The following is a 144179-nucleotide window of genomic DNA, read 5'->3' as shown; positions in this document are numbered from 1 at the left end:
AGTGATTTGCCTTGGCCCAATCAGGGGCATGTTTCTATAAGCATGGTGTTTTTTCATCCGTTTTTTATCAGTAGAGCTTCATGAAGTTAAGTAGAGATATGCACAATCAGCATAGCTGGAGAACTGGTGTATTATGTGTAGTATTTCTACGAGGCTGTATTATGCTCCAGAGTCTTCTTGGCTGAGTAAACAGTGAGAAGCTGTCTCTTTGCGTGTAAATATGAACACCTATTTTCATCTAAACAATCTCCAACGCACAGCCCAAGAAGCTAAAAGAACAAAATCTCTGACCTTTTCTGGTGGGGGAAAGCTGTGGGGCAGGCAGGTAATGCTGTGGAAAGCGCTTGATGTCTCCTAGACTTGACTGTCCTCACAATGATCAAGAGATGGAGCTAGACCAGAGCTCAGCACTCCTGGAAATCCCTTTCCTATACCCCACAAATCAAAAAATAGATTACACTTCCTATGGAGATAATCCACTAGAGTGCAGGCTTCGTCCGCATCCAAAAGAAAAGAATTAATCAGGATTAACTTCTACTACTCTGCCCTAGGCAGAGCAGTCAGCGATTACCTCGACCATTCTACCTGCACTAAGAGTGGAGAGGATAGAGGTGCAGCATGCTAGGCACTTCAGGGCAATGCAGCACAGTGGGTTGTGTGGCTATGCCCAAGAAATCAGCCCAATACTCAACACAGAGAAGAGCATCTCCTCCATGGAGACTTCCCTGTCCCAAACACAGCAACAGACAAATTATTATTCTACGTGTTGCCTGTTGTGCAAAGGGAAGTAGGTTTTGCAAGAGACCCATATTTGGCTCCAGCTCAATAACAGCTCCCCTGACTTTCCCACTTTCTGGGGATTGTGGCAAAAGCTGTTGGCTATAGCTGTTGAAAGTTTGGATTAATATTAAAGATGATGATACTTTTTGCCCAGTTTTGTTTGAAAAAATGCAGCTTTTCCAAAAATCATTACTGTATGAAAACACCTGTAGTTCAATAAAATGCTCAATTTTCCCATTTTAAAAATCTTTCCACTTTATCTTTCATTTCTTTCCACTTTAGAAAAAATGAGACACAGCCCAGTATGTGTTTTTAATTTGAGTCGGTTCAAAGGAGCTAATTGAGGGTCCTCTGGGCTTCCCCACCCAGCCAAGCAGGGTGGGAACACAGCTGTGCAGCAGGTCCCACCCCTGGCTCCTCTGCCAGGGCAGAGGAAAACCAGGGACAAGGAGTGCGAGTACCTCTGGCACTCAGCTCCTGGTGTCCAGACGATGAGCATCTGATGCTGCTCTCCCAAATGAATGCAGAGCCACAACTCCGTCACAATGAGATGTTTGTAGTGTTTTTAATAAGAGCAGAGGAAAATGCCTGAACTAAGTCCATTAGGTTTTGAATAATCCCATCAGTCTGTCTCTGTATTGGAGAGCCTACTTTTCCTCCTGCAGCCATTTAAAAAATAGTAAGTCTCTCCCTCCTCACATAGGTGCTCTTAGATTATGTCCCCCCCAAAATGGGTCTGTCACCTCAGGGAGTGTGATTCTCCTGCCTGGCAATTAGTACCTCCAAGAGGAATACTGTACTCTGAGGAGCAAAATATGGTATTACACCCATGGTGATTTCATTGCTTGGTAAAGCACAGGGAGGCCAGGGATCCAATTTAACAGAATTCCCCAAACAAATAGCACTGAAATCTAATTATAACTGCAGCAAAATGAACTCAACACAAACAGCCCTGATTGAAGTATTTAAATGGGCCACGGTGTCCTGGCCAAACTTTGAAAAATACTATGCCTAGTAAAGCAATGGGCAACAAAATATCATTTTGATCATTTTATGAGACTATGAAATTACTTGTCATTTAATTTGTTAAACATGAAGGAAATAGAAACAAAAGAGTATAAAGGAGTATTATTATCAGATCTAACAGGTAAAGAAACTGGGTTCTAGCTTCTAGTTGAGATTCTAGCCTATAAAAAGAGGGGGTGAGAAGAATATCTCCAGCTAGCATTTTTCTTCATTTATTTCACAGTGAGTAAGAGCTACAGATATATTAGCCAATGATCAATTTGTTTAATTTTAGGCATTCTCATCAGTTCCCTTGTTTCTTGACCTCTTACAAACGTTTTATTTTCTATAAAACCTCAGAGCTGTGAACTCAGGCAGCCAAACTGTGAGAAGGTTTCTCAGAGGGAGACATACTGCTGCAGCTATAGGATTAAAAAGTCACTTGCGTCTAGCTTAATTATGTCATTAATTTCTCATCTGTTTTGCTCCTGAGACACTTTAGTACATGCAGATGGTCCCTCTTACCCATCCCGCCTGCTGGCCCATGTGAGTTTGTAGCTCACTGAATGGCAGCACTCAGACATGTAACTGCCTGATTTGTGGCTGAGGAGATGGCATCTATATGTAAAGTGCTACCATTTGGCAGCCACCTCATGGAAACCTCGTTACTAACAAGCATGAGTGCGCATCTGTCACATTAGGAACCCTGCTTAAATCTCTTTGTTAATTTAACACCTTGCTTGTCTGAAAAGATTGAGGCTGTAGCTACATTTCTGGGAAAATCAACATTAATTTCAGTTTCAGAAAAAATCCTTTCCCCCACCAACATTCTTTAACCCACCTGTTCATTTTATTTGTCAAATTCCTCCTCCTTTTCTCTCATCTGGTTTTCAGGACTATAGCTTTATGTTTGACTCTTAATGATTCTTTTATTATGGACCTTGTAGTTGCTTGTCTTTCACAGCTTTTCTTTGCAGTAGAGATCTAAAATAAAAACAGAAGCATTTCCTTTAGAACTGAGGGCAGTGCATGGCTACATGTTTTTTCTAAGGTCCAGTTTGTGCTTTACTTCTCTGCTTAGATGTTCTTTCTTTGAAACTCTTCAATACAAGACAAGAAAGGATTATGGTGGTAGAAAAGTATGCCATAGGAGAAGACTTCAATTATTTTCTGGCAGTGTCAGGAATTTAAACTTCTAGGCACAAACAAATGTAACCAAGCTGTTCTATAAAAAACTGCATCTGATTCAGCTTCATCTAAGGTACCTACAGCACAGGGAAGATGGTATGTTGGAAACTGGACCACCACTAGCTGGTTCTCACTGGTGTGCTGACGGAGCAGTGGGAGCACCTCTGCTTGCATGTGCAAGTCTCGCCGGCACCTCCGTGCCCTGGAGGTGTTGCTGATTTCTCCAAAAAGTGCAAGTTCAAGCGCTGGGGCCCATGCAAGGGAAACGCACATGAACTCACTGCCAGAATCTCAGGTGCCAGCGCTGTTTGCATCTGTGGAAACAGCGCTTCAAAGAACACCCATCCCACGAGGGAGAAGCTTGTGAGCAAAAGGACAGATTTGCAGGGGGAGGCTGGGCAATGCAAGGGGCAAGAGAGCAGATCAAGAGTGCCCACGAGAAAAGCAACCGAGTTCCTTCTTTTATTTTCTTTTTTTCTTTTTTTTTTTTTTTTTTTTGTATGTGTGTGTGAATTGAGGACGTTTTTTCTGGGCTCGCTCCTGCAGTGTAAGAGAGGCAGCTGAAGTGCCGAAAAGGAAGAGGGAAGTATAAATAGAAAGGAGAAAGGGATGTTTGAAAAAGAAAAAGCAGACCAGGAAGGGAAAACTTGAAACTGTTTCAAAGCAAACCAGCCTCTAACTATGAGGAGCAAGGCTGTGTGTCCCAGCATGCTCTGTAATTTGCTGCAGCTCCCATCATCTAATTTAGCCACTAGATGTGTTTGTACGAAATACAGAACTAAAAGCAATTCAGAGCATGTCAGGAAATAAAATTGAATTTGCTTTTCTAGGAGCTCTTTGTCCAGCTGAAGTATACTTAAGTACCTGATTGGGAATACAGATTTGGCAAAAAGCGTAGCCAGGAAAAAGAAAGAATTATGTTTCCTTCAGAGTTCCTCCGTCGTTAGTGAACCATACTGGAAGTGCTAATGTATTGCTATGTTAGAAGTTCGTTCAGGAGCTGCCCCCATCATACAGTGATGGGTCTGCTTCATATGTCAGAAAACTACTTTCCAATTGAGGAATGCTCTAAAGAGTACTGAAATATACTTGTAGGTGCAAAAGTTTTATTTGTTGTAGGATTTGTGTTCATTTGCCCGGCTTATTAATCTTAGCAGTCAGGAGATAAGCCATTGCAGGAGGTGCTGGGGTGAGGGCTGGGTGGTGATGGAGCATCCCTTGTACTTCAGCTTCCAGTAACTAGACATTGATTTTCAGGACTTGGTACTGACTGCAGTCTGGAGAGCTGTCAGTGTTCTACTGCTGTGCCTTTTTGTACCATCTCAGTGCCCTCATTCATGGGCTAGATCTACACAGAATAAAGCACAAAGCAATAGATAGATAGATATAAACAGAGGTAAGAGATAGGAAATGGACACAAACATGGATAAACTAGGAAAGAGTGAGACTGAATCAGTCAGATTAATAAGAATCTGGTTTGGACACCAACAGCCTAATACCTTCACACTCCCTAAGATTTTTCCCTTTCGGTGTCGTCTCCTCATGGGGGTCACCCTTTTTCTCATAAGAGACCTCCCTATCCCACTATTTCTCTGGCAGTCTTTACTGATACCTTTCAAACGGAAACGAACAAGTTGGGGCTTTAAAGTAATGCCACCCACACTAGGCCAGCAGAAACCTGAATTATCAGGCACAATCAGTGTGGTTAATGCTCTCCATTACAGCTTATACCCACTTCAAAGTATTTATATCTCCATCAGATACAAGCTTTGAGCTGGCTTATTATCTGGAGGCACAATTTGCTTTGGAGCACTGTAGAAACTTTTTATGTAGGAATGTATGCACACAGGCTTGGGAAATTTTAATTGACATGTGGCATTTTGTTGAGTTGTCTTTGGAGGAATGGTTTCATTTAACTTGTAATTTTTCTAATATTTGCAATGAAATAATATTAAAGGCTGGAACTTGTGAGAGGTTTTAAAGAATTTAAGTCTGAAGTTTGTCCAGAGATTATCTGTTCACAACACCAGCAAGGACAGAAATTAATATATAAAATAAATACATATTTATTACATAAATATTTATGTAATCTGCCATGGCTAAAGCATCTGTCAGTGCCACAAGAGCATCTGCAATAGTAAAACAATTTATAAAACACTTGTGAAAGCTTGCATTTCCATAATGGCTGGACTCATCAGTTGCCTCTTGATCTGGAATCTGTACACCCAAGTGCACAAGCTTGTGAAACATATCAGGAAGAACAGGTGAGTTGAAAGCTCACTGCTCCTTGGGGAATCCATTTCTGAATGTTGTTCCTAACTGTCAAAGCCTCTTAACATGCTGAAAGGCAATTAGTTGCCCGTGGGTATGTCCTGGAAACCTGTGGTGACCTCCTGGTCATCAAAACTAAGACTTCATACTTAGGAGCAGAGGTCACTGCTGTGGTCACCTCACTGAGCTTTTGATCAGGCCGGCAGGTGGAAAGGCAATCACTGGAATACAACTGATGAGCTGATATCACCGCAGAAGAGCCCAGACATAGAAAACATGATAGCCCATGATCCGCACCGGGTCATTAAAATGCAAGAATATAAGAATTTCAATGCTAGATACCAAAAACTAATAACAAAAATATGCAATGGTTAGTCTTGTTTCTGGCTCTGTTGAGATGACGACATGAAGGGGAGATAATAGCTCTATGTCCTGCCTCTTTTCAGTGCACACTCAGTAATATGATACAATCTGGCCCAGTAAAATATTATCTTAAAGGCTGGCTGTAAGAGCAATAAACAGGGGCAGCTTTCTCTGTGTTAACTTTCCCAATTTCACTGAATAAACGTGTGTTTCTCTTTGCAGAAGGCATAATCAGCACTAGTGCATCAAAACAAATAGAAGTAACATAATTACTGCTGTGTTTATGATCTCCACATTTGTAAACAAGCCATCAGAGAGTCCATTTGCTGAAGATCTCCAAGTGAAAAGCTGATGTTGTCTTAATAATAAGCACATATGCCAGCCTGAACCTACACGCCTGATGGGAAGCAGAGGCCTGTATGCTCTTCCATGCAATACATGTAATACAGTCAAAACTGCAAAGATATAACTTGAAAGATCTCTCCAGTGTATTCAGATTGAATTGAATTATCTATGAGATTTCCACGCATCTTTAGATTTGTGGCAAAAGTCTTTTTTCTTCCAGGCTGAGAGAGAACTGCATTGGTGAACACCTATATTGTTTAGCTATTTTATTTTATTGATTTCCAGAAAGTTGATTAAGATTACATGGAGACAGGACAAAGTTATACAGGTGGTCTGAAATAAGATTTTCTAGCATACTCCAGATCCTATGCTGTATTTTGTTTCTCTGAAATTAGTTTTCATGTCTGGGCACGAAACAAAGCTCCCGAAAGGATTGTGAGTTTTCTGAACTTGGGTCTCATTCTAATTAGTGGGAGTGTTCTGAATTCACTCCCTCCTGGCTGAATTTCCTGTCTAACTTGTTAGCTTACAGAAAACAGGATGGCACAATACATTCATGAAGAAATTACTGCTGGTCAACACTGAACTAAAGTGTGTAGCTGATGTTTGACATGCTTGGTGTCCACCTCTACCTCCCTCTGTCTTTGGAGCTATCTGTTTATACCCTTACTTCCCTTGCTGACTGTATAGTTAGCATTCATTTCAGCTCTTTTCAGCTGTCACCATTTTCTGGCTGCTACTGGTCATTTGGTAAAAGCTATAATTGTGCAAAAGTGAGTTTGGGATCTTTCAAAACCTGGGAAGAAGCTGTCAACCTAAGCGCCACTGTAGTCCCAAGGAAAACCATCTCACTAGGTGTAGGTGAGGGGATAGCTTCTGGTGTGTGCGAACACAGACTGGATACACTCATGAGCAGAGTGCATAAGAGCTACCAAGATGGGGCTCGAATTTACAAATTTATTGAGAATATCAAGATCCAATTCCCAAGCCACATCAGTTTTCTCAAAGCTGAGTTTTGATACCTCAGTATTCCTCCAGAAGAATATGATCAAATACTGAAAGCTAAATTTCACTAAGACACTTTTACCCGTGTAACTTTCATATTCACCCATCCAAAGTGGCAGTGACCAGTTCTCTACTCATCAGCATCAGCAGCACTTCTTCCTAAACAAGCCTCTAAGGAACTTCACTCTGTTGGCATCTTCCCCATGTTTCCTGGGGTTGAAAGGGGACTTGACTTGATTTACATTAGGCTTAAAACTAAGCATATTGACATCAAAGCAACGGAAATCAGACCCCAGTAAGTGGTTTATAAATGCAGCCAAAGTGTTTTGAATCAAAATAGTTCATTCAGTAAACTTGGTGGGGTACCTCTGTCATCTTATCATTGTTAGTTTCTGCCTTGAAAACACTGAGAAGTCACTGATATTGAATCCACTCTAGGGATCTTTAGAGAAAAGCTTCCATTCCTGAATGAAATCCTTTTCTGTAGGTTTTTCTCACCTTTTTTTTTTTTTTAATTACATAACTTGGAGAAGATAATAATCTAAACTGGGAAGGTGTGTATGGATAATCTCAAACGAAATGTCCCCCGTATGTTGCATTATGTGATATCAGCAAAAGGAACTTCACCACCTAATTTTCTCCTCTCAGATGGAGAAAAGTTTTGCTCTGAACGGTCTTTACAAACAGCCTTGAGAATGTTTCGGCCCACCAAACAAAGAGACCTTATGTAGAGGCATCCAGTTAGGACCAGATGTCTGACGCATAAAGTACTTAACTGAAATCACAAAGATTTATTGGTCTGGTGTATATTTTTCTCAGAAAATGTGCTCATATATTTAAGCTAGTAATGGCCAAATTTCCTTTCAAATCTGGAAGAACAGTGCCTTTCTATAATACTGGGCATCTTTTGGCTGCATCAAATAGCACAAAACAAACAATGTTACATGGAAGGAAGGAGAAAAAATCTAACTTTTTTTTAGTAAGCCCTCTGGGTTATGCAACACTTGAAATTTCGTGGAGTTCATGTGTATAAACACAGACTAAAAAGTGGGAAATAAATTTGAACCAAAATTGGGATTTCACTTCACCCAAACAACAGCATTACTTTATATCCTTTCTTTATCCAGGTTTGAATTTTACAAATAGATCTTTGGATATCTGGTCAGCTGAACTAAAACCCCAGATGCCAGACTTAGAAACTGATGCATTAAGAGCTACGAAATGAAGTGCTTTGCTTCAGAGCAGTCTTATCCTCTGTCTTAATCTATCGATGCTCTTGTAGTGAGGTCATCCTGGTGATCTGATCAGGCATGGAAGCAAAAAGTTTTGCAAAGGAAGAGTTTAGAGTTTGCAGACTAGGATAAAGAATAAAGTCCAAAAACATCAAGTTACATCTGTTGCTGTCTCCAATTGAAATCCCCAGGATCCCAGGAGTAGGCCATTGATGTTGACTTGATGGATACGAGTCTGCACATGGATAGTCGTGCATGCTGAGCTCACCTGGAATATGCATGGAGGATATGTGCTGAAGAGTACTTAACTGGGCACTGCCTCTAGGGCAGCACAGAAACTTGTCTCTCTATATCATAGAAAGACATATGAAACCAAAAGTCTTTATTTTTCAGTCTTATCCCATCTGGAGAAAGATTTTTCCATGTGGTATGTGAATAACACAAGGCTTTTCAACTGAGGGATGCTATTTGCATTCCAAATGGAAAATCAGTATCTACTCATCTCATCATTAATAAATGATCCAATGAATATTTTGTTCCACCATACCAAAGAAGTCTTTGTAGAGACTTGTAATAGAAACATTTCAGTGCAGATGCAGAATGAAATTTCTTGTGGAACACTTCTCAAAACTTTGTACACTTAGTACATACTCCCTTTCAGTTTCATTTTACCATTTCAAAATGTAAAATTCAAAAATTAAAATCATTATTTCTTGTACTTAGTTTGCGAGAGAAGAGAATAAAAAATATCTGAATCATTCTCTCACAAGATTCTTAGCTTGAAATTCTTCCATCAATCCATTTTGCTACAAGAAAATATATATATTTTTAAACAGATATATGCAATGTCACAACCTTTTACCAAATATGGTGGGTAAGCTGTACTTAAGTGACGAAGTGAAACTGTATAAATTTCCTGCAAAACACTCTTCACAATGAGAAGTCTGTCTAAACAAAAGTTTATGTTAGCGTCCAGACAATATAGGGAACTTTCTAACATTGATATTAAAGACTTACTATATGGCCCAAATCCAAACATAAGCATGCTAAGTGTGGTAAATGCAAATAAACCATGGGTGCTTTCCTTTCATTAGACTTTCTCCCTGACCTCTGGTTGACAAGGGCCAGGAAAAGGAAGCAATTTTTCTTCTGTCCTAGGGGAAGGAACATTTGAAAGATATTTCCTGTGACTGGACTACATCATCTCTCTGGTGCCTGTTCTGAAAATCTGGAAGACCACCTTTTCTTAGCATCCAGCATGATCACATGTTTATTTTAACCTCATGAAGCAGCTAGTGTCAGATCCACAAAAGGTTTAGGTGAGTAGCACATGGAGCCAGAGAATCAGCTGAAATATTTTAGTGTTTCAGTGAAATTTAATGGCTCACCAGGATGACTGCTATAAAAGCAATCCTTCTTATCTCCTAAAGTTTTAAACTATTTACGTTCTTTTACCAGGGGCTTTAACAGTCACTTAATACAGTCCAACATCACGTTCTCGTTCACTGTACATGCTCTTGAAAATGGAAGGACAGTGTGCCTTTTCTATCTTAATGTAACTTAAAATACACTTAACACCTCAGTTTGTGTCACAGAAATAGTATTTCCTGTGAACTTGCAATACTTTTGAGTTGTGTGGCCTGTTTCATTTTTTCAATGTCATACTTCAAGCACGTTGTTCTCAGAGTCACCAATTCTAGTTGTGTCCAGCAAGCGAAAAATCAGTACTAGACTTCTATGAACCCCTCACTCGCAAAGGTTGGGAAGAAGTTATCAACCATGCACCACTGTCATTCTAGGGGAGATCACCTCACCCAGGGTAGGTGAAAGGATGCTTTTTGGCAAGTGCTAACAAACTTAGAGCCAGCAACCTAAAAATCAGAGCTGGACCTCTATGGATCTCTCACTGTGGTATAGTGGTGTTCGCCGTCGGGCACTCGTGTTTCTGCCTTTCTTACCAGAAGGGTTTTCTGACATGTGGCAGAGTTATCCTTGTGGGAAAACATTCTAGTGGGATGAATAAGATGGGTCAGCCTTCTGTCTTTGTCTTTTAGCTTTGTGAATACTCAAGTCTTGTGAGGGAATATCCATAAAGAATATTTAATCTGGGACTAGTGTTAAGAATCTGGTTAATCTTCTTATCCATAGAAACAGGTAATTGGGTTAATGAAATGAAAAAAAAAAATCAATATCCCCATCCGCATGTTCCAGAAGCTAATGATAGAAACTGAAACACAGGAAGCTCCATCTCCATGTGAGGAAGAACTTCTTTCCTGTGAGGGTGACAGAGCCCTGGAACAGGCTGCCCAGAGAGGCTGTGGAGTCTCCTTCTCTGGAGATCTTCCAAACCCACCCAGATGCCACCCTGTGCCACGTGCTCTGGGTGTCCCTGCTTGAGCAGGGGGGGTGGACTAGATGGTCTCTAGAGGTCCCTTCCAACCTCAACCATTCTGTGATTCTGTGAATATAGCTAGGTTGTATTAAAAGCAAAAGCTGCAACAGTTTTTGTCTTTGCTCTATGTGTAGCTTATATTTATAGGTGATACAGTGCTACAATCACTATCTCCAGAGAATTTGGGATCATTGCTAAGGCTTCAGAGCAGATAAATCAATGATGAAATAAAAGGTCATTTGTTCATAGGGGTGCTTAGGCCTTTACTTGGACTAGTCAAGAGAGAAAAGATGAAAGTTTCACAGGGTGAAGAGGTTAAACATTCAGACTACACTTACAACAGGGATTCTGGTTCTACTTTGCAATCAGTCTGGGAAATATGGTTGGGAAAAGAGAGTGAAAGAGTCAAGAACAGGCTGTCGCAATACACTTCAGGCTACTGCTGGATTGTGTCCTGAGAGTGTATTAACATTTTGGTTTCCATTTTGTTGTAGCTCTTTGTGGCTACTTTGTGGCCCAGATACGTATGTATGTATGTATGTATGTATGTATGTATGTATGTATTTATTTATTTATTTATTTATTTATTTTCTGAATCTCTTTAACTCCAACCCTGAACATATCTGGGGGAACAAAGGATTTCAGAATGGATCAGCTGCCTGTGCTGAGAGCTGGCATCAGTGTGGATGAGCATTTTCTTTGATTGAGAAAATCACTTGTGGTATAGGACTATGGCCAAACCACAGGGAGGGATTTAAGGAGCTAGAAATAAATGATCACCACTGATGATAACATTCAGAACTCGTTTCCAAATGGAGCTGAAGGGGAATAGCCATCAGTTGCATGGCTACTTTTAAATCTTCCATTTTTAGCACTCTTTAAGCTAAATCTGAGGGTTATAATTAGGATTCAGGCTTGGAGAAGCTGAAGTTAGATGACAAGAGTGTTTAGGCTATCGAGAAAGGAAAAATCTCCAGGCAAGTTTTTTTTTCCTCTTTTCATTTATATACTAGATATACTGGGGACTGGTAACAGCAAATGTCACAGAGTAACTGTTCTGGGTTTCACACATGTTTGAATTGAGAGCAGAGATAGGTGTTGGCTCAAATAACTAAGTAAAGGAAAGTATTCAAAGTCACCAGATATGTTGAAAAGCTATTTTCAGCTTTTTTAGATGGGATGCTCGTAGGTTGCAATAGACTAGGGTTCAGTTTTAGCGTATCAGTTATGTTGAAGATAACATGACAGAACATGATGGAAGAAACCATTGAGGAAGTGTTATGTGCTTCTTTGATGTCACAAAACTAGATTTTCCATTTCTAAAAATCATGTGCTGGATGGTGTCAAGGTTTGTGTTCCACAGAGGTCGCCAGACCAGATGTAAGACTGTCGCTAAAACAGGAGCTGTTATTATTGTCAAAGTTTAGCCCATGAGGGAAAAAAAAAAGAAAAAAAAAAAAAAAGAGAGAGAGAGAGAGAAAAGTCTGGAAGCCCAAGTTAGCTTGTGTGGGTTGCTGGCAATTTTTAGACTTTAGGTTCATGCAGTGGGTGAGGCTTGACCTAAAGCTAAATACAACATTAATGGTGGTACTCTATTAGAAAAGAGAAGGTAAAAGAGAAGGGAGACAATTTCCAAACAATTTTCCACAAGCAGAAAACACTAAGAGAAAAATTAGAGCAGCCTGTGAACAGTATTTGCACCAGGCTTGATCACTTCTTCAGTTTCTCTTACTCTGAACCATAATCCTTACTACAACTCTAGCCTAGCACAAGCTCTGTGATTCTTCTGAGCTTCATCCCAGTGTTTATAGACTATGGAGTGCTTTGACTGTGCTGAGGAGCAGGGTTAGGTGGAGAGGGGGTGGTAAATGCTGAGGTAGGTAAATGTGAGGAGAGAGTGGTTGAGCTTTTACCTGCTCAGCCTCAAAGGCTAGAGTCAAATCTTGTTGCAGCACAAATACCCTGGCTACCCTAAATTCAAGCTGGTGGCAGGTTTTCCTTTCTATGGCTTTTCTCGCCTTTTTTTTTTTTTTTTTTTTTTTTTCCCTTTCCACATCCTGCCTGTTTTACAGGCAGTTTTGCTATCTGCTACCAACTCTGAAAGTAACCTGGGGATGAATGGTGCGACCAGCATTCCAAGTCTGACAGTCTGTCCTCAATGTACTTATTACTAGAACAGATCTGGCCCATTCCTCACAGTCTGGTCTCTCATGCTATCCCTGGAGCTTAGTTAAAACCAAGTTACCCTTAAGACCATCTGACATGAAAGTGAAGAAACATGACAAAAAGCTCAACACTTTGTCCTCACGTAATTTCTCATCCTAACTGTAATTAGCTAGCTCTGTCTTAATTTAAAGATTTTTAAAGAAACCATCTTGCCACCCAAATACATGTTGAAACAATCTTTATTTTAATGATGTTTAGCTTTGTTACTAATTGCATTTGGGATTTTTCATTTTCACAGTCTTACACCAAACTGTAAACCTTGTACTGATAGCTCTATCTATCTACTAAATAGAGCTTTAGTCTAAAAACAGCTGGAAACCTCAAGCCTAAAAATATGACACAGTGCAATTTGGACATTATCTCTCAAATTCCCCTTGTAGGCTACTAACTGTCTGTTCATTGCAGAGCTTTTAATAAGGAGGACAACACTCTGAGTTTCAGACAATTTAATGGCAATGAATAATTCAGAATCTAAATTTGGACTAAAACAAACACTGGCAGAAGCACCAACTGTGCCTGGTGGCCCATTTCTCCTAGCCAGATTGCTGTCTTGAAATTGAATTCTAATTATAGATCTAGGCTTTGCAAGACGAATGCCAAATCTAAAACTAATACAAAGACCCATGTTCAGTTCAGTCACAAATTACTCTCTTTAACTTTTTCCAAGCCTTGAGGAAGCATTAACCTCTTGGTCTCATAATATTAAAGCTCCTGAAACAATCTTTAATTTATTTTAATGGTGTTGCAGGCACTATTGTAAGGAATGCCCCCCTCTCTCCTGGAAAGTATTAGTATTTCTTTGCAGTTCAATGATTTCTAATAAACCTAACCCTAATCTAATCCTCTTACTATTCCTTCCACAATTTAATGATATCTAGAAGCTTTAAAGCTTGGAAGCTTTGAAATTAATTAATCCATTTCTTTGTATGCAGGGTGTAGTGCTGTACTTGTTATATGATTTGGCCATTTCTAATAAGGAACATTTGCTCATCACAGTTTTGTGGCATTAAATCTACAGGAAGAACCTAAAAATAGTGCCAAAGCCCATGCATGTGCAGGGTATTGGCCCAATTACCCTTTCTTTGTCCAAGCCTTTTCAGAGATTCAATAATTTATAGAGCAAATTCTCTAATTATAACAAGATTCTAACACCTAGATTCTAAAATCAAAAAAAAAAAAAAAAAAAAAAAAAGTGGGCCCCTTACTGACATGACTCTTAAACAGCCTCACTCCACTACATTCTAGGAACACCATCTTGTACAGGAGACAACATGCCTTTACTGTAGTCAAATAGCCATCACTCCTACCAGCAGAAGCAGATGGTAAATGTTGCTGCTACTCTCATCCCAGCTGGTTGAGATGTTTAGCAATCACAAAGGCTGAAAGAAGAGGAAAATGGAAGTAGGACTCCTCTGATCATGCCTGACTATGGACTATTTCTGTGACAATAAAGACAACTCAAAAGATTCCAGGAAGACTGTACTAATGGACAATATCTGTCAAGATACTGCAGAGTAGTTTTGAAGTATCCTTTGGTTATTTTCCTCCTGCAACACTGTGTCCACTCTTCCTCAGTTTGAGCTTCTTTGCTCCATAAAATAATACTCTCCAAATAAGCTATATGCTCTTTAAAATGACAGGCTAGGCCTTAGGACCAAGCCTGACTGGGTGTGATGTGTTTGTATGGTCTCAGAAAGCAAGAAAGGCAGGGCTGGGATGTGGAGCAGGAGTCCTGTATAGGAAAAAAAGAGAGCTCATAAAGCCAGGCTCATGTTTTGCATCCCACACAGGAGGTGAGGAGAAGAGGCAGGGGTCATTCCGTGGCTGCGCTCCTTGCTCCCTTCCCACAGCTGCCCAACAAAATCAGGGCCAGGGCTGTGACCAGCACGTGGCCTTTGGCTGTGGGGTCCCATTCTGCAGGCTGTCCTTGCTGCTGATGCATACTATGACCAGTCACTCTTGGCATCCCCTTAACAAACCTCATTCTTTACTGGATTACCCCTACTCCACTGATTGCTGTTTTTCTTCATGTGCATTCATTTGCAAGGCCTTAAACAAGAGACACAAAGGAGTCTGTAAAATCAGGTCATGTGTGCTGCCTTGTTAAATCATTGGCCAGCCAAAACCAGGATTTTCTTGCCACCACAATGGAGTTTTTAAAGCTCCATCCTTGGCAAAAAGGAAAAAAAAAAAAAGATGGACCCTTCCCCCGACACCAAACATAGCAGTACCAAGTAATTAGGATGAAATTAGTCCATATAAACCTATCCTGTGGCAGTTCTTTTGTGAAGTATTAGTTATCCTCCTTCAACACAATCTTTTCTTCTAGTGTTTAATTTTCAGCACAAGCAGATGTTTCTTGCCACGTTACTCCCTTCTCTTCCATTTGAGCAGCATGTAAAAAGGCAGCTCCATCTTAAACAGAATATTAGTTCTGTCCAGAGGCGTCTCTGCCTTTCATCTTCTGGACTGAACATGTGCTTTACCCTAGGATCAGAGAGCAGATAGGCATTGACTCAAAACAGATGCCACGCTGGCCTGCTGTTAAAGTATATCCCAGGGCTTCAGAGGCACCTCTGCCTCGGCGCAGACTGCATGTTCTTCTAGATGGGCTCAGGAATATTTTTGGGGAAAAATATTTGAGGCTCGACAGGGTGAAAAGGGATCTTGGGTGAGTTACCCTGTGAGGGGCTTAATTTTAACGTGAAATCAGGGAAATGTGATCTGACACAGAGGACTTTTTGGTAGTATTTCTGTCGCAAACCAGAAGTCTATTTAAACTAAGACTGTCCCCTGATAACAGGGTCTGATGCAACAGTATGGGTCTGGGCAATGGGACTGGTACAGTTTCTCCCACCTAAGCAAGGGTGGAGGCAGGCAGCAAACTCTCCTTCACTTTGAGCTGCTATGTACTGCTTTGAGCTGCTATCTGCTGTGCTGGTTGTGAATAACTTCACAAAACCACTTTGAAGAAAGGCAGTGCAGTACCCTCATGAGGGAAGATGTATTTCCGTGCACTGAAACCTCTCTCTGTTTGCTCCTTGACAGTTGTTTATTCTGCAACACAATCTGAAAAGAAATACTATCTTGAGAGCCTGCAAGGTCACTGGTGATTTATTCTCCCTTTTAGTGGCACAGTTTCCTAGCTGAATGAGTGTGCTGAGAAGATCTTAACTGTGAACATATTCTGAAGAGTCACAGCTGACTTTTTCATATGAGCTTGGGTCAGATCACAATCATGAGCAGCATTAATTCAAAATTTGAGAGGAGATTTGCATACTTTTGATCAGATATTCATCTGCAGCAAGACTGAAGTTCCAGGTCTATCCATAGTTTCTGTGTGGAAACCCTCATTAACTTTAACCAATAGGCAGGCAAATCTCAGCATGGTCAGTTTTGTTTCACTCCTGTTGGAGGAGCGTGGGAAGCTACTCTTTCCAATGAAGTGAAGCTGTCATTAAGCAGCCATTTCATCCTAAGTGAGTAGGGTAGTGGTCTGGTTTGAATACAACTTTAATTAATGTTTTTGGCCTTCATTCTATCAGGAAGATTTAGTTATTCTTATATATGGCAAAGACGTTAGCTGTAACTGTGAAACTCCTGTCTTCTAACAATCTATGTCCATGTTATTAGCTATGTCAGCTGGACGTAATAAGCTAGTTTCAGCTACCACAGCTCTGTCTCCGTTGGCTGTGGTAAAGTTGCACCAGGAAGGAACTTAAGACTGCACTTTTAATAACATCGCCAGCGTTCTTGAACAATTTAGGCAGCTGGGCTATAAGGATATTGCTAGGTGCTTCAGTTTCTCATTGATCACTTATTAGCCTTAATTTGCTAGGAAGAAACCTGGAGGGGGGGAAAAGCCTTCAGTCAGGGTGATTTAACACTCTTCCTACTTCCTTAAGTGATTTTCGACAGAGCAGCAAGCAGCTCCAGATTAATATTCCTGCATGTCTGGAATATCACTGTTATCAGTCTGTTTTCTCAGGCAAGCTGTTCCTCTTGTAGATTTATGTGACCTTGGAAGAATCACACACTCATTGCCTTTGTTATTTAATTCTTATTTTGTAAAACTGGGCCTAGGAGAGACTTGTGGATATTATCAGTGTTCATTTCTAAAAGTGTTTGGCAATTCCTGTTGTTGGACAGGAAGGAATAGCTGTTGCACAGCTATTCTTTTTCTCCCAGAAAAAAGCTGCTGCTTCTCTCCAGTATCTATGGCAGGGGTTATCTCCCCCTGCCTCCAAATGTAGACAACAATATATATATATATATATTTTAAGAACAGAGCCCAGAGGAATTGCTAGTGTATTTCTAAGGCATCTGATAATGGGATTAGCTTCTAAATAAAAAAAATGCATTTGACCTCAAATGACTTTGTGGCATAACTCACAGAAGTTAATCACAACTACAAGCTCCACTAAGTGTAGTCAGAGGGTTATATATGGTACATAATCTTTCTTGAGATCAGTTGTGAAAGTTTCCCTGTAGTTCGTATGTTGTTCATTGAAAGTCTGGATATGCAACTAAATTATATCCACATATTCTTGAAGGAAAAAAAAAAACAGCATTATCTTATATGAAACAAAGCAGTCCTGTGAAAATGGATAAAATACCTTGGCAAGATGAGGCTAAACATCTTACCAGCTTACACATCTTTCTTTTGTTTAGGGCAAAAGCTTGGGTACACGCATACAAAAACAAGCATTCACAGATAAGTTTGTTATTATTTCAGCCTGAAATAATGGCAAATATGTCATTGATGTCAGTGGGAACATGATCAAACTTGTTGCTAGGAAGAAGAAACAACTTCAAGTCAAAAATATTTCTCATAAATAATGCAGTTCTGAAAATAGTGAGATTGGCCCTTGAAATCTTACTGGTTTTGAGAAAAGAAGTATAAAATATAATTGAATACACCTGTTTGTTTCTCTTCTCTTTTTGGCTATGCATGAATGTAAAGTCTGATGTAATGAGCTCTTTGCCCTTGTAACTGTCTCTCTTCAACTTACAGAAAAATCCTGTATACCCAGGTACCTATAGATGCATTTTAAGTATGCACATTTTGAGGTCAAATTTTGCTGCCACAGAAAACTGTAGTGATTTATTTATTTATTTATTTTAAGAACAAGAGCGAGATCAGACAGTGATATCTTAGCATTAATTATTTACACTGTCCAGTGCTTGAAAGAAAATGAGTCTTCCTTAGTGGTGTGAATCTGGACAACACACAGGGAAGGAACACAAAGATGTTTTCTGAGTATTCAAACACCGACAAGGTGCAGCCACACCAGAAACAATGCAACCTTTTCAAGAGAAGTTTTGAGAAAAGTGATTAGGTCTGAAGTTTTTCCTTTGCTTCCCATGGAATGATTCTGGGAATGAGTATGAGCTCAGGGTCTTTTTCCAAAGCTGGTCTGGAAAAAGATTGGTCATGTGTTGTTTGGATATGATAGCATTTGCATAAATTCTTTAGCAACTGACAAACTGCTAAGACTCAAAATAGAAATAAAATGGTCTGACAAGATAGTTTGTTCCCCACTGCTTGTTTCACATGGGAGTCAGTGGTAACCATTGAGAAATCTGTTCCTTGGACTGCACGCGTCTTATGAAGTCTGTTTGTATCTATGGTTCTGGCCCACGTCAAGATCACAGTTCTACCAGGAGGATAGTTTATCTCCAAAACAAGAAAAGAACTATCCTTGGGGAGATTCATCATGACATTTCAAGTCAGGTTTCCTAAACTGGAGAGTAGTAATGATTCATAAAATATGCCTACCTTCTATTAAGCTCACATGTGAGCTCTGATCTCCCGCTCAAATCTTTGTAAAGTAGACCTGGATGTAGATGTACTTGTAGAGTTCGGACACTCAGAGCTGACCACCCTTCATCCTGAGGAGGCTTTTGGGAGGTTCCCAAGTGTCTCAGAGATTCCATGACTGAAAAGAATAGGCTTCTTAAAACCAAGAGAAGGGATCTTTATTTCTCAGTTATTCTTCAGCTTCCCGTCTCCCACCTTCTGATTCAGCAGGTAGAAAACTGCCTTTTCTCTTATTTTTCTTGTCTCCCAAGTTCTCCTTACTACTCTTTCACTCTTAGATTTGTTACATTTTTTCATCTGATGGCAATTTAAAATAGTATGTATAGTTTTGTTTTGAACATTTCCAGTTTCAAACATCAGAAACAATATATGAAATATTAGTGTACAGACATAAAATAGACATTATTATTTTTGCATTTTGAAAACAACATTTCCTTTTTAAGCGAATGTTTTTAATAATATATTTAGTCTCAAAAAAGAATTCTCCCATTGTCTATTGACTTCTGTTTTTCAAAGACAAATTAAAAATAGCCATTCATAAAGTTTATAGTTTATTTCTGAAAAATCTTTGTTGTCATATATGAGAAAAAGCAAATTTGCATGACTTGCTCCTGTTTGGTTAACACATTCCCGTATATATTAAGATATATGTGGCGTGTCTCTGCAACTGACTCACTCTCTCAAAATTATGTGTCTTCAGATCTAATGATGTTAAGTATATATAATCTCGGCATGATTTTGCTGATGATTAGCAGTGCAAGGTTTGTAGGAAGAAGTAATATCTTTCATTAGAAAAACCGACATAGTATTGGCCACAACCAGGATCACACTACAGGTATACAAGCTCTTCTGCAAAGCTGAAACAGGAACAGCACAATGGTAGCTAAGTGAATGTTGCAATGTATTGAATATTCTGATTTACACAATTAAAGGCATTGTGTGTCTGACACAGAAAAACATCAATAAGGTTATCAAGATTCTTAATCCCTCTGAGGGGACACAGAAAGAGAAAAAAGTAACTTTGACTCTAGACAGCAATTACTGAGGTGGTGAAAACTGCCATTTGTCAATAATTTAATACTATTTTAGGAAAAAAAAGAAACAAAAAAACAAAAAACAAAACATAACACCTCTTTGGTTCAGTCCAGTGCCTTTTGTGTTCTATAAAACATTCATTTCAAAGCGAAGCTGAAAGACATAAGTCAATCAGATACTGACTTGTGATAGATCATGCAGATAGGAAATGCATTACTCATCATCATTATTCAATGATCTTTGCAGAATACTTCATTCCCTTCTTCATGCAGACTTCAGTTTTCATATGGCCCATTCACATCTGCATAAGGCAGAGAGACAGCGTTCTTCTGGGCTAATCAATACCAGCTGCGTGCCTTACAAAAAGAGATAGAAAGAAGAGGTCATGAAAGCAATTTTTTTGTATTTTTTCAGCTGGAGAGGATATTTCTTCAGAGGTTTGAACGGTTTTGTCCACAATATTTGCCTTACATTATCAATAAAACTACTGTATCAATTTATTTTCTGAGCAGCTATAAATTCTAGTTGTTCTCTTGCTATGAATGGGTTAACAAATATTTGAAAATGAATCATTTCTGGCAAGCTGCAATGGCTTTTTCCTATCTCGAAACAACCCAGTTGAACTGTGCTGTCAGAAGCCTGATTTTTTGACAGCATTTTTGGGAGACTTTGAAAGAAGTGTTAGTAGCGAGAGAGATGATAATTAAAATTAAATAGATTCAGCTTGTGGAAAATTCCCTCAAAATACCTAGCTGCAACTGGTAAAGCCTTGGCAGGAATGTGCCTCTTCACTTTATGAAAGATGAAGCTGAATTCGACGATGTGCAGAGGGCAATAAAAAGACTGATAAGAAAATGTTATCTAGACTACACCTTAAAGTAACTAGGGGTGCTTAGTTAGAGAAAAACAGACATAAGGGTACATAAACCTTTAAATATTTTGAAAGCAATCCAATGATCAATTGTTTTTTTTTTCACATTTTATAGGTGAAGAGACATAATCCCAAACTTTTTATTCATGAGAAAATAAGATAGATGCCATGAGGACACGATATCTAATTGTTAAGAGAAAAGGTACTTTTTACAGGGGATAAGAAGGGGTATGATGAGGCATGTAGTGGAATCAGCTAGCTGAACCCTGGGTCAGTGGAGGAAATTTCACAAGACAAGAGATAGGTTAAAAAAAAATTGGACATCAGGTAAACAAAGTGAAGCTGGCAGAAAAACTCCTAGAGGCTGCAGAAAAGAAACAATGGTTTCTCTGCACCTCAAGAAAGGAAGTTTTCTGAAGTGTTGCTGTGGTATTTTACCGCAGTGACTTCCTGGGGCTGGCAGAAAGTGATGCAGAAGTTTTCAACCACCCTGTTCAGAGCAAATGAATGAGCGGTTGGTATTAAAGAAGGAATAGCGGTTCACAGGGAGACCTTCAAAACTAGACTGCTTTCCTATCTGTGAACAGGGATCTGCAGACTGCTTCAGGCAAGGAGAACAAATGCTCATCTGTATAAAATAAACTCCATAAATTTACAGTTAGGATTATTTTATCACGACTATAACTACATTATAAGCCATGAGGTTTTCCAGAGCTGGGCTCTAACTGAGCTGCATCTTATCAGACACCTTGTGAAGATGTTTGGTAACCTCTATCAGGCTTTGATGGATTCTTTTTTTAACCTCTTACCTTGTGTTCTTGCAAGCAATCAAGGTCTTATGAAGCAACATCATGTGTGTGAATATTCCTCAATAACTACGGTGATTATTGAAGTCTTTACAACACCTATTCCGAAATTGCAGGAAACTCCCAGTCAAAATTTTGTGAGATGAAATTGTAACTGGATTGAAGTCTGCTGGTAGCTTCAAAAAACACTGTCCTTGAAATTTTCAGCATTTTGTAATCAGCTGTTACTTCAGCTGTATGACTCCTATGTGGTTAGAGCTCCCATGAGCTTTGGCCATAATTCAGCTTTACACCAGCTCAAAATCCCCCCAAAAAGCTTGGTAAACAACTACATGTGAACAGTAGCTTGTGCTTTGAAGAGATGAGCTATGTCTCAAACAACTCAAGTTGAGGTCTGTTTCTAAACTTCAGCAAAAGCGCTCATCAGTTTCCATTTGCAAGGCAGCTCAAAATCGGGATTTTTTTTTTAATGGTTCTTATTTGCCTTAAACAGTTCTTATTTATTTAATTACACAGCTTTATATCTATCACTCTGTCAGGGAATTATGTAACATTTTGGAACTTCCCTATTGTGTTTGTCTATTTCACCCATCCAGTAGATTTGGTAAGTACAGCTGTGCATATATTTGGTATAATTATTTCATACTTCTTTCAAACTTCTTAAGAAAACAAAAGAGGATTTAGGTATTGAAAGGCAGAGGCGTGCTAACATCATCTGGAATCTATGCAAGGAGTGAATAATAGTGATTATTATTGCTGCTAGATGATCCACAAATCTTCTTCAACTCATTAGGGTGTGTTTGCATAGTTTTGTCTGCAGCAGACCATGACAGCATACTCGATACCAAACTAGAGTATAGACATTTGTCATTTCCCTACAAGCAGCAGTGGATTCTCAGGAACAGTGACCATGACCAAAAAGCAGCTCACATTGAGCTTGCATATTACTACCAATTTAATGATTTTGGCAAAAACTCATTGACTAGACAATGGAAGGCTGGACATGACTAATGCTTGTAATTATTGAAAGTATCTGCTAAGCTCAATGCAGCAATTTATAATAGTGTATTGTCTGGGGTGCCTAGCAGCACACCTCTTCTTTTGAAAGAAACATGGAGGCCATTTATTTACTCAAACTTTTCCTGCTAGAGGCATATTGGTAGTGAATGTAAACATTAATAAGAGGACTTCAGCCTGCTCTCATCAATATGACACAGTCTGCCATAGAATATTTCCTATGTGATGTAGATGTCACCAGTGTTTGAATACTGCGAAAGTCCTTTCCAGAGGCCTGTCAAGAACTCTCATCCATCCTAACTTCATACTTAAAAAGTCTGCGTGATAACTCTTGAGGAAGCTATCCTTGAGGAAAGAAACACTGAAGGAAAAGAAGCAAAACACGGAAGTGGAATGCACTAAGAATCACAGAATCACAGAATCATAGAATGGTTGAGGTTGGAAGGGACCTCTAGAGAACATCTACACCAACCCCCCTGCACAAGCATGGACACCTAGAGAATGTGGCACAAGGTGGCATCCAGGCAGATTTTGAAGATCTCCAGAGAAGGAGACTCTACAACCTCTCTGGGCAGCCTGTTCCAGGACTCTGCCAACCGAACAGTAAAGAAGTTCTTCCTCATATGGAGATGGAACTTCCTGTGTTTTGATTTATATCCATTACCCCTTGTCCTGTCACTGGTCACCTCTAAAACAGTTTGGCCCCATTCCCCTACCTTCTCCCATAACGTACTTACAGATTCTCCAGGCTTACTAGGCGTAGCTCGCTTAGTCTTTCCTCATACAATAGATGCTCCAGTCCCTTAATCATTTTTGTTGCTCTACAGTGGACCCTCTCTGGAAGCTGTTTGTCTCTTGTACAGGGGAGCCCAGACTGCACCCAATACTCTGGGTGTGGCCTCACCGGAGCTGAGTAGAGGGGCAGGATCCCCTCCCTCGACCTGCTGGCAATGCTCCTTCTCATGCAGGCCAGGATCCCATTGGCCTTCTTGGACATGAGGGCACATTGCTGCTTCCTGGTTAACTTGTTGTCAACCAGGACTCCCAAATCCCTCTCTGTGGAGCTGCTTTCCAGCAGATCTGGGCTGTACTGGTTCCTGGGGTTACTTCTTCCCAGGTGCAGGGCCCTGCGCTTCCCCTTGTTGAACCTCATGAGGTTCCTCTCTGCCCAACTCTCCAACCTGCCTAGGTCTCTCTGAACAACCGTACAGCCCTCTGGAGTGTTGGCCACTTCACCCAGTTTGGTATCATCAGCAAACTTGCTGAGGCTGCACTCTGTGCTCTCGTGCAAGTCATTAATGAAGAAGTTGAACAGCACTGGACCCACTATTGATCCGTGGGGGGACACCACTGGCCACAGGCTTTCAACGAGACTCGGCCCTATTTATCATGACCTTCTGATCTCTGCCCTGCCGCTAGTTCTCAGTCCACCTCACTGTCCACTCATTTAACCCACACTTCCTGAACTTTTCCATGGGGATGCTATGGGAGATGCTGTCAAAAGCCTTGCTGAAGTCAAGGTAGACAACATCCACAGCTCTCCCTTCATCCATCCAGCCAGTCAGCCCATCATAGAAGGCTATCAGGTTTGTCAAACACAACTTTCCCTTGGTGAATCCATGCTGACTACTCCTGATCACCTTCTTTTCCTTCACATGCCTTCACACGAGCTGCTCCATTACCTCTCCAGGGATGGAGGTAAAGCTGACCAGCCTATAGTTTCCTGGGTCCTTCCTCTTGCTCTTTCGGAAGACTGGAGTGACGCTGTTTCTTCCAGGCCTCTGGCACCTCCCCTGCCCTCCATGACCTCTCAAAGATGATGGAGAGCGGCTGAGCAAGAACCCCTGCCAGTTCCCTCAGCACTCTTGTATGCATCCCATCTGGGCCCATAGATTTATGGATGCCAGTTTGCCTAAATAATCCCTAATCCAATCCTCCTCGACCAGCAGAAAGTCTTCCTCTCTCCCAGTTATCTCTTTTGTATTTGGGCTCTGTAGTTTATGGAGACCAGCCTTAGCAGTAAAGACAGAAGCAAAGAAGGCATTTAGTAACTCTGACTTCTCTGCATCCTCCATCACAAAGGCACCCACCCTGTTCAGCAGCTGGCCCACGTTTTCCCTAGTCTTCCTCTTGCTGCTGATATATTTGTAGAAGCCCCTCCTGTTGTCCCCAACATCTCTTGCTAACTCTAATTCCAAACAGGCCTTGGCCTTCCTCATTGCATCCATGCATTCTTGGGTAGTGTTCCTATATTGTTCCCATGTGGTATGACCCTTCTTCCACATGGTATGCTCAGTTAACTTTTCCCAAGAGCTCCTTGCCCATCTACACAGGTCTCCTGCCCGCCTTCCTTGACTTCTTTATTGTAGGATTGCACCAGTCCTGAGTTTGGAAAAAGTGGTGTTTGAATATTAGCCAACTCTCCTGGATCCCCTTTCCTTCTAGGTCCCTGGCCCAGGGGATTCCTCCAAGGAGCTCCCTGAAGAGGTCAGAGTTGGCTCTCTTAAAGTCCAGGGTTGCAATCCTACTTCTTGACCAGCTTCCTCCACGCAGTATCGTGAATTTCAAAATCTCATGGTCACTGCAGCCAAGATTGCCCCCAACCCCCATATTTCCCACTAGACCATCTCTGTTTGTTAGTATTAAGTCAGCAGTGCCCCTCTTCTGTTGGTTCAACTACCACCTGCATCAAGAAGTTGTCAAAGAATTCTCCATCTATAATAGGGATAAAGGAGTGAATTAAAATAGCTGTTCTAACATTCTGTAGATAGTCTGCATTACTTGAGAAAGGATACATTGAAACTATTCATATTAATCAAAAACAAGAGTATTCCAGAAAAAAATATATATACAATATAAACAAAAATGGAAAAATACATGGAGAAGGGAGTAAGACCAAAAATATTTTAACATACTGCATAGTCTAGGGCTTGATTATATTCACAGAACACTGAATGTAAGGCAGTGTAAGTGTGTACTAACTTTCATACTAGGTTTCATACAATAGCAGTTTTCGAATTAAAAAAAAATGTAAATTCAAAAATGCAATAAAGCCTTAGAGATCACATATGTGCTCCCTAAAAATGCTGAATGCACTGAATTCTTCAGCTTTGGGCCCCACAGTCCTCCAAGTTCACAGAAGTATTTCCTGTGTTTGTCTCAGTTACTATCACTTTCATTTCTGCCTTTGCCATGTGTTTTTGGCTCTCTCAAATGTTTAGACCATTTCCTTGTAAGAAACCTGTAAGTCACACTTCTAAAACAATAAGTGGCAATTTCTTTTTAATTTTTTCTGCAAATGATCCCTTTAAGTGGGGTTGGTTCATGCTGTTTATGAAGCCAGTAGCTGTTGCTACTACCTAACTGGTACCTCACTGAAGAATGTGGTTTTAGCCCTTGTCTTTGTAGTTACAGAAATTATGGATATATTTTACAAGGTTATTAATAAATGCAGTAGAATATAGAAAGGAAGTTTCTTTCAGACTTCCTCCTTCACTTCACACAGAATCCTGCAACACTCCTAGTATTACTATTTATGTTTTCATTAAGGTAAAGTCCGAGCCAGGAGATCAGACCTTGCTGTGGTCATACTCCTAACTGAATGGAGGGAACTCTTGCACTACAATGTAAGAAAATCCTAGCCAAGGAACCTGCAATTTGAGATGGCCAAGGAGCAATGATTGGCAAATTATATAATCAGCTGTGAAGAAAAAGACTAACCAACACTAGGAACAGGTTTGAAAATCGCAATTAAGAGTTGTAATTTTTTAGGTGTTGCTGACTCATTACTGAAGTTCACAGCTGATTGATTGATACATTTAGCATTCACATGCTTTGTCCTGCAAAAGCTCCTGAGAGCAAAATATGCTATCTTTTCTGGCAATGGTATAATATCAGCATCAAACTTCATGCTTTTCTTTCATTAGTGTTCGAATGGCATAGAGTTTGTTGTGCAGCAGACTATCCTCTTGGCCTAGAGTCTTCAGTAACTTTGCCTCATGAGGGCGGGAACCTCTAAGGCCATATCTGTTCCAGAAAAAAGCCAACTCTTACCTCACAGCAGAACTCTGGAAAACATCTCTTCCCTTCTTTCCATTAATTATTTGGAAGAAAACATGCTTCAACTAATAGCTTGAGGTAATTCACTGATTTTGCAGCTAGTTTGAAGCACAACAGTAGTGGGGGAGAGAAGATCAGTGTTTGAACTGAAAATTTAAAAGTAATCTTAAGAGTCATGATTTGTATAGAAGGATGCATCAGTGCTATGAGGTGGAGAATGTTCCAAGACTCTGATATAAGGAATACCTAAAAAAATGCAGGAAAACTCCAGGCTCCATTCTTAGTCATCTATATTAAAATTTCTTTGCAGACTCACCTCCCACCCCACCAAAAATACCCAAACTAACCAAAAAACCAAATACCTCTCCTGCACATTGATTAAACCTTTGGTTTTATGGGGCAGCAGCCTCCTTTTTGTAATAGATCCTATTAACTGTAAATAGCTACAGGTAATGGTTTTAGAAGACAAGTTAAGCAACATACAGCATAATAATCTGCAGCAGCTGATGTGTTACTTTGATCTTCCCAAGTTTTCTACTGTTGAAGTCACCCTCACCTGATGTACTGCAGTAGTTTTGTTCCATAATATGCTCCTGAACTAGAGCATAATATGCTCAGTTCCTGAATTAGAGGATTCAAAATGTCTTGAATCAGCTTAAAAGAAGATAGACCAAACAAAAAAGTTTTGATACTATGTTGTGGGTCTTCTCTGTCTATTACACTTTTATAACCCTGTACTAAACACTTCATTCACATTTCTTAAGCTGTATTCCACCAGTTTTAACAATAGAAAAATTGAAAGAGAGAGTATTCATGTTAATTCAGCATTTCTCTTCTCATTTGTGAAAGATTGATGTCTCCTGATTTTTATTTCACCATTATTTTGGATGCAAACTATATGCAGAGTCAGGCTATGAAATTTCAAAAATGCTATACTTACTTACATATATAAGATTAAAGGACCTTTTTTTTGTGTTGAATTTGGTGGTAGATTCGTCTAAAAGCTTTGGCTTACACAAGGGCTATCAAGGCATAATATGTTAATTTTATTACTCAGTGCCAGTTTTGCTGTTGCCACAACCCCTTTGACCTTAATGAAATCCACACTATGAATGTCCCATGCAGTGAGCAAGGAATATATACAACCTTGCATGTTTATGTAATGTTGCTTAATTCAAGACCACTTAGGATGAGGTGAAAGAAGAAGGCTGGTTCCTGAGTGTGCACAAGTAAAGTCAAATGCAAGCTGTGTCAGGAAATGAGGAGCACACGTGGAATTAATTAGTTTCTGTATTGCTCTGAGAATATTATATGTTGGGCTTGAGGAGTGCTGCTGATGTCATTTACCATGAAAGCACAGCTGGAGCGCAGCATGAAGGCAGCAAATCTCTGAGACAGAATCACACTCTTGGTATTTCAGCCACAGCCATGTGCAGTTTTCTGGGAAGTGGTGCTGTTTTAAAGACAAGCAAGCCATTTTGGAAGCAGAGCAGTACATCAGGGACACCTTAGAGTTAGTGTGACTCAGCCTTGCAGTGAGCAACTTTGTACTTGGCTGAGCCACCTTCATGTGGACCTGCCTGCCCTTGTGAATAGAAAATCCCACTTGAATAAAAAAATGGTGGTTTGTTTTTGCGTCGGGGTCATAGCAAATGTCTCACACTAACTTCCTGTAAAGCTCCTGGAACTATACGGTGACACTGACAAAAGGGGAGAGACTGTCCCCATTTTAGGGAGGACAGGCTCTGACTGAAGTGATATCAGCCCATATCCTGCTGGACACCTTGAAGCACAAACTGTGAACTGACCTTAGATAGGCAGCCAAATCCCAGGCCAGTGCTTAAACCCTGCGCCAAACGCCCTCTCTGTTGAGGTAAATCTTACCCACAGGGCAGGGAGAAAGAACTGATTGAAATGAAACTGGCTGTACTCTGATTTCCTTGAAGTTATCCTAGTGGAAAACTTGGAACAAGCGAAAAATGGACAAGTTTCAGGTCAAGCAGAGTTCAGTATACATCAGAATTAAACAGGCCCTGCATTTGTTCAGGACAAAACTGCAGCTGTAAGTGCAGATCAGTTTTCCCCGATTCTGTCTGTTTGCTGCTTCACATACTGGTAAACAGCACAAACTACCTTTCTAGCTCCCTTCTACTGTGACCCTGCTGATTTTTGGGTGAATCAAGACTGAATTCTTCTAACGCCAGTGCAAACAAGGAGCTCTTGTTCAAGAGTCTGTGCAGGATGAAGAGATCTTTCCAGAAGTGAGAGCAAATTCCTCAGGTTTCAGCGCCTTCAGTCTTTGGGATTTTAAGCAAAATATGCTCCACAGTGTAACCCAAAATGCTGTGAAATTTGTGATGTGGCCATTGACAATACAGGTATAGAAGGAGCAAGCTTTCTTTTCTCCCATCCCATAATAACAGCAGCATTTCATCTACATTTACCATTCAGTAAATGCAATGTCATCTTTCAGCTGAAATTTGGCTACACTGTGAATTGTTTTGCTGTCTTCCCTTTCCTGCACAGCTGGGAAATGAATCCCTCTTCAATCCTTTTTGGAATGGGGTGAAGAGTGGAGAAAAAAAAAGAAAAGAAAAAAAAAGCTGACAGGGAAAATGCTTATTCTAGATAAATTCTAATTCTAGATAAAGTGAAATAAGTTGAAGTTAAACAAGGCAGTTGTTTAGAGATAGCTAACAATTGCGTCAACACTGGGCTGATAGAGTAATATTTAAAGAAGAGTGAGCGTAGTCAGATTTTTTTTTTCCCAATAGTTTGGGGGAAGGGTAGTGCTGCTGTGGGATGAATTGGACACAGATCTGTGAAATGCACATGTGCTGCTGGCTCTGGAGTTGAGGGACAGAGGAAAAGTGCACCACTGCCTCGTACAAACTATGTCTGACCTCTGGTTTGCATTCGTTAGAGATACAACGCTGTGACTGTGTGCAGCAGCCTCTCTCCCCCCTTCCCAGGAAAGTGCGGGAAAACTACAGCCCTTACAAACAACTTGGCACGACTGAAGAAGGGAAGAGGACACTGCCTGGAGTGAAACTGTGATGTACCATGGTCCCACTGAACCACAGCTTGATGCTGCAGGCAACTCGATCGGATCACCAGATCTGTGAGGTTTAGCTGGGATTTTGCTTTTGAAAAGTACACTGTGCATTTTTATCTGGCTTGAAGTTTTTCCACAAGTCATCTCCGCAGCCTCCCTGCTGCCAGTAGGCTACTCATTGCAGATATCAGCTTGAACATGTGTTGTGCTACCAGCTCCAGGAAAGTTCCTGCAAAGATTAAACCTCGAAACATCTATGAGAACCCAAAAGCATGCCTGGGACCAGAACACAGAGCCAGAGACAATAGCCTAATTAGGCCGAAGTTGTTTAGAGTGATTATAAGTAACACAACTCGCAATTTGTGCAACCTTGTGAAGATTAACCATCCAGCACCTAACAGCTTTGATTGTCTTCACTGTCCCCACACGGGAAAACGTCTTTGGACGGGTGGATAGGAAACAACCTGCTGCAAAGAAGGAGGGTCAGGCTTGGTGGAGTTTCTTGTTACACATCAAGATGGAGAGAAACTGCAGTTTCTGCAGGGAAGGATGCAGTAATTAATAGAAAATTCCTAAGACTACAGAGAGCTCAGATAACACCAACTCAGACTTTAAGACACAAAGCTATATTACTGTGAATTACTGGAATTACTGTCCAGGTGTGCTCTTTCATAATCCCCAATGAGCTATTTACCACTGTCGTAGTATTTTAGTAGCTTGCCTTATTTGCCTCAAAATTCCTATGTTTAATTCTGCATGTGCATCTTGGTGCAAGCCCTGAAGTGATTTGCTAAAAAGCCTCTCCTTTTTATGACAGCTGGGTTCATTTGTGTAGACTGACTTTACAGAATCATTTATAACTTCATCCACAGCCCCACAAAGTCTTTTATTTTCTTTCTTTTTCTTTTTTTCTTTTTCCCTAATGGATTTGCTTCCCTCTTTCAGGAGCTCTCAGAAATTCGGTCTCCTGGCATACCCACAAGCCAGTATAGTAATGTAATGATAATCACAACTGAGAGGAAATCTGGCAGTCACTGGCAAAACCAGTCATAATAGGCTCTTGAAAGTCACTCCAGTGGAAAAACCTAAATACTCCTTTCAGTGATCAGCTTTATATTCTAACATGTGCAGCCTGACCTCTTATTTAGGGCCAGAATAAGCAAATATGCATTGCACCTCAGAATGCAAAAATGACAATAAATGACAATATATCATTTTTATTATCATTGTTAACCCACAAATCATTTTCTAAACATCCTCACTTTTTCACAACAATAGTGCAGACACTTAAGTTCACATATAGCCACTATTTCAGTTCTAGCATTGTAACCCTAGATACTGGTTTTATAGCCAAAATTGTTTAGCAGTCACAAACAGAAGTGAGCATCATCTTGTTTACCAAAGTGAGATATTTTTCTGGCGAAAAGGAGGCATTTTTTTCTGGTAGTAGTTGTGTTCCCTGTTTCCTGTAGCTCTATGAGTTGAGGTGGCTTTGTTTCCAGTAGAGGGCAGAGATAGATCTGAGGTTCAGAGAGCACAAATTTCATTGATTTGATTTGATTTGATATGTTTTGCCAGAAGTCCTCAACAGAGATGAACCCAAACCAAGACTATACATCTAATGAGATTTGAGCAACTTCAGTGCTAAATGTGAAATGAAATTCAGAATTCAGTGTGGTTGTAATTCTCCGTTGGAAAAATCTGCATTCAAACACCACTAGCCTTTGGGAATACTGATATCTGAATTTGACCTTGACCTCTACCATTCAAGGTTCTCTCCGATCTAATTGCTAATAGTTCTCTCTAGCTAATTGCTTCCAGAGATGTGAAAAGCATGCTTCTTATTGTGCTCCACATACTTTTAATTTCTTACACTTAATGTCTGCACAGCATACTGCAAGGCAACCTGTGAGGACAATGGTTGTGATAGCATTTTCACCATGGCAACACTTAGGAAATGATGGAACATGTTTGGTTAAGCCATGTCTGCACAACGCAGGTCATTCAAGGGAAGAGCATTTTCATACAGACAATGACTTCTAGAAAGGGCAATTAAAATAAATACAAGAACCTCTAGTTTGGAAATGAGCTCTATTTTGATATTTCTCTCTGCTTGCTTCTTTCCTTATGGGACCCTTATGGGTTCTCATATATTTTTTCAGTTATCTCCTACCACCCAATGGTGACCTTGCCAACCTTGCAGCAGAAGGACAGAAACCCCCCCACAGAAAATACTCTTCTCACTTCTCTAAGAGTAGCTTATTGCTTTAGAGAAGCCTAAGATTCTCATGAAGTAGATAATATTTCACATTATTCCCTTGAAAACATTTCTTCTGTATTCTGGTTGAAATAAACATGCAAAGGAGAACAGGTAATGGAAGAAATTTCGCTAGAGGCAATTTGTATTCCTAAAAATTAAAGTCATTTTGTAAAAGTTAGGTAGTTGTTCTCAGTCTTGTGGTTAGTGTAGTGTCTCTGCTGCTTGATGTTTTATCTTCCTTGTAACCTCAGACTCACCGACTTCCTTTCACCAGAGCACTTTTTTTGGGGAGATTTGCAAAACACACAATGAAAGCCTAACCAATGCATTTGCTTTACTACTTTAATTTGGAGAAAGTCTTATTGGATCCATTTAGTTGTGATAATGGTGGCTAATCAGAAAATCATTAGCTGAATACTTTTAGCAGATGAGGCAAGAAAATCCTTTCAGTAGGAAAAAACAAGCCCTAAAAGGTAGCTGAGTGACTATAAAAAAAAAATGAAGAAAAGACCCACTTTTCTGTTCCAAACAGTACACTGGATTGCTTCAGGAAAATAAAGAGAAGCATTACATCACATAAAAAAATGAAAAGAAGAGAAAAGAAGAGAAAAGAAGAGAAAAGAAGAGAAAAGAAAAGAAAAGAAAAGAAAAGAAAAGAGAAAAGAAAAGAAAAGAAAAGAAAAGAAAAGAAAAGAAAAGAAAAGAAAAGAAAAGAAAAGAAAAGAAAAGAAAAGAAAGGAAAAGAAAAGAAAAGAAAAGAAAAAAGAGAAAAGAAAAAAGAAAAGAAGAAATCTTTGTATTTATGGATTTACAGTAGCTTCTGTTTCCTTACATGCACACAACTGCTCACTGAATATCAATAACTGGCATTATCCTCATGCACAGAGAAGAGAATTCTAGTTCAATACAGACATCTCCAAAGGAAGTCTGAATTAGAGACTGTTATAGACTCTATATTGTTTTTTAGTGCTAATAGCATACTTTTGACATACCTCACTGGCAAAGGAGTGCAAACTGGGTACTGCCACATCTGAAAATCTTGCAGACCCACAGCACTGGAGACAGAAAGGGAAGGCACTGCTTCCTTAAGCACACAACCTCAATCTGTAGCTACGCATTATAGTGCTCAGTGAATACAGTGTCTTCTTGACCAGGAAAACTTCTCCTCCAACCAGGTCAAGCAGCGACAACTGAGTGAGAGACAACAAGACACCTTTTATATTCTACTGGTTTGCAATTGCCACTGTGTCTGTCTTACAGAGGATGGCCCACAGAGGCAACATTGAAAGAGGAACCAATAACTAATGTGACCCAAGCCCCCGAGGGCTTGATGAAGACACAAAGCTGCCTTCTGTGTGGTTTCAAGCCTTACGGCATGCTGCATGTAGGAAGTCTGTAGTGGCCTTGGAATAACCAATTGCTTGGTCATACTCGTTTTGCAAATTAAAGCAAGTTTTGTTCCCTGGTGTTAGTGAACAAATAATATGGCAGGCAATTTATCAGATGAGATTAGCACACTTAGAAACAGAAAACAACTTTGACATTCTGAGACAACATGCGTAATTCATGAGCTCTGCTTAAAAAAGACAGAGCTGCATGACATGCCATGTCCCTGTACCTATTGGACACAAACCCTTGCTCCTTCTGGAGGTAAATTTTAAAACTTTAGACTGTAATAGCTTAGTACCCTATGGGTTATTAACTACCAGTATAATGTCTGCCTCTGCCTCTGTAGATTTTTCACCCATCCTCTTGGTTTTCTCTTAGCCCACAGGCCTAAGACAACAGAGGCCTCCACCTGGATGGAGAATCCACCTAGGTCAACTACTACACCAATAGGCTGTGTATATGTCCGTAGAATCTGGCAGAATTTACTGCATATCCACTTCCAGAGTGGGAAGAGCAAGAGAGTGTACTCACAGTTAATTAGTACTCTAATAAAGATGATAGTAAGGATGAGCTTGTTACAATGGGGGTGACCTCTAGTAAGAATGGACTTGACGACAGCAACCTCCAAGATGACTACAATACCACAGGAATCCTCTAATGGGGTTCAGGAATGCCTTTATTCTCATTTACTGTCTACAAGTAGAAAGACATATGATTTTAATTTTAGCTAGCTCTCTGCCATTTGAGAAAGAGATTTACAAGAGTATAAATTGACAAGAAAACGACTCTGCAGAACAGCAGTTCTTGGAAGTACCCCACAGCATATTAAAAAAAAAGCCACAAAATGGCATTTACCAAAGAACACCTGATTTAGTAGATGAAAGTCACAAGAGAGTACATTTGTGATTACGAAGATCTGTTTTCTTCTGGCTATGTGACTGGATTTATGTCTCTCAGACAAACAGTGGAAGGTATCCCCTGGAGTAGACATCTTTAAGTCTTCATCATTTAAAAAGCCACAAAAGCTATATTTTCTCTGATTTTTTCTTTAATCCTGTAGCAGATATTCCTATTATTTATTTATTTCTTATCTCTTTCGTTCTGTTTTTGTGTTTAACAGGTGTTCTTGTAGGATTGCCATATGGCTTGAGCATCATTTGTCCATAGGAGAGAGAAGGAATAATGTTCACATTTACTGCACCAGGATTTGTTGGAGAAAACGGTCCTAATGTGGCAAACCTGACATTTCTGGACATATTATTGATAAAAAAGGGAGGAATAATATAAATCTAGTGGGAAGAAGAGGAGGAACTCACTTCAGAACAAATTAGGCCTTTTGTATTAGCAGAACAGGTATGATGATGTGTCACACAAATCTTGAGAAACCCTTCGGGAAAGGTTTTGTATCTGAATAATTCTATACCTTCAGAACACAAAGGATAGGACAAGTCTTCTGTGTCATTTGTGCTAGCCAGCTCTAAGAATAGAAGGAAAAGAGATTAAACAATGTCAGACATTTTTCAGATCATATTTCATTTTATTTTTTTAACAAGCTGTGTTTTGTCTATAGCCAAAAGCTACAAAAACAGAAAGAGTGTTTTTAAATAATGTGCTGAGAGCACCGGTAAGGTCCATCTCTGTAAGGATTTCCAGTCTTTCAGGAATGGCTGTTGCATCAGACTGTAGATACAGCATGACTTGTTTGTTAGGAGCCAAACTATCTTGTTCTCTAAATAAACTCTAGATGATTCGGACCTTACACTGGAAGAAACAGAGCTCTGAGGCAGAAGAGGAGCCTCAGAGTGAAAGCCCAGAAGGGACAGGCAGGTTATAGGGGATTTGCCTCAGGTTGCAGAAGATAGCAATCTTCTTGTTTGGAAAGTCTTTTTTGTTTACTTAGTTTTAGCAATTTTATTGTGCAGAATATCTTGAATTTTGTGATTAGAAGAAAGAATATGGCAGGAATCTTTCTTCAAGCATCCTTTCAGTAGCACAGAGAGAAAGAGAGAAAAAAGAAAGAGAGAGAGAAAGAGAGAGAGAGAAGAGAGAGAGAAAGCAAGCAAGCAGGGAAAGGAGGGAAGGAGGGAAGGAGGGAAGGGAGGGAGGGAGGAGGGAAGGAGGGAAGGGAGGGAGGGAGGAGGGAAGGAGGGAAGGGAAGGAGGGAGGGAGGGAGAGAGGAAGGAAGGAAGGAAGGAAGGAAGGAAGGAAGGAAGGAAGGAAGGAAGGAAGGAAGGAAGGAAGGAAGGAAGGAGGGAGGGAGGGAGGGAGGGAAGGAAAGGAAGGAAGGAAGGAAGGAGGGAGGGAGGGAGGGAGGGAAGGAAAGGAAGGAAAGGAAGGAAAGGAAGGAAGGAAGGAAGGAAGGAAGGAAGGAAGGAAGGAAGGAAGGAAGGAAGGAAGGAAGGAAGGAAGGAAGGAAGGAAGGAAGGAAGGAAGGAAGGAAGGAAGGAAGGAAGGAAGGAAGGAAGGAAGGAAGGGGGGAAGGGGGGAAGGAGGGAAGGGAAGGGAAGGGAAGGGAAGGGAAGGGAAGGGAAGGGAAGGGAAGGGAAGGGAAGGGAAGGGAATGGAAGGGAAGGGAAGGGAAGGGAAGGGAAGGGAAGGAAGGAAGGAAGGAAGGGGGGAAGGGGGGAAGGAGGGAAGGGAAGGGAAGGGAAGGGAAGGGAAGGGAAGGGAAGGGAAGGGAAGGGAAGGGAAGGGAAGGGAAGGGAAGGGAAGGGAAGGAAGGAAGGAAGGAAGGAAGGAAGGAAGGAAGGAAGGAAGGAAGGAAGGAAGGAAGGAAGGAAGGAAGGAAGTGTTAGGTCCGGTATCCGAATTGACAGGGAGAGAGAGACAACCACCATAGATATATTGTCTTTTATTAATAGAAGAAAGATAATAAGTATTACCAGCTAGCTGGGGTCCGGGCTTTCCCACGCAGGGGTCACACCACGGACCCCAGCTAGCTGGTAATACTTATTATCTTTCTTCTATTAATAAAAGACAATATATCTATGGTGGTTGTCTCTCTCTCCCTGTCAATTCGGATACCGGACAGGAAGGAAGGAAGGAAGGAAGGAAGGAAGGAAGGAAGGAAGGAAGGAAGGAAGGAGGGAAGGAGGGAAGGAGGGAAGGAGGGAAGGAGGGAAGGAGGGAAGGAAGGAAGGAAGGAAGGAAGGAAGGAAGGAAGGAAGGAAGGAAGGAAGGAAGGAAGGAAGGAAGGAAGGAAGGAAGGAAGGAAGGAAGGAAGGAAGGAAGGAAGAAGAAGTTAGGTAGAGTGGACTTTCGGTCACTTTTTTCAGTCCTAAATTGGAAGGAGCTCCGTATTCTGTCATCGAAGCTGGCCTTGTCAGCACATAGAGCCTTCTCACCTCATGCTTAGACTTGGAAAAGTGAAGAGAAGTATCTGTCAACCCCTTGAAGCAGGATACCATTCTCGTGATGTTTTGAAGCAAAGCCCTCTCCAAGTCTGGTTAATGCAGCAAAACATGACCTTGCTCTTGTAGCAATTCTGGGTCTCCACTTGGCACCTAAGCAAAGTAACACTTGTTCTATATGTGTTTAAGGCACTTTTCTGGGTTATGAACTTCTATGCCAGAGGATATTGATTGACAAAGGTTGTGCATGACATCAGGGAAGTCCTGTATCCCTTTGTATTTCATCTCCTACCTGTGCAATGGGGCAGCGGTACTGCATTTGTGCATAAGGGATTGTGAAGTTCTATATCTATAATGTAAATATAGAACTTGAGATACAGAACCACTCAGCCCTGTAGTGAGCAAGACCACAGAGTTTCAGACAGGTCAACAGAGCTTCAGCTGAATCTGAAATACTCTCTCTTTTGCAGCCTCATTTAGCTCACAGAGACTATTAAATTTAGATACGGTAGCAGCTGCAAGATTCTTAGATATGTGCAATACCTGAAGTTGTATCACTACCTAAAGAGCAGCGAACAAAATATTCTTTGAAGTCTGACAAAGCTTCTTAGTTCAGAGTTGTAACTCCTCAGGAGGCTTGTTTTGGGGATGTTTGTTATGTGTTTTGTTTTGTTTTAGTTCAAGCTGGTGCTTGCTCTGGCTTGTACATACAAGTAGATATACTTGTTTGCACCCAGTAATATATTAATGTTCCCAGGAACAGCCAGGCTTGTTCAGCAGAGCTGAGGCATCCCAGCCTACTCCAGCTAACCCACTTTAGTAGGTTGCACGTCAGCACGTCAGTGATGATGTAGGTGGTGCTTCCTGGCAGGTCTGAGTTACTTTCACTTCACATTTAAGCAAATTTACCTTGCCAAAGTGCCACTGGTAAAGTCAACAGAGATGTCAGGGTTGTGTTAGCTTATGCTCTTCCAATGCACTATTTGGAACTAACACTGCATAGACCAGAGGGCTTGCCTTCACAAGTCACAGAGTACTGAATGTGGAACAGGAAAAAATAACAAGATTGCCTATATACAAACTTCTGCTAGACATTTGGTAATGTTTCAGTTAAGATAATTCTCTACCTCAGCAGTTAAATTGCTATGTTATCAGAATGACCAACCACAGTACAAAAAAAAAAAAAAAAAAAGACATAGACAAATTCACTTTAACCTTTCATTGCTTGAGAATGTAGATTTTAGGCATAACCATCTGGTACCAGGTGAGATAATCGATAATCAGAGGGCAGTAAAATCAGCAGGAGCTCCAGGAATATCTTTGCTTGGCTTGTGATATTACTTCACAGGGGGGCAGGGCATGGACAGCAAATTCTCTCCGCAGGAGGGGTTGCTGCAGCAATTAATAGATGGTTTGCCAAGGAAGAGCACTGAGTAAAAAACAACAAAATTATATAGAGAGTTTGCTCCTATAGACCCTTCCTTAGAGCCTGGTAACAAAGCTGAGAGGGGCTGTAGTGCCGCGATGCTCTCCACTAGCTAGACCTGAAAGTCACTCAAAAGGAGTTTATTGGTCCAGAGGCTGGGAGCACCTAGACTTACGAGACAGGAAATAGTTATTTGCACTGTTACAAACCCCCTTTACTGCTATAGGAAAGTAACTCATTTCTCAAAGCAGCACTGCAGGGTCCCAGTGTGGTCAAATAAATCCATTGTAGCCTTGGTTGCAGAGGCTGTAGGAATGTGGGCAGGCGGTCATCACCCATGCAAGCACTGTCATGAAAATACAACCCAGCCATTTCCCAGGTCTCACTAATCCAGGACAAAGAGCTGTGCTGTCTTGCAGAATTGTGGAGGAACAGAGGACAAGTTTGGTTGAGGCAACTCACATCAATCCTAGGAGTGGACGGAACTGCAGATAGGAGTCATACAAACACAGGTCATCACCAGCATTTGTTTATATTCCTTTACAGTCAGTTGTCCTTATACCTTTTATGTCTTGGGCACATGTAAAATACTTTCAGTGACAGCAAGAGTTCAAAGGACTGAGTGGAGCCAAATTAGTTCAGCTGTACTTGCTGTCGCAGGCTCGTGTGCAAGTATGCAGGTATGAGTAAGAAAAATTACTCCTTAGATTAGGCTAAATTTAGATCTATGCTTGCCAGAAAGAAAAAAAAAAAGTGGCAAATTAGGTATAATGAGTTGTGATAAAACAGATTAATAGCAGTGATTAGCCAATGAAAGAACACCTCACATCAGGAAAAATATTCCTCTTTCCTCAAACTCATACTAGTGAGACTTTTTCAGACTGCCATTTCCTTTCATCAAATGGGAAAGAGAAAACTGTAAAAATACTAATGATCTTTCTTAATATATAAAAACTTCTATGGATTTTAAAACTAGGATTCTTTTCCTTCTGCATATAAAATTATTTATCCTACCTATTTCTTTCAATAAACATTTAGTATTAAGGAACTATGTTCGTTTTGCTTTACAGTAAAGGTTTCTCAAAATTAGAAAGATCAAAAGTATTTTGGGGACAGTAGCCTCAGAGAAATAACTTCTCAGTTAAATAATGAATGTATCTTTATTTAGGGTAGCACTCAATGCAGTCTATACCTATATTTGAAGTTGATTTGGAGGTTAAGATTTGGGAAGGTAGAGACTATAGAGCAACAATAAGTTTGCCAATGCAAAGAAATCCAAACTAGGTTTATGATAGCAGCCAATAGATTCTGCAACAAAAAAACTACAAATGACATTAGAGACTGTAATGCCATCTAACTTATTAGTATAAGCATAATTTTAGAACTAGGAACAGATCTCAGGAAATTAGAAGCTATGGAATAATCATGCCATTCAGAAGACATCATAGCATGAATTTTAAGATGGTAACCCTTAGGTGTCTGAATGACAAAATTAGGAACTATGATTGGAATTCCATTTGAAAGTTTAAGTTTAATGTTATAGCAAGATCAAATGTGCCAAAGGAATGTACCATGCAGCTGTTCAGTCAAGAAGGAAGGACATAAGATGAAGCAAACAGCGTGTGACTGTTGGCATGTGATTGTTATGGGTGACTCCCTGCTGCAGGGCATGGAGGGACCAATCTGCAGACCTGACCCCTTGTCCAGAGAGGTCTGTTGCCTGCCAGGGGCTCAAATAAGGGATGTCATGGAGAGACTGCCAAGACTTGCTCAGGTGTCTAACTATTATCCCTTGCTACTCTTTCATGTTGGCACTAATGACATGTCTGGGGAAACTGAGCAATATCAAAAGACATTTCAGAGCCCTAGGGACAGTAGTCAAAGGTCTGGGGGCCCAGGTTGTGTTCTCCTCTATCCTGCCAATGAGAGGAATGGATACGAAAAAAAAGATATTGCAGGTTAACAACTGGCTGTGCCTGGTCTTAGCAACAACTGGCTGGTTGCTGGTCTTAGCAATAGGATTTTGGTTTCTGTGACTATGGGCCACTGTTTGAAGACCAGCATCTAGTGGGCAAAGATGGCAGTCACCTCAGCAAGACAGGCATGCGTGTCTTTGCCAACAGGTTGGCCAGCCTGGTTAGGAGGGCTTTAAATTAAGCAAGAAGGGGGAAAGGGAGTGTTACATGGATAGGGCAATCAGTGTGATGCAGCCAAAGTCAGAATGCGTCCAGCGGGAGCATGGAAGTGAAAAATGAATACAAGATATGATTATAGAGGATGCTCTTTCACCCCTCCCTGGAAACCTGCAGGCTTGATTACTTCCCTGAAATGCCTGTACACTAATGCACACGGCATGGGGAAAAAAACAGGAGGAACTGGAGGTCTGTGTACGGTCCCAGAGTAATGCTCTCAGCGCAATTACAGAGACATGGTGGGGTAACTCACATGACTGGAGTGCTGTCATGGAAGGCTATGTGCTTTTTAGGAAGGACAGGCTGGGAAGGTGAGGTGGTGGAGTTGCTCTTTAAGTGAGAGAGCAACTGGAATGTATGGAGCTCAGCCTGGAGGTGGATGATGAGCATGTTCAGAGCTTGCGAGTAAGGATTAGAGGTCAGGGTAACATAGGAGATAGTGTGGTACATGATTGCTGCAGGCCACCTGACCAGGATGAAGAAGTTGATGAGGCCCTTCTACAGACAGCTGCAAGTAGCCTCATGGACACAGACCCTGGTTTTCATGGGGGACTTCAACCACCATCAGCTGGAAAAACAACCCAGCCTGGCACAAACAGTATTGGAGATTCCTGCAGAGAATTGATGATAAATTTTTGACACAGGTTGTGGAGGAGTCAGCGAGGACTGGTGGGCTACTGGACCTGGTATTAGCAAATAGAGAGGGACTTGTTGGAGATGTGAAGGTGGGGGGTAGCCTTGGCTGCAGTGATCATGAGTTGGTGAAGTTAAGGATCCAACCGGGAAGAAGCGGGACTGTAAGTAGCCTTGCAACCACGGATTTCAGGAAACCAACTTTGACCTCTTCAGACACCTGCTTGGAAGAATCACATGGGCTAGGGCTCTAGAAGGAAGGAGGGCCCAAGAGAGCTGTTTAGTATTCAAGCAGCACTTCCTCCAAGCTCAAGATCAGTGCATCCCTGCGAGTAAGAAGTCAGGCAGGAGAGGCAGGAGGCCTGCATGGATGAGCAAGGAGATCCTGGCAAAACTCAAACAGAAGAAGGCAGTACACAGAATGTGGAAAAAAAAAGACATGTCCTTTGGAAGGGATATAGGAATGTCATCAGGGAATGCAGAGATGCAACAAGGAAGGCTAAGGTGCATTTGGAATTAAATCTGGCAAGGAATATTAAAGATAACAAGAAAAGCTCTTCAGATTTATCAGCAGCAAAAGGAAGATTAGGGAAAACATGAGTCTGCTGTTGAATGGGGTGAGTGTCCTGGTTATGAAAGACCCAGGAAAAGCAGAGTTACTGAATGCCTTCTTTGCTTCAGTGGTTACCAAGGGCAGCCCTCTGGAGTCGCAGGCCCTAGAGACAAGAGAAGTCTGGAAAGAGGAAGACTTACTCTGGGTAGAGGAAGATTGGGTTAGAGAACACTTAGGTAAATTTGATACCCACAAATCCGTGGGCCCTGACAGGATGCACCCAAGAGTGCTACATGAGCCGGCGGATGTTATTGCTAAGCCACTCTCCATTGTCTTTCTCTATCATTCTGGAGAACGAGGGAGGTGCTGGAGGACTGGAAGAAAGCCAATGTCATGTCGGTCTTCAAAAATGGCAAGAAGGAGGACTCAGGCAACTACAGGCCAGTGAGCCTAACCTCCATCCCTGGAAAAATCATGGAGCAGCTCATCCTGGCTGTTGTCTCCAAACATGTGAAGGATATGAATACAATCAGGAGTAGTCAACAAGGGGAATTCATGCTTGACTAACTTGATGGCCTTCTATGATGGAATGACTGTCTGGGTAGATGAGGGGAGAGCGGTAGATGTCATCTATCTTGACTTCTCCAAGGCTGAAGTCCCTCACAGCATCCTCTTGGGAAAGCTCCAGAAGTGTTTGTTAGATGAGTGGACAGTTAGGTGGATTAGGAATTGGCTGGATGGCAGAGCTCAGAGGGTTGTGATCAGCGGTGCAGAGTCTAGTTGGAGGCCTGTGGTTAGTGGTGTCCCCCGGGCATCAGTCCTCGGTTCAGTCCTGTTCAATTTATTCATCAATGACCTGGATGAAGGGATGGAGTGCTCTGTTAGCAAATTTGCTGATGACACCAAACTGGGCAGAGTAGCTGATACCCCAGGGAGCTGCGCTACCACCCAGAAAGACATGGATAGAATGGACAACTGAGGGGAGAGAAACCTCATAAAGTTCAACAAGGGCAAGTGCAAGGTCCTGTACTTGGGGAGGAATAACCCCAGACACCAGTACAGGCTGGGGACCAACCTTCTGGAGAGCAGCTCTGCAGGGAGGGACTTGGGTGTCATGCTGGACAACAAGTTGATCAGGGATAGCAGTGTGCGCTTGTGGCCAAGGAGGCCAATGGGCTCCTGGAGTGCATTAAGACAGTGTCTCCAGCAAGTCGAGGGAGGTGATCCTGCCCCTCTACTCAGCCCTGATGAGGCCGCATCTGGAGTACTGTGTCCAGTTCAGGGATCCCCAGCACAAGAGGGATGTGGAACTACTGTAGAAAATCCAGTGCAGGGCTACAAGGATGATCAGAACATCTGCCCTATGAGGAAAGGCTGAGAGAGCTGGGCCTGTTCAGTCTGAGGAAGAGAAGGTTGAGAGGGGATCTGATCAGTGTATATAAATACCTCAAGGGAGGGAGTGAGGAGCATGAGGCCAGTCTCTTTTCAGTGGTGGCCAGCAATAGGACGAGAGGAAATGCCCACAAACTGAAGCACCAAAAGTTCCACAGGAACTTAAGGAAAAGTTTCTTGACAGTGAGGGTGACAGAGCACTGGAACAGGTTGCCAAGAGAGGTTGTGGAGCTCTGCAGCTCTTCAAAACCCGCTTGGATGCAGTCCTTTGTCATGTGCTCTAGGTGACCCTGCGTGTACAGCAAGGTTGAACTAGGTGATCTCTAAAAGTCCCTTCCAACCTTAATGATCCTATGATTCCATGAAACTCTTACACATACACACACACACAAAAGAGCATCTAAAAGGAGAAAATATGCAAAGCTTGCAAGCAGTCTGTGTGCTTTCAAAAAAAACTATGTTAGAAGTCCAAGTAAATTGTGTGGCAAAATTCAGAAAGAAACAATTCAGAAAGAAGTTGAAACATTCTCTGAACAAGTCTTCATAGCTCAATGAGACATTAAGGAGTTAATCAAAAGGAAGAAGATTGTCCTCTAAAATATGAAAGGTTACCCATTAGATGAATGGGCAAAGTTATTTAATGTGTCAGGTCAAATATAAATTGGAAATGCAAAGTTGAAAGAGTTTTTGGAGACCCCCTTACAAAAAAAAAGCTGAAGATGATATTATAAAGTAAAAACAGGAAGTTAGCTAAAGAATTAGTATTATCTCTTGACAAGCGAAGTTTAAAAGGGGTACCCGGGGATAAAAGAGTCAGAGTAGATTATAAGCAAAGCATTCTTTGCTTTGATCTTCATGGTTAATGATACTCAGGAAATCTCCATACCACACTTTTTAGCAGAAGAGGTAGATCAGTTGGAAGTACATAAAAGAAATACTTGACCTAGATAGACTTGTTATCTGTAAATATAGGGGACAAGTAGCATCTTTCAAGAGTTCCTGAGAAACTCATGCCTGAAGCTGTAGATCAGACAGCCAGGACACATGTTACAAAGGTCTGCCCATATACCCAACTCCTGACTCCACAAAGGGCTCTGGGAACTCTTGGGAAATGAAGACCAGTGAATCCTAGGTAGGCTGTCAATATCTTTAGTAAAGAGTAATAGTAAAGAGTAATACCATGGAGTGAACTGAGTGTGGTCTGTTGGGAGTGAGTGAGCATGACTTTTCTGAAGGTAAAGTTGCTGGTTCTCTGTTCAAGTGTCAATACATGTACAGGTAAAGGGGATGCAATGGGCATCATATTACCTAAGTTTTCAGAAAACCTTTGAGAGAACCCACCCAAAGTTTATTAAAGAAACAAAGTTATGATAGGATATGATATAGAGAGAAAATAACAAGTTTCAGAGTGGTTGTAGGGCAAATTCAGGGATGAATTGTCCTGTCACTTATGGAGACATAGGAAAGTACCCCTGAGGCAACAGCTGGAGATGCTGAGGGAGACATACAAGGGTGACAGACTGCAGAATGTGGCCAGTCTTGAGTGCTTGAGGCCAAACATTCGGCTAGATGAGCTGTTGTCCTGAGGCGATAGTGTATTTCTTAAGCTCTCACCTTACCTCAGTTTAGATTTTACCTGTGTTAAAAGCTATTGAATGTAGCAGGAAATCAGACAGCAAGTAGGTAGATAGGTTTTTCAGCAGTGGTTGTCCCTTCTAGGGATAATCTGAGTCTTGTCCTTGTAACGTATAAGGCTGGAGTGAGAACTCTACTTCCTTAAAGCAAAAGTTAAAGACAAATGGGAACGGTGGCATTTTGAGAAACCACTTAGAAAATTTAAGATAGTAAATGTTATCCTTCTGAGTATTACACTGAGAAACCCTATTACTGAATTCAGACAAGGCTTAAGATCAGGGTTATAGTAAGTGCAGTTGAAGAAAAGAAGTGTACTCATTGTACCATCCTGCTTTGCCCTGAGTAAACTTAATTCAATAGCTGACTGCTTTCTGGGTGATAGAAGTGGGAGTGTCAGTATATGGGTATCATTGATAAAAATTCAGACCTATACAAGGTGCTGGTGTTTTTTGGGGTTGTTTTTTTTTTTTTGCTGGTGTTTAGGAAATGCTTTCCAGGTGAAAGCAGACTCCGGATTCTTTTTGGACAGAAATTGTAGCTACAGGCCTTCCCAGTGACAACATTTGGAAAGGCTTTCTCCAGAAGGTCTGTAAACTCAGTCTTGGCCAAAGGGTAGAGTTGGAGTAAGAGTACATGTCATACTAGTTCGCTAAAAGAAACAGTAAAATAATCCAGAGGGGCAACAACCACTGGGCTTTAGCTAGTTGATTTCATTTACCAGTGTAAGATCTTTGTGAGAACAGCGCCCACTATTAACTGGCACTTATCAATGAGCAAATAGCAATTAGTGCAACTATGTGGAGTACACTGCTTGTCTCAGTGAAATGTTACAGTATTTCTTCACCCTGAATGCATATGGCACTCTCAACCTGGCAAGGAGATGACAAGTACAAGCATATGGCTTCTCAGTGAATGCACAGAGGTCTCTCAACTTTATAACGAGTTACCTTAGCCCAGATAAGAGGAGGGGAGGGATCCATGGTCCAGCTGGAGAAGCTGCTCAGGTGTCGTTACCGATCTCTGCTTGTCAATGCTAGACTCTGACCTTTATACCTTCAGGGAAGGAATATGTGACTGTGCTATGGTCATCCTTACGAGGTGATCTTTCCAGAACCTTCAGGTGAGATCCAGGAGATTATCTGCTCTTGGTTGTTTCCTGATGGTTTGGAAAAACAGTTGACTTGAGAAACAAGAGAAAGACTACTGTTAGACTGAGGCTGGCTATAGAAAATGAGTTTGGGATAGGTTTCAGGTTAAGAAATGTGCTGGGTGAAGCCAGTGAAGAAGGGTCAAGGTCTTAGTTAAAAGAAGTCTGTGCTGACTTTTAAATTTCTGCAAATAAAGTATACTTGATTACATTTACATGGCATGGCACTAAATGTTGTAGGCTACAACTAATGTTAGGGCTTTTCTGTGTGACTCGAAAACTGATGAGGGCTGTAAAAAAATAAAGGAGAAAAAGGGTCTCACAAACCCCTGTGAATATCCATAAAAAATCAGCTGAAAGCTGACACCAGTGCAGGCCACCATGGCACTGTTAACACGGTTAACATGCAACTGCTATTTGCCTTATGGAGTCTGGGAGAGTGAAAACTCAGAGAACATCTCTGATGATATGTCTTAACACAAAATTCTGTTCCTAAAAAGACATAAAGGGCACATGGATTGCTGTGAGTACCCGTTGGACACACTAAGCAGTAACTATGATGAACAGGCTCCTATAGAACATATATAAACTTATATAGTCCTTATAAAGGACTCAAGCAGTACTTCTAAACAGAACTCAAAGAGACTGTAGTTTAACTCTGTAAGAATGTGTCCTTTAATGACGTATATCCTTGATAATAGAAAAATATTACACAGATTCATAATGAAAAACCAGAAGTCCTGATCTGCTGTTTGCTTTAATTCTAAGGCTGACATTCCTCTGCTAAATAAAATTAATTAAAATAGTTATGATATATCTGTACAGAATGCAAACAGCAAAATGATTTCAGTGCCCACTGTGCCAACCTGCAAAAAGTTTATCCTTACCTTTACATTTAGTTAAGACACAAAAGCTCTGCTACATCTCTCTCCAAGCCAAGCTTGTTATTTTCATACCAGAGGAAAATGAAAACGCTCATCTTTAAACAGAGAGAAAAGCATGGACTGGGCTCAAATCCTGACATGTGGTCTTTCATACAGCCCTCCATTCTGATTCAGAAATATTAGTGTAGGCTTTGCGACTTTGCATTTTTTCTCTAATTTTTATTTCCAGCCTCCTTATGGTAGTGAGGCTACAATAACTTGTGATTCTTGATGTCAACATTGGTGTCAGACTTGCAAAGACTATTCTTTCTCCAGGGTTATATACCTCTGACATCTCTGCAAGCAACTATATTCTTTGCCCAAGAGATATGAGACAGGTCAAAACCCCAGGCTGGTAACTGATTATGCCCTTGTTTTCTCTTACTGATTCACTCCAGGAAAATGTGGAATTTTAACCTTTATTATTTAAACATATGGTTATTAAAACTGTCTCTTCTTTTGACTGAGTGGAGAAAGTGAGTTTGATCATAGAAAAGAATCCCTTTTCTATAAACAGGTTAGGAAGGAGTAGTCATATTTCCAGTTTAATTAAGGAATGTCCTGTCAGTTTAACCCTAGTAGCCATTCAAATCCAGATGTACTCAAAGGATATTTATCTCTGTAGAAGATATTTCTATGACAAAGACCTGTACTTTGCACATAAGGCAAAAGAATCTGAAAACAGATTTTTAATTTTCTTTAAAAATTTTTATACTTGTTCCCTTCAATATCTTCCTTGTGAAACAAAAGATACCAATCCTAGGTAGCAGTCAATAGTGATTCTTAAACCTAAGAGTAACCCAGCAGAAAATCATGTGGAGATGTCTTGGATCATTCCCAGGCCAAGTTTGCTAAGACAAACAGTGGTGTGACTCAGTAGACACTGATTTAACCCATATGTTTTTGCAATGCTCTTACATCTGTTTGTTCCTGGTAGAATTTAATTGCAGATTTAATCTTCTATTTTTTCTACAAAACAGAACTAAGAGCCAGGTCATGTGACTTTAAGCCTGATGATTGCTAAATGGAAGCCTACAATTAATTAAATGTTTTCAGTTAGCCTAAGACAAATAATATCTCAGAGGTCAGTGTTGCAGTGATTAAAGTACAAGAAGCAAACAGTAGATGGGGATAAGATGGGAAGCTAGGCCAGCATGTAAAGAATTCTGAACTACAATAAGAATTAATATATTTTCAGAAAAGGAAGATGCTTCCCAGAAGAGATCCTGAAAAAGCACTTATTTTTCTCTACCTTGTTCTCCTTTAACTTCCGTCTTTCACTCTCCTTTCTTCTCTTGTTCCTTTTCCTGTAACTCCTTCTTTTCTACTACTTTGTAGTCCTCCCTGTAGGTAACTAATCTCGCAAATGGGCAAATGGTATCATTCTGCACAGTGAATGGATGAAATGAAGTGGAGCATAAAAAGTTAGCTGAGTTTTGATCTTAAATTTGGTTGTGTAAATAGAGGAAAAAAATTGCATCTTGCAGGAGCATTTGACGTGATTGGAAGTTTGGTTATAAACTTTAAGGGATAAATAGAAAACAAAGATGCTTTGTAGAAAACACTAGTCAGGAAACAGCTCAATTGTGCTGAGTAGGTATATTGTTGGGATTATTATTTTCATACTAACAGTTTTCCCAGCTGTCATTTCTGATGTATTATTTTCTATATGCAGACTACAATTACACATTCCCAGTGTACCTCAGGCTCCCTAAGAGTTCAAAATGAAATTTGGAGGAGGAGAATCATAGGAAATAAAGAGAGAATCAGTCTTCTAATAAGGCAGAGTAAGCTAAACTCAAAGGACAGACCTCATTTCTTGATGCTGGAAATCAAGAATTATCCCAGAGGCTGCTAGGAATTTTGTGTAATTTTAAGATGAGGACTTGGAGATGGAAAAGGGAATTGTTTCTATTAGGTAGGATCAATTAGTCTTTCCAATTTAACTCAATTTAACTGTTATGCCTTTAAATACTTTACCATTTTTTCAAATTAAACTCAAATGTGTTAAGGTTGCAGATTATTCCAGCTGTATATAAATTTGTGCTTAAGTCAGAGAGAGATCTCCTGCATTCACCTGTTGTGCAATCTCTTCATGTCCCCATTGAAGTATGCAGCAGTGAGATGTTAAATAGCATGAAAAGTACTTGTAGAGCTGTGATTCGTTATGCTTGTTACCTCTGACCTCCTCATAATCCAGGGCTGAAGGCATATGTTTCACTCTACTTATGATCCTTTGGTGTGGTGTAAGTCTACTCAGGATTATGTTTTACTAGCTTGTTATCTCAGATTTTCCTGGTACTCAGAAAGAGAGTGGTCTAACAGATACAAAATACCAGAATATGGCAGTTCCTACAAGCACTCTTGTCCCCTACGGAGAAATCAGAGTTTGAAGATGGTCTCATTCTTTCTTGCCCAGCATGTGCCTTTGCTCTGCAATATGAAAAACGTGTCACCTCCATTCCTCACTGCTCATTTCCTTGTGTGAACTTGCAGTCCTGTCTGGATGCATTTGTGACAAAATTACTAGTTTTTGCTGGCTTTCATTCTAGCTAGCTCTGAAGATCCACCTTGGGTAAGTGAGAAGGAGCCATCTTCAATTATTCCTCTACTTTGCTGCACTATAGAGGTGGTGTACATTAACCAGTGTTTTGTTACTTTGCTCATGAAATCTGTTAGATTCATACTGAAGTGACTGAATCCCTGAAACAAAAAATATACAGAGAAATAGCCCTCTAACTTTTTTTCTGCATGAGAAAATTTGGGTTTTGTCTCGTTTTTCTCGCTTCTGGATATATTGAGAGGTTTTTAGCTATCCAGATACAGTCTTTAAAATATTATTCTTCTCAGCTGATGAAAGAAATAAGTCAAAACTTTTTTGACAGAGAGAAATGACACATGTCATAAAGAAACACCTGTAGCTTCTGCTGGGTACTGCAGTTCTTTACTCTTAATAACTGCTAGACCTTTTTTAATCTTTCCAGTTTGGGTTGGATATGGAGAATACTGCTGCACTAAGGCAGAACTCCATTTCTCTGGAGTCTTGGCATCTCTGGAGATTCTGGAGCTAAGGAGCAAGGAAGAAAGAAACAGCTCGCTTCTTCGAGCAGCTGGTGAGCCAGAGGAATAAAATACTTGTATATACACATGGCAATAAGTGCATAGTTGTGAGCGCAAAGCATGTGGACTCCCGGGACACTGCTTACACTTTAGACAAAAAGATGAGAGATTAAGAGCATTTTCTGTTCTAAATGAGAATTGTCTCATTAAGATGATAGTAAAATATGGCAATCCAGTGGCTTTGGATTTTAATGGTTGCAAGGATTTGACCAGTTTTATGGTAATCAGTTATATAGCTGCAATGCAGAAGTGATGATCAGCTCCTGGCAAAAAAGAAAGGAGAAAAGCAGGAGCTGCCCTATGCTCCAATGCCTTCCACAAAGCAATAACATTCAAGGCCCAGGAAATTAAAAATGTTGCTGTTTGTGCTTGTGATAGTATGTTTGTTCCACTCCAGGTAGAATGTGTACTACAGCTGCTGGCAGCACATTTCCAAAGGAAGCTTTGCCTCTTCCTTCAGTGCAAGCTGAATTTGCATGCTTAGCAACTTCCCCAGTATGTCCTTCGGCATCTGCCGCTCTCTATCAGAACAAGCCGGCAGGCGAAAAATATTCATCACAGCAGAAAAACAAAACAAAACAAATCCACATGGTCACCCACATGTTTTTTCTGCCTCACCTTTCAAAAACTCTACTGGGAGCTTCTGTAAACATTTCCTTTCCATCCTGTAAGAGTCTCATAGCCTTGAATCAAACAGCTATAATTCCTATATGAAAATTTGCCCTCACTGCTAACTTAGCCCTCCAATGAGAAGTGCGTGAACAGGAATTTTGATTTAACCCTTCCCCAAAACTGTGGACCTTATTACGAAAGCCAATATGTTAATGAGGAGTTAATTACACTGGTGCACTGAACTGTCTGCAAAACAAATATGAAAAGTTCAGCATCAGGTCCCACATCCCAACTCTATTTTGAAAAACTATTGAAAAATCACTCAGAAATACCAGCTTTCAGAATATGAAGGAGCTCACTTCTGCCTGCCTGCAAAGCAGACAACTCGAGATTGCACAGTGGATCGGAGTTGGTTGCCCTTCAGAGAAATACTGGACATACTGAGGGGAGGAAATTAGCATGGTCATGTGTCAGAGCTACGGCAGAACAACTGTCTCTCATCAGCTGGCTAGAAAATCTGGAAATCACTCCTCTAAATCGTGATTTTATTTTTTGCTTCCGCAGAACAATCTACCTAGTATGTACATGTCTTCGGTGACCATGCACACACCTAGACTTTCTTCTTCTAAGAACTCCTAAGATTTAGGATGCCGTGACACGTTGCATCAATGAGCTATATCCTAGGGACATTTGTGTTCTTGAGAGTCAACAGGCCATGTCGCCTCCTAATTACTGTTAGTTTTCAGAGTGCAAATTTGTCTCCTCTTTGCTTTCTCCTTAGCTGCTGATTCTGTCTGCTCTGATGTTCAGGGTCACTGATGTGTCCTTCCTGGGGAAGAATTATTTTTAAAGGTGTCTCCCATTTCCCTCCTTTCCTAGCACCTCTGGATTTCCATTAGAAACTTTTAGGCTGCTTTAAAAATGCACGTTGGCTTTGAGTATTCATGGCTCATTGTATTGTAGAAACAAGAAGGTATAACTTGGAATAAATATGATCAGAACACTCTTTGGCTGGTGAAATGGTCCTGTATTTGGTTATGAATTCTCAAGAGCTTACAGAAAGACAGGTTATTTTTCAATTATTTAATTTCCTGTCTGAAATTTTGGTAAGATCCTGGCATCCATGGCTCTCTGTTAGGCACACTGAATTTGATTCCGTGCTTTTAAGTTCTGATCTACCAAAGAAAATTTTTGATTTCCATACTATGTCAGGATGAGTGAATGCTGCATCTGTCTTTCCTGGTCTTAATTCATATCTTTCTAAGGCTTTTTTTTGGCTTTTACTGTTTCACTCAAGTGAAATTTTTGCCTTTTGGATGTTGTCTGACAATTAGTCACATTTTAAGGATGTCTTTAAGGATCTCTTTGGCATAACTGATTTTGAGCTATGCTTTTCCTTTACCAGATGTTCTCTCTTTATTCATCATTTCTTTAGAGGTGTTGTTCAGTTTCATGTCAGCAATGACACCTGGGTCACCTCAGCAAATGTTGTCAATTAACACTCTTCTAGATATGGTATTGGCCATGGATGTGCTCATTATCCACCTGTGGCAATACTTAATGTTAGTGAAAGGGAAATGAAGCTATGTTTTACAGGAGTGTTAGTGCCAAATAACTGTTTACTTTTTCTTTTATAGAGCACTTCACTGCTCTCATTGTTATTAATAACAGCAGCTGAGCTTCTCTAGGACCAAAAGACACTGCACAGCAAAGATTTCTTCAAGCTATTTTGGGAGCTTTAAAAGTAAGTGATTTGTTTTGCATATTTCTGTGATGGGTTAAGTGGATGTATCTGATCTACACAGGGCTGTGCCTGTATCCAGACTGTTCCTAAACTTTCCATCCACTGCTCCTTTCACCCCATGCTTGCAGCACTTGCAGAAAGCTTTTAATATCAAAAGACTGCTTGTATCTCCTTTCCAGACATCATAGTTGCTGTGATCACGTTTTTTGGGCATTTTCACAACTATTTCATGTTTCCAGTGGGCTGAAGCCATCTCTCTTTTTTCAGACATTGCCGGTTAGCTCTGCCACTTTGTTTTAAGTGGTCAGTGTGGCATATTGTTAGCTTTACTGACAGAATTTTTTTGGACTGTTGCTCTATTGTTTTTTGTCTTCTCAGTTGCTTCTTGTATTTATGACATCTCTATTGGGAAAGAATACTAATGGTAACTTAGTTAAGTTCCCATATTTCATTGCCTGATATATTAAGGTGGAATTAAATATGTGGAGTTTTCTTTCTACAGTACGTGCCATTTCTATTTTTTGCTTACTTCTAACCAAATCTGCATGCATTTTCCATCTTTGCTTTTCATTGGCCTATCTCGTAGGCCAGTTTTGCAGATTGTCACTTGGCAAAAGACTCTGTGTTTCCCGCTCTGCTGTAGTTTCTGCTTCAATCACTAGTCTTCAGTATTTCTTCGTTTACCTTTCTTTGCTTTTTTTTGCCACACTTAGACCACTTTCTTTCTTTTTTATTTTTTTCTTTCCCCCTCTGGCACTTCACTGAGCTTTTCAGGAGTTCTCATTTCTGTGCTTTTCTTTCCCCAGAAGTTTTCCACATCTCTCAGCTTCGCCAATTCGTGCTCATTCTGTGAATAACTAGTTGTTCCATATGCAGTTTGAATTGCATTGTTTCTGGGCGATGTCACTATTTCTTCCAGTGTGGCTTTTCTCCCTTCTATCAAATCCTGTCAAATCTCATCTAAGTGGGAGTTTATCACAGCACTGCCTTTGCTTTCCAGAACAGGTTCTGCCTTCTGTTTTCACATGTACTCTTTATTTTCTCTGGACTCAAAAGGTTTAGGTCCTGTTTTAGAAGAAAGGTTTGGGTCATTATATGTACATACATTCATGCTAAAGCATTGGTTAACAAGGCACAGATCTACTGGCATTTGTTTGCCACTATGCAAGGCATCTTAAGCTAGTGTCCTATCTATGTTCAGAACAAGAGTTATAACTTAGAATAAATCTGAATGTTCACAGTAGAAGCATCTGACTGAGTATTTTCCACTGCTGTGTCCTGTGAGGGTGTTTTTCAAGGCTAATTTCCGCTGAATCTCCATGGGTGTAATCCTCACGTGGTCACAGACGGCTGGTGTGCTACTCTTCCCCCCTTCCCAGCTGTCTTTTAAAGACCAAGAAGGGAATGAGGATCTGATCCTAAAATTTTCTCTGATTCCTTTTTGTTGGTGGTGGGGTTTTTTGTTTGTTTGTTTTTGGTGTTCTTGTTTTGTTTTTCTAGAGCCTTGCTGCTATGCTATATCCCTCTATAATGCTTAAAGGAAAATTGTGCATTTCTCAGAACTGACTGTTCCTCTTACTGAGACTGGAGGAACAACACTGCAATATGATCTCCTTTGTCACAAAATTTCTAATGCCTTCTGGCTGCGGGACGTGAGCTCTGTTTCTGCTTAACGGCGCCTTCTGCCAACTTTGTATTTGCTGAGTAGTGTCTTGTTCAGCAGACTGCACTCCTGAAACCAAAAGAGGAATCTCAGTATGAGGAAGGGTAAAAGGATTAGAGTCACTATTATATATTTATTCCAAAAGCTTGTGCTCGAAGTGCTGAGCAATCTGTGTGAACCTATAAGAAAAGAGGATCCCCTTCCCCCCTCCCCTGAAACCAGAAAACAGAGCATTAAGAATCTGTTCCATTAGGAACTCAGCAGGAAGGTGAAAAGTTTAAACAACTGAAAAACAGAGTAATAGACAACAGTTGGAGATTGTGGTTCAGATGCATATGTACAAAGATATAAATGGAGTATGTTGTCAAAGACATAATACCTCTAGTTCAGGCTTATGTAAACAGGCACAGCTCCAGGGGAATAAACCAAACTGCACCCACTTACACTCTGAATTTATCTTTGTCTGTGTCTGTACATGCATGCTGAATCTGGGTTGAGAAAGGAGGGTTTTTATTTGTGTGTGTTTTGATTTATGTTGAATGTAAAACTTTGGGGTATTTTTTTAAGGTATATTCACATTTCCTTTGATCTGATCAGAGTTTAACAGGTCTAGTTTCACAGTTCTGGCACTTGGGCCTCCATAGTCCTGTTTTCAGCTCTCAGTTCTGCCACAATCTCGTGCACAGCTTTGAGCATGTTCCTTAACTATTCATTTCTTAATGGAGAAACTAACTTCCTTCCTTACTGCTCTCTACCTGCCTTGCTTATTTAGAGTGCAAGCCCATTTTAGCTTATAACATGTCTAGTACCACACAGTCCTAATCTCCATCAGTGTGGGAAGAAGAGGAGAAAGAATAAGTACTTCTGCAATATAAATAATTTCCAGCTTCACCAGTTAAGGAAGTAGGATGCAACGAAGAACCAGCGAGCAGCCATGAGGCACACGAGCTTTCAGCCAGAGTGATGCTCATCTTTAGATAAGCAGACTGCTTCTGCCTCTTCAGCAGAGGGTAAGTATTATGTGTTTAAAGATTAACCAATAGAGCAGAGATATGTAATTACTTCCTGATATTTCATGCAATGTAGACACAAAGTCAACCTATGGCTTGTATTTATTTATGCATTTATTTGTTTTTAAAAGAATCATTGGTTTTCCATCTGTGCTGATGATGTTCCTGTCTGCTAACATCACTACTAGTTGCTTTTATCTGGTGCTCACCTCTCAAAGTCACAAGAAAGGGATCTTTATGTAATCACTCTGAGGAACTTCTCAAATGTAATATTGAGTATGACAGATATAAGCATACCACACTTAGCTTAGAAGTCCTTTTATACCCTCTCCCTCTCTGCACGCTTAAAAAGACTGACATTTTTAATTACAGACCTAGATGAAAAGACAAAGGAAGTCAGTGACTGTATATTTTGAAAGGAGGGGACCTGAAATATGGGGGAAGAATGTGTGTACTTGTGTTTGTAGATTTTTGCTAGTCGCCATAACATTTGATTTTCAGATTGCCTTTTTTCAATGAACTGCTGAGATACATTAATCATGTGATGGTCAGATCTTAACTTGAAATCTAAAGTAAACCTTGAATATAGGACAGAACATGTCTTTCCCTGCTGGCAGAAGTGATAGGGGGTTCTCATTCAAATTTATGAAATCACTGAGGCATCTTTTCAGTATTCAAAAACAGTGAAAAAGAAATACACTCTCTTCTAAAACATCAATCTTGAGGAGATTTTCAGTTAGGGGAAATAAACTCTTTTAAAAAGCACAACCCATGTGTGTTGCCCACCTCCTCCTCTAGCTTACAGAAGATTGTAAGATGGAGACATCTAGATACTTGTGTCATCCTTAGACTAAATGGAATTTCAGCCTGTTTTCCAGATAGAATTGTTTGCAAGAGGAGACAATGAAACCGACAGGATGATAGACAACAGACGTTTTTTCTAATTAATATTATTATGCTAGATATTTGTTTACACAAAATTCAATTTTCTGTCTCCTTATAACCAGCTCATAATTTCAGAACATTATACAGTCTTCCAGATTTCTGTTGCATGCTCTGTGTTTTCAATTTGCATAGTCCAATCAAATCCTTCTGCTTAGTACAACTGGTGTTTTTTTTTCCCTAAATGGGGCAACCAAACAATGGCAGAATTAGAAAGAGGTTTGATAACTCGGTTTGTATCTTCAGTGTTCTCTGCCCCCAGCCCCAAATTATCTGTAACTCACATGCTCCGCGGAAAAGAGAAAGAAGGGACATTTAGAGTTAGGCTGTTTTCAGATTTGTTTCAGGATAGAAGGGGGACTTTATGGGTTACAGATGTGCTTATTTGATGGTTTCCTGGCTCTCTGCAGCTCTGCCATCCCTGAGCTTTCAAGTCTGCCATTACACAGCAGCGGGTGGAGCTTTTAGAGAACTGCTCCAAGCTGTGATATGATCGCTTTAAAACCCCAGCGTGGTCTTCATGTTTTTGTTGGAGATTGGCCTTCTTTTATCATAGAAGCCCGTATTTCATGTTCTTGTTCCTGTACTGCATGTTTTATCTTCTGCATAGCTGAAAAGTCATACGTGACATTTTCACATTGTTAGCAAAGAGTCAATTCTCATAGCTATGATGTCATCAAGGGGCTCTAATTCATTGCTGTAACATTATAGCAATGAAATACAAGCTTTTTCAAACTTAAGTGAATCCAGGGCAATCTCTGCATCAGTAAAAGTGTGTAACGAGGCATGCAGTTAGTGCTGATGATATTTGATGCCAATGTATTTCATATGCCATTTGAAACCCAAACCTAGAAGTTACACTGCTCCAGAAATCCAGATGTACAGGGTGCCAGTGTGTCAATAGCTCTGCTATAATTTCATTACTGTAACATTCCCAGGTTTCACTCAAAACTTACATTTCACTGTAGCAGGCACTGTCAAAACGTGGTCTCTGCCCCAAATTGCTTACAGTCACTCTCACCAGGTGAGTTGCTCTCACCAGGTTTTGTACCGATGCTTTTAAATGGAGAAGTGAAAAGGTGAGTAGGGAGCATTTTATCTTAATTTTGACTGTATAGATTAATTTCAGTGTTTTTCAAAGCTCCTCTTTCTACCCTGCCAATAGATTCTATCCACTCTTCTTTTCCAGGACCCTGCTGAAACCCTCAGTCTTCTCAAAACCTCCTGATCCTGAGCCCTTCCAGAACTCCTGGGAACTTGTCAAGGCTGCAGCAGGTGCCCAGCTCACCAACTGACCATGGAGTTACATGTCACCCTCATCCTCTGCTTCTCCTCCATGCAGTTCTATCGCTAGCACTCCCATTTGACTGGAGTTTCTAAAGATAATAACTTTTTAGAGATGGATGTTTTTTATGAACATCCTCTCATTATCTGCATGAAGAGAAACCTCCTCTAGACAAAATCCATATGTGGAAAGAAATGCATTGTCCCAGTCAATTTCTGGGAAACAGAACAGCAACAAACTAGAACAGGATGAGAGAAGGGGAGAAATACTGTCATCATGATGAGGACGCTGAACTGAGGTATTCTTAGTCTGCTTGGGGAAGCTCCTTACACTGAGATAAAATCTTCTTTTTCTTCTACGCAAAATCTTCTAATGATTCCAGTAATGAAAACGCAATACTCTTTGCCATAACAAAGCTCAGGCTCCTGAGTTACAAGAAATCAGAACAGGGAGACCCTGCTGCATTTTATTTTTAAGTTTCATCCTGAGGAGCACTGGTATTTATTTTGCTGAATGAGCAGCATATGGAAAGTTGTGATTTGAGGAACAGCGCTCTGCACAATCCCTGGTTAACTGACTGACCAAAAAAAGCATCTGGAAACCACCCGCCTTGAGTCACAATGAGTACATTTCTCTGGGTTTCCTTGGAATGTGCTAGAATACAAGGGTATATTCCCATTTTGATGATGAGGGATTTGTTGTATCACACTCCTTTCAAGTGTTAATGGGAGTCACATGCTGAGCTGCTTAGGAATGTAGACAATGGTGTAGACTAGTTCATGTAAAAGCACTTAAAATGCATTAGTCCTTTCCTGAAACTGGGAACTTGATTTTGACCTCAATCATTAACTCATCATTGCCTACATGACTTGTGTGTTTTGGGGCAGTAACTGATTTCTGAAGTGCATGAAAGATATGCATGTTACTGTTCGAATGACTTTACAGATGTCTTCTTGTTAGGTTTTGGTCTCCACAAAATGTAATCTTTCACTTACTGCAGTAAATAAGAGCTTGAATGACCTGCACCAGGAATGAAGAACGGGTTAAAAGAAGAACAGCATGGTCTAGAAGTGTGTAGCTGGCAAATTTAAAGAGTTACTCCAGCAGTAGTATCCTAGCAGCCAAAGACATGATGGTATTCCAAAGGGTATTTCACTATTACACAGACATTATTTAAATAATTTGTTATTAAATAACTTGTTTAAAATGATACACGAGTCCTTTCATAAATGCAATTTTTAAACATTTTGTTTCAGGAGTTATTCAATGATTTCTCACAGTTAGTCCCTCAGCACTCAGTGTGACTTGCCCGCCTCTTCTTTTGGAAGAAGCCCACTGAAGAAGGTGCACACTGTCCCTTTGGGAAAGTGGTTTCCTCTAAACTTTCAACATATTTCTAGCTTTCCTTCTTTATATTGGTCTAAGCTCAGAAATGGCCCATTAGTGCATTGAATGGCTCAACTACACTTACTCACACTGTCTGAACTGCAAAAATATTTGCGTGTATTCACCCACAAGTAAGGAGAACACGGCATAAAGAGTGGAATTAATTTATATTACCACGAGGTTGTGTTAAACGCATGGCTTAAAAAATTTTCTCTGACTTAAAAAAATTCAGTGGCCTTCAGCAGAGCAGACTTTAGGGGAGGAAATCACAGGCAGGACAGGTCAGTTTTTTAAAGCCATTAAGTAGCTTTAGTATATGTCAGTGAGAATGTGCAGTTTAGAGATAAGACTCCCAGTATATAAAGTTGAAAAGCCCTGCACCTTAACCTTCCTTCTACTTAGCTGAACTGTTTATGAATTTCAGGATAATTTTTGCTGAGAAGGGAAAAAAAAATAGATAGGTTAAATTTCTCTATCTGGTTGTAGGTATTAAAGAACAAGCTAGCTTTTTGAAAGACCAAGCTTTCTAATAATGTGCTTGCCCTTCGATTTTATAGGGTAAATGCGTCTGCAGTTCTCAGTTGTGTGTTTGAATGGTGTATGCTTCTCACTATTATCCTATACCACCAAGTGATTACCAAGCAATTTTTGAAACTACCATTTTGAAACTATTATTCAGCTGACGTTCAGCACACTCAGATGGAACCAGACCTCTAAGATCTATAGGAAGCCCATCAAAAATATCTAGTGTCTATTTTAATCACTCACATTTCCAATTGTTAACTCTGTTTGCAAACTAGTGAGTACCATTCTGTATTCTACTATATTGAATGAGAAATTTTAAATACTATTAGACAAAACCATTCAGCACAACCTGTTTCTAATTACGCTCTCGTATTTCCTCTTAATGAACAAAAACCTCCATTCTGTGCATTGCCTGTTAACCTCTGGAAAGGTCAGTGCTTTGCTCCTGCAATATAGCACACTTTTTCCCTTTCCATTCAACAGTCATTATTTTCTGTCAGGCAGGATGTTTCTTGCCCAGGCTGGTGCAGAATCAGACCAACCCTTTTCATTCAGCTTGGATATTTTAAGGCTCAAGGAGAATTAATTTAGCCTAGCCTCTAATGCAATACTTGCCACAGAAATTCTCTTGGTTACTGGTCCTTCGACTGCCAGTTTGGAGACTGATGAAGGCACATTTTCCGTAAAAGCATCCACCCGGCCTTGGCTTGAAGATCTAAAGCCACAGTAGAGTAAGGATTTGAATTCCGGTATTTCCAGTCCTATACAACCTGGTATCCATTACTTTCATCAACAAAGCTCTAGGAAACATCAGTAATTATTTTTCTGCCTTACCAGGCAGCAAAGGCAGGTTTGTCTCTCTCCTTTTCTTACCTGACAGGATTGGAAGAAAGCATAAATTAAACATCGCAATCTGATGTGTCCCCACATTGGGTTTATGGCACAGCACAGAAGCAAGAACTAAAGCTATTAGAGGTTTCTGAGTGTTGATGCCTTGATCAGGGTAAGCATGTCTCCAAAGATTACTCAAAGTTCCTCATTGTTTTGGATGCTCTCCTCCTACCAAAAGAAATGAAAACTGGGCATCTAGATGTCTTTGAAAATCACTGTGCAAGCCATTAAGCTTCTGGCTCCTGCTCATAAAATCAGATGTGACATAATGGAATGTGTGTTCATCAGTTACACATTAGTTTTTCATGAGGTTTAAACTGGCTTCAGTTTTTGAAATCAAGGCGTCTGTTCCATCACTGTTGATATTAGAGAATTTTCTACTTGTTTTTCACCAAAGCTCTTACTCTGCCTGACTTGCAAGGCAATACAAAGAAACTCCAAGAGCATTTGCAAACATGAGTTTGTTAATACCAGTAGTGATTCATCCTTAAACAACAACAGATAGTAGCAGGCAACCAGGCCTTCAATTATTAACTAAAGAGGTGGAGTTGACCCTATGTTTGTGTGTGGTAGAAATGAGACAGTTCATTGAGTGCATAGCATCAGTCTGAGAGAAAAGCAGTGCTCTCATTGCCTTTTTCCAATGATAGCCAAGAAATTGTAATGGTGCAGCTGCTGGGTTTCTGGAATATATGGGCTTTGCTCCCACCAGAGGTGGGAGTCCTCCCATGGATGGCAAAGCCTTGAGCACCCCTAGGTCTCCTCACTCAATGTGTATCGGAAAGGAGGGTATAAAGAGGATGAGGTCAGACTCTTCTCAGTGGTGTCCAGCAATAGGACAAGAAGCAATAGGCACAAACTGAAACACAGGCAGTTCCTTCTGAACATGAAGAAAAACTTCTTTACTGTGAGAATATATCCTTGTGGACGTTGAAAAGCTATCTGGACACAGTCTCATGCGATGTGCTCTAGATGACCCTCCTGGAGAAGGGGGGTTGACCTAGATGATCTCCAGAGGTCCCTTGTTTACCATCTATGGCTCTTTTTTGTCAGGGACTTGGTTCCAAACCTAGCTGTCCATTTCCAATTGAGATGTCCCTTCCTGCTGCTACTTGAGAAAGACACGGGAAGATAATGCACACACTCATCACCTCGATAACAGGTCTCAGATTTCACTATGGCTTGATTTCCAGGATGTAGGTTATCATATCCGCAATTTCTTCCCTTGATATACCTCAGTCACAGTACCTTTGCTGCTGAAATTAGAGACTGGGAGACCATACAGAGCTTGTCAGGGAAAATCTGCTTTCCAGCGAAAGAAAAGGGACTCTCTAGAAAGCCAGGAGAGCCACTGCCTCTCCCCATCATAGCTTGCTGCTATCCCCTATGTTCATCCTCCAAGGTAGCATCAAGGACAGCAGTCACCAAAATAACTCTCTTCTACTTACCTCCACTTCTTTCTCAAAGTAAATCTTCCCAAGAGCTGCAAAGCAACTAATCATTGTCAAGCCTGACAAATGGGGAAATTTGTGGTAGCTGGGTGCAAAATGGGGCATAGGGGACCATAAGCAACACAGCGTGTTTCCAAAGCCCTAGTAAGCAGTTTGCATTCATACGCCTCTCCTCAAGAAGAGGACTTTCCTTTCCCTTTTTCACACATTTTATTTTATTTATTTTATATTTAGCTTAATTAATAAACACAGCCCTCAAAGAACTGAAATGGAAGCAACATATGAAATAAGAAAGTTGGCTTCCCTGTTGGCTCTGGGGAATTAGAGCTGCTCAGCACTTCCAAGGTAGGTGTACAGCAGCAACACAACACTTGTAGGAAGATTTGCTCACAGCTAACCTAATACTTAGAAATGTTTTTTCTTCTTTTTTTTTCCTTCTTTCAGATTTCTTGTCTATCAGCTCTCTTTGGACACAGAGCTTACAGATGAGTCTCAGAGAACAGATAAATCTGTGACTGGACTATGCAAGGTCTGCCTGTGATGAAGGGTGGCATTACATGGTGGATTTGCATCTCATGTAGAGCTAAATGCCAGAGCTGACACTAGGTTTACAGCGGAGATGTTTAAACTAAAAAAATTAACATGCCAGTGATAACATATACTAGAGTGCTATTTAATTAAACTTGGAGACTAGGAATATTATCTTGATAGGAAAGACTTAATGAAGGAAGCTTTGGAAGAGTGTATCTCTCTAGTGCCTGACAACATTCACATTTCACATACCTGGAAGGTATTTTTCCCTAAATACATACATTTATGTTTTTTTGTCCTGTACATTCATCACTGGCATTGAATCTAACAGAGTTTCACCTGGAATTAATTTAGCCTCGACCGTAGAAGATTCTGTTGCACATGGGTCCTGCATACGTTACTGAAATGACGGTACAAAGAAAGCGGCACAGAATGTACTCAGCAGCCTGACTGCCAGAGGTGTGGCGGACAGGCAGGTCCCGTTTCAGGCCAGCGGGACGTGGCGGCTCAGAGGCATCTCCTCTTCTGCATTCTAAGGCCTGAACAATTTATCGTGAAGTTATTGGAGGTTTTTAGTGGTGCTACAAAAATTAAATTCAGAACAATGAAAACATCAGTTCATTAATGGAACAGTTCCAGCCATCTGGCATTCATATGTTCTGTGTTGGGGCTGTTATTGTGCAGATATAAATGACCCAATTTTACCTTCAAGTGAGACCTTTCATTAACTAAACATACCCAAATTCTTTACAGTTCAGCTAGTATTATAGGTCCCATTCTGTGTTTTGGGTGGCTTTTTTCAATTTTATTTAGTTAAAGCTTTAGTCCCGAGACATTTCTGCGCAGATATGTGCATTCTCCATCCTACTGTAACCACAGCATCTCTTGGAAAACTCTTATTAGAAAGTTAGAGTTCCAAAGCCCCAGAAGACAAATAAGAGGTGAATAACATTTTAGTGAAAATAATAAAACTTATGCATTAGTAATAAATCCTATTGCTTATACAAAATGCGAGGAGGCGGCCTCTTGCCTTCATGCTCCCCACAAAATGTGAGCCAAGCACAGGATTCAGGAACAGCGCAGGAATGACAAACTTCTAGCTACCAGCTATGCAGGACTGGGGCTAGCTCAGGTCTGAGCAACATGGGACCTGGGAGATCAAGGGAGAGAGACTTTGCAAGGAAAAAAAAAAAAGCTGCTTTTTGACTTGAGAAATTTCCAGGTTTCAGAGGAACTCATGGTTTGTAAGACACTATACGCTGCTGCTTTAACTATGTAGCAGGAGGCCAGGCCAGACTGAAGCAGGGCAAAAACAAAGGTATAGTGGCTTTAGGGATAAGGCTGCTTTCTTTCACTGCGACACCTGATGTGTCTGAAGTTGCTCAGGGGAACAGTGTGTTTTCCGAATGTGGGTTAATTTGTTATTTGCTCAAATTCCTCAGCATCCTGCTCCAAACAGCTCACTTAACACATGAGCACTGGGATTCTGATATTAAATATATATCAAATGAATAAAACGTCCAACTCCAGAGACCAATTTATTCTGCGTGGATTGTTGTAACTGCTTTTCATAACGTAACACATGCTTTAGCAATGCGTTATGGACTGTAATATTTTAGGAAAGAAGAACTTTCTTTAAAGCTTAGAAGGCCATTTCATCTGGTCAATAAAAAGCACAAATTGAAAATATTTTTCAAGCTCTCTAGTAATTCCTATCTCAGATAATGCTTAGGCTCACCATTCTTTTATTCAGTAACATAATATTAATTGTGGTCTTGTCTGAAACTTTCTTTATAGAATCTACTGCATCCAAAGATATAGCACATTTCCAATCTTAAATGCAATTATCCATTGCTAAGTGGAACTCCACTGCCATTTATGTTGCATAAGACTGAGTGAAAAGACATCTTAACTCTAAATTCCTTGATTTTTTTTTATTGAAAGTACTGGAGGGACTTTCAGGTCCAGAGTGAAAAAAGCTTAGAAGTCTAAAGAGGTCTAAATTTTCATGGCCTTTATGGCTAATTATCCAAACAGTGAGTTGAAACTGTATCAGCAGTTATAAGAAGTAAATATAAATGCACTAATGTGTGTACAAGTTAAACATGTTTATTATTTGAATCTCTTCACAAAATTGAGTACATGGAACTTGCATGGTTTATTCTTGAAAGAGATATTTTTCCAGATTGCAAAATGTGAAGACTATTTCCCTGTCTAATCTGATTCAATACATCTGTTTGTGATTATATAAATACGTTTCAGATTGGAAGGCAGTGTGGCCTGGTCTACTAGAAATAATATTCATCAAATTTCATTGGACCATGTGATCTTCCCTGGCCCTTAAATATCTGCCTATTCTTAAGACTTGTAGAAGATTCCCTGTATTTGGTAGTTAGAGCGAGTGTGAGAGACCAAGGTTTTGATTATATTACTCTTGAATAGTCACTCTTTCAGGACTGCCCAGATGTCTCTGAAGTTGCTATGAGAAGTCAAAGTAATTGAAAAATTATTATTAGTGCTTTAATGATATCATTTCAGCAAAGCATGGACCGGAAGTAATTTTCTTAATGTACACCATTGTTTTGTCTTCATATAGCTCTTTCTCAGACATAGAAAAGCCTTTGTCCACAGGCATATCTAGCACTGCTGTTTTCCCTCAAGAGTCAGTAGTTAAATTCACTCCTCAGAAGATCCAGACCAGCAAATCTGGGTAACCATCTCATGGAGACCCTGTTTTTATGGAGGCTAAGCAGTGGCAAAGTCCCACTTTGCAGCTGCAACAGCTGTCCCCACAAAGCATCTTCACACCTTTGCTGTCCCACTGAAACACTCTCCTGCATGGTCAGGGTGATCGGTCTTTCCATAGCAGATGCAGGGTCTGTTGGCTTATCCTTCGCATGAAATTTCGACTATTTTTTATGTTTTTATTGTTACTGTGATATCTGTGTGACTGGCTGAGCACAGAATAGAACTGTGTTTCAGACTCAAAAACAGAGTAAAATAATCTCAATAATGAAGCTATTTATGGTAGAAAAAAGTATTGCCACAGCATTGGATGAATCATTTTTAGATTAAACACTTCTGAAATGGTGAATCATACAAATGACCCTAAGTCTATTCCATCAGGAGGACGCATGTGCCATTTAAGTGTACAATTTAAAGTATGCAGTTATTGTCCAGATGGATGCAGCCTGTGCATAGACAGGGAGATCTCAAGACACATTTTGGTAGCTGGCCTGCTAAATACTTAATAAGACTTATCAGCATATTGAACCCCAAGCTCTGTGCTGAAGCACAGCACAGAATATAGTAACAAGACACAAGTTGCATCTGCTCACGTTGTTATCAAAAGTTTTTCTAGTAACAAAACCGTGAAACATCAGTAGCTATTGAAGCCAGAGTCATGACAACGTTGATGGTGCCCTGACATAGAGCTGACTTCAGGAGAATCACCTCGGCCGATTTCTGTTTCTTTAAGAAACACAGGAAAAGGAGTTTTGATGGCTTTCCATTAAAATGTTATTTTTTCTGTTGTTGTTGTTTTGTTTTGTTTTTCACTATAGGTTTTTGTATTGGGTAGAGGCATATGCATAATGTCATATGCAGATGTAAATATTCACTCAAAAATCTGTCTGTAAGAAGCTTCTAAAAGTCACCACTTCAGCCACTAACTGCTAGGCATTTTGCATGTCTTTTCATAAGATGCATGCACATGCAGCTGTGGCCTCTAGATGCTACTGCAATCCAACTAAATCAGACCTCATTTGACAGCAAAAGCTTACGGCTGGGGAGGGGGGAAGGAAGAAAGGAAAAGAAAAGAAAAAAAAAGAAAGGAAAAGAGAAAAGAAAAGAAAAGAAAAGAAAAGAAAAGAAAAGAAAAGAAAAGAAAAGAAAAGAAAAGAAAAGAAAAGAGAAAGGAAAAAAATAGGGGAAGAAAAAAGGGGGAAAAAACGAAAAGACAAATGGGGCATCATCATTTGAACTGTTTGTGTAGCTTTTTTTTTTAATGTATAGTATAGAAAATCTGGAAAAGTACTGGTGGTGTGAGACTGCCCTTTTTGAATCATCTTGCCTTGGAGACCCTGTAGCTTGATTCTTCTTATTCTTATTTTGAGGCCTCCCAAGCTGTGTCGGCGGACCCTTGGGGCAGCTCCAGGCACTTCTGCCGTGGGTGCGGACGCGTTAGCGACTGGATCTGCAGCCGCGCTGGCAACCAGGATCACAAATCCCGTGTTCCGCGCAGTTTCGCCACGCTGAGGAGCGCAGGAGGCGAAACTTCGGAAGGGTAAAGTCTGGAAAGGAGCTCCCCGCCGATACCGCTCCCTCTCTGCCGCGACCCTTTCCACCCCTTTCCTTCTCGCGGCCCTTTTCCACTTGCGGGAAGCGGGCGGGCGCAGCTCCGCGCTGCGCGGGGCTCTGCGCGGGGCTGTGCAGAGGGGGCGCACCTGGGTCCCCCCGCGCGGAGCGGGCGGAGCGTCCCGGCCCCGGCCCGGCCTCCGCGCCTGCCCCCCCGCCCGCTGCTGCCTCCTGCGCGCCGGCGGCGGCGGCGGCGCCGCGCTCCCTCCAGCCGCGCTGCCCCGCGGAGCCCCGCGCCGCCCCGCAGGTAAGAGCGCCCGCAGCCCCGCGCCGCCCCGCGCGGCACCCGCGCCGCGCCCGGCCTGCACGCGCACGGGTGCGCGGCGCCGCCGCATCCTCCGACGTGGCCTCGAATAGCGAGGGGCACTTGTTTGCTTAAGGGACTTCAACAGTTCTGCGTTGTTCGGGTGCTTCGGGCTTTTCTTTTCCCTTTTCTTTCCTTTTCTTTCCTTTCCTTTTCTTTTCTTTTCTTTTCTTTTCTTTTCTTTTCTTTTCTTTTCTTTTCTTTTCTTTTCTTTTCTCCTTTCTCTTTTCTTTCATTTCTTTTCTTTTTTTTCCTCTTTTCTTTTCTTTTCTTTTCTTTTCTTTTCTTTTCTTTTCTCCTTTCTTTTCCATTCTTTTCTCTTTTTCCTTTCCTTTTTCCTTTCCTTTCCTTTCCTTTCCTTTCCTTTCCTTTCCTTTCCTTTCCTTTCCTTTCCTTTCCTTTCCTTTCCTTTCCTTTCCTTTCCTTTCCCTTTATTTATTTATTTTCATGGAGTTTGATGGATTCATTTATACCGAATTAAGACAGTTGAAAAAAAAAATCCTCGCTAACAAAAAAAAAAAAAAAAATGGTTGCCACCCCTTTCTCCTGACTTCCTCAGTCTCTATCACGGAGAGAGTTTGCTGAACTCTTACGGGATCGGCACCAGCCTGGGCTGGTGTGTGCGGGGTGGGGGCCGCAGGGCAGACGAGCAGCCAGCGCGGGGTGTTAGAGGTGGAGGAGGAGGGTGACGAGCAGAGGGCAGCGCAGGGACAAAAGAGAGAGGTGGAACCGGGGAGACCCACTTCGTGCCTCTCACTGCTGCTCTTTTCAATGAGATACGTGGAGAATCTGAAAGGTTCTATCTGAGGAAATGCGTGAAGAGTCTTCTGCATACCATCTTAGAAAAAAAATGCTGGAAAATCGGGACCATTTTTCCACTCACACCTTTCTGATTTCTCCTGCAATTATGCAAGAATAAATTAGAAATACAAACTCCTCTAAATTCCCCCTCTCTGCCTCCTCTCCCTGCCATTCCTTCCCTCCTTCCCCCTCCCCTCCCACACATTTTTTTTCCTGCTACATTTTTTTTTAAGATTCAGGACAAAGCAGCTGTGTGAGCTTCTGTACTCAACCTGCATTTTCCAAGTTTGGGGGGAGTGGGATGGCTCCAAACTTTTGCCACTTACAAACTCCTGCAACTGCATCTTTTGAAACAGAGAGTCCCTACATGCTAAGTCAGGTTTGGTGCGTTGTATGTACTGTTTGGTCTAAAATGAGTCATTCTCAGGTCTGAGAGTCGTGTTTCAGTTTGGCAGCCGGAGCAGCGTGCCATGCAGCCTGTTGCTCCTGTATTAGCATGGCTAGGCTGCAGCATTAAAATAACATGCTCCGGCACTTTCAGCAGCGAGCTGAAGTGGTACTCTGTGTGTGAAGGGCATGTGGAGTTCTGCAGTAAAGGTTGCAAATCACTGGCAGCAGAAATACTGTACATTTCTCTGTAACTAGTGTGTGTCAGTCTTGCAGGACAATTCTATAGGCCTGTGTTTTACAGTTGTTTTTGCTATATATTAATTACTCAATATTAAATACTCTTTACTTAAGACTGACACCATTTTATCTTCCACAGTGTGATTTTGGGGAGAGTTATTTTTTGTTTTGGATTGTTTTTTTTTGTCCTGGTTTCTCAGCTGGAAATAACTAAATAAATATTATGTACGGCTATTGCGAGCACTCTCTCATGCTCAGTAAGGCGGCGTTCCCCTTCACAGACTGCACTAGCAAACTCTTTGCTGATGCTTTTGTGCCAGACACTTGCCGGGAATGGTGGTGACTGAAAAGAGGAAAGTATTTAACTGGTGTCTACTTTCTTTTGCTCTCCTCTTCAGAACAAACATGGATAATGGAGAGGTTAAACAGCTTTTGAAACAAAACATTTGAAATATAGAATTAAACTAACAGTTGACAATGTTCCCAGCTTTTAATATGTGAACTTAGTGTTTGAGTAACAGGTAATCGTACCACTACGCGGAAAGATAGATATGACCACATAGTTTTAACTGATAACTCCCCAAAACTGAGTTACTGGTAAAAGGATAAATTGGTTCTCTGTTAAGGAATATAAGAGGAGAAAATATATATTTTTTTTTAGCTTGGTCTTCTGATACGTGTCATGGTGCAGCCATGTGGGGAGTCCAGAAATAGGTTTTGCTCCGAAACTTACATAGAACTTAAATGCAGTTGACGTTAGTATTTGATGTCACAAGCCAATGACATTTATTTCTTGAATGAAAAGTTAATTGTCCACATTGAGTTAGTTTTGCCCAATATTGAAAGGTTTAAACCATAAGACTAGAGTTTCTTTGAAGTATTTTTGTCTCTGGGAGATCGACACCATCTTAGCATTGAGCATCCAGCTGTTTTGTTCATTAGCTCTGAAAGTGAACTGCCTCCCTCAGGAATATGAGCATCTGTAGGTGGTGACCTGTCCAGTACCTGTTACAGTGCAATATGTTCTACAAGTTTTATTTTCCCCATGGCCAGAGACAAAAACAGTCGGTGAGAAAATGGTGCACATTGCTTTGTCTCTAACAAGACTGGATGAGGAGCTTTCATCATTGCTACTGTTGGTTTCGGTCATTTAGGAGAATTTGAGAGAAGAGACAGGTTATACTGTGTGACTGTTGTTCTTTTCCTATTAAAAAAAAATGTGGAATTTGCTGTATGCATGTATACATGACTTGGACAGGGATATTTTAATTTGTGGAAATGTGTTATTTTGAACTGCATCAAGTAACACTAGATGAAAAGAAGCACATAACTGTTAACTGAAAGGAGGATATACGAACAATATTGAGCCCTTTGTAATCTTTATTTTGAGAATTACTTCATATATAGTGTATTTCACTGCTTCTTGCTTCACTGTGAGTTTTATTCAATTTTTTTTTGCACATTTTAATAGTATGAAAAGGAAATTAGGGGACCAACTTCAAAAAGTAAAGAATCTGTTTGTAAAAAAATAGAAGAGTTACCCAGAAAAAAAGACAACTGTAGTAGCTGAAACAAATATGTGTACTTTTTTTGTTTCTTTGTTCGTTCCTTCCACTTTAGGTAAGGTACCCATCTGAACCCTGGGGTTTAATGGTAACTTCGAGGGAGAAAATTCCCTATGGCTTTCCGGAAAGATCTACTCATGACTTGATGTGGTAATGACTTGAAATGGTTGTGACTTAATTGTGACTATATAGCTTCCACTGTGTGGAACATGACTTTTCCATGTATTGAGAAGCAATACCCTATAAATATGATGTTCCACAATGGTGCAGCATTAGAGCTGAACTTAAGCCTTTCATATTTCCTCTAAGTTTCTTTTATAGCAATCTTATAAGTGTAAGGCTGCAGCAATAGCTCATTGATACCAATGTCCCAACTTTGAATGAGTTTGCACCAGGCCCAGAACTGGTGTATTGCTTTGGCAGAACGAAAATTATTTCCAGGAAGGAGGAAGGTCTATGCAGGGAATGCAGGAATATGTTGTTATGTTTACATTTCAGTGTCCTTGAATTTTATTTTTCTTTCCTATCTGTATAGTTTAATTGCTTTTGAAAAGGTAGAAGAGCTGACTGTAAATTCTTGTTCCTTTATTGCTGTACAAAAGCAAATGTAGTAAAAATCTGAAGCAGGTCTGGCATTTTGATTTTTTTTTTTAATGAGACCAGAGGAGAATTCTGAGAAACTACTTTCTTCATATTTCCAGACTGCTCTTCTGTCATCCAGTGCTGGTTCCTGACTACCCATCATCCTTCCCTCACACCCGTGCTGACGAACAATGCCCTTGGCTTGCAAACTTTTGGTCATTGTTTGGCTGAAGATGGTACACCAGGATTAATTTTTTCCTTTTACAAAATGCTGGCATCTCTTATTCTTGAAAATGCGGTTTCCATTTTTTTAGGACTTACTGCTTAGTGCATTCAACAACTTCTAATGTAGGCGGTTACACTGCAGCACCAAAATGGGAGAGTGCTAATGTGTCTACCCCAGGGTAAATAAAAATTTCTTCTTGAAAAGAAAGCAAGTGTTCACCCTCTGCTTTGAAAACACTAGCTGTAGATTTGTGCGGCTGCCGTGATAAATCACTTCTTGGTAGTTTTGGGTGTCTAACGTGTGCCCCTTCCCTAGGAGCACCACCATGCCCACAGGCATCTGGTGTGGATGCCCTGTCCCTGCTGCTCCCAGATTTTCTTAAGACATCCTTGAGGTGAATGTCCCAGTCAGTCTCCTGGGCTAGGACATGTGGAAAGTTTTTCATTTTTAAAAGTGTTGAAGATCATTGTCTGAAGTCACCTCGGTGCAATTTCTAGTGGGAAAATGTGGGCTAAGAATTGCCTTTTGCTGTTCTTTGGCCATGTGTGTGCCTGCAGAGGTTTCCAGTTGTGTGCCAAAATGGGAATACCACATCTGTATTCAGAGGAGCTGTTTTGTGGGGTTTTTTTCTTTTGTTTTTCTTTTTGGCCACAGGTTTCAGTGAGAACTACAATACTGTTTACTGGCAACCTATCATTTTAATTTCATATTCCTTTTCCCTGACAAGCATCGGACCTTCTTATTTTTTTTTTAGCTTCCATGCGGCATCTTATGGATAAAATTGCAGGGTGTTTTCACCTTTATTTAAAAATCCAAAGGTGTCAAGCGTGCAAGTCTTTTCACTTTTTCTTTCTTTTTTTTTTCTTTCCACTTTTACCTCTGACTGAGAATAACAGGCAAAGAGCTCCTGAAGCAAATTCTTGAAATCACTGGGAAAAGTGCTGATTATTTCAATAATCATATATGATTAAGCTTAACTCTCTCTACTAGACCGATATGAGGCCTATAAAGCATTTACTCTTTTCTTAAGGAATTGAAGTGCTGTAGTGCCCCTCTCACCAGAGTGCGTTTCACAGGCACTCTCTAGATAGCACTCGCATTTCTTTGCCTGCTAGAAAACGTATTGCATATTGTAATGCTTGCAGGAGCAAGCAGAAAAGAATTGGATTGACATCAAAGGGAAAGTCTTTCTGTACAAAATGCTAGAGATTTTAAGAGTGGTAAAAATCTGGCAAAGGAAATGCATACTGTTTTTCATCGAAAGCCCCTCTCCTTCCTTCCTCCACCTCTTCTTAGGGAGTGTATGTCAAAAATGAAATGGTGCCGGCACATTATTTATGAGAGCAGTTTGCAGAGACTTTCTTTGGAAGTTATTTGGCCATTTGAAGATTTTTTTTTTCAGTCTGGGTGGAAAATATTTAAAGTTGTATCCTTTTTATTATTATTATTTTCTTGAAAAAGTAGGCTACAAGACTGTAACATAGTATCAGATGAATATTTAACGTTTACTACATTGAAAAGTTTCTATCATCTTCTTCGTATAGATGGATAATTACTTAACAGCACTGAGCTTAACATCAGCAAGGACGTACTGATACCTGAAAAGTCATAGAGAAATTCTGTAGAGGTCACATCCACCATTATGTGGTTATACTTCTCATCCATGTCATAGGAGAGGAGAAAGACCTCAGACCTCCAAGGAGAAATAGCTTCCTACCTCATGACTTCAGTCAGTGCTGGTTGTTGAAATGTTGATAGAAGGTCAAGATGTAGCCACTAGATTTCTCTCTACATGTAGTAGCTGTTTCTAAGATGATATTGGATCCGCTGTGTTGTGTCCTGAAGATCTTGAGATGTTACCCTTTATTTATGGAGGGTACCAGGGCTGGTATTCAGAACTGGCCTCCGACTGGGAGTTGTAGTGGGCAAGGCCACACTGCTGCTCTTGGCAGCCAAGGCCCTGCATGTGCAAGAGTCACTGTGGCCTTCAACTCACATCCCTTGTGAGCGATGCGCACATGCATATCTGGCACTTGGTGGGAAAGCAGCACTGCAAACCTCTGTGTCAGCTAAGGCTGCTGATGCTCTCATTGAGTTGCTCAAGACGGGAGACCTGCCGGTTAAAGCACTCAAGCAAATGACTGTGCCAGAAAGAAGCGATCATTCCCATCGCTTCCCATCGCACCGCAAGGGCAGGTGTCCTTGTGCTGGAAGCACGGCAGTGTTTCACATGGTCAGGACAGACTATCCTGTCAGCTGCCCTAGCTGCATCGAGTGATTGCTCACTTATTTAATGGAATTTGCTGTTTGCTGTAGCTGTGCTTTCTTCCAATCTATTAATGCGCATCCCTAATGTAAGGTCCTTCTCAGGTCACACATTTAAAATTTCACTAATTGTTTCCACAATTACTTCTATCCAAATGTGAAGTAGAAGGAGAAATTGGCTTTTGTGTTTGCCTTTCTATCCAGGCTGTTGTGATCACTTTATTGACAGTCTGGCTAGCAGAACTAGGTTGTGCACCATCGTCGCTGTTTCTGTGCATATTGTGACAGGTATGTAATCGGTAATTTACTAGAGGGTTTGGGGCAATAGTTTTACAAGTTTTATACAGTCCTGAGATGAGCTGCAATGAATGAAAGGTGTCACTTTGATGTGGTAATGAAGCTGTAATGTAGGATGTAAAGGGACAATTTGGCTACTTTGCCTCAGGTTACGTTTATAGGATTAAACTTTGTAGTACATTACTGAGTGTTGCCTGGTAGGTTTAAACACAACACTGGCTATAGAGGTACAAAAGCTTCAGGAAATTAGTAGGGGAAGGTACAATAGGCCAGAATAGATCAGATGGATAGCCTGTAAATCCCAAGGGAGATTGTTGCATAATAAATATCACATTAGTATCTTCTGAATGTAACTTTTGCATTTGTAAGATATCCTAACAAATGTATACACAGGTCTGTTGGAAAGCTTGATTCACATGTTTTCAGTAAATTATTGATAAAATGAAACAGCTTGCAAAGTGCTGTGAGTTCACGCCAAGACCATCTTCAGGCATTCCTGTCTAAGGTTAGGCTAAGGTCCTAAGAGCATGATACTTTTTGTGCTGTGCTAAAACTTAAATTCTATGGTGAATGGAAATCAAATTTATGCAGGTGTTTGCCATCAAAGTAATTGGTAAGACTTCGTTTTGTCTAATGGATTGTTTGGGGTGTTCATCTCTTTTCTATTCATGTGTCAGTTCAGAGTGCTGATAAAATAAATTTGAAAATTTCCCCTGCTTATTGCTATACTCTTAGAGCAGAAGGCTAGTGCACTAATGTTTGTGCTCTGTCAATAAAACCAGAATTCCCTGGCCATATTCCTTGGATTTTGCAATATGGTGGGATGGGGTAACTAACTTCACAAAAAATTATGTCTGAATGAGTATCCAGTGCTTGAAGAATAACATCTTATATATATGTGTGTGTGTGTGTGCGTGTATGTATGTGTGTGTGTGTATATATATATGTATACACATATATATAATGTATATGCTGCACTTGTTGCACCTTTATGTCTGTCTATATCACTGGTCTCTGCTTTCACTTGCAGGCACAGGAAGCATCACTGCAGACATTATCCTGGGGAACCTGATCTGCCCTGACCATGGTTTCTGAGCTGGGCAATGTGTCAGTTTCAGTTTGCTCTTTCTTTATTTTTTTTTGTGGAACTGATAAAATTTTCACCTCAAAACAGTGGATTTCTCATTACAAAAAAGCATATGAACTAGATAAGACTTTCCTAAACTTATCTGCTTGCTGCGTTAGTTTTTCAGCTTCTTGTTAAAGCAGTTCTGGCATCCTATTTCAAACACCCCATGCAGCTGAGACTGGAAGCTCACTAAGACTTCAGGATATTACTGTGATCAAAGCAAATCTAGTAATTAGTGAATAGGTTTGTATAAATTGGTTTGTATAAAATGTTGGGTTTTTGCAAACAATTGATAAAAAAAATAGTTTACTGTCTGCTTCTTCTAGAAGTACTGTATGTTTCTCCTCCCTGTTTGAACTTCTTAATGATCATAAGCAAAATGACCATAAGAGAGTTAGTTTAAAGAAAAATATTCAGATAAAGAAGTGCAAGCTGATGACAACCTGATGACAGAAGGGAATTATATGATTGCATAGAATGCAGAAATGCCATAAAGCTAGTGTACTTTAACTAATACTTCTGCTGTGGTCCTGCGTTTGGGCCCTCAGTATCTCCTCCATGAAGTTTCTTGAGAAACCTGTTCTCTAGCTCTTATCAACAAAGTGTTACTGAGACTTAGCTACTGTTTTTTTACCTCTGTCCTCACCCAAATTCTTCCCACTGTTCCATGAAGACTACGCAGGGGGCTCACAGCAGGATCTTTCTGGGAAGGTCATTGCTTTGTGCTTTGGGAGAGTGACACTAAACAAAGGGAGAGGTTTGGCACTGGAACATTCTGCTCCCACTTGCTTCAGCATCAGCAGATGCATGGAAAGACAGAGCCAGAAAAGACTGCTTTTCCTTCAAGCTGCCAGCACGCAGTGACAGTTCTCGGCTAGTAGAAACTGCCAGGCATCCTGCTCGCACAGCCCAAAGCCTGCCTGTGCCCGATGCCGGCTGCCAGCCCGGTTTGTGGTCTGATTAAATTCTCCCTCTGCCCGTGACTCTGCAGAAGGGACTGTTACAGAAATAAGCCGCAGCTCCACTAGAGGGAGATGCTAGTGTGACCGTGCCGAGAAAATTCATGTATTTCTCTCTACCTCCAGGCTGGTGGTGTTACCTCCAGCGAGAGTATCTCGGAGAGCCAGGTTGCTGCTATGCAGCACCAGCTAAAGCGTGTCAGTGAAGCCAGCATGCGGTGGTTCGTGTTTGCATAAGATGGGCTAAGTGAGGGATGGCCGCTCTGCTTTGGTTGGGGCTGTAAATTAGAGCCAGCTCTGCTCAGTAGAGCTGTCAGGGGTCAGAGGAACCCAGAGGGTCCTTGGCTTTGGTGTCATAGAGGCACTTGGGAGGACTGTGGGATGCCTAAAAACTGCAGCTTGTGGGTGGATTTCAGTACGCTTTCCTTCTGTGGCCTGAATGCCTTGGCCTTCCTAGTTTGTATAATCGCAAATAAAGAGGGTATTAGCGATTCCCTAGTGATGCTCTATGGTTTTTTCTTTTGTTGCAAACTGTCTTAACCAGGCTTTGAAGTGTGCATTTAAGTGTGCATACCCAAGCCAGTGTGCATGAGTTCCAAGGGGAGAGTTGAGGCTAACTACTATATAATTCTGTTTATTTTCTTTTCCATAATGATCAAGATTGTTATTCGGTTGCATTTTTCTTTTGTTAAAATTTCTTTTTTTTCTCTTGTTTCTTAAAAGACATATGAAAGGAGTGTGTCTCGATGTAAAGCACAGAGAACTGATAGCACTTGCAAAGGAAGGTGCACTGAATGGAGAGTAACTTCTCTCAGAACACAAACATTGAAAGTTTTTTTTGGTTGTGTGTTTACATTGAGTGCATTCTGCCTGTGGGCATTTGATTTTTCTCTTGAATCCCTGGTATCTCTCAAATATTCTGACTAAAGTATTTCTTGTTTCTATTGGATAGTCTGCACGCTGAGGACCTAGTAAGAGAAGTTAAGTAATCACTAAAGTATGGTGTGAATTTACAACAACCTACTTAATCCACATGACCTCCTGTATGTACTTGAGAACTTGCCTACCAAATGGTACCTAGAGCTAATCCAAGCCAATTCGTAAAGTGTTAGTTAAATAGCATGATAATCCTCTGTGTCTACCCCTTTTTCAGATATGCAAGAACCTATGTTGCAATAAACTTCACTCAAAAACTGAGAGGGGAAGCAGTCAGAGGGAAAGGTGGTGCGATTTTGGCTTTTCCTTCACTAGTCTCTCTTCAGAGAAGGGCTCAGAAGTGATTTGCATTTATAAATCTTGAATTCATGGAATGATCAGCAGGAACTACCTGAGGCCAAAACCAAATACTCCTGCTCCTGTTCTCTGGCAAATATTTCTGACAATTTCTGCTCCCGGCGTATAATGGAACAATCTTGCTTCCTAATAAACTCTAAAGGGTGTTTGCTTAAAACTGCAACTGGCTGAGTTCGGCTTCTGTAAACAGTGAACTGAGTGGGCTTCTGAGTGTGAACAAGAGGGATAAACCTAGTCACCTCTCCATCCTCTTCTCTTTACCCATTCCTAATAATAAATCCTTTTGATCTCTACTAAGAACTTTTTTTTTTTTTCCTTCAAAGACTCATAAATTCTGGGTATATTATCATGAGTACACCAACAACGTGAATGGTAGGCAAGAAGTAATTATGTTTCATTTGTCAACATCAGGATTTTTGTTGTCTTGAGCTACTGGGTTTGTTGTCCTTCTATTATAGCAAGATCAAAGGTAAGATCTTATTTCTGGGTCACTGCTGTCCATCTGATAAGTTTGTTTGTGGCCTTGGGAAAAAGCAGTGACGTGAGAATAGGGAATTTAAACCCAGTCATTAAGATAATTCTTCTTCATTGTCAATTCTTAATTCTTGCCAAACTTCATTCAGCTTCACTATTCAAAATATAGTACTGTAGAAATTGCCCAATGAACAGTTAACTGGATTGCTGCAGATGTTACAAAAATATTTCTGAAGCAGCATGACTGTTATTTCCAGTTTGTTTTGCGAAGTTGATAAACAGTTACTGTGTCTGCATTGGTGCTGGCCTGAACCATGCTAAACTGATTCTGTGCAACCTTTAATGTACTTTTTTGGTGGGGAGTGGTTGGCAAGTTTCTACTTCAGATAAACTTCTGTTTGCACACCACTGGTCAAGGTCCATGTAAATCTATATTAAGATGGTACATTTTTATTTGGGGGTTGGCAAGTTGAATTGCGGACTTCCTTGGCTTCAACATTTCCAGTTTATAGTATTTTCTGCTGGTTCCCTCTATCTGAAGACTGAACAGATGTTCACGGGATTTGAGGAGGTGGAAGTGTTTACTTTGACTCTGACACCCCTCAAAGCCATTTCGAAAACTGTGACATTCTGTTATCATCCAGATGTTTTTTATCTAGTGGAAAGGATATAGCCCTTATATTTAAGTACAAGCTTGTTTCAGAGTAATGCCAGCATACTGTTTTTTTAAGTTCTTAGCAAAATTTGGTTAGTGTTTGTTAATAATGAATTCTCTGTTGTTGATCCATGAAAATGTTGAATTGTGTCACTGTCTTTGGGGAGGTGGGGGGAAGGGGGACTTTTCTTGGAAATTTATATTAAAAGTCTGTTTGTAAGTTGTTATGATGAGCAATTCATGCTGCTTTTCCTGCTGAGGAGTGATAGAGAGCTGGAGAAAAACATCCTGTGCTATCCCACGTGGTGATTTAACACCTTGATAAAAGTAAGCTAGTTGCCTACTATTGTTTGCTTTAATGACATTGATTGTTAAGTGAATTAGTGGTGAGAACTCTCTAGGAGTTAAATTCTTCCAAATGTCTGGGTGAGGCCATCCCCACACATGTGGTTTCAGTGTTGTGAAAGAGCTATTTCAGCTTATGATCTGAGTGTGCAGACATTTCAATGAGCATGGAAGAGGACAAAAACATGCATGTTATTTGCTTTCTCATGCAGCTATGATGTTGTATGTGTTTATATGCAATATTTCATATGTGTTCACTGAGATCAAGGTGGCAATATGGAGCTTTACGAGCACACACTCATACTCATGCACACACACCTACGCAAAGTAGTGATGCTGCTGAGAGTTAATGGTGCATTTTAAACAACAAGCAATCATCAACTGGGGTGTCTTTGAGTTTTTCTCTTCCTATTAGGTAAATTCTTCAGATCTAGAGTTTATCAGTAGAAGCAAACCATTTTAAAACAATTTCAGAAAATGTTCTGAAATGGCTTATTTTGGAGGCATTTAGTACTTCAGAAGTCATTGCCACGAAAGTGCAGATTATGAAAAGCGTTGTCATATGACCACAGCTTCCCTGTGGTTGTGCCATGAGAGACCATACACACAGTTAGTTGTTTACACAAATCCAAGCAGGTCGTTGTCATTTTTCCATTGTCACCATTATTTTTCCATTATCATCATTATTTTTCCATTATCATCATTATTTTTCCTGGTGTAGTTGTGGTTTTCCCCTGTTTTCTGGTCTTTCTTTCTTTAAGTTTATTTTAGAGCCATGAGATCATGTTTAAGTTAGATGATGGCATGCATTAAAAAAAAAGTCTCTGAGTTTTCCTAGTCCAAGGATATTTGAAATAGAGAAATTGAAGGAAAATAAACAAATAAATGAACAAACCCAACACTTTCAGGCATATCTTATTTCTTCAGCACTCATTAATTTAAACAACTCAGTGGATTTCTAACCTGCTGTGGCTGAAATTGCTCCTTGCAGCTGATGCTGTCTTGGTAATTTCTGTGGCTTAGTATGCATGATTCCAAGGATCCGGGTTTTGTTTGTGTGTTTTGTCTTATGGCAAATAGATCAGTCCTAGACAAGAAGCTTCTAACATAGCTAAAGAAACCTACAGGTACCAACCAGCATCCCTTTCAGTAAAGCAGATGACCACTTATTCCTGAAGTGACATAACTGGCACTAGGTATTACTACCTGGCAGAGTGGCAGGACAGATGTTATTCTCTAAGTGGTCTTTAACTTGCAAGCATTCATGGAAATCATTAGGAGAAGCTGATTGGAGAACCTGATAGATAACAATTGAAATAAGATTGGAGGTTCTGGGTGGTAGTGGGTAGGCAACCTTTTGGGCTTTTAAGGGGGACTTTCAAGAAAATGAGAAAAGCAAGAAAACTGCAGAATTTTTGAACTCTTGAGAGTGTCCTTGATAAAGCTCAGAAATAGCTTTTCAGAGAAGAAAGGAGCTTTTAAAAAGATAAAGGATCGCTTCAGATATTTTTTTTTTAAAAAAAAAGGGCAACGAAGTCCTGTACAAGAGGTAGGTAACCAGTACACTGTTTCCTTATGACAGAGAAGAGTAGATGTCTGTGCCATTATTCTGGGTTTGATCACTTGTATTTTTGTACAGACATAGTAGAGAAAGGAGGTTTAGCAAAGGAGAGAACTGAATTTGTGGATGGTGTAAACTGACTCAGGTCAGAGAAATACAAAAGAGTTAGTTAAAAACACTTTAGGGACACCTAGACAAACTAAATTAAAGTTTAATAAGTAATATTTCCCATCCATCAATGTGTAGCAACGAGAGAAAAAGTGTTGATATTTACCATAAGTTGTGGAGAGGAGCCTCATACAGTTGTGGACAAGCAGGATGGTGATACTCTTAGCAAAAATTCTTGAAATTAGTTTCAACTACATATAAAGCTGCTTTGCTGCAGCCTGTCTTGTGGATTAGTGTGCAGGTGATGACAGTCAAGTCTCTGCAGTAATTGTCATGATTTAGGCAAAGTGCATTTATGCATGTCAAATATTAAGCCAAATAGTGAGGGTGTGTATTTTCAAAATGTAAAAATGTCTGTTTATTAGCTAAAGTGTGCATTTGCTTTTGATGGCAGAACTAAGAATAGTGAGGATACAAATTCCTCTGCATACCCTGAGGTTTATTTTAGACATAGAAAATTAGAAACATCAAAAAATCTTTTCGTTAATCAGATGTAGCATTTAGTTCCCCTTTTTCATAATGGCATGTTACATGTCTTAGAAAAGATCTTTTTAATGAGCTTCTTGCTGGCAGTAACATGTAGGAGGTAAGATGTTTGTATTTTTCCTTTCAAGATGTTCTTGGTGCTTTCCATCAGTCTGTAAAGAAGGTCACCATGGACCAAATGAAAATTCATTCTGCCTTCATTAGCATTGTGATGACATCCTCCTGCCATCTCTGTGAATAGCTTTTGCTATAAAGAGTCAATCAGAGCACGGATGTTGCAAGGAGTGATGTCAGGGCTCTCCTGGTTTCAGCAGGGGAGCTGCTGGGTTGAACCTGGAGCAAATGCTTAGGGAAGTGGGAGGCCTGTTGCCTTCCTTGCCTGCCATTGAAATCATCAGCAAATGCCTTTGAACTTCATACGCTCTCATTTTGCCAAATCAAACAGAAAAACCCAAATAAAAATGATTCCAGAGATAATGAGTAGCTTGCAACTTCAGGAATAATCTACTCGCCAAAGAGCCTTTCACAGTGGCCACAGAACGACACTTTTTGACATGTCAAACTTGAAAAATAACCTCAGGGTAGATAAGTGAAAGATATAGAAATGCATAGCTTAGTTGCAAATGATGAACTGTCTTCCCTTTGGTGAAACCTGAAGGTCCACCTACCTCTGTCATCTGCAAAATGGGTATGAGACAGAGTGATAGGCAAAGCAGTGGCACTGGGCAAAAAATTCCCTGCAAATTCTTCATGTGTTGTCTATTGAAATCCTAGCACTACAAATCTCTTGACTAGTGGATTTTTTATTTTTAATATATATCTGGATTGATCTTTCAGTGTTTTGGATGGACAGAGGTTATATTCTAGACCACTGGATCAAGAGAGGATCTCTCCTGACCAGGAGTTCTCTGTGTGGATGATTTCTTTGAGGGAAAGACACTACAAGGTTCTTTCTTTGTTGTAAATGAATGAGTATGGAGTCAATGAATAAGGTGATAGATAGTCTTCTTTTCTCTGCAGAGTTCATGAACTCTTCAGTTTGGGTAAGGAGGCTCCACCTGGTGATACATTTCTTTGCAATCACTGCTGAAACCTTCTCTGGACGCACTTTGTCATGGGAAGATTTAGAAGCCGTTTTGTAGTACACTGAGTATTAATCGTGGAGGCAAGAACAATGATCTTTCCCTGATTAGCCACAGAGCTCCTGTTCAGAGTGGTTTGACTGATACCATATTTTCTTAAGCACAAGCTGAGCTGTGAATGCAAATTAATTGGATTTGAGATCATTTATTGATTACTGTGTTGCAGCAAACAGAATATGAAGGCAACTTTTAAAATCAGCCAAAAGAAAAGCTACTTAGAGCTTCTTTTGTAGTGAGAAAAAAGTCATGAGATACAGAAATAAAAGGAGTAATACAAAATCTAAATTCTGCACAGATAGCATCTATGCATGAGATGGCAGAGAAAAGTGTTCTAATTTTCTCCTCAAATACATTTCTGCTTTGTTAAGTATTTGTGTCAATTATATTAGAATATTTTTGCTTTTGGGATTCACCTGTCTGCATTTTTTTGCATGCATGCTTGTGATCTTTTCCTATCTAAACATCTTAGTGTTGAAATAGTTTTCTTTCCAGACTCATATTTATACAGAAAACTCAACCTGCTTTTTTTTTTTTTTTTTTAACCCTGTGTAGGGAAACTTAGCATCTGTATTAGGCTTCTGAAAGTGAAAGATTGAGGAAGTGGAAACTGTTAATCCCTTCCAGTTGAAGGAGGTTACAAAATTCTCTGGAGCACCTTTTCAAAACTTTGAGGTGCACAGCTGTGATTGAGTAGATGCAGAGAGCAATGTAGACTTTTTTATTTTTTTGCTTTATGGTATGCTTTTGGACTTCTGCTTTTTTTTATCTCGTTTTGTTAGCTCTTTTATTCTTGAATTTCTAGAATCTAAATTGGAGACCTTTCTACTGTGAAACTTTGTTTGAAGTCAAATTAAGGACTTAAAAAGGAAAGGTCATTTGTGGTTCTCATTACTATAAAATTATGTAAAGAGTAAACCTCTTTGTAAAAAGCAAGGCACAATATTGATTTTTTTTTGTAGATGCTTCTCAGATGGCTGCACAAGTTGAAGTTTGAAGTTCTAGAAGTTTTTTGTTTGTTTGTTTGTTTTTTGGTTGGTTCATTGGTTTAAATTAAAGTTAAATGCTCTGGCCAGAGATGCAGTTCCCAGTAAAACAGTCCAAGGTGATGCATGGCTAAAAATGCTGCTGGTTGTGCTTGTGATGCTACGATGTGGTCATGTATATTATTAAGCAGAATGTATGCTTTGGTTGAAAAAATGCAATCAAAACAGTCATTGTACAAACACAGAATCAGATGCATTGCTTACATGGAACAACAGAAAGCAACAATAAAATCCCTGATTCTATGGTGTATCTTGATTATGTTGAATCACTTCCAGAAGTTTTTCATGCTGAACTTGAAGCAGCAACAGTGAAGACAGTCTGCTTTGAACAGACTGCAATGAATAGTCTGCTTTGACATGCTCACTGGTTGGGTTGGACCTGTACTGGTGAAAGTGTTTGTCCTTCTGCCTTTTTTGGTTGTTGATGTCACAGACACTCAGACTGTAAAAGCTTGCAAAAAGCCAGAAAGCAGGTGGTATGGGTGGGGTAAAACAGGGAATATCTTTGAGCAGCCAGGAGAGGGGTTCTCTATTTGTGTGATCTAACCGAGGGCATATTTGCAGTCTCCCAGTCTGGTTTTCCAGATCGGACAGCCTTGGGACTGAACAACAGAAAGCAAGGAATTTGGTGCTCATGAGATGATGTCCTAGGGTCTCTGCATTCCTTGGACTCATTAGCCTAAGCGCTCTGCTCCCTTTGCTCATGCTTGTAAATCTGCACCATTGCACTGGACAGTCAGAATGCAACTCTGGTGGCCCTGTTGCCATCTTCTTGCTTTGGGAAATAGCTCTCAGCTTCAAGGGAGTGTTACAGAAGCCTTTTCCAATTCCTGTGTATCCAAATGGCAAGGACAGGAGAGAGCAATTAGGATCACCAGATTCTGCTTTTCTGAAGTTTCATACTCCATTGTAGTTGCCAGTTTATTTATAATGAACAAATCATTTGTGGTATTAGCGAGGTATTGAAAATTTTGATTCCTTCTGGTTGCATTATCCGCTTCCTCTTTTTTAAGTCTTACTGAGATTTTGTTTTAGTCTTACTCAGGTTTTGTTTGTTATTGTTTGTTGTGTTGTGATTTTAAAAATAATAACTTTAGAATTGTTTTTGCTCAAGCAGTGCATTATTTCACCAATATGGGAGTTCTACAAGCAGAAATCATTTTCTTAGAAATTGGCCCTATTAGATTAGTTTGCTCAGCTTGCATTTGCAAAAGAAAAGATCTGACTTTTTAATCAGTATCTACAAGGAAGAACTGGATTTTAATAAGAAATTGAATTAACCAGTTATTACTGCTCGGTAATGAGTAGTTCGTTCATCCACAGGGACAAGGATTTGATGGAAAATTGTCCCTGGATGTCCATTGATTTTCAGCTGCAGTTTGGGCAAATTTGTGTTCTGTGTTTTGAGGATGGGGTATTATTTACAGGAGCATCTTTTAGTTTGTATAGTTGCTGTCTTTCATCTGAAAAATAATTTTTACTTCCTGTGTGATGTGATGGCATGATAGCAGTATGGAAAGCATCATCTAATTTCCCATGAGGATCTTGATTGTTTCTGCAGAAGTGAGAGAGTAGATCAGTTTCTTTGCTTCTTCAGTCTCCCTGATCTTTCTGCTGAGAATGAAAGAGATCAGGCAATTCCTTAAAGCTGGTTGTAACTTTTGTAATATGAACTCTTGCCACTGGGAAAGGGCTGAGACCATCAAGCAAGTTTTATTCGATATTTTCTGCCATATTTGTGAGGCAGAAATTTCCCTTTGCTGTGTCTGAATCTTTCAGTATCTTAGGGAGTTTTACTAAAATCTACTTTTTCTAGACAGTGAAATTGGACTTAAAATGTCTGAGTTTAGCGTCAAGGCTGTTTCCAAGGACACGATTGTCTAGTCTCTGCAGGAAAGAAAGAGCAGTGAATACAGTGAATGTGCTGTTTTGTGCCTCCAGTCTCTGGAGACCCTGCGGTCTCCTGCTGAGAGTGCTGGAGCCCGGGATGCTGCTCTGTGTCAGCTAGCACTGAGTGGTGTTGTGCTTGCCTTCCAGCCATCCTCATTGAAAAAGCCACTGCCTCCCAGCACAACTTCACAAATCCATCTGTATGGTGTTTTTATTCATTCGGAAACACATGGGCATGGCCAAGTGTGCTAAAGCTCTCTTGCTCTTCAAAGCAATCAATCCAGGGACTAGCTGTGACAGACAGGAAGGCTTTGGGTGGAGGCATGTTTTATATAACTGTTCTTCCTTGTGACAGTGGAGACCAGTGTTGCATACGCTGTAAAAAGGGTGTAACTTGTGCTATTTGTTGGTATTGGGTCTGAAACAATGCTGAATTTAGTTGTGTTTCCCTTCTTTTGCAAGGATGTCTATAAACAGTGTAGCAACCCAGTCAGTGCTTATATTATTTTCTGTGATATCAGCCATATATTCTTGTCTTTCATGCTCTTAATAGGATTTTTTTTTCTTACTCTGGATGTGTAATTTCAGATTCATGTCATTCAATTGATTATTTAGTAGTATTACTAAATGTACTTCCATTTCATTGTTATAGTAATAGATGGTGCATGCAAAGACAGACTTCATCCTGTTTTCTGTAGAAGACTGTTAGGTGAGAGAACCAATCAAAGCTGCAGAATTGTAGAGTAAAATGTGTATTTTCAAATGTGCACACTGTCAACAAAGTTTAAAAGGAATAATTAATTTTACTATACTTCTCAGACTATACCAACTGAGGGAGGAGAAGGCGGCTTTTCTTAGTTACCAATACTTCAAGAGGGAGCTGTAGGAAAAGAGTCTCTTTGAGTAAATAGAGCAGGCAACTTGTTGCTGTTGTTCAGAAGAGCTGTAAAACAGGAATACAACAATGGGCTGCATCATTTTTTTGTGGAAATTTCCTCCTCCTCTTTTTTTTTTTTTGTTTCCCTCCTTGCACCTTTTGCCTAATATGGAAACGCAGCAATTGACTTCTTGTAACTGAGCAAGTTGATGCAGGGTGCAAGAGGTTATCTGCATTTGCAGGCAAAACACATCCTGGAACAGAAGGAGAGGGCAGAAGTTGGAGGTAAATATGCTCTGTAGACATGATAACCAGTTAAATCAATTTAGCTTAAGTCAATATGCTTTGGCAGGTCATTTGGAAAAGTTTCACATATCTTGTGCAGTTCATTCTGCAAATGCGTTTGTCATAGTACAGTATGTACTGAATGCCTTTGAGATTCAGCAAGCTGGCCCCTGATACAAACAAGATATTTACTAAAACACCAATCAAGATAAGCTAGGTGAGAAAGAAAGAGGAGATCCTGAGGTGAAAGGACAGTGATTTTGTACATGGCTTCTCTTTTTCAAGTGGAGGTGAACAAAAGTAAGTGAGGAAATGAAGTGCTGTGCTTGTGTAAAGATTTGTTTGAAACTGTTATCAGGAAGTAATATTAACTTTAGCCTTTGGATCATATTGCAGGAATTTCATGGAGACCAGGAGCTTCTTATCTGCATTTACACAGTATGATTTACTGTCTTTTTGCCAGTCTGCTGAACATTTCATAGGCACTGGTACCTGCACCCGCTTTTGAAATCATGTTGGCATATCCTGGGGTTTTAAGGACTTTTTATCACTTTAAAGTATGTTTCAAGGGCAGTTTCAATGTTCCTCTTTAAAAGATTGCTGTTACATTGTTCAGAATTGTCTTAAGCCAAAGAATTTAATTTTCTTAAGCAATCTGTACAGCCTCCATTCAAAGTGATGTATATTGGAGAGAATAAAGGCTTTGCTTAAAGAAACAGAAGGAATCAAAAGAGGTAGCATCTTCCTGCTAGGAAGAAAATCTAGTGTTCTCATCTTCTTAAAAAAGAGGATCAACATTTCTGCAATAGTCACTAGCAGCCACTAAGCCACTATAATCAAGAAAATAATATCAGTAATATCTTTTTTTTTTCTTTGCAGGATAAATTTAAACCATTTCTCCACCTTTTACATTCATTTCCCTATATGCTAGAAACTATATCTATAAATGTTTTGTATAGACCAAGAAGAGGTTATGCAGAACGGGAGAAACCAGAGACCAGGTGTCTGTGGCAGGTAACTGAACATTCATGCTTATAGTGTAGAATCCTTTTTTTTCTTTTCTAAGAGAAAAGCAGACTTTTTTTTTTTAATATGGACTTAGTAGCCATTCATCTTGCATTACTCTTAAGGATCCCATCTATACAAGTTACAGAAAGAGTGCCTTTTGTAGGTAAACTGAGCAATAGAAACATTTTGAGTGTAGCTACATGAAACCCTTTTGTTCAAGGCTATAGTTGTGAGACATAACTTCAGATAAAAAAAAAAAAAGTTGCAGAATGCAGAGAATAGCAGAACCCTCTGCAGATATCCCTTACCCAAGACAAAGCAGTCCTGGGTGAGTGAGTACATGAGGCACCTTTGTGGAAAACACCAGAGATTGTTTGTGAAATGGGCAGTATTATACTAACATTACAGAAGAAGGGACCAAATATTACATATGTGAAGTGATCCATGACTCTGCAGAAAGGTCAGAGGGAGAGCTGATAACTTGTATATTATCACAGCATGTCAGTGGAAGCCATGCTTAGTCTTCATAGTCCTATGCAAATCACCTGCTTTCCAGGCGTTTTTCTTGTGCTAGCTGTAAACATCCAGTGTTACATGGCAATCTGCCAAGGGGCTGCCTTCCCTAGGCTTTCACACTGTCTCATATGCCATTGGTTTATAAAGAGGTATGAAGAAAACAGCCAGGTTGGGGCACAGCTTTACTGATGCCTGAAACATTTTTGTTATTTGCCTCATAGGCTGCCTTGGCAGGACCGTGCTTTTGTTTGTGCTGAACAAAGCAATGCTTGTAAGCAGAGACTGTTTGGTGAAGGAGGCAGCGGGAGATAAGCAGCCGAATGATATATATGGGTATATATATATATATACATATATATATATATAATGTCTGTGAAGTAACATCTACAATTTGAGTCTTTCTATCAGATCTTTTTCATGTTATCTTACCACCTTTTTGCATGTTGTTCAGACTTTTATTTTGTTTTGTTTTTCTATCCTGTTTACATTTCTTCTTACTACTTAATGACAAAACAACATTGTTCCTCTTTTCTGTGATTTGAGACAGCCAATCCAGAAACTATGATGGTTAATCATAACATGTTTGATGAGCAGTATGTTTTGTTTGGTAAGAATGTGTGCCTGCTCTGTATGTTGGGTATGCATGCTGTGTGAAATGTCAGCTGAATTTTCTCAATTAAAAAACAACTCAATCAAAAAAAAAAAAAACCCTCAACCAACATGTTACAGTAATGGCTTTCTGAATGTTTTGTTTTATGGTGAAGCATCATTTGTTAAAGATGAGTAACCTTTGCAGGGGAGAAGAAATTTGGTAATCTTCACTTTACTAATTTTAAATACAGATCCAACTTCTTTTCCACAATTTATGGCTCTCTAGATCTGCTTACAGCACAGGCAGCAGCATCTGACAAGAGAAGAATGAGTGAAATTCATTGGCAATGCATGGACTTCCAATTTTCAAGAATGATGTGTGAGAATCTATATCCATTTTTTTTTTTGCATTTTTGTAATGCTTTTTACTGCAACAAGTCAGCACAATCTTATTAGTAAGAAGCCACTCCTGTACTTTTGTGGTTCTGACTTCCTTTTTAAAAGCAATTACATTCGTTGCCATAATACTCTTTAGTGAAGTTTATGTGAAGATCCTGTTCTCTTTATTTGTTCTTGAAAACCGGGGGCCCGTACCCTGGGCTCACACGGGTATTAAGTTAGAGGCTACTTTTGTTTGCTTGAATGGAGCGAGCCTGTTTGTGCGCTCCTGGGAGAGCGTGGCTAGTGTGATTTCTGTTGTTGCTCGAGAGAGGCCAGAAGGGAGCTTCTTTTGCACAGTCCAACTGGTTTTCAGCCGGAATGCTTTCAGAAGCCCAACTTGATGGCGGAAAGTCTTCAACATAACCTTAGCTGTGGACTAAGGAGGAGGTCACGTACATCAGACATCGCTCAAAAGCGGCCTCCTCCTTCGCCCCCATACCTGCCTCTGCATGCACAGCCTTTGGTGACACTGTTCTCTTGGGTGGGCAGAGTGCCCAGCATCCTAATCCTGACATATTAGCTACCTGTCACATCAAGAGGTGATTCAAAATAATGTGGTTTTGGCTAGATGGCCTACAAGTATTAAACAGGAAATGGAGGAGGCAGCATTTACAGCGCTGAGGTCCCAGGGAGAAGCCTTGCTGAAAGCCCACATACACTGCTGAGGACAGCTCTTGGGATGTGTGAGGATTACTGGTTTCTCCCTACAGTAAAAACGATAGGAGAGGAAAGAAGACACTACGTAAAGTATAATTTATGCTGTGGCTGCATACAGTAGTAGCTTTGACTTACTTACCTGTGATCTCTGTGCTTCATTGACTTTGGCATGCTCTGTTGATAAAGTTTTATTAATTTTCTCTGTTGAACCTGCAGGGTCCTTTAGGAAGCTCAATATTGCCTGCAGGGAAAGAGGGTCTCCTTCCTCGCTTTCTTCCATCCTTCCTCCTTTCCTTAGTGTATTCTGGCCCAGATGGGCATTTTCCCTTGAAATAGGCACAGTCTGCTCACTAAAATGTCAGAAGATCAATCTGTCAATCAAATCAGTAGAGGTAGTCCCAGGATCTGCTTTAGTAAGCAGAAGGGACATGGGGAGGGTGGAAAGGAGATGACAAAAGTAACATCTCTGCCTTTCGGGCAGACGAGATGTTACTTGGGCTCAGCTGCATGATGAAACTGTGCCAGTGCTGGCTGCATTTCTTCTCCTTTGCTGAACCAACTTTCATTAAAACCTGATTTAGCTTTGTGTTTTGCATCCAGTTCCCTGCTGTTTTACAGAGAGTTCTTGTAGTTTTCCTTTGGTTTCATTGGGGATTTTCATGTATATTAATACACTTAGTACACATCAGTAAGCTGTATTGAATCCTTATGGTCTGTTCGTATACATGCTGTTCGGATGCTTGAAACTACCAAGTGTTCGTTTGTTTGTTTTTGAAGTTTACAATTTCAACCTGAAATATCCCAGGGTTTGCATTGCTTTGTTGTCTCCAAAAAAAAGGTCCCAATAGCTAAGTATTTTTTATTTTTCCTCTGGGTACAGTAGCATTGCACCTCGCTCACTTTGGTCACTAGAGCTAGTCCTTTGCATAAGCGAGGAGAGCTCACAGTTTACTTTCCAGATGAGTCCCAAAAGCTGTAGTGAGTGAGCTGTAAAAAAAAATAAAATAAAAAAAATAAAAAACACAGGCACACCAAAAAAAACTTCCAAAACACCCTAAAGCAGAGCATTGGAGTGAAGCGTTGAGCAAGAAGGGCTCTGTTATGAAGGACCTGCGATTTTGCAGTTCCCATTGGGGATATTTGTGTTACTGTGCCCTCAGGATGGGCATCTGTGCCCTCTTGCTCCTGACGCTGCAGATCTGCCGCACTGACCTGGGGGTAGCAGGGCAGGACATGTTGGTTCCTCTTCCTGGCTGCAAGTGTCTCTGTGCTAGAGGAAATGCCTTCACACAATGCCAGCCAGCTGTCGGGCTGCAGCTGACCCTCCCTGTGCTGAACTTCCATGTTTTGCTCAGTTGACTTCATGGTCTTGCACAGGCCCACCCCTTTCCTGGGAAGTTCGCCATCTTATGTGAAATTCTCCTTCTTTACCAGTTAGTGCAATCTAATGACATATATGTCATTGGAGAGATAGGCGGCATATCAAAGGTGAGTGCTTAGCTTTTGACTGCTGTATTTTTATTGCAGTATTTTTGGAGCATTTTTAATTATTATTTTGCAGTATATTTATTGCAGCATATTTATTTTGGCTGCAGTATTTTTATTTATTGGGCTGGCTGGAAGCCTCTTTTGCCTTGTAAGGTAAATTTATTTTCCCGGCCAAAGTGAGTGGTCAGTGTGGTATTATATGCAGTGGAAATACAGATAGGGAAATAAAGCGAAACCCTACCTGTATTACTATTGCATATAATTGTTACATGTCTAGGATTTTTTTTACTAGTACTTTGTTTTTTGTTTTCTGAAGAAAAGGCAAAAAGTGATTACAGGGGTAGATAATCTCTCTCCTGTGTTAGACTGATAGCTGCATTTTTGGGTTCAGCTTTTTGCCTCTCCTAGCATTAACTGGAGTGCAAAGAACAAATAGATTCTTTTTTTTCTTTCTTTCTTTGCATTTTCTCTCTTCTGCTCATCATGCTCCCCAATAAAAGAAAGGATGGAAAATAATCATTTTCATCTGATAAATAGGATTCTGAGGGGACCTTTTCAAGTCTTGGTAGTCCTCCCTGAAGTAAGTGTCTGCTTTGTCTGTAAAAGTTTTTCTTCCTTCTTTATTCAAGAGCAGCTGCATTTTGAAGGTAAGAGCAAAATGAGTTTCAAACAAATTAAAGGTGAGATGCTGTAAGGGAGATTCAAGAACACTGCTTTTCTTAAGTGTGTTTTGATAAAAACAGAAACATATGTCTTAAGAGGTCCTATTTAAGCCGTATTTGTGGAAGCTGACAAGATGGTGACAGTTTCTGTTGGTTGAGACTCTTGAGGCTATTGATGAAGTTTTGCTGAAAGTCACTCTTAGTCAAATAGCAAAGCTTACTTAAGTCAGAAGAGCACATAAATAAGTTTCAAGCTAACAGTATTTGAATCTGTTTTCTACATCTGTCACGCACAGTAAAGAAGTCAGTGAATTTTAGAAAGACATAATTCTGTTTTGAAAAGGAAGAGGGAAGCTCGAAGGATCTGTGTCTTGGATATTTGATTTCCAGTTGAGGGTTTTTTTTTTTTTTTTGAAGGAAGGCTTAATCTGTTTTCTTTCCTCTCCTTGAGTATAGTAGTATAACTTTGGAGCAAGGAATGGAAAAAATGAAATGCTACTAGCAAGAGATGAGTAGGAAAGAATAGGGGTCATTGGAAAGCTATATAAAGATGGAAAAAGTGATCCTAGAGCTTGGAAGATGAGAATGTCAGCTACATGTGACGTAAGGCACTCTGGGATGTGCTGGAATATGAAGCAGGCATTTTAAGATGATGCTTTTTAAGAAGAGGGAATAATTTCCACAGTGGCATGCAAAAACTAGGTTTAAATTAACAAAAGAAGACATAACTGACTCAGAGAGCATGTGGAGTGCAACTTTCCTGCTACATTACTTATCTCTTCTTTCTTGGCTTGCTAGGTAACAGTGGGCTTTGAAAAAATAAACCGAAGGCCAGGAAAGTTATTAGCACTGTCTGTATGATTATACCATGCCCTCTGTCTGAAAAATACCCGTTAGGTTTGGGGGCATTTTTCCTTATCTGTCAGGTGTTGAGTACACTTCACTAGGGACGATTTTCTGCAGTGACTTACAGAATAGGAAGTGGCAGATAAAGTGAGCATAAGGTCTCTTTTCCATGGTGGCTAATAACATGGGATATATTTGTTTATGTCTGTCCTGTGGGTTAGTGAAAGAAGTTAAGACAGTGGCCTTAGTCAGGAATTTTTGAGCAGTCTTAATTTGCATGCATTTATTGCTTTTGTATGATTCATTTAGTTGTCTTTGCACATAAAAACTGAAATATCCACTGAAGCTGACCTAACCTTGACATGCATAATGGACATGGGCATTATAATGGGCATGGGCGTGATGGACATTTGGATCATCTGAACTGACTTTACTGAGCAATTCAGTATTGCCACCTATAGAACATATCTGGCAAAATATGGGTATGGGTAAAATATACCAGGAAAAGAAAAGCCTGTCATAATGTTTAAATTATTTTTATTAATACAAAATAAAGTTAATGTGATAAATGAAATGTAAAACAATAGCTGGAGAAGGAATAAATGTATCCTAACCTACATCAAGTACATTTATGAACACTCCTCTATGGAGTGGAAAGAAATATTTTTGTTAAAAAAACATAAACACAATTTTAGCTCTCTGTAAGTGACTGTCTTTCCCTGTAAACTTGTTGCAAGCTGTTTTGCTGTACTCTCTCTGTGTAAATCCTAGTCTGTGTGACTGGATGAATTTTTTTTGTTGCTCTGGACCATGCTCAAAGGTGCACTTCGAAAATTCTCCTGCAAGTTTATTGTGGATAGCTGTGTGAGCAAACTGGGCTGTGCAGACTTGGAAGCTGATTTTGCAGCCACGGAAGGGCTTGGGTGTTAACTGCATAGGCAGTTCTCCTGTTACCCTCAACAGTTCTTTCTCTTTTCTGCTAGGAACAAATGCCAGCATGACTAGGATCTGAGCGAGCATCTCCTTACTCCTAACCAAGGCTTGGCAGCTGCAGAGGAAGGGTGCTGCAGACCGCTGAGGTATTTGGAGGCACCATGGATGTCCCCACTGATTTGGTGCCATCCTCTATGATGTCACAACCAGAGGTGATTGAGGTGAGTGGTTCCGTATGAAACTCTGATATCCAAGCTGATTGAACCATTTTTTTTCCACATTGATTCTTGGCTTTTCTCCTTCCTCACTTTTGAGTCATCAAGGGAGTTTTTCCTAAAACAATGTATTAAGGGCATTTATCATTCACCAGGAATGTTGTTATGCTTTGAGATATGATAATGCTGAGTTAAACAGTCATTTCTATATGAGCAAAAGTATATGTGTGGTGAATCACCATCTCTGTTGTTTCCATTTAGGTGGTCCATGGAGTATGGTTTGATTGTACTGGGAGTAACGTATGCAGAGTAAATGAAAGCTTTGTTCAGTTGGAATACTATCACAAGAAATTTAAGTGTTCCTACCAAGAAAGCTAAAGTTTTAAGCCAAAGTGACAATAAAATTAATAACATACTTACAATTAGTAACACACTAATTTTGCTTCATGAAGCAAAATTTCAGACTTGGATATATAAGTACCTGTTTCAGACTTGGATATATAAGTACCTAAATGATTTCCTCAGTTCCATATACTGTACACCAAGTACTTGTGTTTTCTGATGCATTGAACATCATAAAAAATATTACTAAGTTTTCATCTTAGAAAAGCATTTTCAAAGTATCTTTTCCTTCATTAAGACCCAACTTTTTGTTAAACTATTTCTAAAGATAAACACTTTCCTGAAGAGGTCATTGCAGATAATTAAAGATGATACTGAGACAAAATTGGTAATTAGGTATCTAATATTTATTTTGCATTTTTTGTTTTTTTTCTTTGTTTTTTGGTTAAGCTCCTTTGACTGAGGAGAGCTAGAGCTTTTACTAATAAGCGCAGGAAAGTGCAGCATTTCACATAAAACAGGGAGATCCCCAAGCCCTGATGCCCCTCCCAGAATCGATAGAGGCAGTAGGAAATTAATTGATCGGGAAGTCAGTTCTCATCTTTGTACTTTTTTTCCTTTTTTTCCTCTTCTGTTTCAAATGGATAACTTTTTAATATTTTAATATTATATCTTTAATATATTTTTATATTATTGCTGCTTTTCAGGTGTCAGTCTTTATTAGGGCCAGAGAAGTATTTTTTGTCTTTTTAACAGGCCAAAATCACTGATTAATGTACATGTGCCCTCACGCGTGTAGCTGTTGCTGGACTCTTCTCGTTTTGGAGTTAGATTCCTCCAGGCAATCTCCTCATCTACTCCAGAATCACACTTGCACGACTGTTTCCCTAGGCTCTCCATTCAAAACCTCTCTCATGTACAAGAATTTGTATTTTGTGTTTCAAGATTGCTGTGCAGGGTAAGCCCTCTCTTGAAGGGAAAAAAAAATTCCGATACAAATATGAGTAGGACAACACCTTTGACTTAAAAAGCATTCAATTTTTAAAATGGTCTTCAAATAGTCTTCTTTATGTTTTATTTATGAGCAAATAAGTGCACATCTCCTGTGCAGGAGGTTTCTGCTGAATTAAATACTGCTTGGGACTTGCATAAGTGGACTATGTATTAGAAACAACTAAATGATTCCAGTTACCGGTATAAAACAACTAGTTCTCAGAGGATTTTAAAGACCTGGATTTTAAGGACTGTGCTTGAAAGAGCACAGACTTTGGAGTAGCAACAGGAAGGACAATAGGAAAAAAAATGCAGGAGTTATATCCCAGTGTGAGATTAGGGTTGCCAAATACAGTTCTATGTACCTCATGTTGTAAAAATAGACTCTGGTTTGACAGATGATATCCGCATAGGCAGCCCACTGTGCATAAATGAATTCCAGTCGATTTCAACAAGCCATCATGGATCTGATGGTTGATACAAGGTTTAATCTTCTGTATTCTGTCCACAGCTCCAAACAATCAGTCTGGAAACATGTATATGTTCTCTGAGGGTGAGATATCCTTGCTTTTTAAGAGGCAAGGATATAGTAAAGAAACCACATACAGCTGTATCTTTATATAAAAGCTTACTGAAGTAAAGTAGGTTTAAGACAAAGGACACATGGGCTTACCTTTTACATTTGTGTACATGTTAAAATGGCTTCTAAATATAATTTTGAAGGCGATATTCATTAAAAGAGAGCTTTTTTCTGCAGCACATTTTATCTTGGCCTTTAAAAAACAGATACTACAGTGTGCTGCAGAAGACATTTAGAGACTAATATTTTAAGAAGGACCTTTTTTTAACTTGGAAGTAGGCTTGCATGCCTTCTGGATGAGCTAGGTGGCATCTCATTTATAAAAAAAAGTACTTTGCTGCTTTTCTTTAAATTATATTTTGCTAGGATAACTAGTTTTCTTCACAGGCAATGAGTTTAGCCTTAGAAATAAAAAGTTTTTATATATATAAAACATATGCATATATATATATACACACACACATATATTTACACCATACCATATATGTATGTACATTGCAATAATAAGTATTATTTTATCAGTCCATCAATTACACAGAAGCAAACAAGCATAGACTCTCATTTATTCCCGGAGAGAATCCTGAAGACCTCAGTAGGTTTTTTTTTTTTTTTTTTTCCCCATCAGAAGCCCACTCTGACAGGTTTTTACTAAGCTTTGTATCCTATAAATGCTTATGTTGGCACTATAATGAGAAAAGTTCCTGCTAATTTAGGTGTGAATGGTGTATGTCTCTGATTTGTTTTCTGAGATGGATAAAAAGGAAAAAAAAAGAGAGAAAAGAGTTATATTTTGGAAATTGAGCTAAGTTTTTAAAAACTGTTTCTTGATCTAGATATAAATGGTATTCATATATTCAAATGATATTACCATTTGTTAAAAGTTTTGTTGCTGGGTCAACACAGGAACCGGTCTGGGGACTTCTCTGTGGCCTACAAAAGTATCATGTTTTCCATAGCAAAGTCTCTTCATATCTTCTCTACTTGCTGTCCTCTATTAAAGCATTCTGCTCCAGCCTTTCTTCCTCCTCTGATATCATGTTACCAGAGATAAGAAATAGTGATTAAAAATGTGGATTTAATGAATCTTGGACTCTTCTAAACATGAAGAATAAAGTTCAAGGGTAGTGGACATCCATACCTGAAAACTGCTATAGAAAATGACTCTAAGACACTGATTGCAGCACATCAAATAAGCCAATTAAAGAATGTATTCCAGAATATGCTTTTAATTTTAAAAAAATGGAAGTCTACTTTAAGGCTAAATCTGTCGATTTCAAGTTAGATAAGCCATTCTGATTCTAACGAAACAAGAAAGTAAGAAAATCTCTTAAGTTTTTAAGTTGGTAGATGTAATGACTTCCTATGTCTCCTGTGTATATGCAGAAATTTATCATAAAAAAATATTAATTTGATAATACAGTGAGTTGAAAATTAAAGAATTCTGTAGGAAGCATTTAGCTCTCCTGAGGGACTTAGCTGTTTGCAAAGACAAAACAGAACAAATTATGTTCGAAATCAATGTATGATTATTGTCTTCTCTCTTGCTTTGTGAATGGCATAAGATGAATTCTGCTGTAAAAGCTTTGACAAAATGTTTTGAGCCCTACTTGCTTAATGAACTAGGCCTTGCAAAGGTGCTTCATAAATGTTTCTAAAACGAAAACAACAAAAATTCATCATTTTCTCTGTCTTTGCTATTCCATTTAGAAGTAAATGAATACTTTTAAATAAGCGCTTTGAAGCTGTTAAAAACAAAAATCCAGAGCAGCTTTCACTATTATGGCCTTTAATGCATGTCTGCCTAGCAGAGTCAAAAAACAGTTCTTCCACTATTTGCAAATGAATGCTTTTTTATTTTCCTTTCTTTTTTGTTCAAATTAGAGTGGAAGAGGTTTAAACTATCCTTGCAGCCCATAAGCTTATGGAGGCTACAGTGGTGAGGTGGAGAAAGGCCAGGAGAAGGAAATGCAAACTCTTACTGCCATGTGTCAGTGCGTTGCCATTGCAAGCTCTGCTTCGCCTCTCCTCTTTTCCGTCAGCAAATACACCCTAGAGCAGCCTTTGATCTTTCCACTTTATCATCAACTACCTTGAGAAGTCAACAGAAGGGGAGAAGTGCTCCATGTCAGCTTTCACCTTAAATATCTGTTTCCTTTGGCAGTAAGGACTAGAGTTAAATCGTTCCCTCCCTCAAGTAAAGGAGCATGACAAACTGATAGATTTTGCCTTTCGAGAGTGCTATCTATTGAAGCATCAAGACTTTCTTAGTGGAAGCATTGGCAACAGCAGTTTTGAAAATGTTATCTAGGTTATACTGTAAGTTGAATGAAACATTTTGTCAGGAAATTGAACATGGACATATGGACAGGAAATTAAGTGGCCGGTGTCAAAATGGGGAATAGTCTCTCCAGTGTTCTAGTTCATATAGCTAAATATGGTTGTGACTTAAATTAGGTAAACTACGTCTCCTTCCAGTGTTTTCCTGCCTTGCAGGAAAACAGACAGTCTGTAGAACAGTTATTCCTGGTAGCTTTTTGCTTTTCATAGTGATCCTTGAGAACAGTCTCCTGTGGAGTGTTCTCCTTACCCCAACAAAACACATCATAGTTCACATTCTGTATTTGGTGCCCATATCTGTGGAGCCAGCAGAGAGTATACTGATTATTTTTTGTCCCTTCCAGATGAGCAAACATAGTACCATCTACACTGCTATAGAGCTGCGATGGTGATAGTAAATTAAATGAGAGAAAAAAAGGAAATGATCAGAGAGGAAGAAACAAACTGTGATTAAATGTACATATACACAATGACAGGCATGTTGTAGGAGAAATTTTAATATCAGTATTGGTTTTTAGGATACTAGATGAAGTCACTAGGTGCTCTTAATACATCTCTGTTTTGTTCAAAGCAGACTGACATTGACTTAGAGGCTGTTGATTGATAAAGCATGAACAAGTTACTGATAGGGAACCCAATGTTGCCAAAACCCTGGCTGAGAGAAAGAGATTTTTGTGTGTTCTGTTATGTATTTCACCAAAGGATCCATCAAAGCAAACTAAACCCAAATTTTATTTTGGAATTTATTTTGCCACTGTGCATTTGCAGGGGTAAACACAGGAGAGACTTCTTATTTCTATTTGGAGATATTGTTTTCCAGACCCAGGTTAAATATTTTATGCCCATTAACAGAATTCTGAATTAGCATTTTGCCTGGAGGATGAATTCTCCCAGATACCCACTTTGCTGGTTTGTTCTATGAGGAGGATTGGTAGGAGTGCCTTAGAGATGGAAGTAGCCCCAGTCACCTACAGCAAGGTTTCAGCAGAAAAGGCCAATGTTTCAGCTACTGGAGCCAAGAACTAACTCATAGTTTGGCTCAATGGGTGAACTGGGCCCAAAGGAGCCATCTTTCAATTAATTATGCATGGAAACTCACTTGGGATGTTGAAGGTGTGTTTCTTCATCATTGTTGTTTTCACTCGTTTCTTTCTCCCTGATGGTCTCTAAAGCGATACAAGTGGGAGTCTGTGTGCTGTGTTTTTCTCAGGAAAGCACATCTCCTGGCTGGGATCTTAGTGGAAGTCCTGTCTTAGAGTACATACATGCTGCACAGCAGTCTGCAAGGACATCAGAGCTGGCCAGATGTCTGGCTAAGACTCTCAGGTAGTGAGAGAATGAGGCAGGCATTTGCAGAATTGCAGGTAGGCAACTACAGAATGAATGGGGTGGCATCTTGAAGAAGTCCAGTTTACACCATGACACAGCCTTTTGTTGAATTCTGTGCGACTGTAAAAGGTGGCATATTTCAATACATAAATGAGTTGGTGGAGTAAAACCATCTTCCTGTGTCTGCCACAAAATCACGAAGTGTTGAACCTGTATCAATTGCTTAAGACAAGCAAGGAGACAGTGAAGCTCATCTTGTCATGGACCTCTCCCACAGGGAAACAAAACATGAAGAACTCCACAGAAACCCATTGTGTCATCTCTGTAAGCCCAATATCTTCTCTTAGTAGGAAAAGACAATTTTGTAATAACTCGACACTACAGTTGTGGTCTTCCCTTGAGAAGAGTTTGGAAGGCAGCATCTTTTTGTCATCTACTACTTCTTCCTGATTAGATGGCTTATAGCAGGCAACCATAATGGCAACTTTGCTAGTATTCCTCTTAATTCTTTACCACCCAGGTAGTCTGCCCAACCTGCCTTTAACCCCAGGTAGAGCTCCAGATATTCCCACTGCCCTCTCACATGAAGGGCAACTCCCTCTCCTTGCTCTCTGGGCCTGTCCTTCCTGAAGAGGCTGTGGCCTCTTCCTAAAATACCTCTAGCCATCCACTGCATCTTTGGCATATGTCAAGCTTCAAACAGGATTCCATGGTCACAGAAACAAAAACCCTGTTGCCAACACAAGCTGTGCAGCCAATGTTGACTCACAGCATCCACTTATTACTTCTCACATCTTTTCCCTTTACTGGCAGGACTGAGGACAAAACCACCTGCACTCCCATACCTGTGACCACTGCTCCCCAACCTCTGTAGTGACACTTCATACTTTATAATAAATTGCCTTTGCCTGTATCCTTGGTGCCCACATGGAATGGCAGCAGGGGGCAATAGTCAGAAAGGTGGACGAGCTTTGTCAGTCTCCACAACATCCCAGATTCAAGCTCCCGGGAGGCAGAAAGCCTCTTTAGAAGAGAGCTCAGGTTGGCACTTGGGTGCCACTGTTATCACCTACCGCTTCCTCCAGGTGCTCCTGCATGGTACATCAGCCCAGATGCTTCACGCAAAAGTGCACCGATCTCCTTGTCAGCAAGTGAACCAGCTCATCAGCTGCAAATCTTCAAGAGGAACAAGAGCCTTCCTTCTGGTATGCGAAGTGACCCGCTTCCAGCCTTTACCTTCCTTGGAGCTACTACTTACAGCCAACATGGCACAGACCCCACCTGCATCTCCAGTGCCCTTTGGATTCTTGAAGCTGTGGGATCTCTGGGAAGATCCTGCCTTTCTTGTTCATCTCTGAGGATGTGTGTGCTGCCCTGAACAGAAATGAGGGCCCCTTTATTCGTATTTGTGCAAACTGCGGTGTCTGCTGGTGCTGTTCAGAGAGCTGCACGCCAGGCCAGGCTCTTATATGGTCCTCCCCTAGGCACTGGCTAAAAAGGTCTCCTTCCCTCTCTCTGAGTCCCCCTATGTCACCCCTTCTGTCACTCATCCTCTGTCTCTTTTCCTCCTTCTCCATACCTCTCAATTTTTATGTCATATATCTTAGAACTCTTTCTTTTTAGAAGGTGTTTCTGAAGTGAAAGAAATTTGTTTGTATTTATATGCCCCATTTTTGAGGCAGTAGAAAGTGAAATTAATTGAAATGGTGGAGTTAACAGATTTGGGCTCTGTCAGGCCAGCTGTGTTTGCTTCTTTACTATTTTTCACTAATGCTCTTTCATTCGAACAGTGAATTGTAGAGCTCCTGATTTATATGTCTTGGAAAACTGTAGAGTTGAATCTAGACATTTCAGGCCTGATAGCTGCATGCCTTAGCATCTTCCAGAAGACAGGCATTTTTAGAGTTAGCTGAACTTCCTGCTCTTACCCGTTCTTTTTTAACCCAGAGAAGTTATTTTGAGCTTGCCTTTGTAATAATTGACTCTGAATAAGCAACATCCTCACTGGTTTTATAGTGGATCTGTGGAGGCTGTAATCATAGCTTCAAACAGGATCTTTGTCATTTGTGAATTATACCTTCCAGTAGTAAAATTATTTTGTTTTCCACTGTTGCTGGTGACCCAAGTCTTTTTGAACACTGACTTTCTAGAGGTTGGATTGCCCTTTTCAGGTATGAACTGTTGTGTACAAAGGACTTCACTTTTTTGCTCTACTTTTTGCTATACTTTTTTTGCTTCACTGCTATATATAAAATGCAGTATGAACACATTCTGTTACAAAAGCAAACTAAGGATAATTGGGTATGCACACAATACCTATGCTACAAAGACCAAATGTAAGTTTTGTGCTTTATCGTATCATGCTAGAGTAACAGGACCTTGCAAGGGAATTGGTTTTGTCATATCTTTTTGACTGTGAAAAGTGAAAAGATGTTATAGTAAGATGAGAAAGTGGCCTATTGACAAATAAATTGACTAATCTAATGGCAAAAACTTTTCTTTACACTTTTCAAACATTTTCTTTGGGAGCTGTCATTCTGTAAAGTATGAGTAAAAAGATGTTTTATCTGAGTGGGTATTTTACAATATTTTATGCTTTTTTATTTGGGTATAGATAATTTAAAAAGTATAATGGAAATAAGGTTATGATAAATCAGGAACTTCTTGATCCAGATTTTCTTGATTTTGGATATTTAAAATAATTATTTGGGTAAATGCCTTCTGATAATTTTTAACTTTAAATAAGCCATTTTCCCCTTACTTTTTTATCCCATTTCCCTTGCATTTTGCATTTTGAAAACAATTTATGCTTTTCATTACATTCATTAGAGCATGGATTTTTTTGTTATTTTGGGGGGGAAATAGGATTTTTGTCTCATCTGTTATAACTTTGCTTTTATAAAGCAAATTCTGCAAACATAATTCTGCAGTGTGGGTTGAGAAATTACTTACATATTGGTTCAGTTACTCCTATACTTATTCACTTGCATTTACTTCAAACATATTCTTAATTGATGTCCTTATTTGGGACATCCTCCATTTTTTTTTAAGCTTAGCTTTCCTGAAATACAGTGAATTTCAGAGTATTTATCTAAACTCAAAGCAGTGCTACTGCTTTTCCATTCTACATCATGCTAAATACAGGACTATGAACCACCTCTTGCTGTTTTGGAATCCTAGGCTACTATTTCCAGTTCTGCATTTCCTTTGAAACAAGGATATGTGTAGAACACTGAGAATGATAAATATCCAAGGGTAGCTACCTCTGAATTAAGAGTTTATCCTAAAGAGGGTAAGTCTCCACTGAATCTTACATACTGGAGAAGCTGGATGATTTTTGCTTACTTATGCTCTCTGGCTTGCATTTGGCATTTCACTGTATGCAGAATTTTCAAATTCCTCAAACTTCCTTATCAAATTGCTTTTTATCTCTGTATTCTGAGAAAGAAAATGGCAGCATGGCAACATTAAATCAGAAAGGGGACAGAGGGGAGAAGCTCACAGTGTTTGGAGAGCCTTAAGTTAAAATATTTAGGACTTTTCTTGGATGTGGAAACATTTTTGTGGCTTCCAAGTTTTAAAAGCTCTGTAAAGTCAGACTTTAGTATTCTAGGAATGTTCAACCCTGTTTCTCAGAGTGAAAAGTAAATGTACCCCTGTGTGTTGGGAGTTTTCTTTTTTTTTTTTTTTTTTTTTTGTCTCTCTTTGGTGGACTAGGTGGCTTGTGTGTTGTCTGTAACCTCTCAGGTCCCAGGTGGGGCTGATAAACCAATCATTTGCCCTTCAGACAGTGTGTGTTGGCTAATGCTTCCTTTAGAACATATCAATCAATCAACAGTGTTCGAAAACTCGTCAGTGTTTGTTTTTCATCCTAAGCATCTCTTTGTTCACAGTCTTCACCAGTAGGCTGCCTGTCACCACCAAGCTTGCAGGACCCAGAGCTCTCCTCTCTCAGGTTTCTGCCCTGGGCAGCCAGCACCTTCTCCACTCACATACCTTCCCCAAAAACAAAAGTTGATAACAGACTGTTCGACACCCTCCCTTGACACCTTGAATCCACAGTTTGCTAACACCTCACTCTGCTCATAAGCTATGCCAGGAGCTTGGGGGCAACAGCAAGATTTCTCTAGTATGAAACACTTGAGGGAGAGTAGTTTATTCAGGCTCTTCCTCCCAGTCTCTCCCACTTCCACTCCAGTGGTGTCCCACACCACGGCCAGATGGCAGCTATTGTGTTTGGAGAGCAGCCCAAAGGACAAGCACTGGAGAAAGCAATTCGAAAGGCCTGTGCCAAGCTGGCATCCTTGGCAAGCTGTGACTGGAGGTTCACTACAGAAGTATAGTGAGTATTAAGTCCTGGTGCAGATTTCATGGCCTCTTGCACCATGTTGTAGTTATAACTAGCTCTCATGTTTTACCAAGTTTAACTTGCTGAACTCAGGGTTGGCTTATTCTTTGCTTTGGGACAACCCTGTCTTGGCAATTAAACCATCCATGATTAATAGAAACTTTGATTTTTGTCTGCTACTATTCCAGTTTGTTTCATCTGTCTCGTTTAGTTTATAATTCAGACATTTTCTGCACAAATGTGTCCTAGAGGTTTGGTTAACGTGGGCAAATTGCAGCCCAGTTTGCTTTAAACTGCTGCTGAAATACACTAAACGGATGAGGTAGATCTCAGGGCACTGAGCATCTGGCTTGCATGGGCAATGAAACACACTAAACAAGACTTCAGGAAATTACAATATAAACTTCCCTACCACTTTTTTTTCAGAGGCAGCAGAGGGGAAGGGTCTGCCTGCTTGCATGTGTCATTATTATATGCTAACACTTTCTGCATTGACAGATACGTTTTGTTTTCCCCTTGCTTGGCCTTTTGCAGTCAGCAATATTGTGGGTAAATGCGTTACACTGTAATCTGTATGCTCAGAGGTTAAAATTGTTCTTTAAGATATCTGCTAAAATCGGAGGTAGCTGACCATCTGAAAACCTGCTGTTTGAACAGTCAACAAACTATAGCTTATTTCAGTCACAAGTAGGCTTGTTTATTGTGGTGTCTTGAAAATGCAGTAGTAAACATGAATCAATTTCCAAGTTAGTCCTCAAGAGCAAAGACCTGTGTGGCTGAGGTGATTAAATGCTTGTCTTTCCTTTGGAATTGAAGAGATTGCTCTTAATGGAGAAACCAGGTTTCAGATTAGCATGCCCTGAAAAGAAAACATATTGTAAAACCTCTTCTGCAAGTGGAGTGATGTGTTCTAGTATCTCAAAAACTACTGAAGCCAGTAAGATTTATGCTGTACCTCAGGTGCAGTCGTGTTTTGGAACTATCAAATCTAACTGCAGTTTATTATGTACATTACACACACTCAGCATTAGCCTCGCATTTTGTGAAAAAGGTGAATGCACCATACCTACCAGTTCATATCACAGCAAGATTTGTTTTATAATATTTTTCTCTCAGAGCTCGTATGAAAATAGTGGTGAGGATATTTTGAAACCAGAATATTTTACATTCTAAGCCTATGTGTACAACAAAGTCCAAAAAAAAAAAAGTGAACTCTACCATATTTCACCATATTTTAAATATTTGAAATACCTGAAACAGTGAGGAGAGAATTGTTAAATATGGGCAGCAGTCATCTGAAAAGAAAATTTCTACCAGTAAATACACAAAGATATAATTTTGTCAGGATCACAGAATTCCACTAGATTTTGTAATCCCAACCTCATGCATAATGCATGCTACCACACTGCATCCAGATATTCCTATAGAGAGCAGAAAATGAGGGTATAATTAATGCAGATGTTGGCAAATCTTATAAGGGCCACTTCCTCTCTCCCTTAAGGGTTCTTTTACTTGACCTATTATGACCGCAGAGTCTTTAAGCACAGAATTAAAGCCAGATGTCTTGTTGCTAGATATCCGTTTGTTAAGTATTGCTTGTAAATCAGTTTTTCTATGGAGCAGAGACTTCATAGGAGGACATTTTAAAATTCATAAATAATTAAGACTGAAAGGTTTCAGACTTAAGAATTTATTTATCCTGGAGGAACAATAAAAATTTTATAGTCAATGTGCTGAGAAACAGTATTTGCTCTAGCCTTTTATTATCCTGGGTCTGCAAATGTTTCTGATCCAGGTTCAAGTTGGAGTTTAAATCATTCTGAAAAGACATTTTCCTCTTTAACACAAATCTACCTGTCATGTAAGATATTTAGGATACATATGGAATTTTCTATATTGCTTTATTAGAATTAGCTTAAGTGTGTTGACAAACAGATGCAAATGAAAACAAACAAATACAGCTTTTGGTTGTTTCCAGGAAATCTTTATCAAATACCATTTTCACTTGGGTCCAATGGCAAATTCTATTTTCCCTACTGCATACCTTATTAGCTTCAGCATCCAAGTTAAGTTAGCCGTAGGTTTTCCCCATAAAAAACTGGGGCCACTCCTAAAAGATGGAAGTAGAAGAGGCTACTCACTTTGGTGGACGCGATTCTTATCTTTTAATGTTGTTGGTCTGTTCTTTTGTTAACGTTTATTGCCTGCTTTGATTTTAAATCTAATCCTCTTTTCATATAAACTTGCGTTCAGTCTGCAGAGTTCCACAGCCATAAAACTGGCTTGTTGGCCTTGAAAGCCACGTCCCTAAAGTCTCTTTAGCCAGAGGTTTTTCTGACATCATTTTTTTTTCCAAATCCTCTTTGTTAAGACTTGCTAAACGAGCAACTAGCACGTTGTTCATTTGTAGGGATCTTTTTTTTTCCCTATTTGCCGCAAGGTTTGCCTTTTGAGAATTCCACCTTGTATACTTGATGATAAATTATGAAGGAAACTCATTAAGCATTTTCTTGTCAGACAAGGGTTTTACAGAAAAAAAGCAAAACTTTTTATGTTCTGGTGGGATATGGGCCTGGTTTGTTGCACCCATAACAGTGCTAAGCAAACTACTCTGAAAGGAATATTAATCATGTATTTTCTGACATAGCCATATCCATAACAAAATTTCATACAAAAAATAAAGTTTGAGGCTTTTAATACTGTTAGGGCAAAAACTGCATTCCTCTTTCCTTGCCTCGTTCCTCCTACTCCAAATTGAAATAAGTCAGGTAAGTTAAAGACACATTGCTAAAGGAAAGTAACTATGTTTTAGAAATGTGGCTGATGGAAAATGAAGAACACTTCTGTAAGGATAGTAGCATGCTTTTTTTACTGTTCATTGAAAAACTTGGTGCTTTAGGATCTTGAGCAGGAATGACCACTGACCGTGGGAATTTACAGTTTTAGAGCATATAGGCAATCTTAACTTAGGGTATGCTTCTCTGTTTTTAAATGTAGCAGGAGAACAAGAAATGTCCTTGATGGAGAACTGGATGTGTCAAAAAACCTGCTGGGAAATGTAGTCAACTTCCTCCTTTTTGGGGAGCTCCTCTTTTAACACAACTACAGCCAAATACTACCCTTGTATGTAACAATGCATTAGTAAAACAAGATGATGCCTAATTGTGAGTTTAATTTATCTAAGTGAATTTCTCAGTGGGTCTGCTTGGCCAGAAGTTCTTTCATTTAATATGTAGTTCACGACTACATCAGTAATCACTCTCATTCCCAGAGCAGATGGAGGTATTTCTAGTTGTTTCTAATCCGGTTGCTACTAGCCTCATTACTAGCCTCCTCCAATTGTTTGCAAGTTGTGGAATGCTGTTTGTTCTGAAAAAATAAATTTGCTCTGTAGCGTATTTTCTTCCTGCCTTCAATGCCTCTCCCTGCTTTCTGTGCATGCCTTATCCATAGGAGCAATTGTATGGTTACTGGAATGTTTCCAGTTCTAATGTCTTTTTTTTTTCTTTTTTCTTTTCCTCTTCTTTCAGTCCACAGCCATGAGTGAACCACAGTGCTACTACAATGAAACCATTGCCTTCTTTTATAACCGGAGTGGAAAATATCTAGCCACTGAATGGAACACTGTCAGCAAGCTTGTAATGGGCCTGGGGATTACTGTCTGCATCTTCATAATGCTGGCCAACCTCTTAGTTATGGTGGCTATTTATGTCAACCGCCGATTCCACTTTCCTATTTATTACTTAATGGCCAACTTGGCTGCTGCAGATTTTTTTGCAGGCCTAGCCTACTTTTACTTAATGTTTAACACAGGACCCAATACTAGAAGACTGACTGTAAGTACCTGGCTGCTTCGTCAGGGTCTCATTGACACTAGCCTGACAGCCTCTGTAGCCAACTTGTTGGCCATCGCTATTGAGCGGCACATTACCGTCTTCCGCATGCAGCTACATACTCGGATGAGCAACCGTCGAGTGGTGGTCGTAATTGTTGTTATCTGGACAATGGCCATTGTAATGGGTGCCATACCAAGCGTTGGCTGGAATTGCATTTGTGATATCACTCACTGCTCCAACATGGCACCGCTCTATAGTGACTCCTACCTGGTCTTCTGGGCTATTTTCAACCTGGTCACTTTTGTGGTCATGGTGGTTCTATATGCTCATATCTTTGGGTATGTCCGCCAGAGGACTATGAGAATGTCCAGACACAGTTCTGGACCCCGCAGGAATCGGGATACCATGATGAGTCTCCTGAAGACCGTGGTCATTGTACTTGGTAAGTACTTATTTTATCCTCCATGTTTTTCCCCTTCTGTTGCTTATTAGTTGATTTCAGTAATGTATGTCAACTTCAGGCAGGTCAGCAGCATCTCAAGGTACTAGAGGCAGAGAGGGACAGTAAGAACTCCCAATGTGTGAATATTCAATGCTGCAATTAAGATTAATTTTGGAATTGCGAATTAAAGCAGTACTTCAGGCAGTACTTCATCAACTGGTGAAGAACAAGGCCCTCGAGGTATAAGAGTCTTTCGCATCAACAGAGATTTAAAATCCATTGTGGCAACCTGTACACACCTCTTTACCTTTAAAGAAGCTAAATGGCTACAGTCTTAATACAGGGGAGGCTCCAACTACACTATTTAAGTACTAGTTTTGCCACTCAAAATATTTTATGAGTGTATTCAGGCTATATGGAGAAAATTAAAGACTAGAGGTTATTGATAAAAAGATTTCCTGTGTTAAACAGAACTGCCTTTGCGTTTAGCGCAGGTCTCTGCAATAATGTGTAACAGATGTTAATATCTATTAACTTGCTAATGCAGAAAGATAACATGGCAGATATTGGTGTACTTTGGCATCATGCTGAAGAGGTCCTTAAGCTTCAGGCTATGGAAGAGAACATGAGGCGAATGCCTTGATGCATTTTGAAGTCGGTGGGTTCCTCTCTTCTGTGGCTGTCTCTAGTGCCCCATATTGCTCTCATACTCTCAGTTTTCTTGTGCAAAAGCACAGTCTGGATTTTGTGCACCATCCCCTGGTGATTTTCCATGCAGTTTGTTCTGCTCTTTGTTGTTGCAAACAGTGAGTGGCAGGAAGCCAGGGATGATGCTGGTTGTCTCTCTGTCCCAAGCAGTGTTCCCAGCTCCGCATTGCACTGGCACACTACCCAAGTCTCTTGGGATGCTAGCCCTAGTTAAATGGTGATGCTTCCCTTCTGCCAAGATAAAAACTTTACCTTCATTCTTGCATTGCCATCCTGATATTTATGGCTTTGCACCGTGGCTTGTGCTTTCTAGCAGTTAACTGTCTGCACAAACAAGACAAGGTAGTTACAGACCCCTGATTTAGTGTAGCAACTTCTGCTTTAGTTTGGAGCATTTTGCCTTTTTCATCAGAGTATGAACTGTGTAGACTAAATTGCTCAGCCATTGATGATATGTTCTTACATGTCTCTTCAGGAAAAGCGTAACTACTTCGGTTTTGTGGGGGACTATATAGAGTGCTAAGCAAAGTCTCTCTTGGCTGCCTGGTGATTTGGAAATCTGCCTTTTCCTATCTCCATGGTTATCTGTGCAAAATAGATGAAATCTGCGTTTTCCTATCTCCATGGTTATCTGTGCAAAATAGACAAAAAGTTTTGAAAAAAAAAAGAAAACAGGTTTTGCAGACTTTTTAGTAAATGGATCCATTGCTGTTCATGCAATACATACAGCATTGGGATATATCCTGTGAAGTTAATGACTGATTCAGACCTTAAAGACCAAACAAACAAACAAAAAGAGCAAGGGGAAATAGTGGGTACTTTGACTATGCTTTATAGAGCAGGAGTACATAAATAAAACTAAACTAAAACTCAGAAGTATGTGTGCACTTGGAAATATAGCTGGTCACTGTGCAGTTTTTTCCTGTTGTTAGGAGCAGAGAAGATATGTTGGACCCAGTGTGGTCACAGAACTAGAGGTGTACATGCATAGAACATGAAGATTTTCCCTAATACTGCCCTGGAAACAGTGGAACAACTCTGGAGGTTAAGTAGCATTATTCAGACTACTGGTGACTCAAATTGAACTGCTGATGGAGTTCAGTAACAGCTTGAATCTCTCATTTAGATTACTTTAGTAAGGTTTGTTTGTTTGTTGCAGGTGCAATTAAATTTACTCATCGGGTTTTGCACACATTCTACCTTGGCACCTCTTCTAATCGACATAAGTTATTATTTATAGGGAGAGGGAATGTGCTGTTTTATTAAATCTGTTGACTAGAGTTTGAAGAAAATAGAAGAACTGCCAGACAGCCACATTCTTCATCCTTTTTTTGGATCTAGATCTGCAGAAGGACAGCAAATAAACCTCTGAGCTTCTGAGGCATGTGGCCTTCGAGGTTGGTCAGAGTTTTTTTTCTTTTCTTTACCTCTTCTTATCCGGACAGTTTGCCTTCTACTTCAGTGTTGCTTTGGAGAGAAGTTGATTGAAGACAGCTGTGTCTTTTGGTTGGAGAAGTTAAGTCATAGAGACATAGACTAAAATGATTCTTTTTTTAGCTTCAATTAACCAGTTTTGCAAGGCCTTTTTCGGCTCGAAGGTGTTTCAGAACACACACTTCGTTTCACCTAGTACTGCAACTGCACAATAAAGAAGTAGCAATATTTTCATCTCCATGTCACCTGTGACACTCAGCTGCAAGATAAAGAGGGCAGGAAAACAGCTTTTAGAATAACAGCCTGTATCTAAGAAGTAGAAGCATCTGCATCACCTTGTGATGCTAAGTTTTCATACATCAGGATGCTATACTGACTGCCAGCTGATCAGCAAGGCAATCTCACTGGTTGTGATCAGCAAGATAAGTACTCTCCTGTATTACTGAATATGGGGAGTTATTTTTTGTTTTTAAAAACATCACTTGAGAGCTCTGTTTAGGAGATGTCTCTGGATGGAGTACACAGTACAGTTAGCCTGTTGATCAATGTGTAACATCGTGCTCGTCTACTGCCCAAAATCTGCTTACAAGTCTGGTTTAACATTTTCAAGAGACAAAGATTTGTTTTCAAGTGTTTTCAAATTCAAGTGTTGTTTCTTGAATGCCTTCTTGCAAAGGAGGTGGGGAAAGGCAGGAAAGCTGGGTCTCTCTTAGCAGAAGCCTGCTGAATGCTATTGCATTTATTTATTTGGTTTTTGTTTGTTTGTTTGTTTGTTTGCATTAATGAAATTCAGTAATACAGGGTAGAAGAACCTTGCCCTGTTTAAGGATAATACATAATCCTTTGAGGAAGAACTTTTTACAGAAGGGAGAGGGGAAAGGAAATGTTTCAGTTTATTCCTAAGACTTCCTGTCCTCTCACTGATGGCCAGCAACTGTATGGGGAAGGAAGCTGGTATATATCAGGCCCCTTTGCCAAAAGGAGGCATTTTGTTTTAAAGGGGAGAGAGAGAGTACTTTGGGCACCAAAGACAGGAGACGTGAGGCTAAGTGAACCTGTACCGTTCACAGAGAAAAGCAAAGTAGTCCTCTTTGTAGTATGTGTTAAAATGCTGCTCACTCGTAAGTAACTCCCACTATAGTTCGAACAACCATGTACTATTTGATTTACTTTTAAACGGACATGAACTGACCTTTCCAAAGTTGTTAACTTGCTAATTGTACTCAGAAGCAGAGCCTCACTCGTGAATGCAGATCCTCATCTTTTCCCCCTTCTTTATCCACTCTGCACTTTCCATGGAGCTGGAGAGGGCAGAAATTAACACAAGAGCTTCTTGTTTGCTAGTTGCCTAACACTGCCTGCCTTCCCCATGCCTTGCTGCCTTGTTTCATGGGGACAAGAGCCGCTGCGAAAGGGGGAGGAAAAACCCTCTCCCCATGGTGATGCTGTCAGCTTGTGTGCAGGGGAAGCCAATGGCCTCTCATAAGGGCTCATTGTCCAGCTAATGACTAGGGCAGCTTGACGCTCTGGCTGGAGCGGTCGGGATCTGGCACACTGCGTCATCCCACAGAGCTCATAGGATATTGAACCCTACAACCAAGTCAGAAGTGGAGAACAGATTTTTTTTTTTCTTTTTCATGCCCTTTTGTTTTTTTTTCTCCTTGAGTAAAATATTTTAAACAGAAGGAAGTGATTTCATAGTTGAGCTCTTTTTCCTGTAACAGGGCTCCTTTTGAAATCTTTTGAATATAACAAAGAACATAAAACTCTTTTCTCTAGAACGTGCCTTTCTTTTGCACTGGGACATGGGCAGAATTGATCTGTATACCACAATTACCATAAAATTGTACCCTGTTGGCTTGAATCTCAGTGCCACTTTGCTTCTCACCACTATTATTTGTTAAATTTAAATAAGCAAAGGAACATGCAGAAACATAGCAGTTTAAAGTTGGTGTCTTCTCTCTCATCCTCCCCTTTGTCAGCTATCCATGTTACTTGTGACTTGTGTTTAAAGGTAAAGTTAAGTTGTTCTTCCTAGTGGAGAAGCTGAACTTTGAATGTTGGGGCAAATGCACTTTTGTTTCAAAAACTTGGAATTAGCAATATCTAACAGCTGTTTAAGGATGTCATGGTAAAACCTCTAGTGTTTTACCAAAACCAATAGTGTTTGGCCAAAACGAGACATGACTATTGAGTTGAGCACCTTTGCGAACCCCAGGATGTAGGGAGAAAAAAAGAATTCCTGTCTACTTTTCCAGTTCCCAGGAACTCTAAGGGTAAGATCCTTAGGCCTTTCCTGCCTGTAAAACCATCCTCTTTTGTTTGTAAGACTGTGGTTTAATCTGTAAGATTTGGAAATAAATATGGGCACTGACTTAAAAAAAAAAATGAAGGTTCATTTATATAAACTGTTTTGGTTTAAAGGAGTCTCACTGTGTTTGAAGACAATCTCTTGCTCATTATAATGAAGCAATAAATGCAAGAAAAACATCTGGAAGTTCAGTATAAACATCTGTAAGGGTGGAACTGCTCAGTAACAGCTTTTTTTTTTTTTTTTTTCTTTTTGACATAGTTATGAATTGCAGGAGAGATTTGTTTTTGTACTTTTGTAGCTTTTCTTTCACAATTAGGTAGCAAAGAGGGACAGAAAGAAGAGAAAAAAAAACCTCTGGAAGTGCATGGAGTTTTAATTTATGCTTCAGTGAGACAGTTAACGCAAATAAAATGCACTATATTAACTTGTGACCTTTCTGGGCAGTTGGTTGATATGCAGCATTTCTTTCACAGATGAAAAATATGAAGCATTCTGAGGGCACATTTTTAAAAGATGCTTTCAATGTTTGCGCTGTCTCTTTCGTAAATGACATGCAGTCTGCATCTTTTCCTGTCTTCTTCGCTTCATGTATTAAGAATATTAGATTCCCTACCAAGTAAAACGAACATGAATTGTACTGCTACTTCGATGTTGCGTGTCTTTATTTCAATACACTGAAATTGTGTCGGGTAGTTACCCAACGTGGCCTGGTTTCACTGAGCCCCAAATCTTAGAGGCACTGACATAGCTAAGCTATATTAACTGTGTTTTGTCAGCTACCAAATAAGTGGTCCTGTGCAGTGCTGAAGATTGATGTTGTCTAGACAGAGCTTGGTTATGGATGTGCTTAAACTTCAGTACAGCTTCCCTGTCTATAGAAAGTTGTTCTGATAGTCCGAAGTAAACATTGGTCCTGTTATTGATACCAGGATGTTTCAGAGAGGCAAGGATTTAACTCAGTGCCCCCTCACTAGGATGTGACAACTTCCACCCTGTCCATCCTGTCCCCCTAGGAGCCAGGCTTCTCAGGGTTCTGCTGGCATAGCGGCCCCTGAAAACTTGTGCAGCATTTTTTCCTGAGATTATTGTAAATGAGCATGTCATTTTAGCTTGAAGATGCTGTTCCGTGCAACAGTTGTGGCACAGATGGGAAAGAAGTAGCTACCAGTTATTTTTTTCTCTATTATTATTGTTTTTTCCTTACTGTTACTGTGTTCTCCTTAGTGAATTTAATTGAGGAGTGAGATGAGGCGATGGCACATTTTACAGCTTCTTCTCTAGTAGTAGGGGCAAGAGAAACCATAAAAACAGGGTTACAGTACGAAGGGCTTGTTCAAAGTTACCAACCCTGTCTGACCCCCACGTCACAGTCATGTCGCTTGTGTATTGATTTAGTCCTAAAGGAAAAACAGGGCAATAAACTCTGGAACTGGCACTGGCAATAGGAGTCTGACCGTCAATGACTTTCTGTTCTAAAACACAGGGTGCAGTATGTGCAGTCGTGGTGTTTTTAGATAAGTGTATTTTAAAAGCGCACAAACTGTGAATTTAACCCACAGTTGAGTAAACTGGGAGATTTCAGCCAATGACTACAGCCTAAATGGAACACATGTCAGTTTTTAAGATTAATTCTCATTACCACGGTATGGGAAGAAAACAGTTCATAGTAGGTGCTTTCAAAGCTGTAGTATGCCTGCAAAACTTTAAAACTCTGTCATCAGGTATTTCAATGAAGGAGTGAAGTCTTCATTTAAATCCCATAAGATTTCCTTTTGCTTGAAAAAGAATGACTTTGACTTTTTATGTTTTCTTATTGAAAGAAGTCTTTACGAGCAGTAAGCTGAAGCTCCCACTCAGAAAAATAGAGAACACCTACAGTTTGGGTGTGGGGTCAGGTTCCAAGATACCCTGTTATACCTTACAAAGGATAATTTTTCTTTTTTTGCCATGTGCCATATGGCATTTCAGAAGTGACTTAAAAAAAAAAAGTCTGTGCTTGTTCAGCCTGCAAGTAGGTCAAAGAAAATGTAGGTCTTCAGATTTCTGCGTATATTAGAGGATTTTAATCTGAAATCATTTTGATTCAGTAACAAAAAATGAGTTTTCATGTCTGAACATGAAAAGGTGTTTCAGGTGATGGACATGAAAGCCTGCATCTGCTTGGGTATACTGATCTGGTTATAAGTGTTTTGCTTAATTTCTTCACTGCCTCTCCAATGAAATCGATAGCATCCTCAGATAAAGCTGCCATGTCCTTGGTAAAGATCTTCTTTCTAAAGTATTCCAGGCATCCCTGTGTAAAGCATTGCTTCTCCCTGGGGAAACCATTTGGAAGTTTGCCCCTCTTTCCCCCTTCAGTTGAGAATAAGTGTTATTTATTTTCATTTAGGATCCTTTGAAACTGGGCTTTGAGGAACTTCCATAATTTCCCAAGGCAGAAATGTGGTTTTGTTTTATTTTATTTTGGAAGGCAGAAAATCCCTCTAGAAAGTCCATTCCTTCACATATGTGGAAATGATGCTGTGTTTAATAAAATTCTTTCCCTTAACTTCAGTAATAATATATTACCTTTTCAGAGAAGGAATAAATTCTAAGGGTAAATGAAAACTCTCTGGATTCTTCCAGGAAGAGCAAGCTATGGATAAACTTTGAGCAATTTTTGGTTTGTACTTTGTGTTTAGCTTTTGATAAAGATTCTTGGAATTGTTTGCATAGGTTGTCTCTTGTGTTGAAAAGACCTCTAAAAATGAATTTCTTTGAACAGCTTCTTCTCAGCCAAGGGAATTAATTTTTACTTTTCTTTATGAATAATAGGATTGGGAAAACACATCCTTGCCCCCAAGCAGTAGAAAACAACCTTCTCCCTTGGATCCAGGTGAAATAACAAACTGCTGGTTAAGAATTGAAATTCACTTAGTGAAAATCCGCACTAAATAAAAATGAATTAGTACCATATCTCACTTTCTCCAGTTTAGCAGAGATATAGCCAGGTTTATTTGTTAGCCTGGGCTTCTCTGAATTATCTGGAGAGAGACCTGTTTGTGGGAGATTTTCCAGAATGCAGAACCACTATGAAAAAAAAAAAAGAAAAGAAAAGCTGAAGGCCCAGGGTAGAACTTGTTGCCAATTAAAAAAAAAAAAAAAGAAATTCAGTGTGTACAAGAAGATCTGCATGTGAAGTCTCTGCACATGGCTAAAAGCCAGTGATCTTGTACTCTTGAACAGATTTTTTTTTGAGCATGAAGATATCCATACTTTAGAAGGGGCACATAAGGTTTTCACAAAATGTCTTTCTGTAAGATAGCATTTATGTTTTGCAGAAAGCATTTACTCTTTTAAAGCAAAAGGCTTGCAATCTGGGGTACATCCTTGTTTAGCCACTGGCTTGTATTCTGATCTTTAAGACACCATTTGCCTATCCTGTATGCGGGGAAACTCTTCCCAGTGCTCCACTTGGACAGCAAGGCCAAATTTACAGCTAGATCACACAGCTTCAGAAGCTGTGTGAACAAAAATGCCAGCTGTTAACTTGTCACATTGCACAACTGTATTCAGTGAGGCATTGAACAATCATTTGTTTCCAGCAGTGGAAAACATCTAGAACAAGAGACTACTTTGTGGGAGAGGAGGAGTGGTGTCCTGGTGTTGTTTCGTTTTACATGAACAGTGCAAGTAAGTGTTCTCGGCAATTTATCTAGGCTATTCCATGAATACAAGAAAACATAACAGTAAATGCAAAATTCTCTCATTAAAGTTTCAGTGAAAATGTGGCTCCTCATATCAAAGTATGAAATTCTTAGAAATGTTTGCTGAGAAATCCAAAATATAGTGGCTGGCTTTCTCCTGTTTAGTAAGCTAGGAAATAGCTAACAATGACTATTAGCCTTCAAACAATAGCCGTTGTGTCTCCATCGTTTTAGTCTTAATATGAAAAATGTGTTAAAGGAAACAGCTTAGGTTTTTTAGTGTCTTTTGACCCTGAGTATGAATGAGATTCCAAGCCTTTTTTTTTTTTTTCCCTGGTTTTATTAGAAGTGCAGCTTCCTATTTCAAGGAGCTGGACGTGCTGTTGACCTCAGAGATACCATCTTCTTCCAAATGTCTTTTAACTTTTTTCCACAGCCTTGCCAGGAGTAAGTTTCTTTCACAAACTTACACAGATGATGAACACTTGACACTTGACACTCAGACACTTGAATCAGTAACAGCAGCAAAAATCCCCAATCTCTGTGCAATTTTTCATGGAGAAAACAGGCAGAGGAGGTGTTGGCACTGAGTTGATCTGTGGCCACAGGAGCACTTGCCCTGATTTTGTTTGCTGGTGGTCCTGAGTGCGCAGTACCCTTTCCATAATGCTTGTCCTTCAAGCTTGAGAGCAGCTGTTGGGTTTTTAACAGCTTCTCTTTCCCCCTTGCAAGGAAGCAGGAGTGATACCCTGGTCAAAGGATGTCTCTGCTTTCCATTAGGAGGAATGGGCAATTACAAAAATACAGTAAAAAATAACAGTGTTGCTGTACCCAGACCACTGCTGGAGTGATCAGTATTTTCATAAACAGAAAACTCTCTACCAAGCTCTAAGCAGGACTCTATAGCTTAGGTGGAGCTTACCTAAGATGTTTGTCAGGCATCCTTGTAAACAGAAGATTGATGTGTCTTAGTGTTCCAGAAGAGGACATATAGCTATGGGTCTGCAGGGACGTGCTGCTGCTAAAATCAGATCTTTGCAGAAGAGCAAATGGTGCCTGTTCTTGCTATGAGGATGTGAGGACTGCTGCACCACAGCTCAGCCTGGTGGCAAGGCTGGTGGTGGTTGCTGGTGGGTATGCGTTGGGTCTCCCCTCTTCCCTCCTGCTTCCCACAGCTGCTACTTCAGAAGGTGTGGACTCATCAGCAACTCAACTTTCCTTGAAACGTGTCCCTTTATTTGCTTCATTATCCTGTATGGTGAGAAAGGTCAAAAAAACATGATCCGAAAGAGACCAAAAAATAATACAGGAAAGCAAAAAGGAATATGAGTTTGCGTGGAATGTCACAAGACTTCAAAAACAGTGACATCAGTTGTTGAGCTTGAAGCATTTCTTTTCTCTGTTTGAACTTTTTCATTCACGGATATTTGTGCTTGTGCTTGACTTACACTGGTGAACTGTGGTAAGCCTTGGTAGAGACTCGGTAAGTAAGTCTCGGTGTAGAAAATCTCAGGTTCCAGTATGTAAACCTACCAGTGAACAGGAGCTAATCAGACAACCAGGGGCAAGTGCTTTGAAATACGTGAATACAGTGAACATAAATTCTGAAATTTTAGTCTATAAAGTTGTGCTAGACATAGCTGCCAAAGGTCTGTCTGCTGTTGGAGGCTGTTGTTAGGAGAATACCACCTGTGTCTTGCAGTAGTTGGAAATAATAATTTTAGTGCTAAAAGTGCTACATAATAGTCCTAAGAGCCAAGAAATTACTGCTAATAAATGAGGAAAGTGAAAGAAAAGTTCTTTGTGTGTGTGTGTGTTTCTGTCTACTTGTGGTTTTTTGCCTTTAATAAATGACTGGTACCGTAATATGAACTTGATAGTATAACCATAGGTAAGCAAGGACTCCTAAAATATCAGAGGTAGCTTCCCTCTTCAAATACTAAGTTTCTCCTAAAGCAGAAAGAGGGAATTTAGCTATTTCAGGCAGGAAAGGCCGTCCAGCTCCTGCCTTTTACCCCCTCTTCATGAAAACCCCTTCCTGGACTCAGTACCTTCCTTGTTCTCTGAAGAGTCTGAGGAGCTGGTTCTCATCTTCTGATATTGATGTAACCTCAGCAAGAACTTGTCCTTACATATGGCATTGATTATTCTCTTCTTTCATCATTTGAAGTTGCTCTTAAGTGCTGACTTACTGTTTTTTCTAGAAATACAATGAATAATGTGGAGAGGCATTTGCTTGGGTGACTTTTTAGAGAGGAGAACTATAAAAATGTATTACATGTTAGTATAAACAAATGCTGTCTGCTTTCGTTAAACAAACTAGAATTTAAAAGAGTGGCTAGTAGAAGCAAAACTGAAAGAAATTTTAACAAAATGCTATGTGGCTTTAGAGACATAGCTGGATTAGTTGGCTCATGTTTTGTTTATTTATTGACTTGTTTACCTTTGGTAAATATGAAAATGACCGATATTCAGTGATATTTAGTGTGAGATTATCTGCCATAACTATGACCTAGTTCCATAACAAGAAGGGCACAGTGCAAATTGCACTTATGCACCTGGACCCAAGCAGTTGCAGTAACACAGCTGGGGTACAGCATTGGGCACCCAGTGCCTCCCAGTGCCAGTCTGTGTTACTGGCTGCCCAGGGAAGCCTGCACCAGTGCTGACACCACTGCACTTGCAGTTAGCCCCCATGGATTTCGAGGAAAGACTTCTACATGTTTATCAAAAAAGTGTCATTTCAAAGCTTAAAGTGAACTGCAGAGAAACAGGATGATTTCTGGTTTATCTGACATGCAGTGCAAAACATAGTATCTGACTGATAGCTGTGTTGTAAAATCAATCATGTCGTTCCTCCAAATCAGCAATTAATGCTACAAGTTCTACTCTTGATAAAGACAGGTTACAGTTAAAAGTTTACTCTCATAGCCGCAAATTTGGGTAAGTACTTAAGATAATGAAATGTCTGCCTTCTAGATATGGCAGTTTTGTGAGGAAATGTATTTCTTTCAATACACAGTAAGAAGCTGTTATCTTCAGATCATGTGGATTTCAACCCCTTCTCTCATTTAGTTTGCAAAAGGGATAGGTAAAAGAGGTAGTTTAATTCTAGACTCGAGAAAGCCTCATGCTCAGGGAAACAAGGGAGATGCTGAAAGAGCCTGTTATTTCTGGTAACAGAAAGGTGCAGCAATTCAGTTTTGCTAGTACTACACTCTGTAAGGTAGGGTGAGTTTGTGTTTGGTGTTCCTAACCCCTGCTTGTATAGGTCAGAGTGGAATTATAAAATTTGTAATATAAAAACTACCTTGAGTTGGCAGACCTGCAAAGCAGACCTTCCCCTCCTAAAACATACTGACCTTTTAAATATTTATGGATTTACTGATGTTAGCTTTGGTGGGCTTTACTGTACTGTTTAGTTTGTAGGGTTTGTAGGGAACTAGGGCCCTAGTTCCTTTTTCTATAGATGCTTTTGGGACAGTAGGAGTTTAAAGTAAATCCCTGTGTCCCGCTCCTACCTGCATTTCAGGCTTGGTCATCCAGGTACTGCCAGCCTTGGTGGGGTGAACTGCAGAAATAAGACTGTCCCAGGTACGTGAGTTCAGCACTAACTGGTTGTCATTCCAGAAGAAGTTCCTCTGCTTTTGTCATGCAGATGGAAAACGGCAACGATATTATAGGCCCTGATTTACATGTAAGAAGGTATTTGCCCAAGCAAAAAAAAAAAAAGGGATTGCATGGAAGAAAGTCAAAGAATATTAAGTAAGTCTTAGATTTTTGCCCTCCTATCCTATGAGGAAAAAAAAGTTTTAGCATATTACTTGTTTCCAGTGGTTGATTTCTGAAGCAATACTAACAGAGAGACATTTAACCCTTCAACTTACTAATCGAAAGCTTCCTTGAGGGATGGTTTTCCTGATAATGGCTACAGTGAAAACCTGAACCCAGTCTCCCCTCCCCAGCAGCTCTTTTGTTTACATGCTGCTGCACACAAAGGCAGCTGATACATATTTCTTGCAGTTCTTGTTTGCGCTGCCTTTTGAACTTTCCAAACACTTGTTAACTGTTTGCAGCTTCAGAAAATTGACATTCATGCTCTGTGGAGGAAGCATCTGAGGAAACAAGAGGCTTTTATTCTACCTGGAGGCAAGGGGTGAATGTAATGAAGCAGTCCTACTGCTGTTCTTGGATATTGTAGTCTTTAATCCTACATGTCAGAATGAGAAAATTTATTTTGTTTATTATCTGTGATGGAAATAGAGAGGTGATGGTCTGCGATTTAGTTAGTTCAGATTTGAATCTCCATTCTAACTTTCAAACTAATTCATACTTGAGTGTCTGACGTGTAGGCTATTCATACTTTGTGTTTTATACATTATCTATGAATAGCAAAAGGCTTGCTTGGTCAGCTACCCTTCTGCTGTAGGCTCTGGAGCTTATGCCATAAATAAGCCAAAAACTCCATCTAGTAAATAAATTAACAGCACATAAAACTTTTAAGCTACCTCAGTTGCGGGTATGAAATATGTTGAAATAAATAAATAAATAAAGATTTGCATTGAGAGGGATCCACGTACCATGACAAGTTGCTGTTCATGGAAGATGCTTTTCATACTGACTTCCTAGAAGTGACCTAAAATGTAAGTTGTGGTGCTGGAAATCAATGAAAGGTCACACAGGCACCAGTGGGTTACTGAGGGTGCTTCTGATCTAAATGTGAGTGTTGGATACAAGGATTGATGCACAAGACTTAAAAACTAAAAAGTCTGTAAGTTGACCATAGCATGAAGAAGAGATTTTTTAGAAATAAAATAAAGAAATATATTGATTCATTTTTAATTTATGTAATGTTGTGTTTAAGAGGTTGACTATTATCAAATTCAATTTGAAGCATACAGTTAAGTATTTAACTTTTTTTCCTCTATCCCAGTACATAGCTAGGTGCACTTAGGAAACATAAAAATCACTTCCCTGTAAATATTCTAACTAAAATTCTTACTCTGAAGCTGACAGGGAAATAATTAGTTAAATCAGAACGAAAGAAATGTAATTCCTTGGTCACAGAAACTGGTATATTGTGTGGATTCTAAAGTACATGAAAGATCAGCATTTATTACCGTGGTTGGTGTCGTTTCTGGAACTTGTCTGATTATCCATGAATAATTATGCCTTTATGTCAACAACAACAACAAAAAAACTGTTCAAAGTATCTCTTGCATTATATGACAGAGGAATGTATTCTTTGTTCCTTAATGAGATCTTTTTCTTCATGTTAATATATGTGCTGGTTATGTAATGTAGGGAAATGGAAAGTGAGGCTTTTCACTTGCTATGCTTTTGTTCCAGGGGCAGTATATAAGGCGTCCTTCAGGGTTTAACCCTTTGTGAAGACAGGATGGTACAGGGATTGGGGAGGGGAAGGAGGTCATTTTTCTTTTTCAGGCATGCTGTGGTCTTAATGAAATCTTTGTTGAGAAAACTTGTCGGCCCTACAGTTACAGAGAGGAGATGTGGACAGCCTGAAAGACCATTAATCTGGGAGACAGCATGAGGAACTATCCTGGGCCCCAGCCTTAAGGGAGGTTTTTGTGAACTTCTTTCCTGGAAAGCCATCCCGGCAGCGATGATCAAGTGCAGGGCACAGGGACCTGCTCAATCCTTGTCTGCTGCCGATGCTCAACCACGTGAGCCAGCTCTGCCTTCTCAACGTATTGTGGATTGACGTTGCTCTGCCAGGCAGAGAGATTCATCTGGGGATATCTTGCAACACTGTCATTTGCATTGCTGCTGCTGGTTGAAAAAAAGCAAATGGGAATGCGCACTGCTTGATAGGCTGTACAACTGCTGTGCTCCATGTGGATTAAAAAGCGGTCCTTCACTAAAGATAACTGCTGAAGCCAGCTGCTCTGCAATGTTGGTGGGTCCCATCTCTGGTGGCTTTGAGCTGGAGCTGAGCACGTGGAGTAGCAATGAAAATGTTTCCAGTACTCCCTCCATGAAATCAAATGTGGCTGCCTCACTGCACACCTTTGTTACAGGCAAAAATGTGCAGCATATAGTGCTTTAATCCTGGAAGATGAGCAGGATGCTTTTTCCTCCAGATTCTGGAACCAGATTGTGAAATAGAGGAAGTATTAATCGCCAGCGGCATCCAGTTCTTTGTTTTATCCAGTGTGCATTAGATACAGATTCATTTAAACAATAAGAGCAGATCAAACTGAACTGATAGTTATCAAAAATATACATTCAGGATTTAGCCTGTTAGTTTCTTTTATGGATGTGGATTTTGATTTTACAAGCAAGTATGCTTATTGAAAGGGAACTTGTAATCCAATATGTTTTTGCTAAATTGTTTCAATGCTTGAAATTTTTTGATTTTTTTTTCATTTTTTGCTGAAATCACTAGTTTTGTAACCTACAGTCTATTTGCAAGACGATCACTTTCAAAAGAATTTTTGAACGCCTAAGACTCTTTGAGGGCTATTACACAGTTCAGTTCACCCATTACTTTTGAAAATGTGACTTTCACCTGGAAGGGTTAGAATTAGTCGTCTTAAATTTTCATCGATGAGTCCTCCTGATTTTTCTCTCCGTCTGTAGAAGTGAACTAGCTATTTGGGAGGAATACTGAATATCTTTGCCTGTGAGTCTCGGCAGGTAAACATTTGTTGTGAACATGTGTACTCAGATACTTTTGCTAGTGGTCTGTTGGTATTTGTAGTCTTTCACAGAAATTATTACATGCCACTTATAGTTCTTTCACTGGTGAATATACTCACAAATCTAAGGGGTTTGGTTTTGCCTATTTTAGTATTTCTGTTTTTCCCTATTGATTTATGTGATTTGTTGCATTACAGTCTACTTAAGAAGTTCCCATAATTCGTGCCAGGTGCCAGCGTTTTTTGGATCGTGGTTCCTTTGGGCCTCCCATTTCAGAAAAAAAAAAAAAAACTTGTTTAATTAAGAATGCATTCCCAGTGTGCTGATCGTCATGAATAGTGTTTAAAAACATCTCTGGTGGTCTTGCAAGTTGGCAAGGAGCTGGCATGGCAGGTACAAAGGGTCAAGCATGAGCCAGGCCTGGGGGTGCTTGTGTGTGCCATGCCAGTGGGATTAAATAAAGCTAATTAGCCTTGCTGAGCTCCACCATTTGTCAGCACTGATTTCATTACTGTGGCTGATGATATTAGCTCTTTGTTCAGGCTCCTTGCCTTGGTAAACTCATAGCCCAGATGTTCTTTCTCTCTGAGTCCTCCAGGCTCTCTCAGTTCATGCTTGTTCTAGGAGGACCATCAACCTTCTTCACTGCTCTGCAAAGCCTAACGCCAAATAGATTTTTCTGAACACTCCCTCCTGTTATCGTGTCTTCCCAGTTCCTAAACCAAGGATCTCATGACACTGAAAGGAGGACACTGAAAAATGAAGAAGTAAATTACACAAAGACAAGGACCAGTCAAGACTTGCTCCAGAAAGGAATGCTACCTTTTAAAGTATTGCCCTTTGGGAGCAATGCTCAACCTGAGTCCAGCCAGTTTTTGAGGTCACAGAGTGTATGACAGTGTGCCTCAAATTGCTAATTCTCTATATTAAAGCTATGGAAGGAACTGATTCCAGAACTGGTTGAAAGACGAGTCTTGGATTTTCCTTTGTTAACACCAGAATTTCACCATGTGTGTGAGTGAAATCTCAGCAGGTCCATGGACCAGATGTTAAAACCTGGCCTTTATCTTAAAAAAAAAAAAAAGAGGTGAAATAAAACGTCACCCGTTATATACATTATATTGAAACTTCAGGCATAATACATTAACAGGCTTTTTTCCTCATACTCACTTAACTTTTCTTTTAGAAGTCTTAAGAGTAGTTTACCACATCCATAAGCTCTGTCCTGTTTATCAAAAAGTATCCTTGATTCAGCAGAGATTATCTTGGAAGGTGTCATCCATGGGATCTCTTCATTGCATGCTACACAAGTGAATGATGATACTCAGGTAACAAAAAGGACTTCCTAAAATACTATATTGCCTAAAATACGATATAGTGCAGTTGGAAGTTTTTATAGCAAACCTTTGACATCTGGGTTTTTTTATTTGAAGTCTAAGTCCACTGCGTCTTTTTGGTGCTGTTGCCTTGAAAAACAAAGATAAATTTCTGCTGGATGTAGCATTTTAAGGGGTATCCCTTTGGATTTTCGAAAAAGACAAATGACAACACCAACATAAAGAAGTGCAGGTACAAGCAGAAGGCTTCTGGTACTGTTTTAAAGAGTTAGTTTTTTACTGCCAAAAAAGTAGTCTTAGTACAGTGTACATCATAAGCGTTAGGGTCCTCTAATACTTGTCTGTAAATCTGACCATGTGCAGTTGTGCAGGCAGATATTTGCAGCAGAGTGGTGCAGTGGAGCTCTGCCTGTGCTTTGTATATCTGTGTAGCAAAAGATGGATATCGCTACATCTTGAAGCCATCTCCTCCACTTCTGTGACATGGATTAACTACTTTTGCCAAAAAAAAAAGAGGGGGTCTACATGCATTTTTTCATTGTTTAAACACCTCTATCTTTAATGCTCCAGAAATAATAATAATAGTAAAAAAAAAAAAGGTGCCTGGAAAAGACAGGCACATTGCCAACATTTTGAAGAGCTGTTAGAGCTTCTAAACTACTTTCAGTAACTTCCTGTAGAAGTATGAGAGACGTGTAACAGAAACATCTGAAAATATTTAGTTACTTGGTAACTTGCTCCGTATATGATTTGTTCTCAAATTTAGGACAGAAGGTTTGTTGTAGATCGCTTTCATCATTAGAGATTAAAGTGTGTTTGTACGAGTACTGAAGTTTGCATTCTTTGGGTGAGGTTATTCCAGGAAATCCCTAATTATTTTAAGCAGCGTTGCACAGTTACCGTATTTGTGGCAAAATCAGCTCTGCTCCAGGACTGGCTTAGAGTTCATAATTCTCAAGAGCTGAGGATAACTGTGTCCTTGGTCTGCATGTAGTTTATTAACAGGAACTGCCTCCAGTTTTGCATTGTTTCAGAACTACTACAAATACTTGGAAAAACACTTTTAGTGCTAGTTTATGTGTTGTCATATGCACTGCTTTCTCTGTGTAGACTGGGGTCTTTATTGTGAAAACAAGTCCTCAAATTCTGCTTGTACCTGTGAGCCAGAATAAGTTGCTGAGGTAGCAGGTTTAGGTTGTGATGTGGCTGTGCTTGCAATGGACAAGAGTTTTTGGATCAAAAGGATCTATCTCTGTGATGCCAGCAGAAGTTACAGTGGGGTGGCTCTCTGTGAGCTCTCCCCAAGGCCTGCAGGACTGCTGAGTCCTGTGTGGTCATTTCTCTCTACTACTCTGGCTGCTTCAGGGCACATTTTCTTCCAGCAAAACCCACTTTCATTGCAGTGCCCAGAAGGTATCAGCACTTCTCTTAGTATGGAAGGGCTTGGATATTTTTGCTTTCACCACTCCTCAGAATGAAAAAAGAAGCCATTTGGATGTGCTTTAGGCCGAGCAACATGAATGCCATGCAACAGAGTCATTAAATATTCCTAGCTCTGTGATAATAATAGCACACTTTTTGAGAAGAAAGACTATGCTGAATAAACCACAGAGACATTACCATCAATATAAAATTCCTTAATTTAAGCTCCTTCCCTTCTCCCCAGTTAGCATGTTGCTGATCCTTGAAATCTAAATGTTCCTAGAAGAATTATCTAAAAATTGTAGCAAGGAATGGTTTTGTCAGCAAGTTTGTACTTCTGATTACTCAGCACAGGAAGGAAATAGTTCATACTCTTGTTGTGATTCTGGCTTCATGGGATAACTTTTCATAGTAATACTTATCACAAATTCAGAAAGTACAGCTAGGGAGAAGGTTAGAGAGGTAAGAGGTCACCAGTGGGCCTTTTCTGTTGTAAATAACTCTTTTTCTTAAATGTATTTTATTCTTCCACAAAACTTTCCTGGGAAAAATACTTAAGTTTAAATTGCATCTGTAAACACCTAACGTGTCCAGCGTGTTGATACGCAGAGCTCTTTCAGATATTAATACAGCCACCTCTGCCTACGTGATCATCTTGCAGCTCATCTCAAAGCATGCTGTTAGTGCATACTACATGCTACTGACAAACTCATTTTCTTGTTTTGCAGTGTGTTTGTTCTTGCCTGAACCTTAGTGCTTCCACCCCAAACTACAGAGTTTTCTGCTCAAAATGCTTGGGTCATAGCAATATTGAACTCAGACATGCTGCTAGCAGCAGTCTGATAGCTGTGGCTGAAGCTGGAGAGCTGTGCTCTATATTCTCTAACATTAATCTTGAACTCTTACCCAAAGTGACTCTGATGCATATAGGTACTATCTGCGATGCAGAATAAAGAGAAGTTGAGAAGCATCCAAGCTAGCTCAATTAGGTAGCCTTATTTTTTACTTCTTTTTTTTCCCAGTAAGTTTCATTTATAGGCAGATGTTGTAAAGTGCAGAGCACTGACCACCAGTTCTTGGGCGATTGTAACAGGCTTTAATCTCCAGGGTCCTTCCTTGGCCAATTTGGCAGAAAAAAGAAAGAAAGATTTTGTGATCTTGTTTATGAGCTGCTGGGGACAGAGCAGCTGTGGTCAAACTCAGAGTTTCTGGGAAGGTTTGGAGGAGAAGGAAATCCAGTGGTGCTCCCACCACTGCCCCTATCTCCATCCTTCCCTCTCCAGGGCTGCATGCCCTTGCAGCACAGTCACTGTGGTGGGTTTTCCCACCTTGTTGTTCCCATGTTGGGAAGCAGAAGAGCAAGCTATGTATGTAAACTGCACCAGTAAAATACAGGGACAGGTGGCTACCTCCTTTACAAGGGGCAGCAAAGTCACAACCAGAAGAGTTGTTTCATGAACTGAAGCACGGAAGTTATTGGCACAACTTTCTCAGCTGGCTTCCAAATGCTGAGGGCTGTGCAAAGCTCTCATCCTGCTTCATAGTTAATATTGGTCAAATGCCTATTAAAGTGGCGGGAAATGAAGACTTTGTGCTGCGCAGACTGTGTTATCTCCTATGCACCTCTAGCCTAAGCTCAGCCTTATTTCATATGCCAACATTTCACCTTTAGAAACATAAGAGCTGAAGATCAACAGTCTTGCAGGCACCCTCTGTGATGTCCCTTGAGGAGTATACCTAGCCAGTGGTAAAGAGCACAAGCAATTAGTGTTTTTAGGAAAGTAGGTGCTTGGAAAAGCAGAAAAGATTGTTCATCTTCAAACAAGCAGTAGGTCAGTCCTAAAAACCTCTCTGGTTATTACCATGTTCCCAACCCCCTGTTCATATGCAGGTAAAGTGAGCACTAGTGTAGCACAGATACAGTACTGGGGTTCAGACATCTTTGAAGCAGAGTGAGCGCTCCTACATTAGTAAAAACACTTGTGATGTAGCTAGGTTACCAGAAAAAAACAAAAGAATGCTGATTAATATTGGAGGAGGAACAAGCAGCTGAGTCCCTCCTTTCTTGCATCTCTGAGAAGGTAACTCACACAGAAAATCTTGTTATTCTCTTGACCAGATAGTTTACAGAGCAACAAGTAAGAATCCAGCAGAGCTTGTTGTGCTGTTTGGTTTGGGAGTCTAATATTTGAGACACAGCTGTGATCAATCTCCAGGCCACAAGGCCTGCGTTTTAAAGAAAAGCAGCTGCAGGCATGGACTTCTCCTACAGTTCTGAAATGGCCTCTTTTCCTCACTACATTCATCTTGAAGTTTGCTACGCAGAGGCTTGCATTACCACAAGATTTCTTTCATTGCAAAGCATTTTAAAAGAAAATCAGATCAATTGCGTATGGCTTCCCTTAATGTCTTGAGTAATGCTTAGGGTTTGGGATTCCTACCTGAAGTAGAATAGAAGACTGTGTGTCTTATTTAGAGTAGCATCAGTACTTCTTGGAAGCAATTACATTATTGAATAGAAGGATTTTGCAAGCAATTTACTTATAAAGTACTAATTGCTCTTTTTAGAAATTCCTGAGGAGAGATCCTGTTACCTTGAATATATGACAGCTTAATGTATTTTCCATCTTCTTTTAGATGGAAACACATAAATACCCTCTCAGAAAACAGCTGCAGAGATTTTGCAGGTTTGTGCACCAGTGGGTCTATTCCAAAATAATGTAACTTAAAATATTGTCCTGTGACCGCATGCTAAGTTAAACATCTGAAGGAACCTGCAGGGGTTGTTCTCAGGGTGTAGCAGAGGAGGAGCATACTGCATAGGTGCTCTAGTTAGCTGCTACTGCAATAAAATGTGATTTCTGTGTCCCTAAGTCCCATCTTCTAGACAGATGCTGTTACTGTTTAGCAATGCTGGTGAGCAGAGCCTTTCTGCCTGCTGCTAGGATGTTTTAACATAAAGCAATACAGAATGTTGCTGCAGGAGTTTAAGGAAGTGTATTTTATCTTCCTCATGGCTGTATGTCAATGGCACTTTTCCAACCATTATACTTTATTTCTCCTCAACCTAATTGCAAGAAAATGCTTCGATAGCAGCAGACAGGTACAACTGCCAAACATAATCCATCTGGAAATTGCATTTATGGCTTAGTAGCAGTCTTGGTCCGTCAGGGACTGACTGCTCTTCTCTGTTAGTTAGGCTTTCCCTTTTGCAACACACATTCATGATTGCAGCCCTCTGTTGTGGAAAGGTGTGATTTGTTAGATGGCCTACACATACTGAGACCTTCTTTGGAGGACTGTTAACCTTGCAGAAGCTTTTCGCGTTTTGCTTTGGAGAGAATGTAGAAGAGCCTTTTGGTTTGGTATGGGAGGGAGTTTTCAATGAGTCATACTTGTTATGGCTGTTAATTTCTGCAGCTTCTTGACCCATTCTTCAACAGGTTTCTCTCTATTTATTATTCTCACCTCTCTTTGAGCCAATATCTGAATTCTGTGGCTAGCATTTGGTCTCACTTAATTGTCAGAAGAGCACACCAGGCAGATGTGGCTGGGGGCAAGGCACGCAGTCAGTAGGAGAAGATTAGAAGGATCTAAAGGGACATCCAAGCATGCAGAATAAATTTTGCATTTTTTTGTATGCCACGCTTTTGTTATCCACTACATGCAGTCTCAGGCCTTCCAAATGCATAATATATGTTTCACAGGTATCTTACGCCTTTGGCATCCTTTGGTGGCCTGTACCTAGCACATCTGCAGCATATGATTGAATTCAATTTTTAGTGGTTATTTGAAAAGTAAAGCACTAGCTACCTTGCTTAATGGTGATGTGAATTATCACCTGCCCACATCTCAAAGAACCCCTTAAAATGTCTTTTGTTTTGAAAACTTATAGATGGTTTAACTGCTCAAGATTTTATGCTCAAGCTCATTTAAATCTTATTACTTGAGGACTATAATCTCTGGCAAGCAGAGAGTGTTAGAAAGAATTTTGAAATTTTCACAATGCAGAAGAAATGCTCTCCCAGTTGGATCTGTTAATATGTCTGAGAGGTGCATGTATGAACACAGCCATGAACTTGGCTGTCATTGCAGTTTGCCTTCTCAGAGGTTTTGAGCTGCTGTGAGAAATGTGTCCTTACTCTGAAGACAGGTGACAGTGGAAAAAAAAAAAATTACTGTCAACTTTGGCAATCTCATTAGAGAGGCCAAGAGTTCACTGGAAACAGAGGCAGCTTTCTATCTCTAGCAGCAGAAAACTCGGAACAAATCTGTGCTATAGTCGAGGCGTGCCACAGAGAAAGCTGCAACATTAATACTTCTTCTTTCCTTGCCCTGTAGATAGGGGCTAGAATTAAAGGACCTTTTCTGACATTTCTTATGAACATGCCTGAAAAAGATGAAGGTGGCTGGAAATTAACCTGTTTTTGCTGTTTATAGTCTTTATCCTGGGGCAATACAATTTGGGTGAATATCCCGAAAAAGAAAACCTAGCACTTTTAAAATCCATTTTTATCATATCCAGAATCTACAGTGTTTGAGAGGAAACTACAGCAAACAATGAGCCAGAGATTGAAGGAGTTACATCCTCAGAAACATGAAGATTGAGCAACCTTCAAAATAGTATGATAGTACTCTTTTTTGTGTGTGTCTGTGGTTTTAAAGGCTATTTATATAGAAGTCTTTAAGCCACAGTGACGCAGAATGTGGTGTTAACACAGAGCTGAAAGACAGGGAGCTATTCCTGGACACTTTTAGGTGCCGTACTTTCCTTATTGGGGTTAAATTTAGAACAGGAGAATATACCACCAAAGGTAGGACACTGTTCACAAAAAGTAACTGGAACATAAGAGCCAGTTCAGTATGTTGAGTCAAACTCATATCTCTGATATATGCATGAATGTGGAGAAAGTTATATGTAGTGGGTTCATCTTGCACTTAACCCAAAAGCACTTTACGTGGATAAGCTGGAGTTCCTTCACTGATGGTGACAGGGGGTATCTAATGCATTCTTAACTTTCTCCTTACTTTGATTTTTGCCTAATGGAGTTGATCCAATCATATAAAAGCTACTCAAAACATACTCCCCCAAATAGCTGTCCTCCCAGGATTTTCAAAAGCTAAGTACTGATGGGAGAAAGGACTTGCAGATGCAGTTTGTTTTCAGTGTAATGCATGGTTTGGCAAAGTGATTCTTAAAGCTATGGTTTGAAATGAAGGCTAAATGTTATCAACACTATCTTCTGTGTTTGCCTCAAGACTTCAATTTTATATAGATTCTGTGATGCCATACACAAAGACAATTACAAGAGAGCTGCCACTGGAATTCAGATGTTTACCACTAGCCATGAAACATTTCCAAACTAATTTACTGCATTTCCCATTGTGAGTATGGGAAATACTGTTGATACCACAGTAAAATTATATGCTGTCAGACAGTAAACACCCTTGTTACAGGGGAGAAAGTACCTACTGTACGATAAAAGAATGTGACATTTTGTTTCAGGAAGTTTACCACTGCACTGTTCTAGTACTTTTTCTTCCATGGTAATATTTTTAATGAATCCAGAGATTGGTGAAGTTTGGGAAAGATTAATCTTTAATTCTCCCTGATGCCTAAGAACTTAGCTACAGTATAATGGGAATCTGTTAGAGCTAAGAGCTTGTTGCATCGTGGTAAATCATACCTTATCTTCAGTGTGGAAGTATAGGCCAAGAGCTGCATTTTCTGCCCTTGTTATCAGTCTTATCTAGGCAATTTTAAATGAATGCATTTTGAACTGTGTGCGCTGAACTCTGGAACTTACCTTCCTGATAAGCTGAATGTACTTACAAAAGCAAAACTTTCATAGTCATTCTCTCACTGAGTCTGCCATGAAATGCAAAGTCATGTCTATTTACTATCATAAAACTTTATCCTCCCTCTTGTTTCATCACTGCAATGCGTAGGCATCTTTGGTGATAACCTGATAGTGAGAGCGATGTCCTTACAGCCTTGACACTCCCCACTCTGCAGTATGAGAACTGCTTGTGTAGTGGATTTGCAGGTGACTGATTATGTTGCAGTTGCTCGGCTGCATTGTATTCAAATCTGCTGGCTTGTGCTTTAAGGGTTCCTGCCTGTTTGTTAACATTCAGATCCAGGATAGAAGGTCTTTTTGAGAAGGAAGCTATGATAAGGTATCCAAAAGGCCAGCTGCTTTCCAGGAAGATTTATTCCAGAGTGATATCCCCTTATCCAAGAAAGCTTTGTTCTTATTATCCATTTCACCCTGAAGCTTATGTTCTGTCTTTTTCCAGAGGAGTACAGATGTCATCGTGCATTCAGATTCAGAAAATTGTGTTTAGTGTAACTGGGCTTAATGCAATTGCCTATAGATCCCTTAACTACCATACCTTAACTAGCTATCTGTAATAAGATAAAATTCCACTGTAGCTGTATAAAAGAAAGCAAACACAGGTTGAGTTTCTTGCATTTGAGCTAGAGCGTGTCTATAATGCAGTCATTTAAAATATCTCTGTCTATCTTAGCACTTACTCCTATTCACAGCCTGGAACAAGCGTAAGAGAAACAAATTTTATTCCTGTTAAGGAAGCAGATAGTGTCTAATAGTTATTTCTTTTAATATTGTTGGTTTCATCTTATGAAAGAATCAGGGCAGGTCCTTACATATTAAATTGCATCCCTCCATGCTTCATTTGGAAACTTGTGTTGCAACTGGAGCTTCTCCAGACATAATACCAGCAACGCTTAATATCCTTAACAACAAAAGAAAATACAGTTAAACAATCTCTTCTACAAAGATGTTCGTATGCTAAATGCTAACAAACAGCATTGTTTAAAAATGACATTGTGACCATCTCTGGGAAAGTACCAGAATATGCAAGAGGTTTTTGGATTTCCAAAGGAGAAGCTGAGAACATAGATTTTATTTCAACATCAACATGAAAGATTTTTCTGTGATGAGGAACTGCAGGTACTCCAGAAGGGCTGAAACACCCAGGTCCAAAGCATGTTAAATATACCTTGCAGACGCAGACAGAAACAGAGTGTAGTTTGTGAGCCCTGCATGGAGCATGCCAGCTGTCCCATCCGTGCCTGAGATGACCTCTTGTGGTGAGCCTTCACGTTTGCTTAGACATGTTTGCTTGGCTACCCGAGAGAGCCCTGGTTAGCTCATCACTATGGCACTGTGCATGCACACTGAAACAGTTCACCACAGCAGTACAACTTCTGAAGCCTCTCCTGATGCCTGCATACAAAGACCAATGACATATTTGAAGGGTACTCCACACACTTAAAGATTTCTATACTCCTGTTCCAGCCAAGGTGTCACTATTAATTTGAGACCATGCAAGCATTTGGGTCCATATGCAAAAGGTGAAGAACCTCTGAAAACTGAAGACACCGAAATATCCTCCCGGTGTCAGACACCGAAATATCCTCCCGGTGTCAGGTTTTTGGCAGGAGTGAAGTGCCACAGGGCTGGCTGTTTGTCTTTACACAGCAGTAAATGTTCAATTTTTTTTGGCAACCGCCAGACCTTTTTTCAGAGATTAGTCTCACATATGTTTATAAATTTAGAAATCAGTTGGAATCCTGACCATTGACACTTAATGACTTCCTGTTTTTGTCCAAAATGCTTTTTACAAATAAATGGCTTGCTTTCTTCTTCTGAAGGGAGGGGAAAAAAGCACTGTCTCTCTCTTCCAGAAGTCATTAGATCAGTGATGAATTCCATTATTCTTAACAACCTTTTGATTTAAGAATTTTAAATGGATATGGATAAAGTGGCTTAGGTTTAAACTTTTAGTTTACTTTTAATGAAAGTAGCAGATTTCACATGCCATCCTTACAGGTTGTTCTTTAAATAATGAAAATAAAAAGTTATACATTAAATGAGATAGAGGCAGATAGACAACATTGGTTTGCACTGTTCAGTTGAAAAGAAATCCCGAAGTACTTCATTTGCTTGATTTCTCTTTTAGAGATGTCAATCAAAGAAATATTTGATGGTGGCTGGATCAGATGGCTAGAGACCAGCAAGCTTGTTTCACAGAACTGCTAAACACAGGCAGAGCATTACACAAAGCAAGTATTAACATAGACTAGACTTTAACATATACCCATGAAGTTCTGATGACTTGTTTCTACTTCCTTGGTATTTTCTTTTGAGCTTGATTTGCTTATTTTCCAGCATTTGCAAGGTTTTTGTGGCGATTGCAGTTTCAAACTTCAGAAGCTCCAAGTCCTGAAGGAAAATATAAAGGCTTTTGTTTTGCCTGTAAAGGAAGAAGATGAAGCTGCTGCTGATGATAAAGGGGATGAATAATTGTAGGTGAAACACTGAATATTAATATCCAGACTGAAGTGAACTTGATACATGTTTAAACTTCACTCTTGAGAGGCCCGGGATGCTCCTCCCAGCCTACCTAGAACAAAGGCAGAACCTCAAGGAAGTTTTCTTGTTAAGTCCATAGCATGTTTTAAACTGCATTAATCTTTCATGAGAGAAGCAGGCAGGTTCCTCACAGATGATTTCTTGATATAGATAAAAATGCCTTAAACTCTGAATAAACACTGTGTGCAGGAGCTCAAAGATAAAGACAGATGTTTGAAGCAGAAACACATGGTATTTCTCCTGGATATGACTGTCGAGTTAGAAATTTTTTATATGCTTATATATGATGCAGCCGTTATTATGTATATAGTCTGACCAAAATCAACAACTCAAAATCCTGAAGGAGAATTCGGGAAGAGATTGTACTACAGGTTTGCATCTAGCTGTGGAGGAAATTGGTGATCGATGCAGAAACTCCCTCTGCTTGCCCTCTCAAAGCAGGTTGAAGAACCTGGCAAACCTAACAACTTCTGGGTGAAATTCAGATGCTTAGAAATGCTGTTGGTGCTCTGCTCCCTGCCAGTGGAGAGTCCAGAACTTTTTAAAATAATCTACACATTCTGACTTATTTGGGAGACTAGAAAACGTTCTCCATGAATGGGGCAAGGATGCTGTAGTGAACTTCAGGTTCATACCGGAAGGCTCCTCGTATAGAGCGTACTGCACGTTAAGTGCTGCAAATCCCCCTCATGTTCAGAATTCATCTGAGGGAATTTCCCCCTTAAATAAAGGCACCTTGGAGGGTTTTTGGTAGCAGTGATAAAGCCGGATAAAGCTTCTTTACACTCACTCTTCATAACAAGACTGTCCTCTCTGGCATGTCCCCATAGTGCTCTGTCTGCAGCCTGAGGTGTTTTTCAAGGACAGCCTTTCAGTGTCATTCTCCCAAACCTTTTGGAGTCACTAGATGAAGAGTCAAGTGTACCCATCCAGTTGCTGAAGTTTTACAGAATTTGGGTATTTTGGCTTATTTGATTTTTATTAAAACAGGACGATTTATGATAGCCACATTTCATATTTTTGCATTAAAAATTACATGCGTGAAAGACAACCTGACCTAAAACTAACTTTTTCCAGAAAAGACTATAATAACAGAGCAACAACTGTGTTTTCGTTCATTAAGAACTGTGAGATATGTTGTAGCAATTTGTGGAAAAATTGGGAATAACAATGTCAGACTGGAATTAGAAGAATTACTCCTAAACTCTGTATGCTTAGAGAATAATAAACTGTGTCCAGTGTTTCTTTACATATATAAAAATCTAGCATCATTTTAGATTGCATTCCCTAATACCATCTCAGGGGAAAACAATACTTAGCTATAAATAAGCCCTATTTCATGTGGTGCTTATCTCCATTCGTGCTATGCACAAGACAGTATGCAGTGCTATAAGGAGGCTCATTGATGCAGCTTACAGATGGCTAGGGTATGAAGAAATGCAGTTGTCTTGCAGCTGATGAGCTTATTCCTCCACCAGCATAGCAGGTGGCTTTCCCAGCTGAGGATGTGATTGTAGTGGGATGTGGAAAAAGCCAGGCATTTCACTAACCCTTTTTGGTCATGGTTTTGTTAAACAGAACTAGAGCTCTCTGTTTCTTGGAGCCTTTTTCTTTTCTTTTTCTTTTCCTTTCTTTTCTTTTCTTTTCTTTTCTTTTCTTTTCTTTTCTTTTCTTTTCTTTTCTTTTCTTTTCTTTTCTTTTCTTTTCTTTTTTCTTCCTTTTTTTTTTTTTTAAGCGAGCAGTGCATCTCAGGTACCTCATCAGAGGAGCAGTTTTCTATGCACCTCCACCATGATGAGAGATGTGTAGCTGGCAGTTTATCGCTTGCCTGCAGCTAGTTTTAATGAAGCAGTGTATATTTTCTGCCATTTTGCTGCTTTCTTTGTGGATTTTAGCACCACTCTCTTTTCACTTTGTCTCTCAACCAAAACCAAATGGAGCCTGCTTTGGTCAGTTCATCTAGTCTGCAAAAGTCACATATAGTCTGCTGCAAAATGCCTTTTCCTGGCCTGGTAGCAATTCTCCATGTCCATGTGGAATAGGCCATTTAACTGCCTGCTGAAAGGGCCATGCTGAGATTGAGAGGGGGTTTGGAGAAGACAACAGGTGGGGAAGGAGAGGTTGGCAAAAGGAAAAAAAAACATGTAACAGCCAAGAGAAGAAATTTGAGTCTAAAGCAACAATTCCTATTTAAAGGTTGAGCAAATGGATGCTCCCCCTTTTGTTACTGCTTTGGCATACTGCAAGCCTCTCCAGTCTTCTTCTGTCTAATAGAAGGCAGGGAAAATGTCTTTACATTTCACCCGGAGTGCATCTTTTCTACCATGGTTGCAGTTTGCCTTGCAATATATCTGTAATGTCAAGAAAATAGCAAAGATAAACTAAATTTTTTCTCCTCACCTCTTGGTGACACGCTCCAGTGCCTCAATATTTTTCTTGTAGTGAGGGGCCCAAAACTGAACACAGTGTTCAATGCGCAGCCTCCTCAGTGCTGAGTACAGGGGTATGGTCACTTACCTGATCCCGCTCCCTGCACTGTTGCTGATACCAGCCAAGGAGCTGCTGCCCTTCCTGGCCACCTGGGCCGCTACTGGCTCATGTTCAGCCAGCTGTTGACCAGCACCCCCAGATCCTTTTCTGCCATGCAGCTCTTCAGCCGCTCTGCTCCCAAGCCTGTAGCGCTGCATGGGGTTGTTGTGACTGAAGTGCAGGACCCGCCACTTGGCCCTGTTGAGTGTCAAACAGTTGGTCTCAGGCCATCAATCCAGCCTGTTCAGATCCCTCTGTAGAGTCTTCCTACTCTCAAGCAGATCAGTTCTTCATCCCAGGTTGGTGTCGTCTGCAAACTTGAGGAGGGTGCCGTCAATGTTCTCATCTAGATAGTCAATAAAGGTATTAAAAAGGACCAGCCCCAAAACTGATTCCTGGGGAACACTGCTTGTGACCGGTCACCAGCTGAATTTAACTCCATTCACCACCACTCTCTGGGCCCAGCCATCCAGCCAGTTCTTCAGCCAGAGAAGAGGCCACCTGTCTAAGCCACGAGCTGCCAGCTTCTCCAGGAGAAGACAGTGGGAGACTGGGTCAAAGGTCTTACTGAAATCTGAGGAGACATGTCCACAACCTTTCATGAGCCCATGTTGGCTGGGCCTGATCCCCTGGTTTCACACATGTTGTGTGATCGCCCTGAAGACGATCTGCTCCATAACTTTCCCTGATATTGAGGTCAGGGTGACAGGCCTGTAGTTCCCTGGATCCTCCATCCGACCCTTCTTGTAGATGGGCATCACACTGGCAAGTCTCCAGTCTTCCAGGACCTTCCCTGTTGACCAGGACTGCTGATAGATGATGGAGAGCTGCTTGGCAAGCGCTTCCACCAGCACCTTCAGAACCCTTGTGGGGAGGGTTTGCTGAAATGGTAAAGTTAGCATGAGAATCCAAGTCAGATGGAAGAGAGGGACAAAAAGACAATATATGGCAAAGGTCCAGGAGATAGATGTGTTCACAAGAATCGCATCTTGGAAGAGCCTTGAAATGGCTTCCCTCACCCTCCCTCCACTGCTCCAAATACATTGCTCTCCTCTTTACTCCTTCTAGCTTTGCCTTGTGATTTTCTAGTGGAAATTTACTTTTTCTTTTCATTTGTGAGAACACTTGGTACTCCTCTCCCAGTATATTGTGGGGTTCAGCAGGCTGTAAGGAACAGGCAGGAAAGCATGGGAGCTTGGCGAGCTAGAAATAGTCAAGTAACAGTGGTGTGTGACTTGGCAGGATCAGTAGCGCTTTTATTTTGCCATTGTGAGCTGGGAGGAAAATAAATGCTCATTGAATAAATGTAACTTACACTGTCCAAGGCGAAAAGAAGTAAAAAAGAAAAAATAAAGTGCTACTTAGGAAATACTTCATTTCCTAATCTGTGCATTTTTAAGAGTAGCTGTTCCGTCTGGTAAGTAAGAACTGACCCCATGCAGATCCTTGGCGTGTGGGCAAGATCACATTGGAGGAAGCTGGAGGCTGCTATGCTGTGTCCCTGACTCCGTCGTTGCCCAGAACAAGGGCCATGCAGCGACCCCAGAGCCCCAGGGGGCTTCCAAGGGCCAGCGGTGCATGCAGAGCTGCCAGAGTTTGGAGGGGTGGCCAGCGAGCCTCACGGTGCCTCCCTGGCTGGGCAGGGCAAAGCCACCACGAGGGCAGGCCACAGCAGTCCCCAAGCACAGCAAGGTGCCAGCATCCCTCCAGCAAGGACGCTGTGTGTGAACCCCTAATGTTCTCCTCCTCAGAGTGTCCATGTGAAAATATATCGCCATTGACTGTTTTCCAGCTAAAACAAGGCTGCTCTGTAGCAGCAATAAAAAGATCTAATCCTCAGCCTGTGAAGAAAATTGGACCAAATGCTCTTGCTGTGCACATAGATTGACAAATGTTTGAAATTCACTTATCCAGCATTGTTTTGGATCTGTGTAGTGTCTGCCTTTTTGGCTTTTCAGAAAGTAAAACAAAGCTCCATAACACAAACTGAAAATGTTTCTCCCCCCCCACCACCTTTTTTTCTACTAAGCATGTCAGATCCTCCACTTATGCCTGCTTCTTAGAAAAGGGAGTCTTTCTTGCTTTGGCTCTTGTAAAGTTTGTATAAGTGCAGGTCAACCTCAGACAATCTGCACTTGTAGGAAAAAAAGTCATCTGCACAGTTAGTTCCTGATGATAAACCAAACTAGAAGGATTGTTCAGCTGCAATAGCACAGAGGTGACCTGACATTCAAATAAAGTCTTAAATTAGCATTGTTGTGTTTTAGGAAACTCTTTCTCCATATGCTTTTCTCCTACTTTATCTTTTTGTGCCGTCTGTAGTTTGTCTTGTTGATTTTACAAACATTCCTGAGAGACCCGAAGAGCTCATAATGAGTGACTAGTTTGTCAGTGTTTATTCTCATGCAGCTTGTTTCTTTTCCGCTGCTGTTTTTTAGGAGTTGTTTTCTCTTTTGTTTCTGAAGTCACTCATTTTTCTGTGATTTATCATGCTTGGTTTCATGCATCTACTGCCCATTCGAGTTTTTACTCTCTTGCAATCAGAGCTTTCTGAGGCCACTCAGGCTACACACTGAGGAGTCTCCGGGCTGGGAAATACAGCCCAGACTGATTAATCTGACAGGAGTTCTTGACAGGCAGGAACTAATTATGCTGTGGTCATTGGAAAGGCCTCCATGGGCTTTTGCCGCTTAGTAACAGGACAGATTATTCATAAAGAGCTAGAACTTTGGCCCTGAGTGAGGGGTATCACCCAGCAGCTTCCAGAATATGTGAAATCAATACCATGACTACTTCATTGTTACTCAGATTTCCTGCTGTAAAATGTGCTTCTCTTCAATGCAGTGACATATCCAGATCCCCAGAGCTTTCCTGTTTCACAGCTAGCTGTTGGTCTGATGGGCATTCATTCTTGCCAGGCCTACTCCTCCCAGGCCCATGGGACAAACCTTGGCCATGCATCCCAGGCATGTTCCTCATGGTGCAGATGCCAGCCTGTTGTTTCTCCTGGTGCCAGCACCTCTAAGGACTGCTGTGATCTGAGGTGTTACCCTCCGGGTGCTGTCTGCTCATCCCCCTTCCAAGGATAGGTAACTTTATCCAAGGATCTGTAACTTTATTCATGCATAATTGAGCTTTCCAAGTTCTAGTGAACGGTGACAACACATCCATTTCGAAGATGAGATCTGATTCCTTAAATGCAATAAATTTTTTTCTGTATATTCATTGCAACATGAGTTTTGGTGAATTTGTAAAATGTTAACAGATGTGCCTGGAAGCTGCTTATGCAGTACTTTGAGCTGCTCTTTACAGTTCCTAAGCAGAAAATACATGAAGAATTTGGTGTATTCTTAAGGCTTTTCGGTACATGGCAACAAGTAGCTTTTAGATTTTTATTGTTTTATTCGATGTGATATTTTTAGATCTTGATCCTTGGCAAAATCAATGCACAAGACATTCCAGAAAAGGGAAAATTTAACTTCACTTTTAGCTTAGTATCATTTTGCCTTGATAAATATTCCAAGTTAGAGGTAGAAAAAATAAATTTCAGGCTTATTTTCCTTCCAGAGAAAGAACTCCACATTAATACAAATGATCTTTCCTAAATCTGAAGTAACAGTAGTCTGACATTTTTGAGTTTCTTGCATGGTTCCTAATTCAAACAAGCCCTTACCGTGAGTGATGCTTTCCAGCATTTTCCAGGGTACTGAAGTTAAATAACAAATGAGAAAACCTGAGGCATTGTTTGTGTCACCATTTGCAAGCACTTAACTTAATAAGCCACAGGAGCCATTATTTGCGTGGTGGGAAGTTTTGCTAGGAAAATCCCAGGGGCTAAAGAAAAACAAAAACTACCAGACTGAATGGAGCTGGCTTCAATGGCTTTGCTTCCCAGTAATAATGAGCCGTCTGTTCAGAAGCTTGAAATTAGCCCTTTTGCAGAAGGGTCAGCCCTGGATGCTGTGTGTTCGTACGCTGCCACCGTTGCTGTGTGGAATAAACAGGCATCTGGAAGAGTCACTGTGGTCTCATGGCTCCATAGCCCAATTGGGAAGCCTGGGTTATCTCCACAGGTCTATAGGTCTGGATGGGTTGGCATGCGTTTCTTCTCCTAACACCCTTATTACCAGCATCGTTTGCACTGCTCCAAGAGCTGGCAGAGTGGCAAGGGGCCATGATGACTTCCATCAACTCCTCAAGTCAGGTGGGAAGATGACTATTTTTTCCTTCAAAGTGGAATGAGCTGCATAGTGCATATGGTTGTTTGCAGGACCATGGTTCTCTTTTTCCTGATTGCAAGTCTAGCACAGTTCATATTATAGTTTATTGGACCTACTTGAGATACAGAGGTGCCTCTGGGGGCTCGGGAGCTCCAAGTGACAATGGTTTTCAGTGAAGTGGGGTGCATGTTGCTTCTTACCAGAGATCAAGGGGAAAATGGAAAAATGCCATTCTGCCTCACCGTCTTCTTGTTGTTGCTGCTGCCAACATATCCAAAAATGACAGGAACAGAACTTTTTGTTTGACTTATTTTGTTTCTCAGCAAAAGACTTAATAAAGGACTTAATAAAACATAGAAAATCTTTGGAATTTGGAAGCTTTCAATTGCAGCTCTGAACAACCCCAGGAGAGCTTTCCTGCCAGTTCCATTGTTCTCGCATCCAACTCTTCTGCTACAGGCCTGGTGTGGGTACTGACATCATCTTTTGTCATGGGACTGCAGATCCCATGACTTGCAGTGTTCCTGTCTCTGAAGCTATTCTCCAGAGGCAGCCTTTAATGAAGAAAATATACAGCAAAGCTGAAACAAAGTTCCCCCTTGCCTCAGTAGTTACGAGGCTGAACACAATGCGCAGTTTCTGCAGACATTTAGTTGAATTTAAAAGATTCTCTTGGTTTCTGCATAAACCAGTTCATCAAATTTATTCAGTGTGGAGGGCAGCCTCTGAATCAAAGTAGGCAGTTCTGCAAATAACAGATGCAATTTTCTACTTCTGTGGGAACAGGTACAAGGAAGGGACAAAAGACTATAGTTCTTTGCCTGGAGTTCAAGTACTCTTTTCGAGGACCATTGAAATATGAAAGAGCAGCAGACAAAAACTATGAAGTGGATTCACGCGTTTGATGGCACCTCAGCGTGGGAGAATTTCAGCCCTATTCTGTAAATTTGCTGCCAGCCTCTAAAACAAGTCGTTCAGCCAAATCGATGCTTTGTACTCGCAGTTGGCAATTTGCCTCTCAGCTTCTTTCCCTTTATAAGCTCTGTTCATCAGCTAAGTGATATACATCAAATGGCACAACAACACAGTTAGTGGAAAACAAGCTCAGTCTAGGAACATTTTTGGTGTTCAGAAGAGTGTATTTGTGGTTGCCTGGTTGGTGCTATGAAAAGTGCGGATGGCTGTTCTGATTTTTAATTCTCTCAGTTACTTTTGATGTCTTACAGTTCTTGAAGCATCTATTGATACCTTTCTGGACTCTGTGCAGAGTCTGGTCTGCTCATTCTTGACAAAGAGAGCAAGCTGTTGGATTTTGTGTTGGGGAAACCTACCACGGCATCTCTAGTGCAAGGATAAAGGGCAATGAATGTGGTCTAGGTCTGGCTTCCTTACAGACCAAGTCTCCTCCCAAGGATGCTGCAGCTTATTGCCACAGTCTGCTTCTGGAAGGGTGGTTTGTGAGCTCTGCAACCCTTTCGGTTTTGTGAGCTTCTGTCTTTTTAGCCTTGAGTACTTGGTCTTGGGCTGTAGCTCTGCACACCTGAGTATTCATAAAGCCGTTCACATGTGCCACCATGTTTGGTGGCAGCCTCAGCAATGGGAACTGGGCATCCTAATGGGAAGGTGTCCATAGTGCTGCCAGTGCCCAAGCTGGAAGCAGCTGGCATCCTCTTGGCTGCTGCGCACTGAGCTGATTGACTGTCATAAGCTGCTAAACTTGCAGAGCGCTTTGCTGCAAGAAAAAAAAAATAGAGCCAATATTTTAACAAATGCCACAGTGACACTACAGCCTGTTTGAAGGGTATTTAACTGGGCAATGCTAGTAAGCTCTTGGCTGCTGCTGCCAACACTAGGCCTCACAGCTGATGATAAGACCTTGATTTCTACATCAGCCAAGCATGTCAGCCTGGAAAACCTCAGGAGCACCATCTTCATTCTGCCACAGTCCGTGTGTAAGAGCTTTCTCTGTGGTGCTTGTATTTAAAACATTTTTAACCTTTCAACAAGTGAGCATCTATGTTTAGCCTAGTAGTCCTAATGACATGACGTTTGATTTCATCTCCACCTTAAACACAGAGTTTTCTCTTGGGTTTTATTCCCTCTAAGTTTTGCAAAGTATAGGAAAAAGGGGAAAACATTTAATCAGGCTGAGACTCTGTGGCATTTACACTATTGAAAACCGAGGAGCCTCTGAATTTCTGTTGAATAGAGCCCTCAGAAAAGAAATAGATCTGTTGAAGGATGACATTTCAGTGCAAGAAGGATGTGTGTTTAGGACTTTCCATTACATAATGGAACTGAAATGGATTAACAGGACCCAGACTTTCTTTTTCTTGAGAACTGCTGCCTGCATCACATTTTTCTCTGTTGCTGTTGCTTCTGTCACAGCACTAACAGAAATGTTTTCTTTGTTGTTATTAGCTGGAGAAGTAATTGTTTTCCCTGATCAAGAGATTGATTAGTCAGACGTTCCTAGCTGAAGGGAAAAATGTTCCTCATTACCAACTTTAAATGCAAATGCATTTGCCAAGCAGGGAAAATTGCAAATTGTGAATGTTTGCGGGGGGAAAATGTCTTTTTCTTTTGATGTGCTGCCCACAACCATTTATGGATTTTTAAAAGGCAGCTGTATCCTCAGGTCAGTAAAGAAATGGTGTGGGAAAGATGCTCTGCAAAGAGTGTAAAACTTCAGTGCTTCCCGTTGGGTGGTTTTCAGTGTATTTTCACGTGTCGCCATATCTGTGAGCTTTGTCTTGTTGTGTTTGCTCTTTCTCTTCCTAGGTGCTTTTATAATCTGCTGGACACCGGGGTTAGTCCTGCTGCTCCTCGATGTCTGCTGCCCACAGTGCAACGTCCTGGCCTACGAGAAGTTCTTCCTGCTCCTGGCTGAGTTCAACTCCGCCATGAACCCTATCATCTACTCCTACCGCGACAAGGAGATGAGCGCCACCTTCAAGCAAATCCTGTGCTGCCAGCGCAGCGAGAGCGCCAATGGCCCCGCTGAGGGCTCTGACCGCTCGGCATCCTCGCTCAACCACACCATCCTGGCCGGTGTGCACAGCAACGACCACTCTGTGGTGTAAGGCCCGTGCTGGCCCATCCCTGCTGCCGATGGACACACGGACGGGCAGCGCAGGATGCAGCAAGCACAGGGATGGGTGCCGGGGATGAGGGAAGGGAAGCTGCTCGCAAGGTTTTTCTTAGACACTAATGGACTACAGAGCTTTTCTTTCTTTCCAGGAAGGCCCCTCTTCCAGGAAGGCCTGCCTTCCCACGGGATCCGCCTCGTGTGCCGGACGGGTCATGTGCTAAAGCGCAGTGATTTCTGCTTTCAGAAAGTGGGAAGCAGATGCCTGGCAAGGGAGCTCACTCACAGGGAGCCCCTGGGAGGCCTTGTTTAGACGGCGCTAACTAGACTTTGCCAGACCATGCTGCGTCCTGGTGCCTGTCGGAATCAGCTCTGATTAATTAAGCTTATACTTGCTTCACTGCATTTACATGTAGCCACTTAGTCTTTTTTTTCATTAAAAAAAAGGGAAAAACAAGAAAGGGGATAAAAATAAGCTTTTCATTTAATAGATATGTAATATTTATCACCATCAGCATGCTCATGGTGAACATTTTCTGTGCAGGGAGTAAAACTGTGCTCTAGTCTTCATACTCTTAGCCACACTGCCGTAACTACCATAAAAAATATTTTTTTCTAATACAAGCAGCAAGAAAGTGGAAATTCTGACACACTTCTTACCGTCATTACTGGTGTTAGAGAGCATGCATGTTCTGTGTGTATGCAGAATGTTTTAATTATATATATAAAAAAGCTCATTGTAGAGTCTGCAGGAAAGTAGAAAAACATAGACTGTATTCCAGTGTTTGTTTAGATTATGAAATAAACAATACTTTAGTCACAAGATATTTAACGTTCTTCTTTGAAGTGTGGTATGAATTATGTAATGTGCAAGGGGTCCCAGGTTTTTCTTGGACAAGTTCTTAAAGTAAGATACATCTCTAAAGCTCTTAAAGGGCTACAGTCATGTTGGTAAGTTAAAAAAAAAATGTATTTATGGTGTTGGAATGCTATTCTTTTTCATAATGGAGTGCAAGGGGATTTTTATTCATGATGGAGTGCAAGGGGATTTTTTAGGTGAAAAATGTTTACTTTTTTATGGAACTTTTTTGTAATTAAAAAACCCAACTTCTATGGATTTTTGCACTGAGAGGTATTGTAGGGTATCTTTTAAATTATTTACCCTTCACGTCAAAAGCAGTGGACTACTTGGAACCAAGGTACAATTTAATTTTGTAATATCAAGACCAAATATGTATTAGTCCATTGCCAGTGACCGAACAATTCTAGATGTAATGCACACACATACACATCATTATGGCAAGTTATGCTAACATATGGGTTTTTTCATATGTGGCTACTTGGAACAGAAATGCCACTCATATGAATCTCAACTCCCAAGAATCAGTGATATTAATTAAAATTCCTTGAAAGGAATAAATGTGAGCAAAGATGGGATCTTGCAAATAAAGAACTTGGGACCTTTCTCTGGGAAACTGCATGCATGTAAAGTGTTTTCCTAACAATGTAAAATGTATCAACAGTAAAATCCTAAGACCATTTTCCATATTGTTATATGCTTCTTTAATAAAAAAAGGAGGTGTATCAGTCTGTGTTTTGAATTAGAATGCAACCTAAAGGGCAACATTTTCCCATTTGGACAGGGAAAAAATGGAGGAAGAGGGTCAGTCCAGTGAAAGGCAGAGTTTGCAGAATCTCTTTTAAAACTGTGAGGAAAACATGCTCAAAAAAAGAAATTCATTGTTTAGGGAAGGAAGAGCAGATGAACAAAACGTGTCCAGAATGAATAAAGTGGAAGATCTGCCACTGACTCCAGTAAAGCTGGGATGTTCACCTGTACTGTTCAGCCAAATTAGTGTGGTCACTGTAATGATGTAATGAGGGGAAGTAGGCAAAAGGGTAAAAGATGATCCAAATATCTTCTGGCATTTGACCGTGGTATCGAATGTTA

The 144179-nt window shown here is 40.3% G+C and overlaps 1 protein-coding gene across 1 annotated transcript; it reads left to right on the top strand.

Annotated features, from left to right (window-relative positions):
* Positions 1 to 66089: 66089 nt before the first annotated feature.
* LPAR1 (lysophosphatidic acid receptor 1) lies at positions 66090 to 142267 on the top strand. Its single transcript, XM_088521008.1, has 4 exons — positions 66090 to 66134; positions 92054 to 92224; positions 105678 to 106425; positions 141922 to 142267. Exons 2-4 carry the CDS (start codon positions 92165 to 92167, stop codon positions 142221 to 142223), a joined length of 1110 nt encoding a protein of 369 aa, XP_088377134.1. The 5' UTR covers positions 66090 to 66134; positions 92054 to 92164; the 3' UTR covers positions 142224 to 142267.
* The last annotated feature ends 1912 nt before the right edge of the window (positions 142268 to 144179 follow it).

This window comes from Tinamus guttatus, unplaced genomic scaffold (assembly GCF_059628265.1).
Source record: "Tinamus guttatus ecotype Peru unplaced genomic scaffold, ASM5962826v1 Tinamus_guttatus_pri_ptg000110l, whole genome shotgun sequence".
Lineage (NCBI taxonomy): Eukaryota > Metazoa > Chordata > Aves > Tinamiformes > Tinamidae > Tinamus > Tinamus guttatus.
Note: the sequence above shows the minus strand (reverse complement) of the source record. Positions and strands in the feature narration are given on the sequence as shown.

Excerpts from the sequence above, each read along its gene's own strand:
- LPAR1 (XM_088521008.1), top strand. The coding sequence starts at position 92,165 with ATGGATGTCCCCACTGATTTGGTGCCATCCTCTATGATGTCACAACCA. Across the intron at positions 92,225-105,677 it reads CACAACCAGAGGTGATTGAG|TCCACAGCCATGAGTGAACC; the intron begins GTGAGTGGTTCC and ends CTCTTCTTTCAG. Across the intron at positions 106,426-141,921 it reads GACCGTGGTCATTGTACTTG|GTGCTTTTATAATCTGCTGG; the intron begins GTAAGTACTTAT and ends TTCTCTTCCTAG.